We start from the raw sequence: 144,179 nt of genomic DNA, 5'->3' as shown, positions 1-144,179 counted from the left end.
TAAAGAAGTCTTGGTTGTAGTTTCTTTTTTTTGCATCACTTCAAATAATTCTTGCCAATCCCTTCTGGCCTCAAGTGTTTCTGTTGAGAAGTCAGATGTCATCCTTATGGAGGCTCCTCTTTAGGTAATTAACAGCTTTTCTTTTGCAGCTTCTAATATTCTTTCTTTGTCTCTTAACGTTGGCACTTTAATTATGATGTATCTTTCTGTAGGCTTCCTTGGATTCCTCTTTAATGGGACCCTCTGTGCTTCTTGAAATTATGTGATATTTTTCTTCATCAATTTAGGAAAGTTTTCAGCTATGATTTCTTCCAATAGGTTCTCTATCCCTTGTTCATTCTCTTCTCCTTTAGGAACCTCTATGATGCGGATGTTTTTTCTCTTCATGTTGTCTCAGAGCTCTCTTAGAGTTTCCTCAATCTTTTTGAGTCTCTTTTCTTTTTGTTGCTCTGCTTCCATGCTTCCATTTATCTTGTCCTCTAAGTCTCTGATTTGTTTCTCTGTTTCATCCAGCCTATTGCTGATTCCTTCTAGCACACTCTTCATTTCTGATAGTGCATTTGTCATTTCTGACTGGTTACTTTTTATTATTTCAATGTCCTTTTTGATGCTTGCTATCTCTTTATTTAGGTGCTCTTTATGTCCATCCATTGTTACTGTGAGGTCCTTGAGCATCCTAAAAATCATTTTAAACTCTGTATTTGGTAATTTGGTTACTTCCATCTTATTCTGTTCTCTTTCCGGTTATTTGTCTTATTGATTCATTTGGGTAGCATTTCTGCCTTGCTATTTTGTCTGTGTATTAGGTAGCATTGTCTGACTTTGAATTTTTTGTGGTGTCTTTATTAGTAAGATGGGCTCAGTGGTATTGACCTTCCAGGTCACCTGTTTACCTTGTTACAGAAATGCTTCTTGAGGGTATTACTTCCTCTCTTGTTGTATGTGAGTATTGAATGTAGTTAGTCTTTTCATGGGTACAGTTATCTCTCAGGCTGGCTAGCTCTAAGGGTCAGCCATGATCATGTGTATTACACACCATACAATGTCTATCCTATTGGGTATATTTATTCTCCACAATGTCTGGTGCCTGCTAAACCTCTCCTTAGGGCATGCTGCTTGTTTAGCTAGCTGAGCCTAGGGTTGGTGATGTCTGCCACCACTACCAGTTATATTGGCTCTAGATCTTCTGGGGTGGCATTAGCTGTTTTTTGTAACCTACTGTGGGCTTCCTTTCTGCAGCTATTGCACTTTTTGCTGTTTGTGTTTTCTGTGCTTGGATAGTGTGGGAGGGGCCAGCCTATGTACAAGGATCAGCTTTCTACTTCTTAGAGATGACAGCAGTTCTGTAAAAGCCCATGCTCCTTAAGATTTGTCTCCACTTTTGTCCTGCTCCTTCTCCTCTTGTAGCTCCCTGGTCTTCCCCAGAGTCTTTATTCTCAGTGTGGCTTTTTCTGTGATCCTTGTTTATAGACTCCTCCTTGTTTAGTCCAAAATTGGTTTTTCAAGATGATTGTTCTTAAATTAATTTGTAATTCAATTTGGTCCTGTGAAATGGTAGTTGGAATGTCCATCTACTCCATTGCCATTTTGGAATCTCTGAATTTTCATTTTTTTCTTTTTTGAATTTTCTTTTAATAACAAAAATGGAGACAGAATTCACCAATGCCACTTTAATAAATGTCACATTTATTTAGGTTTGGTGTTTGTTGCTTCCTTTTATTTTGGGAAAGATTTGCTTATTAACCTTTAACCCCAGATTGAATACTTACCTCTTTAATCATTAAATGGTTGAATCTCTTAGAGTCAAATGACTTTTGTGAGTTCTTAGTAAATCTTCAATACAGTTAGACTACTTTCATAAAGCAGTCATTTGATTCTTAAACATCTTCAGATATTGATGTTCCATCACCTCCTATCACACAGATGATACCATTATTTGTGCACAATATATTTTAAGCAATGCAGTTACAATCACAATACTCTTTACTCATTTCTGTGTATATCCCTTTGCTTTGTAGTCCACTTTCATTATGTCAATTATTATTTTAATGCAGCCAACTTCTAGATAATTTAGTCTTTTTTTTTTTTTACAGAGAAAGTCAGAGAGAAGGATAGATAGGTACAGACAGACAGGAACAGAGAGAAATGAGAAGCATCAATCATCAGTTTTTTGTTGCGACACCTTAGTTGTTTATTGATTGCTTTCTCATATGTGCCTTGACCATGGGCCTTCAGCAGATCAAGTAACCCCTTGCTCAAGCCAGCGACCTTGGGTCCAAGCTGGTGAGCTTTGCTCAAACCAGATGAGCCCGCGCTCAAGCTTTGAAGCTTCAAGGTTCAAGAACTTTGGGGTCTCAAACCTGGGTCCTCCGCATCCCAGTCTGACTCTCTATCCACTGCACCACTACCTGGTCAGGCTATATAATTTAGTCTTTATCCTCATTTCCAAATATTCATTAATCATCCCCATTTGATGCTCCACAAACACCTCTAATCAATATCATGTGAATTCAATTCTTTATTTTTCATCCCAAACACTTTTCTTTCTCTTATGTTTTTAATTTATTTTAAATGAATCACCTTATTTCCAGAAAAGGAAGCACAAAATATAATATTATCAGTAACCAAATTTTTCTCATCACTATTCCTTTCTGTTCTAAGACATTGTAATTATTTAGTATCAATCTCTCTTTTTTGTTATCTTTTTTTTTTAAGTGAGAGGAGGGGAAATATAGAAACAGACTCCCACATGTGCCCCAACTGAGATACACCTAGCAACCCCATCTAGAGCCAATGCTCGAATCAACCAAGCTATCTTCAGCACCGAAGGCAGAATTTTGGACCAATCTTGACACTGGCTGTGAGGGGAAGAAAGAGATAAGGGGAAGAGAAAGGAGAAGAGAAGCAGATGGTTGCTACTGTTATGTGTCCTGATGGGAGATCAAACCTGGGATGTCTGCACACAGGGCTGACACTCTATCCACTGAGCCAACTGGCAAGAACCCTAATCTTAATGTCTTAATTCCTGACAAGTGCATTTCCTTATCACTTTGTTTAAACCATCTTCTACCCTCCTGTCGTATTAAATGTCCTAAAGTACAGCTATGATCATTTCAAAATACTCTTTAAATATCTTCAAAATTTCTCAATGAAGGTAGATTTCAGATTGAACTCAGAAGAAATCTTCCCTTAGAGAAGGTGAGGAAATTTTGAGCATTAATGTGAACTGAATTCTAAGAGAACATTGAGTATTTATTGACTAGTATATAGTCTGATGTCCTTATAGGGTACATGGGAGAGAGAGACAGACAAGACAGACAGATCACAGCAAGCTTAGGTTTTTTATCTTGTGACTTAACACAAATGTTTTCCACTTTCATGTGTCTAATCTAGCTAAAGTGCTGCTTTATCAAAGACATGTTTTCTGATGCCAGCAATACAAAATAATCATTCCTTTCTCCAAACACAAGCTACATCCCTGCACACTCTGTATTTCATTTTATCTTTTTACTGTTATTTTTAAAATTTTTTTATTTATTCATTTTTTTTTTAGAGAGAGAGAGAGGAGAGAGAGTAGGGGGAAGGAGCAGGAAGCATCAAATCCCATATGTGCCTTGACCAGGCAAGCCCGGGGTTTTGAACTGGCGACCTCAGTGTTTCAGGTCGACACTTTATCCACTGAGCCACCACAGGTCAGCCTGTATTTCATTTTATATGTTTGTGTGCATGCTTCAAGCTCATGATGGGACAGTAAGCTACCTATGAAACAAATATGCATCAGGTTAATTTTCTTCATCCCCCAAAGCAAACTTAAAGTTAAAAAAAAAAGATGCAATCATTTCAAATGATGTCATAAATGACTGCCATTCTTGTAGAACACAAATTATAAGCATATAAGTCTGCTTTAAAATAAAACTGAGGTTACATGACCGGTGGTAGTGCAGTGGACAGAGCATCAGATTGGGATGTGAAGGACCAGGTTCAAGACCCCAATTTCGCTAGCAGGGCGACCAGGGCTCACCAGCAGGGTTCACCAGCTTGGACCCAAGGTCGCTGGCTCGAACAAGGAGTCACTCAGTCTGCTGTAGCCTCCCGGTCAAGGCACATATGAGAAATCAATCAATGAACAACTAAGGATCCGCAACGAAGAATTGATGCTTCTCATCTCTCTCCATTCCTGTCTGTCTGGCCCTATCTGTTCCTCTCTCCGACTCTCTCTCTCTGTCTCTGCCACAAAAATAAATAAAATAAAATAAAATAAAATAAAATAAAACTGAGGCCTTTGCTTGTTGGCTCAATGGTAGAGCATTGGTCTTGTGTACTGATGTCCTGGGTTCAATTCCCAAGCAGGGGACACAGGAGAAGTGGCCATCTGCTTCTCCCCCCTCCTTTTCCCCCTTCCCCTTCTCCCTCTTCTCCTCCTGCAACCATGTCTCCATTGGTTTGAGTGCATCAGTCCTGGGTTCTGAGGATGGCTCTGTAGAGCCTCCACTTCAGGCACTAAAAATAGCTTGGTTGCAAGCATAACCCCAGCTGGGCAGATCATAAGCCCCAGATGGGGGTTGCAAGGTGGATCCCAGTCAGGACACATGTGAAAGTCTGTCTCTCTATCTCCCCTCCTCTTACTTAAAAAATAAAATAAAACAACTGAAACTAAAAAATCTTAAAATATTTTTAGCATAATTGAAAAAAAAAACTACAGGAATACTAAAGAAAAGAAAATTTTGTATAAATCCTGCAATTCACTAATAAAGTCATTAGTAACTTTTCTTCAGGTTTCTACTGGTCATAATTTATTACATGCTATTGAATGAACTTTAAAGAATTAAATTTAGATTAGAAAAAAAGAAACATCTTTAAGTACTAAATTCAATCTAATATAATAATGATTATAATTATGTACAAAGCATGAAATTTTATCCTTTTGCACTACCTGTCATTCTGCTTTTTACTTTTGGGTATGCCCTATGTAATAAGTTGGTTTCAATTTTTGGATTGCTTTGTAATAGAATGTTCTTGCTGGGTTAAAATAGTCCTCTCATTATGCTGCAGAGCAATTCAATGTCAAGACTCTTGACTGGAAATATGAAGCTATAGCTTCTTTTCCACGCATAATCAACCCTTGGTTATCTAAGACTGTGCTATCCATACTTTAGGGACTTAGGTTTCCACATTTATCAAAAGCACTTGCAGTATATGCTATACTGAAAGAACATATTCAGGTTTATTATTATTATTTTGTTTAATCCAGTCTTCTTATTTTTACTTTAAATTCATGCTTCCTCACAGTAGGAATACAATATAATGACTTAACTACCTTTTCTTACCCAAAGTTGAGAGAGAGTAGCTCTGATATTGAGGGCTACTGGGCTTCAGGTTAACAAAGTGAAGGATTACAGGAACGTTTAAAGGAATTCAGGATGGAAAACACATATATCATCCATATCTTACTGTTTCCTCAGGTGAGTAACCTTATAGAAAACACTATAAATTATAAATAACTATCCCAATGTATTCCACAAAATAAGTGTAAGCTTCCTCCTGAACCAGATGAAATTATGGTGTAATGGAACAAGCACTCCTTTATGAAACATAAGATCTAGGTCTGTGATCATCTCCTACTGAAGATGTACTCATCCTGTAAGGGCATTATTAAACTTAACAGCTCTTGTTTGTTCTTGCTTAACCTCAGTTCTCCTTTTATATTTTGTGCAACATTCTGACTTTCCTTTGAAGAACTCTTCTTTCCCTGAGTCCATGTGTTCAGGGTAAGGCTGACCCCACTTCCTTTGCACAATTGGTGGGCTCAGGACACAGACTGGCTAATTAATATCAGTGAAGTTTCGGCCAAGAACTACAGCTGCAATTCTTAAAATAAAGATAGTAGGTGTCTAGAGGGGCTGATTACTATGTTTGCTCTTTATGAGAAGTATCTACCTGAGAAAAAGCAAACAGAACAGATAAGGCATGATAAAGAAGACAGTTGATCTATGCCCTGAGATTGCCTTTTTTTTTATAAATAAATTTTTATTAATTTTAATGGGGTGACATCAATAAGACAGGGTACATATATTCAAAGAAAACATGTCCAGGTTATCTTGTCATTCAATTATGTTGCATACTCATCACCCAAAGTCAGATTGTCCTCCGTCACCTTCTATCTAGTTTTCTTTGTGCCCCTCCCCCTACACCTACCCCTCTCCCTCCTACCCTCCCCCTGCCCCCTGTAACCACCACACTCTTTTTTTTTTTTTTTGTATTTTTCTGAAGCTGGAAACGGGGAGAGACAGTCAGACAGACTCCCGCATGCGCCCGACGGGGATCCACCGGGCACGCCCACCAGGGGGGCGACGCTTTGCCCACCAGGGGGCGATGCTCTGCCCCTCCAGGGCATCGCTCTGTTGTGACCAGAGCCACTCCAGCACCTGGGGCAGAGGCCAAGGAGCCATCCCCAGCGCGCCCGGGCCATCTTTGCTCCAATGGAGCCTCGGCTGCGGGAAGGGAAGAGAGAGACAGAGAGGAAGGAGAGGGGGAGGGGTGGAGAAGCAGATGGGCGCTTCTCCTGTGTGCCCTGACCGGGAATCGAACTCGGGACTTCTGCACGCCAGGCCAACACTCTACCGCTGAGTCAACCGGCCAGGGCTACCACCGCACTCTTGTCCATGTCTCTTAGTCTCGTTTTTATGTCCTACCAATGTGTGGAATCCTGCAGCTCTTGTTTTTTTCTGATTTACTTATTTCACTCTGAATAATGTTATCAAGATCCCACCACTTTTGTTGTAAGTGATCTGATGTCATCATTTCTTATGGCTGAATAGTATACCATGGTGTATATATACCACATCTTCCTTATCCAGTCTTCTATTTTTTTTTACAGTGATTAAAGCCTTTAAGCAAACTCTTGGTCAATACAGCAAGAATCCATAAAAAAGTAGGGTCCTTAATAAGTTCACCAAGTCCAAGTTGGCCCCAACACCATGCCAAGTCCCTGATAAATGCAACCCAACCCCAGTTCAGTCTGTTAGGAGCTGTCCCAAGGAGCAGGAGTCCAGGAAAAGTCCACATCCAGGAAAAGTCTGCATGGCACTGGAATTGTTGTCACAATTCTATACTTTGCAGCTCACATCCAAGTCCCAATGACCGCTGCTTCTAGCTGGTAATGATTCAGGTAGACTGGAAAAGCTATCTGCAGCATGTGTGGAGATGGAGCTTCTGTTCTCCTCTGCCTAGAGAGATGAGACCAGGTTGCTTTTCCCTGGAGCTCTGCGACTGTGGCTTGGTAAAGAGAACCTTGGGATACACTAAGCTGGGTGGCAAAGGTAGATTCATAATAGAAGTTGGCAAAAGGGGGAAAGAGAGCTCTAAATTAGGAGTAGGTCCCAGCCTGAAATATGAGTGTGGCATTGAGGTAGGAGGAATGAAGGAAACACTAGATATTAAACAAAGCAGCAGAAAATAGGACTATCAACACCCTCAACAGAGATCTTCAAGGGAAGAATGAAAAACCTGACTATTCAGGCAAGACATAGTTAAGTGGCCCTTGTGCAAATGAGATCAGTTTACCTGCTTCTTGGAAGAAATAAAAATTGCCTTTTGATGCAAAGCCATAACCAGGAAATAGACATCTTACATTTTCAAGCATGAGCCAATAAATTTTATTTGTATATTTAACCTACTTCAAATGTCCTGTTCAGTGCGCAAATTTTAAATGTGGATAATAGTGCACCGTAATGCACAAGAGTAAACATATTGTGAAGTTTTTATGAAAACTAAACAAAATAAAAAAATAAAGAAGAAATAAAATAATTATCACAACATTTAGCTTAAAACTTTTTAAAAGAATTTAATAAATATATATTAGATGTTTAGTAAAGCCTAAGTCTAAAACTAGTTTTAGATTTATTTAAATAAAAACTAGTATCAAAAAAATTTGATCTTCTAGATAACAATTTTTTTTTATACATTGAGGTACAATTGTTTTCTTAAAGATAAACTTTTTTGATAAACTTTTTTTTATCATAATAGTAATGAACTAGGCACTTTCTCTTGAATTAGATGGTTTATTTAAAAGTTTGGACAACAACTTTCAGGGTAGGTTATTCAGAATTAAAAAATTACACATTTTCATAAAATATATGTCTTTATATATGACTAAGGAAATGTTTAGTTCAGCATTTCCTACCTAAAAAGCAAAAAGGAGCACCTGGAAACCTCCCCTTCACTTACATCTTTCTTAAGAGCTGCTTTTTTCTCTCTCCTTATTACACAGTCTAGCTTCTGATAATACTGGTGTGCACATCTTTTCACTTTATCAATTCCAAATCATGTTTTAATCCAATGAAATGTAATTATAAAATCTTGTGAATATTTTTTAATCTTCAGCTTAATGGAACTCTCTTTTTCACATGACATTATTTTAAAATCTCTTGGTGTCTCTTACTTCCTTGTTGCTCTTGAGGAGGTAAGCAACTATGTTAGAGAACCAAATAGACCAAAGAATTGTGGTTAGCATCTAAGAGCTGAGGCCAGTAAGAAACTAAAACCTTTAAAAAAATCACAAGAATGGTAGCTTTCTGAGTTTAAAAAAGAATTGTTACACACCAATTAGAATGCCAAGATCCAGAACACTGACAACCCTGAATGCTGACAAGGATGTGGAGCAACAGGAACTCTCATACATTGCTGGTGAGAATGAAAAATGGTACAGCCACTTTAAAGACAGTTTGGGGAGTTCTTATAAAACTAAATATACTCTTACCATACTATCCAACAATTGTACTCCTTGGTATTTATCCAAAGGAGTAGAGAACTTATGTTCCCACAAAAACCTTGGTGTGAATATTTATAGTAGCTTTATTTGTACTTGCCAAAACTCAAAGCAACCAAAATGTTCTTTAGTAAGTGACTGGATAAATAAACTCTAGTACATACAGATGATGAAATATTATTCCGTGTTAACACAATCAGCTTTCAAATCATAAAAAGACATAGAGGAAACTTAAAATGCATATTAGTAAGTGAAAGAAGCCAATATGGAAAAGCTATATACAGTACGAGTTAAACTCTATGACATACTGGAAAATGGCAAACTATAGTGAGTGTAAAAAGATCAGTGATTGGTAGGGGTTGTGAGAAAGTGGAGGGGTAAATAAGCAAAGCAAGAGGATTTGTAAGGCAGTAAATACACTCTGTATGATACTATACTGTGTATATTTATCCAAACTCATAGAGTATATGAAACCAAGTATATGAAACTATGTAAATTAAGGATGTGGTAATTATGATGTGTATTGCAGGTTCAATTGTAACAAATGTACAGTTTGGCAAGGAAAACTGATAATGGGGGGTTATGCATGCGTGGAGCAGGAGATATATGGGAACTCTCTATTATTGGCTCTTAGTTTCACTTTGAATCTAAAACTGCTCTTTAAAAAAAGGTTTAAGAAAAAAAGTTTGCCCTCCAGACAAGTAGCCCTGGTTAATACTTAGATTGCATCTTTGCAGAAAATCCAGTTAAATTGTACCCAGCATACACATTTACAGATATTGTAAGATAAAAAACATTAATGTTTTTAACTATTACATTTGCAGTAATACTGCTCTACAAAAATAGATAACTAATACATGTTTTGAGATCTTCCTTCAGTGCCTCAAATACATCTGAAATTAAGTTTTCCTCATGACTGTGGAAATCCCATATAAATCTCTTTGGTGGGTTTTCTTTACTGCTACTGAACTGTTGCTTATAATGTAGTATCCCTCAGGAGTATACCTTTATTCACTTCTAACTCTTGTAGCCTTCCTTAGAAAAAATTTTTAATCTTTTTTAAATATTTTACTTGATTCAAATATTGATAATTTGGCTCATATTTCAACTTCTAAGGACCATACTTACATCTTTTTGAAACTATACATCTCCATTTGAATATACAATGAATAGCCTAAATTAATTATTGAAAAATTTAGCTGTTAGGAAGAACAAAACACTTGGTAGAAAAAGTTTGAACAAAAATTAATAATCATTTAGTTAAAATCCTTAAAATTACAGGTAATAAAACAGACTGAAAATTTTCTAGTGATATTTATGATGCCTTCTAACTAGCAGTACTAAAATGAATACTTATTAATCACTTAGCTGACAAATTTCTACCTGAGGTGAAATGATAGTAATGTTAAATTGGTTATATTCAATTATTCACAACAGTCTTATACTCTTAATCCACACATTAACTCTGTGAGGAAGACTGGTCCAGTGATAACATCTTTATTTTATAAATTAAGAAAGAAAGACAAACCTAATAAGTATCAAAGACAAAAGTTAATATCAGGTATGCAATCTTAATAAGGTTATAACCCAATAGTTATAAATACATGAAATGCCAAAATTGTTGCAAGAAAACATAAAAATTATCAATAGACCATATAAAATGGAATGGACAAAAGAAGTTGGCAAAGATGTCTTTTACTAAGAAAGCACAGCTCTATATGCTAATCAAATCTAGAAAAATTCAAATAAGAGTTCATATAATAATTTATATCTAATTAGATCAAGTTGCTCTAATAAAAAATCAGGCCAGGTCATTTTTAAAGCTGATTACTATGGATACAACACTAGATGGGGAAGTTAAAATAAAAGTAAAATACAGGATAATTTTGATTAAAACTCGATATAAAAACTTTAAATTAAATACTAGAACATAAATTGATTGAACACAATTTTAAAATTGTGAATCATGATTAAGTAGCATCATTCCAAGAAATGTATGGTTGGTTTAATATCAGAAAAAATATTACTGTAATTTATTACAATAATCATCTAAAAAAGAAATATCAGATAATTAATCTACTCAATTCAGGACTAAAGCATTGAATTATTTATGATAACTCTTAGCAAGCCACAAATAAAACTTCTTCAACCTGAAAATATTATATGCCAAAATTCTACAGTCAATTTATATTTACTGGAGACACTTTAGAAGTTTTTCTGTAAGGTTAGTCTTAATGGTCAAAGACAATGCAATTAAAATACAAACAGAAGTAAGAAATTTAAGGAATTGAAGAGAAGTGGAAAAAAATGGACATTACTTGTGATGATATGTTCATTTACTTATAAAAATAAATATAAAACACTAAAATAAGCTATGAAGATAACAATCAAACCTGCAGATATCAATAACATTTATCTTTGATAAGCAGTAATCAAGAGAAAAATATAGTAAAATAGTAAAACATTTATAACAAAAACAAGCTACATTGTAATCAACTTAAGTAAAAATAAAACAAAAAATGAGGAAAACAAAACAAGACTTTAATAAAAAATAATTCCACATGGGATCTAATAAAAGCTAAATAAATTAAAAAGTATTTCATGTTATTCAATAGGATGATATATTTACAATATAAATCTTCCTAAAATTCAATAAAATTTCAAACAATATTCCAATTAGTATTTCTTAAGAACTTACATATTTACTTAAATTTAAGGTAACTTTAAATTTTTGTTATAAAATTTTAAAATTAAGAAATTTTTTAATTTTTATTGTAAAACTAAATTTAATCAGTGATATTGATCAATAAAAGTACATAGGTTTCTGGTGAACAGCTCTATACAATTTGAAATGTTGAACTGTTTGGGTGACATTTCCCATCACTCAAAGGTAAATAATTTTCTGCCATCATATATTTTTCCTTTTTTTATTGTTTTGTGACAGAGACAGAGAAAGTCAGAGAGAGGGATAGATAAGAACAGACAGACAAGAAGCAAGAGAGATGAGAAGCATCAATTCTTCCATGTAGCACCTTAGCTGTTCATTGATTGCTTTCTCATGTGTGCCTTGACCAGGGGCTACAGCAGACTGAATGACCCCTTGCTCGAGCCAGCAACCTTGGGCTCAAGCTGGTGAGCCTTGCTCAAACCAGATTAGCCTGTGTTCAAGCAGTCGTCTTTGGGGTCTCAAACCCAGGTCCTCCTTGTCCCAGTCTGATGCTCTGTCCACTGTGCCACCACCTGGTCAGTTATATTTGTCCTTTTTTACTTCTCCCCCCCCCCCAGGTAACCATTTCACTTCTATCTATGTCCATGAGTCTAAATTTTATATCCCACTTATGTGGGATATATATTTGTTCCTCTTTACTACCTCCCCCAACCCACTCTCCCTGGTAACCACTTAACTTTTATCTATGTCCATGAGTTTTTTTATATCCCACCCAATAATAAAGTCAACATTACAAAGTGAGAATGGGACTTTCCTACTGATATTAAGAATTATTTAAGGGATAGGATAAAAAAAATTATATGTAATATTCATGCAAAACAAAAATTTAATGAGCACATTAGGAAGCTTATAAGCAAATATGTCTATGTATGCAATTAAATACTCAATAAATATAAAGCCACAAGTAAATAGTTGAAGCATAAACTGTTGAGTATAAGGTGTTCAGTGCATTAAAAACACATAATCAGATTCTTTACTAAAATTATATAAAGATCAACTTGGCTACATTAAAAACATATAATGTTACAAAACATTGATAAAAGAAATAAGAGAGCATCTAAATAAATAGACAGATGTTCTATGTTTATAGATGGCAGTTACAATATTGTTACGGAGCTAATTCTTCTGAACTCAATCAACTGATTCAACACATTTCAATCAAAATCTCTGCAAGCTATTTTATAGACATTGACAAAATGATTCTAAAGTTTATATGAAAAGGCAAAAGACTTAGATTATCCACCATAATGTGAAAAACAAAGTTGGAGAACAAACACTACTCAATTTTAAGACTTTCTATAAAGCTACATAATCAAGACACCACGGTATTGGTGAAGCACCATAAATGAATGACCAGAATAGCGGGTCCAGAAATAGACTCATACAATATAGTTAACTAATATTTGTTAAAAATTCAAAGGCAATTCAATAGAGATAGATTAGTCTTTAAATAAAAATTGTACTGGAAATTGGATGTCCATGTGCAAAAATAAAAACAAAGAAAACCCCAGAAATATCTGTACCTTTTATTTAAAACAAAGCAAAGACCCATATATAAAATATAAAATTACAAAACTTCTAGAGGACAATGTAAAATAAAATCTTGATGACTTTGTGATTGGTGATAAGATTTTAAATCAAACACTAAAAAAGCATGCATGATCTATGAAAAAAATTATAATTTGTACTTTGGTAAATTTAAAACTGTAGCTCTTTGAAAAAAAAACATATCAAAGAATGAAAAGATAAGCCATGAACTAGGATAAAATATCTGTAAGACACATATAGGGTAGAGGACTTGAATCTTAAAACTCAACAAAAAGAAAAAAAAGAGCCCATTAGAAATGAATAAAAGATATGGGCAGACACATCATCAAAAAAGACAGACAGGTGGCAAATAAGCATATAAAAATATTTTTATTAATTGTTTTTAGGTAAATGCAAATTAAAACAAGCCACATACTAAGTGAATTGATGGTTAATATATTTTTTATTAAAATTTAATTTGAAAACAACAGGAATAAAAGTCAATACAAACTGGATTTTTGAATTATTTTTATTGGGCATCCTTATCAATATGAAATATGCTGATTTGCTTCTGAGTTTGATTATGAAGAAAAACAGAATTTTATTTTTTGTCACTAATTTTTTAAGTCATATACAGAATCAACTAAATATTAGGGTCTTTCAGAGAATGCAGGTTACAGATAAATGGGAAAAAAAGGTAAAAGATTCATTGCTGTGAATGCAAAATTGTATAGTAACTATGGAAAGAATAGTTTGGCAGTTTTGAACACATATAAACATAATATTAACCATAAGACCCAGCATTTGTGCTTCTATTTATTTAAATAAAGGAAAAGATTACGACAAAAAGATTTAAAAGAAATAGCTGTTCAATAACTTGATTATATAAGGAATTAACCAAACAGAAAGTTTTTATGAATAAAAAAAAATTACTAATATGATGATCCGTCTTCACAAAGGCAAAGGCTCAGGAAATTAAGTGACTGTTTCCTTCCTGTGTTTTCTTTAAAATAGATCTCAAAAACATAATTAGTCTTCCAGTTTTAAGAAGGACTCATCATTTTAATTCATCTTTTTGGCAGTTTTTATTAATTTTTCAATAGCCACTTGCACAGACAAATAATTCTTTATGTTAGACCAGCAACAAAGGTTGACGTGATTTCATTTATTATCTACATTTTCAGTTAATGTTTGCTAATTAATAGAACTGCTTTTAATAATTATCTCAGTCCTGCTTGCTATCCTTTTTTTTCAACGAAAGAAATATTACATATTTTCCATGTAGCTGGGGAAAGAAAAGAACAGAAAACAAGCTTTCATGACTGTTACATAGAATTAAAATGCAATCTCCTTACACAAAACATAAAACTATCATGATTCAACCAGTGAGTGTTTCCCTACTTGTTTTCTACGGTTTCACCATCTTGACACTTGATATTTTGGGCAACATGATACTTTGTTGTGGGGGCTGTTCTGTGATTTTAGAAGAATACTGGCTTCTACCTAGAGATGCTGGTAGCAAATACACCCCATCTCTCCACCCTTCACCCCAGTTGTAACAAATAAAAATGTTCCTAGTGATTGCCAAATGTCCTCTAGAACACCTATCATACCCAGTTGAGAATCACTGCTTCTAGGCTTATCTTTCACAATTATTCCTGTATTAGTTTTCTATGCTGCCATAACAAATTACCACAATTTAGCAGCCAAAAATAGCCTCAATTTACTATGTCACAGCTCTCTAGCTGAGAGGGCTGGTTTCTCTATGCCTGGTTTCACAAGGATGAAAATAAGATCTCGGCTGGTTGGGTGTTTTTCAAGGAGTGGTGAGAAGAATTGTCTTTCAAGCTCATTTAAATTGTTGGCTAAATTCACTTCCTTACATCTATAAGGCTAAGTTCCTCATTTCCTTGCTGGTCATTTTCAGCTTCTATAAGTCATCTATGTTCCCTGGCTGTTATTTCTCTTCTTCAAAGCCAGCAACACGGGGTCATCTATTTCTCATACATCAAACTTCTTTCTTTTTTTGCCTCACTACTTGGCTGCATCTCTCTGACTCTAGCTGAGGAAATGACTCTGCTTTTAATGGTTCAAGTGATTACATTTGTCCCACCAATTAGTCCAAGACAGTGTTTCCATTTTGGGGAATATAATCTTAATTATATCTATAAGGTCCTTGTAGGCAGCGTCTTGATCAGTACTTGATTTTGATAACTAAGGTATACAAATCTTGGGGGGATCATCTTTATTTTTTTTTTCCTTTTGATTGAGTTTATTGGAGTGACATTGGCTAACAAAAGTATACAGGTTTCAGGTCCACAATTCCACAACACATCATCTGTACACTGTATTGTGTGTTCCCCATTCTACATCAAGTCTCCAACCATTACCATTTCCCCCCATACCCTCTCCCCCACCTTCCCCATTCCTTGCAATCACCACATAGTTGTCCATATCCATGGACAACTTTTTTCTTTTTTCTTTTTAGCTCAATCCCTCCACCCCACACACAGCTTCCCTTCTTTCTCCCAACAGCTGCTAGCCTGTTTTCTATGAGACTGTGCTTGCACCATATGATTTCACTCATATGTGCAATCTAATGAACAAAATTAATTAAAGCAAAATTAGAGGAACATCTTTAGACTACGGCCTTTTACAATGCCCTCAGTTCAAACTCTAAGGTCCAATCAATAGAATGACTTATAATACTGCAAACATGTATTCTCAGTCTTCTGAGTTGTCATAGCTTCTGATCCAATTACCTATTTTCACTTGATTCATCCTTCAATGTGGTGCTCAGATGTAAGCTCCTGGGAGTCTCTTATGACCATACCATGAGAATTCTGCTCTCAGCTGATTCATAGCACTTAACACATTATATTGAATGTATCTATGTAATTAGTACATACTATGAAAATTCAATAGATGTTTGTTCAATTAATAAAAGTCTATCTAGATGAAGGCTTGTCAAAAATGAAGAATATTTAAAGGAAATATTAAAAATTAAAAAAGTTCCTATGCACCTTGAAGATTATTTTAATATTTCTACATATTATCAAATTTTTGCAAGTACTTTCCCTTACCTAAAACCATTATTTTTTGTTAGATTTTATTAATTTAGAGAGAAGAGAGAGAGAGAAAGAGAAAAGCAGGGAGGAGGAACAGGAAGCACCAACCCCCAGTTGCTTCTATATTGCCTTGACCAGGCAAGCCAGGGGTTTTGAACTGGCCACCTCAGCATTCCAGGTTAACACCTTATCAACTGCACCACCACAGTGCAGGCTAAAACCATTGTTAATATGTATTTTATCCTTATATGTGGGATATGAAGAATCTAGGATTATTTAGAATCTGTCTGGGTCTTAAGGCTTAAGCCATTCAAACGAGACAATCTAAGTTTTGACACTTTCTACTGAAAGATTAAATATTTTCTTTACTTTCTGGGTGATTTAATTGAAACTGGCTCCTTGTTCTATCTGCTTCTCTTTGGTCCAACCTGATACTGAAATTAAAGGTAATACTGACGGTCCTGTTAGTGTATCCCAACCCTGCGTATTGTTTTGTTTGTATATAAAACTATAGTAGTGGGACAGATCAGAGCCTACATTACTGCTGGAGATTTGTCCTTATTGGACCAATTTTTAAAAATTCTTCTGAATTTCATTATGTAAAAACAAGAATTAACAAAGAGATCTTTCCTTTTTTTTCCCTTTTCTTCCTTTCCTAAAAAATTCAGTCCCAAAGACATTTGTTAGGTCTGAAAGTAGAGGGTCAGGACTATGGTATTCCAGAAAAGGGTATCTAGATACAGTTGATTGTAGGACTAACCCCCAGTGACTGTAAATCACAATGAAGTTTCAGAGCCTGATTAGAGTGAGGAAGGTATCCGTGCAGAAAGGTGGCTGAGCATAAGGTGTTGGTACCATCAACATTATTGTAAAAAACACAAATCAGGTTTAAATAACTGTGGCAAATAAATAAGTCATATAAAGGCAATATACAAGGTTAGTAACCTGAGACAGAAAGCAAAGCAGTCTCCTTTGCCTGGCAACTGAAAAAGATTTATAGATAAACAAAGCTATTGGTCCTCCTAGATTAAAATTCCTAAATATTTTTCTCGCTCTCTTTGGTGGCTACTTGCATGAAAAAACAGACTAAAAATGGGTCTGAAGCAACTGCCTCCATTGGCATTACCCTGGAGAGGACTCTGAGTCTAGAGATTATAAAACTTATTTGACATGAAGTGATGGTACCAACCAGCAATCAAATGTTAACATTCTACCTGATTATTCCCAAATGATATCATGTTATAAAAAGGAGAAATAGGGAACCAGTGTGTCCATCCTAGAGAACTCAACAATACGCGATTTACATGTCTTGAGATGTATTTATTATCTTAACATTTTCTGATTATGCCTCAATTTAAATCACTTAAAGTCAATATGACAATATCTCAGTATCACTCAAGGAACCTATCATGCCTTTTCTTTAGTTTCTTTTAGAAAACACGAACATCTTTTGAAGAATTAAACATTTTGATGGACTCAGAATTAGGAAATAAGCAGTGAACAATTGCCATGGCTAAAACCAAGCAACTATTTTTCCCTAGTTGGCCTAAAAGAGCATTGCAAAATAAGTGTAGTGTTTACCTGTATGACTTTTTGCACCTATGCATTCATGTGCTTCCTGGATTATCTAAATAGTGCTAAAAAAATTAGAAGACTTTAAAAAGTGGTTGTTGTACTAATTGAACTGAGAGCTCAAGCTTTATAAACTTTTTCTTGTGAAAGTGTTATTTAGCCTATAAGAAGATTAAATCTACATCTTTTTATTTATTTATTTATTTTTTACAGAGACAGAGAGAGAGTCAGTGTGAGGGATAGATAGGGACAGACAGACAGGAACGGAGAGAGATGAAAAGCATCAATCATCAGTTTTTTGCTGCGACAACTTAGTTGTTCATTGATTGCTTTCTCATATGTGCCTTGACTGCGGGCCTTCAGCAGATCGAGTAACCCCTTGCTCGAGCCAGCGACCTTGGGTCCAAGCTGGTGAGCTTTTGCTCAAACTAGATGAGACCACTCTCAAGGTGGCGACCTCAGGGTCTCGAACCTGGGTCCTCCGCATCCCGGTCTCTCTCTCTATCCACTGCGCCACCGCCTGATCAGGCTACATCTTTTTAAATGGACACTAATGCTATTTGTAACTTAAACTTAATCTTGAGAGAACACAACCAGGAGTGCATCATTCCTCTTATGATAGATAGTATCATACAATATAAGGTTCCACAGATAAGACTTATCTTTTATTCTTCTTCTATTATTAGATTAGCACTGATATAAATGATACCTTCAGAAATCACACTGTATATACTAGATCTTTTGCCTCATTTGAAAGCCAGATTGGCTTGGTAAATAACAACATGCAGATAAAAAAGAATTATGCATCTGAAAAAATAAAAACTTAGACATTTTAATATCTCAACAGAATTTGTAAATGTGGGAATTTTTACTGTGCATTATCAGTCAGTAGGAACAACAGCAGATTCTGGAAGTGAATGCTACAGAATGGTATGACAATTATTGTTACATATCTCAGCAATCTTCTAATAAATAATATGAGTCTTGTTTGCATTTATCAGAGTGATGCTTAAGCAAATATCCATGTGAGGAAGAAAGCTTGCATATTTATATGAGTAAATTTACATATAACTACACATAAAATATTCTGCTTCTTTGTAAACTACTTCTTTATAATTTTCATTAAAATCATCATGTAATTATACCAGAGATACAAACCTAACAAAAATTATGCCAAGCATTATTAAAGGGAGTGCTTTTCAATTGCAAGGGCATCTGTTCTGTGAGAACTTTTTGGTTTCAATTTCTGTTACATAAAAAAAAAAGAAATAAAATAAGAACTTTATTCTTTGCAAAGGGCTATATTCAAAGGTCACCAATCAAAATTATTTTTAAACTGTGGTGAAAGTCATTATAATAAAGTATTAAATTGTATATATTACAAATGATAAATAGATTTATTCAGAAAAGGGCAGTTCTAATATAGCCCAGAGGTATAAAAAGAACTATGTTGTAAACACATAACATTGTTGATGCTTCAACAAATACTCTCTTTCACTCACCATGCCTTTTTTTTAATTTTTTTTTTATTATTTTTTTTACAGAGACAGAGAGAGAGAGTCAGGGGGATAGATAGGGACAGACAGACAGGAATGGAGAGAGATGAGAAGCATCAATCATTAGTTTTTCATTGCACGTTGCAACACCTTAGTTGTTCATTGATTGCTTTCTCATATGTGCCTTGACCATGGGCCTTCAGCAGACTGAGTAACCCCTTGCTGGAACCAGCGACCTTGGACTGAAGCTGGTGAGCTTTGCTCAAACAAGATGAGCCCATGCTCAAGCTGGCGACCTCAGGTTCTCAAATCTGGGTCCTCTGCATCCCAGTCCGATGCTCTATCCACTGCGCCACTGCCTGGTCAGGCCAGCATGCCCTTTTACTGTTTCCTATGTTTCAGCACTTATGCTGGGTGAAGGTAAATTCCTGCCATAGACTCCACTCCAAGAAAATTACATGGATAAGACAAAAATGTAAGTATATTTGATTCACAAAATAGGGTATTTAACTCAGTGACTTAGTCAAGTGAAGATTGAGTCTAGAAGAAATTATTACAAGGGTCAAAAAGTATAAAAGAAGAATGTTTTAGGCAGAGAAAAAATCTGTTAGAAGGTGATTACAGTGAATATAATAATATGGAATTATAGACAGTTGATTGTGTCAGCTTAGGGTCAACACAGAAGAGATACAAAGGCAAAGATGGAGAAACAGCTATAAATTTCATTGCAAGAATGTTGGCATTTGTTTTGAAGGATTTGAGGGCAGTAATGATTATTTAAGGCCGACAATGTCATTAACCTTTATGTTTCAGAAAAATTATTCTTCTGAGCATGGTTCTCAGTTATGGTATCTGGACCATCAGCATCAATATCACCTGAAAACTTATTAGAAAACAAAATTCTTGGGTGCTACCACAGACCTACTATGAATCCAACAGTCCAAATTTTAGAAAACCTTCAGGTGATCTGATGCACTCTTAAGTCTAAAAACCAAGTTTTAGAGTTGGGAATGGTGGAAGCTCTTTCAGTAGAAATATTTTCAGCTACCAGAAATTAAAAATCTGACTAACTTCATTTATGTTCAATAAGAATTCTCAGAAAAGGCAGTCCACAGATTGTACAGTGACCAAATGATGCTGTCAAGAATATAAGACTCCTTCTATCTTTCTACTTTATCACAATCAGGATGTGACTTTGGTTTTAGGCTTATACAAGAGCTGTTATACTTCCAGGCTCGCTACTGCCACCCCCACAGAAAGGAAGTTGCGCCAGGGTAAGAGCAAAAGGTTTGTCCTCATGGAATTTGCTTTTATTTTATGGCAGAATGAAACAAAAATAGAAGCCTCTTCAGGTACTTTTGCCCACATCTTATTGGTGAGAATCTTATCAAGTGTCTCAACAGCTACAAAGTTGCAAGTGTGATAAAATGGAATGACTGTATTAGTAAGCTCTCCTATGAAATGTTTTCATGTATAGGGTACATATTTTTGTCAGCTAAATAACTCCAGGGAGTACATACATTTAATGTTGCCTTTTGTAGTAAGAGGAAAACAAAATTTGAATAGTGAAGCCCTAGTCTCCTTGCTAGATCCTTTGTAATTCTCAAACATTTGCCACTTTTAATGCTGGGTTTCTCCTCTCAGATACTAAGGGACATTTCAGATCCTCTAGACAGTATGTGATAGTATGTTTTTTAAATAAAAATTAAAAAACAGTTTGCTGTTTAAAAACTATTCTTTTTCATTTTGCAAGAACTAGTTCAAAGTATGCACACCGAAATCCTAGACAGATGAAAATGCTGAGTTTGAGACTTTTTTGGGGTTGGGGAAGGGAGATACACAGAACATAGACTGTGTGAGTTAATCTCAGAAACTAAAATGATAACACAGAATTAATGTTAGCATTTTAGCAAATTTCTCTGGCCCACATAATCCAGAAATTCTCCCTTTATGTCACCTTTAGGGCTCACTGTAATCTATATTTTCTCTGGATCAAGGCTGGATGTCCTACTTTTGTTCTGAGGATGGACAAACGCACACAAATACAAATACCTAAATCAATAATCTTTCTCCACCTGCTTCTTTATAGCCTTTTATATGACCTTCAGTATTGGTTTCAGGTATGATACAAGCACAATTATCTTCATTTATTAGTTAGAGAAGCTGTTGTCATGAAAATAAAAGTAATTTACTCTTACAACCTGACATTTGTAAACTGCTATGGATTTGCATATTGGTGGAAAGTTTGATTCCCAAATCTTTCCTTTTCGTTAAGTTACTTAATATTAGTTAAGGGCTGCCAGAAAAAAAAATCTCATGGGTCCATTCTATGCCTATCATGGGCTCTGCTGATGAGTGGTCTTGGCTTAGAATGAGGAACAGAGGAGATAGGAGAATCTGAGTAAACACTATTTAATCAAGAAAACAAACAACATCACGGATAGTCTCTGCTGAATAAATGGAAATACCTTAAGAAATATGTTGTCCTGGACAAAATCCAAAAATATTTATGAGACTAAAAACCTTAAATGTTATAATTACACACATACACTGACAGGAGGGATGAACATAAACAACAGCACTAACCATTGCTCTCTAACTAAAATAAAGACAATTTGAACACTTCATATCACTGAGCAAAAGGCAAGAGTACCAATTTTAATTTCAAAATCATTATCAATAGTGTATAACACATTGTCAAACAAACGTGCTTCTCTTGCTGTGCAGTCTGCTCCTATTGGCATTTGGCAGTCTGAACACACAGTCATGCTATCTAACACTCATATTTTCCAAACATAACAAAAGGAGAATGAAACTCTGCAGATTATTAGAAAATATTAGCAAGCATGGATATTAGTGGCTTCATTTCATGTGAATTTGGAGAAGGGACAAACTCTAGACTTACTTAACTGTTTCAGTCATAATCTTAATAATTGTATTTATATCCAGTGAGATATACTTTAACTAGTTGCTACACTTAGTAGAAATATAAGGAATTTTTTGAAAAATATTTTACATGCAAATGGATTTGAGAAGAAAACAAAAGAATAAAGAAGAAAGGAGAAAAACATTATGGATTTTCACCTAATTAAATTTGAGCCTCTTCTATATATTAAGAACAATACCACTTTTCTCATTTATGACCTCCATAAGTGATGATTTTTAAGGCTCAAGCTAGTATTATGTACATTCACATTTCCTAGTTTACTGACAGATAAATATTACAATCCTTAGCTTTTGAACTTGGCCAAAGTGACAGAATTTGTTTTTAGGAATGCCAGATTAAAATTGAGGACTATTTCATCTAAAGCCTTCTTTCATTTTTCCACATGAGCAGACTTTTGCCAAAAGTTCTAAACCTCTCTCCCAAACAAGCCTCAGAAACAAAAGATGAACTACTTAGATTTTCTATGGAGCTCCCTCCTGGTGTATATTTCCTAGGAGATAAATGGGATCTCTCATGCATGGTCAGGTACTAGTTAATATGTAACATTTTCTCTGACAAGTTACAAATGTTATTAGATTTCCTCTCAGTGTTCAGGTGAGGCTAGAAAGAAAAAGGTCATTTAAACCAGTGGTCCCAACCTTTTTTAGGCCACGGACCGGTTTAATGTCAGAAAATATTTTCACAGACTGGTCTTTATGGTGGGACGAATAAATGCACAAAATAAAATTATGCGACCGGCGTAAAAACTGTGGTATTTTTAAATATAATTGTCGAACTTACGAGACAAGCGTCAAGAGTGAGTCATAGACGGATGTAACAAGAGGGAATCTGGTCATTTTTAAAAAATTAAACATTGTTCAGACTTAAATATAAATAAGACGGAAATAATGTAAGTTATTTATTCTTTCTCTGCAGACCGGTACCAAATGGCCCACGACCGGTACCAGTCCGTGGCCCGGGGGTTGGGGACCACTGGTTTAAACATTAGACAGGAAGCATCTCAGGTGAGTTCAGAACGCAAAGAATTTTGGTGTCCAAATTCTTAGTCCAGAAGTCAAGACAACCCTTTTAAAAAGGAGAAGAAACTGAAATGTTGCTCTATTGCATACTACTTTTCATGAATTTAAATAGAGAATTACTATACGTTATTAAGCACTATTTTAAGCAGCAGGTTATACTCTCTGATAGGAGAGAATGTATAGGAATACAAAGTAAGGGAGTAATAAAAATGAAGCCACAAGTTGAGTGTTAATTTTCTGGTGTTATTTTTCTGCTCATGAACACTAGTAGAAAGCACTTTCAGAAATCTGTGCAGAACTGATCAGGAAACTGAATATGGATTCCCCTGACTTGATAACATTTGACAGCAATTAGTAAAGTTGAGTTATGTGAAATTTGAAAGGTTCAATTTTGACATTAAAATCATTGAAAAAAGTTTTATTTGGCATTAATATTGACCCTTGTTGAAGTTATTTAGCATTCATGTGGCATATTGTTCTTGTATATTTCTCCATAAAATCCTTATACAATTCTTTCTTCATTTATAAATTAAGATGTAAATTATTCTTTAAATAAAAAAGCCCAATTTAAAAAAAAAATTTTAATAGACCAGATATCAAATTTGACATTTTCAGAGACTCAGCCATATATTGCTTCCTATTTCAGTAGCAAGCCAAAATGACTAGTGCTTTCAACTCTATTCTTTTTAAATCTGTAACTCTTGAAAACTATACATTAGTTTTGATAACTATGCAATGTTTTTTCATCATTCCATGTGTGTGTTTTCTTTTAGTGCTTTGTGATTTATATATAAGGAAAAGAGGAAAAGATAAATTTTAGAGCAGTATTTCCCAAATATTGGTCAACTTCCCACCTGTGGTTGAGGGATATCTATTTCAGGGTTTCCAGATACAGATAGTCACTAAAAAACCAATATTATATTTCATCTATGTGAAAAAAGTGCAAAATCTCTCTTGTTCTCACACTTTATAATCTGGAAATCTTTGAGAATTGTAATTCCCTTCATTTTTCATATACATAAATTGCATTTCAATAATCTAATCTGTTAAAGAAAATCCTTTTCTTTACCCTTTTGGTTGTATTATTGGAATCTAATTCAATTTTAATTAGCTTGGCAAATGTTCCACTTCTTGGTTTCTATTTTTGTTTTTCAACTAAGTTTAATAATGTAATAATGGGCATCCAGGGTCCAGCTCTGCAACTGGTATATAAGACTTTCTCTTATATGATAGAGACAGAAGTATAAAGATATATCTAAAGAACTCCTCATTTTCATCCTCCCAAAATTTTATTCTGTATTTTATTTATAGCCAGAAAGGGACCATCGAAGACATTAAAAGATTTTATTAGTCTAAAGAGGCAACCTCAAAAAAAAAAAAAAAAAAAAAGAAGCAACCTCTATCCCAATTAAAGGGCTTTGGACTCTTGTCATTTTCCCAACCAAAAACTAATCATTTCATTAAAAGAAACACCACATACATAAGAATTCTAATAAAACAAACAGATTCCCTAGTCCCTAGGAAACCTCTTCTTAATGGAGCAATGTGTAAAACAGCACAGTATAAATATCAGAACAATTTGTCCTTGACAATCATATAAATAGTTTAGGGCACATAGCCCTAAAAGTAAAGTGTGGGTAGCAGTTTGGGGGAAGTAAAACTAAATGAGTGAATTCTGTTGATGACAGCTGTGATCCAGCAAGTTTCTCATTCTAATGGCAACTAGCTGTGTGCCTCACTAGCATTTCAACAATGTTTAAATAATTACCAGTAGAGTGGGTTTTTTGGGTTTTTTTTTTTTTTTTAAGTGAGAGTAAGGTAGAGAGAGAGACAGACTCCCGCATGTGCCTTGAACAGAATCCACCTGACGATCTTCCTCTGGGACCTATGTTCTATCTTGGGCCATACTTGCAACAAGCTATTTTTAGCACTTGAGGCAGAGGCTCCACGAGCCATTCTCAGCCCCTGGTCCAATGTGCTTGAATGAATCAAGCCATGGCTGCAGGAGAGGAAGAGGAAAGGAGGAAGGGGGAAGAATCAGATGGTTGCCTCTCCTGTGTGCCCTGACTAGGAATCAAACCCAGGACGTCCACACACTGGGCCACTGAGCCAACCAGCCAGGGCCAAGATTATTAAGAAAAAGTTTTTATTTAATATGCCATCTTTGGTATACTAGAAGAATTTCAGTTTATTTGTTAGCCTCAAAATCTGTTTTTACTGTAATTTCTCTTCCAAAATAATGTGAAGAAAATATATAAAACATGAAAAGAAAACCTACAATGATATTACTGGGTACAATGACAGTTCAACACAATTTTATATTATTGATTTCAGCTTCTTGTTAACCAAAACGGAATTGATGGTTTAGACTCTCTGTAAAGTGGGCATATTTGTTTAATTATGCCTTTAAAAATAAATATTGTAGGCCAACTAATGTGTGGAGAAAATGTAGAAAATTTCAAATAAACTTCTTGGCCACTTCCCCTAAGAGACTGAAAAAAAATATATTTGAAACACAACAGTTTTAATGTTGTGCAGTTAATAATCTTCGACCTTAAGATATGACATATTATTTTTACTGTTGAAGAGGAAATCACAAATGTAGAATTTATCAATTTACTGTATCTATCTGATTCACATTCTGATTCTGAGAAATGAAACATTATATTATGGTGTCAAAATGAAAGGAAATAAAAAGGCAGCCTTAAGAGCATTTGGATAGCTTAACTATGAGTTGTAACAGTCAAAGCTGTTAAGATTTAGTATTTTTTTAAGTTAGTAGATTTTTTTTGCACTTTACTATCTTTTCTAGTTTCACATAAGTACATAAGTGAGAAAAAGAACTATCCATTACAGAACCTCTCAAAAAATCATGTTTTGTTCATCTGCCAGACTTTTTGAGCAAATGTATCTATGATGAATTTCTCTCTTCCCCATCCCTCTCTTTCATGCCATCTCTATTTGAGAAAATATAGTTGCAGGATTGGCCTTCAAGAATTTTTTTTGATTCACTAAGAGGTCTGAAAGGCCAGATGAAACATACTTATTACTACCTAAACTGTGTAGGAAGAGGAAAATTCAGGACATGGTGACATTTATTAAGACCAAATATTTAAGTCTTTTTTGTTTTTGTTTTTTTCTACTCATTCTTTGGAATGAATGATTTATTTTCCAATTTCCTTTCATAGGCTTTTGTGTATGTATATTGATATGTATGATAATCTTCTAGGCTGTCCAATGGAAGTAATTATCAAAACTAAATTTTATTAACCTAGTAATTGCATTTTTGTGCCACAACTCCTAATATTTCCATTTTTCCCATTCTATTACTTCATTTGAACCCACTTTGTAACATTACTGGCACCTTCCTCACAAACCTTCCACATTCTCTTCATTTAACAAACTATCTCCCTTGCTTCTCTTGCCTGAATGACATCAATTAATCCTTCTGCTGTAATTTTAACTTCTTGTAAACCTTGTATTCATCCTCTTATCAATCCTTTCAATCTCAATTCTGTATTAATATGACCCTGTTTTTCTCTTAGTTACTGTGTGGTGATCAAAGGGAACTATATAAATAAGGTAACTTACAGCATTTCAAATATATTATTATCATCATTTGCTTTTTTAGTTGCTTCCTCCAACTTATCCTTTAACTTTACTCAAGCAGATAAGATAGTCTCCCAATCCTTTATCTGACATATTTAACTAAATTCCTGAGGGACTACAAAATCAAAATGATCTAAACAAACTTATTATATACCTTTAGAATAAAAGAAAGCCACTGAATTTCCTCTTACATTCTCATCTCTGATGGCACCCTTACTATCTGTAAGTTATTCATTAGAATCATCCTAAGTTTCTCCCTTATGTTCTGCCTTTACAGAAAGTCAGAGAGATTCACATAGTAGCAACTAGAATATGACACAGAAAAAATTGTCCAAGCAGAATACCTTAGTTCTGTGATGGCGAACGTATGACATGTGTGTCAGCATTGACATGCGTAGCCATTTTTGATGACACAGGGCAGCATGTGGCTGCATACCAGAGAAGTATGGGGCTGCATGCCAAGAAGGACATTTCATCCTTGGATCTTGCACAGCCAGGTGCAGTGGCCGAGGATAAAACATTTGCTGTAGTGTAGACGCTCTGTGCTGGAGGTCTGTAGGCCAAAACAACAGAACTCCGGCACAGAGCATCTAGTTCTGGGACTTACGGGGCTATTAGGGGATCTTTGACCTCACTTCCGGTAGGCAGAGCAGGGAGCAGTAGAAAGCCGTGGGGGACTCATCTCTGGGGGCCCTGTGATCGCCTTTACCAGCAACTATATAACCACAGCCACCATCATCCAATCTACTGTTCTGGGATGTCATGGATTTCTAATTGACCATCATTACTGAGATAAGTGAGGGGGAGGCGAGGGCCTGTGCTATGGGTGCCGTTTCCTGCCATTAGAAATAGCGGCAACCATCTTAATTTACATAAGATGCAACTTGCAGAATTTCAAGACAGCATCTGGCTCAGGTATTTGTCGACTTGAGGTCAAAGCTTGAGAATCTGGAAAGGTGCCACTTGGAGAATCCAGAGGAGTGCCACTATGAACAGGAAATTTGGGGTGCCTGGAACCAATTACCAGACACTTTTAGCACCCTGAAATACATAGCAATGGCTTTACTCACAATTTTTCCCTCTACATACTTTTGTGAGACCTTATTCTCAGCATTAAATCATATCAAAACCAACAAAAGAAACAGATTGACAGATGAAGTAGGTAGCGTTTGCTTGGGCTTGAAGTATACAAAATACCAACCTTCAATTGAAGATTTAGCTCAGGGTTTCCCAAACTATGGCCTGCAGCCCACATGCAGTCCCCTGAGGCCATTTATCCGGCCCCTGCCGCACTTCCAGAAGGGGCACCTCTTTCATTGGTGGTCAGTGAGAGGAGCATAGTTCCCATTGAAATACTGGTCAGTTTGTTGATTTAAATTTACTTGTTCTTTATTTTAAATATTTTATTTGTTCTCGTTTTGTTTTATTACTTTAAAATAAGATATGTGCATTGTGCCTAGGGATTTATTCATAGTTGTTTTTTTTTGTTTTGTTTTTTTTCATTTTTCTGAAGCTGGAAACAGGGAGAGACAGTCAGACAGACTCCTGCATGCACCCGACTGGGATCCACCCGGCACACCCACCAGGGGTGACGCTCTGCCCACCAGGGGGCAATGCTCTGCCCATCCTGGGCGTCGCCATGTTGTGACCAGAGCCACTCTAGCACCTGAGGCAGAGGCCACAGAGCCATCCCCAGCGCCCGGGCCATCTTTGCTCCGATGGAGCCTTGGCTGTGGGAGGGGAAGAGAGAGACAGAGAGGAAAGCGTGGCGGAGGGGTGGAGAAGCAAATGGGCGCTTCTCCTGTGTGCCCTGGCCGGGAATCGAACCCGGGTCCTCCGCACGCTAGGCCGACGCTCTACCGCTGAGCCAACCGGCTAGGGCATAGTTTTGTTTTTTTTTATAGTCTGGCCCTCCAATGGTCTGAGGGACAGTGAACTGGCCCCCTGTGTAAAAAGTTTGGGGACCCCTGATTTAGCCAATGAAATTCAGCAACAAAAACGTCACTAATAAGCAAGTTAGTTAAAATTCCCCCTCCCCCTCATTTATCTTAGTTCACAGCACCCCACACAAGTTAAAAAATATCAAGACCAACAAAAGAAACCAACTGACGGATGAACAAAGAAGTCATTAAGCAGGTAAGTTAAATAATTAGTTTTTGGTTTATTAAATACAGTTATATATTACAATTATATATTTTTGTATTTAAACTAAATATCACAAAATTATGGTTTTTTTATTGAAGTGACACACCACCTGAGTTATGCTTGGTTTTTTGGTAAATTTTGACACACCAAGCTTAAAAGATTGCCCATCACTGCCTTAATTACTTCTCAACATCTCTTTTTTACTAGATTCCCAGACCCAGTTTGAAAATACCTATTAAATCTATTTCAAAAACTATCTCTAAAGTTTATCTCTATTTTATCTCTAATGACAATCCCTTAAATCATATCCTTTTCAGTTCTTGCCTGGAGTTGTTGCAATAGGTCCTCAACTCTTCTTGCCTTCAGAGACTTCTTTTTTCTCAGTTGTTCCACACATTGCTAGAGCAATGTTTTCCTATAACCTACTTACCTAGATTTATATGACTTTTTATTTTATGACTTTTTCTAGAGAACAGGTCTGCACATATTTTGACTATGCACCCATTAATAAAAAATTGTTAAGTGAACGGAGGGGAGATACAGAGACAGACTCCTGCATGTGCCCCGACCAGGATCCACCCAGAGACCCCTGTCTGGGGCTGATGCTCTGCCCATCTGGGGCCATGCTCTCAACCAAGTTATTTTTAGTGCTCCTGAGGCAGAGGCTCCATGGAGCTATCTTCAGAGTCCTGGGCCAATGTGCTTGAATCAATCAAGCCATGGCTGCAGGAAAGAAAGAGAGAGAGAGAGAGAGAGAGAGAGAGAACAAGGAGGAACATGGGCAGAGAAGCAGATGGTTGTTTTCCCTATGTGGAAACCCTGACTGGAATCTGAATCCCGGATTTCCACATGCTGGTACGACATTCTACCACTGAGCCAATCAGTCAGGGCCAGTGTAGGTATTTATAAATTGTATACATGCACCACAAATATATACAGTGTCTGATACAAAACATACTTTAAAAAACAAAACTTTAAAATCAGTTAAAATAACTATACCATTTTAATATTTTTTTCTGTATATAAATGTTTTATCTTTCATCTCCTGTCAGGTTCAAATATTATACTTTGGGGACAGTTAGTGTAGTGCAGGTTTCTCAATCTTACTCTTCTGATATTTTGGGCTTGAAAATCCTATTTGGTTGTGAGTATGCTGTCTTATTCATCCTAGGATGTTTGCAGCATCCCTGACTTTTCATTAGATTCCAGTGGCACCCCATCCCTAAATTGCTTTTGATTGAAAACCACTGGTCTACACAATGCACAAATAGAAACAAACCCAGTTTGTAAACCAATGAATGGAGTCAAATACCTATCCAGCTTTGTCTCATACTACACTTGCCAGATCCTGCAGATATATACCCTCCATTTTACATTTTCACACTACTTTGTCTTGTTCATGTTATCACCCCCATGCAGAATCCACTTCTACTCTTTTTTTATTGAATAAGAAACAATTCAAGTAACACCTTCCCTCTACAGAGGATGTTATTTTCTTTGCACCTGGAGTGCAGAACTTAATCAGCAACTTGAGTGAAACTGATTGTATTCTAGGACTTCAAACTGGGTCAAGACAGCACTTCACAACAAAAACCAAACAAAACCAAACAAACCCCACCAAACAATATTACAAAGAGGTAGGTAATGTATTGACTTAAGGTCTTAATAAACTATTAATACAAATATTTTGCTACTGAGAAAACATGCTATTTTAATTAGAAAAAGAGAAAAAAGTATCATTGTTATGAAAATATCAGAAATGGGAAAGTAGAAAGAACCAAAGAAAATTGTACGACATCACCATTTTGCACAGAGTTAACTAAATCATGAATCATTTCATAAATAAATGAAATATTACTAAAGATATTAAACTAAGAATTATAAATTAGTAATTAATTATATTTATTATATCCCAACCAATGTGCTAAGACCTTTGCATAAGTGATTTCATTTAATATTCACAATATCCCCAATAAAAGGAAGACTTTTATTGATTGGTTGTAATTCATAAACCAATTAAGCTTTAAAAAATTAAATGATTAACTAAGGTCATTCAGCTAATAACAGGTAGATTCTGCCTTTAAGTCAGGTTTAACTGAATCCAAAGTCCACATTTCTTAACACTGTGCCACAGATTATATAAATAGATAAATGATTAATATATTAATAAATATATTATTAACTGATAGATTCATAAATACATAGATGGAAATATTTAAGGAGGGAAACTCATGCTGTTTTGTGTTCTGTTCTACCCAACCATTCAGTGCTATAATGGGTGTGGGGGTGAAAAGCAAACACTTGTCTCCCAGCTATGATGAACATTTAGAAAAAGAATAAAAGGAACACATGATTTAAAATAAATTCCTAAAAATCATCTGCATGTGTTATATTTGGTTCATCAACAAGGAAAAAAATAGACACACACATTGAAAATGAAATATCTATGCTAAATGTCTTTGATATCCTGCCAGATTTACCCACAGAAGGTCTCAGCTATAAACAAACAGCTACTTACACATGTATGACCCTGGAAAGGAGACTGAGTGGGCACAAAATGGTGTCTGTTTTATGTTGAATTTTTGCTTCATTTGAATCTGTCAGACTTTCACCTCCTTTCACATAAAAGAAAAACAAGAACTGTTATTCTGCTTTTTGCATTGAAAGAAAAAGTTGAATAACCAAATAGCTGACTTTTTACCTTTACTAATGGAAAGATTTGTTTTCAAGGGTTAAATCACATTTTGTGCTAGAAATGGCATTGTGACAACTACCACTTCAATGAATACAGACACTTCCTACACTTGGTTTTAATCATATCTCAGTCAGAGCTTAAAATTTATTAACTATTCAAAACACATCCTAAATGTGGTATTCTAATTCTTTTTGGTTTCTCCCTTAGATTGACAGGGATTGTGTTTTCTTTCTTTCTTTCTTTTTTTCTTTCTTTTTTCTTTCTTTCTTTCTTTCTTTCTTTCTTTCTTTCTTTCTTTCTTTCTTTCTTTCTTTCTTTCTTTCTTTCTTTCTTCTTTTTTGTGACAGAGACAGAGAAAGAGACAGAGAGGGACAGATAGGGACAGACAGGAAGGTAGAGATGAGAAGTCTCAATTCTCTGTTGTGGCTCCTTAGTCTCCTTAGTTGTTCATTGATTGTTTTCTCACATGTGCTTTGACCCAGGGGCTGCAGCAGAGTGAGTGATCCCTTGCTCAAGCAAGCGAACTTGGGCTTCAAGCCAGTTACTTTTAGGCTCAAGCCAGCAACCATGGGGTCATGTCTATGATCCCATGCTCAAGCCAGGGACCCTGAACTCAAGCTGTTAAGCCTGTGCTCAAACTGGATGAGCCTGTGCTCACGCTGGCAACCTCGAGGTTTCAAATCTGAGTCCTCTGCATTCCAGTCTGATGGTCTGTCCACTGCAGCACTGCCTGGTCAGGCGGGATTGTGTTTTCTTGATTTTAAAGAGTTGAGTATCAGTTTATATAGAGTTGCATATGGAAAGTTAGATTTTTTTTAAATTTTATTTATTCATTTTAGAGAAAGGGGGAGAAAGAGAGAGAGAGAGAAGAGAGAGAGAAAGGGGGAGGAACAGGAAGCATCAACTCCCATATGTGCCTTGACTGGGCAAGCCCAGGGTTTTGAACCGGCGACCTCAGCATTCCAGGTCGACGCTTTATCCACTGCACCACCACAGGTCAGGCTGGAAAGTTAGATTCTAATTTCCTGAAAAGCAGACTGTGTTGTATATTTCAACATATATTTATCTCCAAATCAAAAAGCACTAGTTCAGTAATAATAATATACCAGATGGTCAGTAAATATTGGTAGATTGGTAATCAATCTTATAATGTCATAATCTCAGTCACTTATAATGACTTGTTTTCAAAATTAGAATTTAGATCTTTTAATTATATAACACAAATATTTAAGACTAAACGACTTCATAAATAACTTGATAAGATCAAGTTGTCATTTACTAAATAGACATGAAAGAGAGTTACCCTCACTATATTTGTTGGCAAGAAGACTTAAACTATTAAAAAGTAAACCATATATTGGCAGATGACCTCTTAAATTTAGGCATTTTATTTTTGTCAATCTTACATAGCAACCTACATGTTGATCTAGTCAATAATACTTTTATAAATTAATTCTTTCTGACAGGTTAAGCAGGTCAATATTACCACAATTAAATATTTCATAATATCTTTGTTAATTTATATTATTATTTACCTGTGTCAGCAACCTGAAAATATCTGCTTTGAAAGTTTTCTAGTCCAAATCATCTTAGATTTGTTTGATAAAATTTTGGGAACTAAATAAACCAATCAATTATGTTAGCATCTCCAATGTTTTTTATTGTAATGACCTCTTAAATTCTGCTACAGGCCACTCTGAAACCCACTTCTAACTAGAATTGTGAGTTTTGTATGTGTAAGAAATCATTTTCAAAAGATTTGACAACCCTCTAATCTAACTTATTTGTTAAGTTTCCAAAACCTCTAGGTTCACTCTTTAAACATGACTCAGAGAGACTCCAAAGAAGAGTCATCAGTGCAAATGTCCAGTGTGGGCTCATGGTCAACTTGGCAACTCTGCTGTCAGACATGGTCTGCATATATGTGCTGGTGACCACCTGGCTCTGCCCCATCCAGCTTGGATTTCTGCTTTCATTTACACTTTTTCCCAGTTCTGCCTCTTTACCTTGTTTATATTACATTATCATATGTTATAGATGTAAATTGTTTCAAACCATTTGCAAAAGAAGGTAAAATAAAAACAAACAAGACCCAGTGATACTACATATGGAGATATTTCGAGTCTTTCTGAGGAAAGGTGCAATTTGAAGTTCAAGATAATATCACAATCAGGCTATGTATAAATGAGTTATGTTCCAAAATCATGTTTGTAAGCAGTGGGTTGGAATTTCTACTTTTTTTTTTTTTTAAAGAAAACAATGCTAAAGAAATATTTTTTTTTCATGTGAACAGTTGCTGGTTATCACACAATTTAGCCCATGATATAACTCAAGTAAACATTATTTTCCCTGAAAAGAAAGTAAACAACATTACTACTATATATATTATTAAATAAGCCTTATTAGCCTGACCAGGCGGTGGCGCAGTGGATGGAGCGTCGGACTGGGATATGGAATGACCCAGGTTCGAGACCCCGAGGTCATCAGTTTGAGCATGGGTTCATCTGGTTTGAGCAAAGCTCACCAGCGTGGACCCAAGGTCTCTGGCTCGAGCAAGGGGTTACTGGGTCTGTTGAAGGCCCGGGGTCAAGGTACATATGAGAAGGCACTCAATGAACAACTAAGGTGTCACAATGAAAAACTGATGATTGATGCTTCTCATCTCTCTCCATTCCTGTCTGTCTGTCCCTATCTATCCCTCTCTCTGTCTCTGTAAAAAAACAAACAAAAACAAACAAACAAAAAAAACCCCAAAAAAACATAAATAAGCCATATTAAAAAATGAATCCTTATGTAATATATATTAGTTTTCCTATTTTTGGTCTGGAACTGTACCTTACTTATTATCATATTTCCACTGAGTAACACAGTGAGTGCATAGTGCTCCAGAAATGTTTACTGAGTGACAGGAAGGAGAATGGATAACTGCAAGCAATAAATAAGGTACCCAAATTATTTAAAGGACTTCTGAGCGTAGTCAAGGTTATAGAAACCAATGCTACCAGCTCTCTATTTTGTCTAATTGTAGTGAAACACTTCTGATTTCTGTTTGCATGACACTGGAAACCTTAGGCATTATTACACTAGATTACATTTGTTTGGGTAGAGGAAAAGAAAAGAAAGAGAAGGCTGTAAAGAAAAGGGAGATTTTTTTTTTAGGTGAGAATGCAAGACCTGAAAGGAAAAGTGGGGAAAATAAAAGATTTATAAAGCTCACATGATTAAAAAAAGTCATCAAATGCATATATTTAATTTAGGAGTAAATTGTAAAGAAAGAAGTGGGAGCATGTCATTTGTGTGATTCCTCTGAAGGAGAAAAGAGGCAATAGTAGTGAAGACTTGGATCCTGGAGTAGCCCATGTTGGCCACAGCTGAAGAGTACCATCATCACAGCAACACTTAGTTGTATAACTCTTTGTGAAAATTACAAAACTAGAGAATAAATTTAGCAAGATGAAAAAAGAGAGAAAGCTATGTCAAATGACCATCTGAGTGCATTAGTTATTAATGAGAATGCGTTTTTCTATCACCATATTTGGCATTAAAAAAAGAAAATTTCATTATCATCATCTGCTTTTCAGTCCACAAAAAGTGTTTATATACACAGGTTGGTAAAAGAAGCTTTACAGTTGTGAATAGGCAAAACACAATGTTTATTTTTGTATTATTTATTAGTTATATTATTTACCATACAAACAACTATAAACCTACTTTTGCCCACCCTTTTTTTTTTATTTATTTTTATTTTTTTTGTACTTTTCTGAAGCTGGAAATGGGGAGAGACAGTCAGACAGACTCCCGCATGCGCCCGACCGGGATCCACCCAGCACGCCCACCAGGGGTGACGCTCTGCCCACCAGGGGGTGATGCTCTGCCCCTCCGAGGCGTCGCTCTATTGCGACCAGAGCCACTCTAGCGCCTGGAGCAGAGGCCAAGGAGCCATCCCCAGTGCCCAGGCCATCTTTGCTCCAATGGAGCCTTGGCTGTGGGAGGGGAAGAGAGAGACAGAGAGGAAGGAGGGGGTGGGGGTGGAGAAGCAAATGGGCACTTCTCCTATGTGCCCTGGCCGGGAATCAAACCCGGGTCCCCCGCACGCCAGGCCGATGCTCTACCGCTGAGCCAACCGGCCAGGGCTGCCCACCCTTTTATATAAAAGTATGTTTTTCTTTTTTTTTTATTATTTTTTTAATTTAATTTAATTTTTATTTATTCATTTTAGAGAGGAGAGAGAGAGAGGAGAGAGACAGGGGGGAGGAGCTGGAAGCATCAACTCCCATATGTACCTTGACCAGGCAAGCCCAGGGTTTCGAACCGGCGACCTCAGCATTTCCAGGTCGACGCTTTATCCACTGCACCACCACAGGTTAAGCCAAGAGTATGTTTTTTTCTGACATCAGGTCAAAACAGATCTAATTTGTTAAAAATACCTTTCATTTCATATTGACATCATTTGAAGACTTAAAAGAAGACATTTTTATAGAGATTAATCTGAACCTGTCAAAATGGCCTGAAGATCAAGATTAAAATGCTAGTCAATGTATGGCTGTGAAATAAGGAACATCATTGGGTCCTGTTTTCCTGTTTCTTCACCTCATTACGCTCCTCTATTTCTCTAAGTAAGTATGTACTTTGTAATTATGACTGTGTCAAAAACCTGCTCAGAATATTTAAATCTATGTTACTAAAGTTTATTATTTGTCAATATTTATACATTTTTAAAATAGAGAAACTAATTATTTTTCTAATATACACTGTTAGTGAAAAAAACTAGAGCCAGTATTCTAGATTCTTTAAAATCTTAGTTAACACTTCTAAAATTACAAATAATGAAGTATGATGTTAGCTGTTGGCTTGTCATATACGGCCTTTATTATGTTAGGATATGTTCCCTCTATTTCCAGTTAGCTGAAAAATTTGAGCATAAATGGGTGCTGGGTTTTATCAAATGGTTTTTCTGCATCTATGAATATGATCATGTGCTTTTTATTTTTTATTTTATGTAATGAATCACGTTTATTGATTTGCTAATATTGTACCAGCCCTACCTCCTTGGATTAAACTCCATTTAATCATGTTGTATGATTTTTTCAATGTATTGCTAGATCCGGTTTGCTAATATTTTGTTGAGAATTTTAGCATCTATGTTCGTCAGGAATATTGGCCTATATTTTCTTTCTTTGTAGTGTCTTTACCTGGTTTTGGAATTAGGATAATTAGTGAATTTACCTTGTAAAATGAATTTGGAAGCTTTCCCTGCTCTTGAATTCCTTGGGATAGTTTGAGAAGGATAGGTGTTAGTTCTTCTTTGAATGTTTGGTAACATCTACCTGTGAAGCCATTTTGTATAAGACTTTTGTTTGCTGGGAGATTTTTGATAACTATTTTAATTTCACTTGTAATCAGTTTGCTCATTTTCTGATTCTTCCAGATTCAGGAACAAGACAGGGGTGTCCTAGTGGTGGGTTTCAGCCAATTCACACTAGTTCAGCAGAATCAATACCTAATATTTTGTTAAGTTCAGAAAACCAGTTGTTAAAATGGCACTTGTAATCATGGTTCTCTCTAAGGTGGCTTGGACAGCCACCCAATGTGAAAATTACAAATTTACATTCCTTACTCTTTTTTAATGTTCATTTGTGCAACAGCATGTTCTAAGGGCCCGTCATAATGTTTATTCCAACAATTGGTGAAAAAAATTGTAAATGAGGACATCAATCAAGAATCAATATGAAAATATCTTAAATAACAGTTTTATTGTATATTTGTCAGGTATTATTTAATATTTTTATTAATATTTTAAAACTCATAGCATAATATAGCTTTGTATATACCGTTTTTATTGTTCTTATGTAAGTATTAAATGCATGAAATAATAAACTACCTTTAATTATATTGTTTTTTTATAAATAGAACAGTCATTAGGGCAGAAAACTGGTTGTTAAATTATTTGAATCTCACCACTGAGTAGCCTCCTTCACCCCACTTATTCAACATAGTAATGGAAGTCCTAGCTACAGCAATCAGACAAGAAGAAGAAATAAAAGGCATCCAAGTTGGAAAGAAAGAAGTAACACTGTTATTATTTGCTGACGACATGATACTCTATGTAGAAAACCCCAAATTCTTAGCCAAAAAACTACTAGACATAATAACTGAATTCAGCAAAGTGGCAAGATAGAAAATTAATATTCATAAATCAATGACATTTTTATACACCAATAATAAACTGTCAGAAGGAGGAATTAAGGAAGCAATCACATTTACTACTGCAAAAACAACAACCAATAAAGTACGTAGGAATAAATATAACCAAGGAAGTAACAGACTTGTATTTGAAAAGTTATAAGACATTGAAAAAAGAAATTGTGGAAGATACAAACAAGTGGAATACACAGTGTTTATGAATAGGAAGAATTAACATTATTAAAATGCCCATACTACCCAAAGAAATCTATAGATTCAATGCAATTCAAAATATCAATGACTAGGCCCTGGCCAGTTGGCTAAGTGGTAGAGCATCAGCCAGCCATGCAGAAATCCCAGGTTTGATTCTTGGACAGGGCACCCAGGAGAAGTGACTATCTGCTGCTTCTCCACTCCTCCCCCTACCCTTTCTCTCTCTCTCTCTCTCTCTCTTCCCTTCCCACAGCCGTGGCTAAATGGTTTGAACAAGTTGGCCCTGGACACTGAGGATGGCTCCATGGCTTCCCAGGAAATGAAGCTGTGGTCCCAGATGGGCAGAGAATCACCCCATAGGGGGCTTGCCATGTGAATCCCGGTCGGGACACATGTGGGAGTCTGTCTGTCTGCATCCCTGTCTCTCAATTACACACACACACACACACGCACACATCAGTGGTATACTTGACATATCTAGAAAAAAATAATTCAAAAATTTATATGAAACTGAAAAAGAACTTAAAAAGCCCCAGCAATCTTAAAAATGAAGAACAAACTGGGAGGTATCATAGTTCCTGCTATCAAATTATACTACAAGGTGATTGTAATAAAAACAGTTTGGTACTGGCATAAGAACAGGCATACAGAACAATAGAGTAAAACAGAGAACCCAGAAATAAGCCCACACCTTTATGGTCAATTAATATTTAATAAAGGAGGCAAGAGTATATAATGGAGTAAAGATAGTCTCTTTAATAAGTGGTGCTGAGAAAATTGGACAGATATGTGCAAAATGTCAAACTAAACCATCAACTTACACAATTCAGAAAAATAAACTCAAAATGGATAAAAGACTTAAATGTAAGTCACAAAACCATAAAAATCCTAGAAGAAATGATAGGCTGGAGATTCTCAGACATATCTAAAAGCAGTATATTTGCCAATATATCTCCTCAGGCAAGTAAAATAAAGGACAAAATAAACAAATGAGACTATATTAAAGTAGAAAACCTTTGTACAGCAAAAGACACTATTAACAAAATAAAAAGATATCTCATTGTATGGGAGAACATATTTGCTGATATATTTGATAAGGACCTAATAATCAAAATTTATAAAGAACTTATAAAACTCAACACCAAGGAGACAAACAATCCAGTTAAAAAATGGACAAAAGATCTGAATAGATACTTCTCTAAAGAAGACACTCAGATAGCCAATAGGCATATAAAAAATGTACAAGGTCATTTATCATTATGGAAGTAGAAATTAAAACCACAATGAGATACTACCTAATACCTGCCAACATGGCTTTCATTAACAAATCAACAAACAACAAGTGCTGATACGGTTTTAGAGAAAAGGAAACCCCTGCACTGCTGGTGGAATGCGGACTCGTGCAGCCACTGTAGAAAACAGTATGGCATTTCTTTAAAAAATGAAAATGGAGCTGCTTTAGGACCCAGCTATCTCACTTCTAGGAATATATTCTAAGAATCCCAAAACACTAATTCAAAAGAAGGTATGCACCTTCATGTTTATTACAATATCATTTGCCATAGCTAAGATCTGGAAAGAGCCCAGGTATTCATCAGTAGATGAGTGGACAAAAAAGCTGTGGTACATTTACACAATGGAATACGATGCAACCATAAAAAAGTAGAAAATCTTACCTTTTGTGACAGTATGATGGACCTGGAGATTATCATGCTAAGTAAAGTAAGCCAGGCCCAGAAAGACAAAAACTGTATGATCTTATATGTGAAATCTAATAAAGAAAAAACTGAGAAACAAAATAGAAAGAGGCTTGGTCACAGGGAACAGATAAACAGCTGTCAGAAAGGGAAAGAAGGGATGGGATCAAAGAAGGGATTAGTCAAAATTATGAATAAATAGCATATATACAGACAACAAGGTAGCAATAGCCAGAGAGAAAGGGGGGGTGAAAATAGGGAGGAGTCAAAGGAGGGTAAGTGGGGAGGGAAGAAGACTTTGTATGGAATATGGGGGCACAATATGGTATGTAGAAGGTGTTATATTGAGTGGGACACTTGAAACCATGTCAACAATAAATTTAAATTAAAAATAAATAAATAAACATTAAAAATAATTGATAAACAATATTGCATTATATAAATGTTGAAATAATCTTTCTAAATAAGAAATAATTTAAAATTGTTCTTTTTAGTTATTTGTTTGCCCTGTAAATTATCTACTTATAATATGAGTGATTCATTTATTATTTAATGCCAACAGTTAAAAAATATTGATAACTAAATATGTCTGAGTTAAAGAGACAGATTCTCCACTTCTACTTTTATTGTGAAAATTTTAACTCAAGCTATTATTATTTCTTTGTGTTGAAATTGAAATTGTTTAGTTTAAAGAACTGACAAAAACAGTGGTACCTTGAGATACAAATTTAATTCATTCTGTAACTGAGCTCGTAAGTCAATCAACTCATATTTCTTTTTTTTTTAAATAATTTTATTTTTTTAATGGGGCGACATCAATAAATCAGGATACATATATTCAAAGATAACATGTCCAGGTTATCTTGTCATTCAATTATGTTGCATATCCATCACCCAAAGTCAGATTGTCCTCTGTCACCTTCTATCTAGTTTTCTTTGTGCCCCTCCCCCTCCCCCTTTCCCTCTCCCTCTCCCCCCTCCCCGCATAACCACCACACTCTTATCAATGTCTCTTAGTTTCACTTTTATGTCCCACCTACGTATGGAATAATGCAGTTCCTGGTTTTTTCTGTTTTACTTATTTCACTTTGTATAATGTTATCAAGATCCCACCATTTTGCTGTAAATGATCCGATGTCATCATTTCTTATGGCTGAGTAGTATTCCATAGTGTATATGTGCCACATCTTCTTTATCCAGTCATCTATTGATGGGATTTTTGGTTGTTTCCATGTCCTGGCCACTGTGAACAATGCTGCAATAAACATGGGGCTACATGTGTCTTTACGTATCAATGTTTCTGAGTTTTTGGGGTATATACCCAGTAGAGGGATTGCTGGGTCATAAGGTAGTTCTATTTTCAGTTTTGTAGGAACCACCATACTTTCTTCCATAATGGTTGTACTAATTTACATCCCCACCAACAGTGGATGAGGATTCCTTTTTCTCCACAGCCTCTCCAACATTTGCTATTACCTGTCTTGTTAATAATTGCTAATCTAACAGGTGTGAGGTGGTACCTCATTGCAGTTTTGATTTGCATTTCTCTAATAACTAACGATGATGAGCATCTTTTCATATATCTGTTGGCCATTTGTATTTCTTCCTGGGAGAAGTGTCTGTTCATATCCTCTTCCCATTTTTTTATTGGATTGTTTGTTTGTTTGTTGTTGAGTTTTATGAGTTCTTTGTATATTTTGGATATTAGGCCCGTATCTGAACTGTTGTTTAAAAATATCATTTCCCATTTAGTTGCTTATCTGTTTATTTTGTTATCAGTTTCTCTTGCTGAGCAAAAACTTCTTAGTCTGATGTATTCCCATTCATTAATTTTTGCCTTCACTTCTCTTGCCTGTGGAGTCAAATTCATAAAATGCTCTTTAAAACCCAGGTCCATGAGTTTAGTACCTATGTCTTCTTCTATGTACTTTATTGTTTCAGGTCTTATGTTTAGATCTTTGATCCATTTTGAGTTAATTTTAGTACAGGGGGAGAGACTATAGTCCAGTTTCATTCTCTTGCATATGGCTTTCCAGTTTTCCCAGCACCATTTATTGAAAAGGCATTCTTTTCTCCATTGTATGTTGTTGGCCCCTTTATCAAAAATTATTTGACTATATATATGTGGTTTTATTTCTGGGCTTTCTTTTCTGTTCCATTGGTCTGAGTGTCTATTTTTCTGCCAATACCATGCTGTTTTGATTGTCATGCCCTATAATATAGTTTGAAGTCAGGTATTGTAATGCCCCCAGCTTCATTCTTTTTCTTTAGGATTGCTTTGGCTATTTGGGGTTTTTTATAGTTCCATATAAATCTGATGATTTTTGGCTCCATTTCTTTAAAAAATGTCATTGGAGGCCCTGGCCAGTTGGCTCAGCGGTAGAGCGTCAGCCTGGCGTGCGGGGGATCTGGGTTCGATTCCCGGCCAGGGCACATAGGAGAAGCGCCCATTTGCTTCTCCACCCCCCCCTTCCTCTCTGTCTCTCTCTTCCACTCCCGTAGCCAAGGCTCCATTGGAGCAAAGATGGTCCGGGCGCTGGGGATGGCTCCTTGGCCTCTGCCCCAGGCACTAGAGTGGCTCTGGTCATGGCAGAGTGACGCCCCGGAGGGGCAGAGCATCACCCCCTGGTGGGCAGAACGTCGCCCCTGGTGGGTGTGCCGGGTGGATCCCGGTCGGGCGCATGCGGGAGTTTGTCTGACTGTCTCTCCTCGTTTCCAGCTTCAGAAAAATACAAAAAAAAAAAAAGTCATTGGAATTTTGATGGGAATTGCATTAAATTTGTATATTGTTTTGGGTAAATATGGTCATCTTGATTATATTTATTCTTCCTAACCAAGAACAAGGAATATTCTTTCATCTCATTACATCGTTTTCAATTTCCCTTAGCAATGGTTTATAGTTTTCATTATATAAGTCCTTTACATTCTTTGTTATGTTTATTCCTAAGTATTTTATTTTTTTTTGTTGCAATCGTGAAGGGGATTATTCTTTTGAGTTCCTTCTCAGTTGTTTCATTGTTGGCATATAGAAAGGCTATTGACTTCTGTATGTTAATTTTGTATCCTGCGACCTTACTGTATTGGCTTATTGTTTCTAGTAGTTTTTTTGTGGATTCTTTGGAGTTTTCGATGTATAGAATCATATCATCTGCAAAAAGTGATACCTTTACTTCTTTTTCAATATGGATGCCTTTTATTTCTTTGTATTGTCGGAGTAGGTTGCCCGTGGAGTCCAGTGCTGAAGTGGCTTTGGGCTTTGTGTGCTCCTGGGTGATGTGTGAGTGGATCTACCTGGTGCCTCTGGCATAGGCATGTGTATTCGCGGGCAGAGGGGCTAGGTCTGAGACTGTCAGCAGTGGACTTCTGCATGGACTGTAGCCACTGTTTCTGTGTCGTCTTGGCTCCCCGACCAACAGCACAAAAAGTACATAAGGGCTGGTTTTTCTAGGCCTGGACGTGTACAGGAAGGGCACCTCCATGAGTCAATACATGTCACAAAGCACCTTTCTGTGGAGCAGACATTTAAGTGCACTGCGGAAGTTGTAGGGGCTGGGTTGTGGGCTACCAAACAGGACACAAAGGAGAAAAGCCTGTGGGAATTAAATCTGGGGAGCACTGAGGCATACTAGACATGCCTAGGGACCCTTAGAAAGACACCTGATCAGCAATTGGCTCCTTGCATTGCCTGCTTTCACTGGCAGCTCTGGTTGGCAAAGTCTTACCCAGAACTGTGCTTTAAGCGGTGCTGGAGGAAGGACTAGGCAGCTCTTAGAGCCTCTTGCACTACTAGTAGTGGCTGGGGCAACTTCACAGCTAAGTCCCCAAGCTGCTAGCTCAGGAGGAGAGATGTGGGGAGAGGCATCTGGAAAACTAACTGAATCTCCCATTGTCGAAGCCTGAAAACCCTAACAAGTCCTGCCTACCAACCGGACTGAAGCCCAGCCTACGTCATTGCCATAGAGACACAACAGCAAATCTCTACTCAAGAGTGCCACAGAGACAAAACCTGTAGTACAGTGCTAGCTGCCAAAACGAAAAACAAAAAAAAGAAGCTACCTCTAAAAACCAAAAAAAAATTACATTTTTATAATGTTTTAAAATGTGTTTTGTTTTTTTTTTCCAATTTGGTCATTTGATCTTCTTTCCATCTTATTCTTTCCTTTTCCTTTTGAACTTCATTATCCATAGGTGTTATATTTTTTATTCTTCTTTTTATTTTATGAGGGTTACATTTCAAAAACCTAATATTTCTATTCTTCTTTTCTTTTTTATTTCCTTTTTCCCTCTCATTTGATCATTTATAAACAAATTATTTTATTCTGGATTCATATTTTTTGTGTCATTTGTGTGTTTTTTACTTTATTTTTTATCTTTTTGTCATTTCCCCCAACTCTGTCTTCCCAGTCTATGTAGTTTTTGTTCAAATTATCATAATAGAATTTTCATTTTTTCACTGTATTTTTTCAATTTTTATTTTATTTTTTTTAATCATCTGTTATTAGTGTTATTAAAAATACCACTCAGAAATACCATTAAGGAAAAAGTAAACTAGTATCATTTATATAAAAGACAGGGATGTAGCTCAGATAGATATTAAAAAATCTCTAGAAAAAATTTTAATTGCTTGGAATCCTAGGAGTTAATGACAGAGAATTAAAAATTGAAGTCCTAAAAATACTCAGGGAAATACAAGAAAGCATGACAAGGCAATTTAGAGAGCTCAAAAAACAATTTGATGACCAAAAGAAATACATCACCAACGAAACTGAAACTATGAAAAGGAATCAAATAGAGATGAAAAACAATACATGAACTGAAAAATGAGGTAACAAGTTTAGCTAGTAGAACAGGCCAGATAGAGGAGAGAATTAGTGACATAGAAGACAGGCAACTAGGCCCTGGCCGGTTTGCTCAGTGGTAGAGCATCAGCCTGGCGTGCAGAAGTCCCAGGTTTGATTCCCGGCCAGGGCACACAGGAGAAGCACCCATCTGCTTCTCCACTCCTCCCCCTCTCCTTCCTCTCTGTCTCTCTCTTCTCCTCCCGCAGCCGAGGCTCCATTGGAGCAAAGATGGCCCGGGCGCTGGGGATGGCTTCTTGGCCTCTGCCCCAGGCGCTAGAGTGGCTCTGGTTGCAACAGAGCAACACCCCCAGAGGGGCAGAGCATCGCCCCCTAGTGGGCAGAGCGTCGCCCCTGGTGGGCGTGCCAGGTGGATCCCGGTCAGGCACATGTGGGAGTCTGTCTGACTTCTGACTGTCTCTCCCCGTTTCCAGCTTCAGAGAAATAAAAAAAAAAAAAAGAAGAAGAAGACAGGCAACTAGAGACACTACAGATAGAAGAGGAGAGAGACTCAAAAATTTAAAAAAATGAGAAAACCTTATAGGAACTGTCTGACTCCATCAGAAAGAGCAACATAAGAATAATGGGTATATCATAAGGAGAAGAGAGAGAAAATGGAATGGAAAACATATTGAAACAAATAATAGAAGAGAAATTCCCAAGCCAGTGGAAAAATTAGAGCCTCGAATCTAAGAACCAAACAGAACACTGAGTTACCTTAACCCAAACAGACCTACTCCAAGACAAACTGTAATGAAATTATCACAAAACAATAACAACAACAAAAAAAAACAGCTGAAGGCACCAGGAAAAAGAAAAATACAACATATAAAGGAAGGCCCATTAGATTTTTGTCAGATTTCTCAGAAGAAACACTACAAGCCAGAAGAGAGTGAATTACAATATTTAAAGTACTGAAAGAGAGAAACTTCCAGCCAAGAATACCATATCCATCAAAGCTATCCTTCAAATATGAAGGAGAAATAAAAACGTTCACAGATATAAAAAAGATGAGGGAATTTATCAATGGAAAATCCCCACTTCAGGAAATACTAAAATGGGTTATCTAACCAAATAGAAAACAAAACAAAATTACAACTAAAAGCTTCATCAAGATCACAATAAAAACAAGATTAATCTGTGACCACAAAAAGAAAAAAGGGGAGAGAACAAAGATTAACAGTAGCAAAGAAGGATAGAGTGCAGAAGCACTCATAAAATAATGTACTACAATGAATATGATATGTATCCTTTCTATTACTCAATGGTAACCACCCCTGAAAAAATCACCACAGAAACACATGGTTAAAAAAAAGAAGAAACAAAGGAAAGAAGCATGAAATACAACCAAACAAAAACCAGTGACAGAAAAACAAAAGAGAAGAACCAAACAAGATACAGAGCTATCAGAAAGCAATATATAAAATGGCAATAAGAAACCTTCAAGTGTTAATAATTGCACTAAATGTAAATGAATTGAATTCACCAATAAAAAGACACAGAGTAGCAGAATGGGTCAAAAAAGAGAAACCAACTGTATGCTGCCTTCAAAAAACACATCTAAGCTACGAGGATAAAAACAAATTCAAAGTGAAAGGTTGGAAAACAATTTTCCAAACAAATAACATCTAAAGTAAAGCAGTTGTAGCCATACTCATATCTAACAATGCTGACTACAAGACAGCAAAGTAAATCAGACACAATGATGGTTATTTCAAAATAATAAAGGGGACATTGAATAAGAACACATAACACTTCTTAATATATACGGACCAAACCAAGGAGTACCAAAAGTATATAGACATCTACTAACTAATCTAAAAATAAAAACTGACAAAAATACAATCATACTTGGAGACCTCAATACACCACTGATGGCTCTAGATCATTCATCAAAAGAGAAAATCAAAGAAAAATGGGCCTTAAACAAAACACTAAAACAATTGGATATGATAGACATCTATAGGACATTTCATCCCAAAATGCCAGAGTATACATTTTTGTCCAGTGTATTTGGAACATTCTCAAGAATTGACCATATGTTGGACCACAAAACTGACAACAAATTCACAAAGACTGAAATTATACCAAGCATATTTTCAGACCACAAAGTTTTGAAACTAGAATTTAAGTGCAAAAAAAAAAAAAAAAAAGGTAAACAAACCTACAGAAATGTGGAAATTAAACAACATACTTCTAAAAAATGAGTGGGTCAAAGAAGAAATAAAAGCAGAGATGAAAAATACAAACAGACAAATGAAAATGACAATACAACATATCAGCATCTCTGGGATGCAGCAAAAGCAGTAATAAGAAGAAATTTCATATCACCACAGGCATATATGAACAAACAAGAGAAAACCTAAGTAAATAACTTAACTTCACACCTTAAGAAACTAGAAAAAAAAGAGCAAAGGCAACCCAAAACAAGCAGAAGAAAAAAAAATAATAAAAATGAGAGCAGAAATAAATAAAATAGGAAATAAAAAAAAAACTATAGAAAAAAATCAATAAAACAAGGAGCTGGTTTATTGAAAAGATCAACAAAATTGACAAACCCTTGGCAAGACTCACTAAGGAAAAATAGAAAGGACTCATATAAACAAAATCCAAAATGAAAGAGGAGAAATCACCACAGACATCATAGATATACAAAGAATTATTGTAGAACACTACAAAAAACTCTATGCCATCAAATTCAACAATCTAGAAGAAATGGATAAATTCCTAGAATAATTCAACTTTCCTAGAGTGAGTCATGAAGAAGCAGAAAGCATAAACAGACCTATAAGCAGGGAGGAAATAGAAAGGACTATCAAAAACCATTCAAAAAAATAAAAGTTTAAGACCAGACGACTATACTAGTGAATTCTATCAAACATTCAAAGAAGGCTTGGTTTCTATTCTACCAAATGTTTTCTAAAAAATTGAAGAAGATGCAATAGATCCAAACACATTTTATGAGGCCAATGTAATCTCCATAGCAAAACCTGGCGAGGTCAACACAAAGAAAGAAAATTACAGACCAATATCTCTAATGAATACAGATGCTAAACTCCTAAACAAAAGCATAGGAAATCGAATAAAACAACACAGTAAAAAAATAACTCATCATGATCAAGTGGGATTCATCCTGGAATCACAAGGATGGTTCAACATATGAAAAACAGTTAATGTAATACAACATATGAACAAAACAAAGAACAAAACCATATGATTCTATCAATAGGTGCAGAAAAGGCATTCGATAAAATACAACAACATTTTATGTTTAAAACACTCAACAAAATGGGTATAAAAGGAAAATATCTCAACATAACAAAGGCCATTTATGACAAAGCATCAGCTAACATCATTTTAAATGGCATAAAACTGAGGACTCTTCCTATAAAATCAGGAACAAGACAAGGTTGCCAACTCTCCCCACTCTTATTCAACATAGTTCTAGAAGTTCTAGCCAGAGCAATCAGACAAGAGAAAGAAATAAATGGTATTCATATTGGAAAAAAAGAAGTAAGGGTTTTGCTTTTTGCAGACAATATGATTCTGTACATTGAATCTCCAAAGACTCCACAAAAAGACGACTAGAAACAATAATCCAATACAGTAAGGTAGCAGGATACAAAATTAATATAGAGAAGTCTATTGCCTTCCTATAAGCCAACAATGAAACCTCAGAAAATGCACTAAAAAAAATAATTTCCTTTATGGTTACAACAACAACAAAAATACTTAGAAATAAACATAACAAAGAATCTAAAGGACCTATATAATGAAAACTACAAAGCATTGTTAAGGGAAATCAAAAAAGATACAATGAAATGAAATAATATTCCTTCCTTGTTCTTATATAGGAAGAATAAATATAGTCAAAATGTCCATATTACCCAACGCAATATACAAATTTAATGTAATTCCCATCAAAATTCAATGTCATTTTTAAAAGAAAAGGAATAAAAAATCATCAGGTTTATATGAAACTAGAAAACCCCCAATAGCCAATGTAATCCTAAGAAAAAAGAACAAAGCTGGGGGCATTACAATAACTGACTTCCAATTATATTATTGAACCATGATAATCAAACAGCATAGTATTGGCAGAAAAATAGACACTCGGACCAATGGAACAGAATAGAGAGCCCAAAAATAAAACCACATATATATGGGCAAATAATCTTTGATAAAAGAGTCAAAAACACACAATGGAGAAAAGAAAGGCTCTTTAACAAATGGTGCTGGGAAAATTTAAAAGCCACATTCAAAAGAATGAAACTTGACTATAGTTTGTCCCCTTGTACCAAAATTAATTCTAAATAGATCAAAGACATAAATATAAGACCTGTAACAATAAATGACATAGAAGAAAACATAGGTACTAACCTTATGGACCTTGGTCATAAAGAACATTTTATGAATTTGACTCCAAAGGCAAGGGACGTGAAGGCTAAGATAAATGAATGGGACTACATCAGACTAAGAAGCTTTTTCACAGCAAAAGAAATTGACAACAAAACAATCAGACAGCCAACTAAATGGGAGATGATATTTTCAAACAACCGCTCAGATAAGCACATAATATCCAAAATACACAAAGAACTCACAAAACTCAACAACAAACAAACAATCCAATAAAAAAATGGGAAGAGGACATGAACAGACACTTCTCCCAGGAAGAAATACAAATGGCTAACAGAGATATGAAAAGATGCTCATCTTCGTTAGTTATTAGAGAAATGCAAATTGAAACTACAATGAGATACCACCTCACGACTGTTAGATTAGCTATTACTATCAACAAGACAGGTAATAACAAGTGTTGGAGAGGCTGTGGAGAAAAAGGAACCCTCATCTATTGTTGGTGGGAATGTAAATTAGTGCCACCATTATAGAAGAAAGTATGGTGGTTCCTCAAAAAATTAAGAATAGGACTACCACATGACCCTGGAATCCCTCTACTGGGTATATAACCCCAAAACTGAAAAACATTGGTACATAAAGACACATGCAGCCCCTTGTTCATTGCAGCATTGTTCAGAGTGGCCAAGACATGCAAACTACCAAAAAGCCCTTCAATATATGATTGGATAAAGAAGATGTGGTACATACATACTATGGAAAACTACTCAGCCATAAGAAATAATGACATTGTCCTGACCTGTGGTGGCGCAGTGGACAAAGAGTTGACCTGGAAAAGCTGAGGTTGCCAGTTTGAAACCCTGGGCTTGCCTGGTTAAGGCATATATGGGAGTTGATGTTTCCAGCTCCTCCCTCCTTCTCTCTCTCTGTCTCTCTCTCCCTGTCTGTCTCTCTCCCTCTCTCTCTCCTCTCTAAAAATGAATAAATTTAAAAAATAAATAAAAAAAATTTTAAAAAGGATTAAAAAAAGAAATAATGACATTGGATCATTTACAACAACATGGATGGATCTTGATAACATTATACTGAGTGAAATAAGTAAATCAGAACTGTTGATTCCATACATAGGTTGGAAACAAAATTGAGACTCATGGACATGGACAAGAGTGGTGGTTACCAGGGGAAGGAAAGGGGAGGAAAGGAAAGGGGTGGGCAGAGGGGAAGGGCACAAAGAAAACCAAATAGAAGGTGATGAAAGACAATTTGACTTTGGGTGATTGGTATACAACATAATCAAATGTCAAAATTATCTGGAGAAGTTTTCTCTGAATCTATGTCATTCCATTAAAATTAATTGTCTAAATAAATTTTAAAAAAATAAGCAATTTGATATTATAATCATTTCAATGTTTTTGAAGAATAGTATCAGTAGAACAAATAATATATAGAGAAAATTATGCATATAGGTTTTTGAACAGTTAGCAAGATAAGGTAGAAAAAATTGTTTGGAGTGAAACTTGTCTAGAATATTGAGTTAATGTTTTTGCAGCACGTTCATTCTGAAGCATCTTATGCTTTATTCAGAGCACATTTTGAAAACTCTTTATTTTGGTTTTTGCTTTTTCATTTTTTTTATATATAAAATTTTTTATTAATTTTAATGGGGTGAGATCAATAAATCAGGGTACATACGTTCAAAGAAAACATATCCAGGTTAGCTTCTCATTCAATTATGTTGCATACCCATCACCCAAAGTCAGATTGTCCTCAGTCACCTTCTATCTGGTTTTCTTTGTGCCCCTCCATCTCCCCTTTTCCCTTTCCCTCCCACTCCTCCCCCCCCAAACCATAATCACCATACTCTTGTCCATGTCTCTTAGTCTCGTTTTTATGTCCCACCTATGTATGGAATCATGCAGTTCTTGTTTTTTTCTGATTTACTTATTTCACTCAGTATAATGTTATCAAGATTCAAACATTTTGTTGTAAATAATCTGATGTCATCATTTCTTAGGCTGAGTAGTATTTCATAGGGTATATGTGTCATATCTTCTAGATCCAGTTATCTATTGAAGGGCTTCTTGGTTGTTACCATGTCTTGAATACTGTGAACAATGCTGCAATGAAAATGAGGCTGCATGTGTCTTTACCTATTGATGTTTCTGAGTTTTGGGGGTATATACCCAGAGGGATTGCTGGTTCATAAGGTAGTTCTATTTTCAGTTTTTTGAGGAACCGCCATACTTTCTTCCATAATAGTTGTACTAATTTACATTCCCACCAACAGTGAATGAGGGTTCTTTTTTTCCACAGCCTCTCCAACATTTGCTATTACCTGTCTTGTTGATAATAGCTAATCTAACAGATGTGGGGTGGTATCTCATTGTAGTTTTGATTTGCATTTCTCTAATAACTAATGAAGATGAGCATCTTTTCATATATCTGTTGGCCATTTGTATTTCTTCCTGGGAGAAGTGTCTGTTCATGTCCTCTTCCCATTTTTTTATTGGGTTGTTTGCTTGTTTGTTGTTGAGTTTTATGAGCTGTTGTTTGAAAATATCATTTCCCATTTAGTTGGCTGTCTGTTTATTTTGTTGTCAGTTTCTCTTGCTGAGCAAAATCTTCTTAGTCTGATGTAGTCCCATTCATTTATCTTTTCCTTCACTTCTCTGGCCTTTGGAGTCAAATTCATAAAATGCTTTTTAAAACCAAGGTTCATGAGTTTAGTACCTATGTCTTTTTCTATGTACTTTATTGTTTCAGGTCTTTGATCTATTTTGAATTAATTTTAGTACAAGGGGACAAGCTGTAGTCGAGTTTCATTCTTTTGCATGTGGCTTTCCAGTTTTCCCAGCACCATTTGTTGAAGAGGGTTTTTTTTTCTTCATTGTGTGTTGTTTGCCCCTTTATTGAAAATTATTTGACCATATATATGTGGTTTTATTTCTGGACTTTCTATTCTGTTCCATTGGTCTGAGTGTCTATTTTTCTGCCAATACCATGCTGTTTTGATTGTCGTGGCCCTATAATATAGTTTGAAGTCAGGTATTGTAATGCCCCCAGCTTCATTCTTTTTCCTTAGGATTGTTTTGGCTATTTGGGGTTTTTTATAGTTTCATATAAATCTGATAATTTTTGTTCCATTTCTTTAAAAAATGTTATTGGAATTTTGATGGGAATTGCATTAAATTTATAAATTGCTTTGGGTAATATGGCCATTTTGATTATATTTATTCTTCCTATACAAGAACAAGGAATATTTTTTCATCTCATTTTATCTTTTTTGATTTTCCTTAAGAATGCTTTGTAGTTTTTGTTATATAGGTCCTTTACATTCTTTGTTATGTTTTTTCCTAGGTATTTTATTGTATTTTTTGTTGCAATTGTGAAAGGGATTATTTTTTTGAGTTTGTTTTCTAATATTTTATTGTTGGCATATAGAAAGGCTATGGACTTTTGTATATTAATTTTGTTTTCTGTGACCTTACTGTATTGGTTTATTGTTTCTAGTAATCTTTTTTGTGGAGGCTCTGGGGTTTTTGATGTATAGGATCATATCATCTGCAAAAAGTGATACCTTTACTTCTTTTTTGTCGATATGGATGCCTTTTATTTCTTTCTCTTATCTGATTGCTTGTGCCAGAACTTCTAGCACCACGTTAAATAACAGTGGAGAGAGTGGACAACCCTGTCTTGTTCCTGATTTAAGAGGGAAAGTCCTCAGTTTTATGCCATTTAATATGATGTTGGCTGATGATTTATTATATATGGCCTTTATCATGTTGAGATATTTTCCTTCTATACCCATTTTGTTGAGTGTCTTAAACATAAAGTTGTGTTGTATTTTATCAAATGCTTTTCTGCATCTATTGATAAGTTTATGTGGTTTTTGTTCTTTGTTTTGTTGATATGGTGTATTACATTAACCGTTTTATGTATGTTGAACCATCCTTGAGATTCTGGGATGAATCCCACTTGATCATGATGTATTATTTTTTTAATATGTTGTTGTATTCGATTTGCTAGTATTTTGTTTAGTATTTTAGCATCTGTATTCATTAGAGATATTGGTCTGTAGTTTTCTTTTTTTGTGCCATTCTTGCCAGGTTTGGGAATGAGGGTTATGTTGGCCTATAAAATGTGTTTGGAAGTATTGCTTCTTCTTCAATTTTTTGGAAGACTTTGAGTAGAATAGGAACCAAGCTCTCTTTGAATGTTTGATAGAATTCACTAGTATAACCATTTGGGCCTGGACTTTTATTTTTGGGGAGATTTTTAATAGTTTTTTCTATTTCCTCCCTGCTAATTGATCTGTTTAGGTTTTCTGCCACTTCATGACTTAGTCTAAGAAGGTTGTATTGTTCTAGGAATTTATCCATTTCTTCTGGATTGTTGAATTTGGTGGCATATAGTTTTTCGTAGTATTCTACAATAATTCTTTGTATATCTATGATGTCTGTGGTGAAATCTCCTCTTTCATTTCGGATTTTATTTATATGAGTCCTTTCTCTTTTTTCCTTGGTGAGTGTTGCCAAGGGTTTGCCAATTTTGTTGATCTTTTTGAAGAACCAGCACCTTGTTTTATTAATTTTTCTATAGTTTTTCTGTTCTCTATTTCATTTATTTCTTCTCTCATTTTTATTATATTCTTTCTTTGGCTGGTTTTGGGTTGTCTTTTACAGTTCCTTAAGGTGTGAAATTAAGTGTTTTACTTGGGCTCTCTCTTGTTTGTTCATATAGGCCTGAAGTGATATGAACTTCCCTCTTATCACTGCTTTTGCTGCATCCCATAGATTCTGATATGTCATACTGTCATTTTCATTTGTCTGTATATATCTTTTGATCTCTGCGCTTATTTCTTGTTTGACCCATTCATTTTTTGAAAGTATGTTGTTAAGTTTCCACATTTTTGCGAGTTTTCCCCCCTCTTTTTTGCAGTTGAATTCTAGTTTGAAGACCTTATGATCAGAAAATATGCTCGGTACAATTTTCATTTTTCTGAATTTGCTGATGTTGTTTTTGTGGCCCAACATATGGTCAATTCTTGAGAATGTTCCATGTACACTAGAGAAAAATGTATACTCTGTCACTTTGGTAAGAAGTGTCCTGTAGATATCTATCATATCCAGGTGCTCTAGTGTTTTGTTTAAGGCCAATATATCTTTATTGATTTTCTGTTTGGATGAACGATCTAGAGCCATCAGTGGTGTATTGAGGTCTCCAAGTATGATTGTATTTTTGTCAGTTTTTGTTTTTAGGTCAGTAAGTAGCTGTGTTGGTTTTAGTGCATATATATTAAGAATTGTTCAGTCTTCTTGATTCAGTGTCCCCATAATCATTATGAAATGACCATTTTTGTCTTGTAGTCAGCATTATTAGATATGAATATTGCTACACCTGCTTTTTTATGTTATTTGCTTGGAGTATTTTTTTCTAGCATTTCACTTTGAATTTGTTTTTATCCTTGTTGCTTAGATGTTTTTCTTGTAGGCAGCATACAGTTGAATTTTCTTTTTTAATCCATTCTGCTACTCTGTGTCTTTTTATTGGTGAGTTAAATTCATTTACATTTAGTGTAATTATTGACACTTGTGGGTTCCCTCTTGCCGTCTTATAACTGGCTTTCTGTTAGTTTCATATCTTGCTTGATTCTTCTCTTTTGTTTTTCTATCATTTGTTTTTGTTTGTTTGTATTCCATACTTCTTTCCCCTTTTGCTAACTCTTAAGTCATGTGCTCTGTGATGGTTTTTTCAAGGGTAGTTACCATTAAGTAATGAAAAGGGTACCTAACCATATTCATTGTAGTACCCTATCTTATGGGTGTTTCTGCACTCCATTGTCCTTTGCTACTGTTAATCTTCGTCCTCTCCCCTTTTTTGGGTTTTTTTGTTGTCACAGTTTAAATTTGGTTTTATTGTGTTCTTGGTGGAGCTTTTACTTGTGGTTTTGTTTTGTTTTGTTCTTTGTATCTGGTTGGACAACCCCCTTTAATGTTTCCTGGAGTGGGGTTTTTCTGATGATAAATTCCCTTATCTCTTCTGTATTTGTGAATGTTTTTATTTTTCCTTCATATATGAAGGATAGCTTTGATGGGTATAGTATTCTTGGTTGAAAGTTCCTCTGTTTCAGGAATATAAATATTGGGGTCCACTCTCTTCTAGCTTGTAGAGTTTCTGCTGAGAAATCTGATGATAATCTAATAGGCCTTCCTTTATATGTTGTATTCTTTGTTTTTCTGGCTGCCTTGAGAATTTTTTCTTTGTTGTTGGTTTGTACCAATTTCATTATGATGTGCCTTGGAGTAGGTTTGTTGGGGTTAAAAAAACTTGAAGTTCTGTTTGCTTCTTGAATTTGAGGCTTTAATTCTTTCCACAGGCTTGGAAAGTTCTCATCTATTATTTTTTTGAATATATTCTCCATTCCATTTTCTCTCTCTTCTCTCTCTGATATACCTATTATTCTTATGTTATTCTTTTTGATGCAGTCAGACAATTCCTGTAGGGCTTTCTCATTTTTTTTTAAATTTTTGAGTCTCTCTCTTTTTCTCTCTGTTGTGCCTCAAGTTGATTGTCTTCTATGTTACTAATCCTACCTTCTATCTGACCTGTTCTATTAGCTAAGCTTGTTACCTCGTTTTTCAGTTCATGAATTAAGTTTTTCATCTCTGTTTGATTTGTTTTCATAGTTTCAATTTCCTTGGTAATAAATTCTTTGTGTTCATTGAGTTGTTTTCTGAACTGCCTAAGTTGCCTTTCTGTGTTTTCTGGTATATCTCTGAGTATTTTTAGGATTTCTATTTTAAATTCTCTGTCATTTAGCTCCAAGGTTTACAATATATTAAATTTTTTCTCCATAGATTTTTCCGCATCTATCTGTGCTACTTCTCTATCTTTTGTATCCATGATATTGGATTTTCTTTTCCTTAATGGCATCTGAGGGTGGTCTTGTTGATAGCAGTAATGAGAATTAATAAAGAATAAAAAATTTAAAAAAGGAAAATTTTGGGGAAAAAAAAATAATAATTTATTATTTCCTTTTTTTTTTCTTCTCTTCCCCTCCTCTCCCCTCCTCTTTGGGAAAATATCGTGATGAACTGGGAATTATATTATGCTAAATGGAACAAAAACTACCTATAACAGAGGGCCTGAGTTGGGAGGAAGTGTTCAAGGGGCAAAAAAGGAGGTACAGACCCACAAAATGCAAAAAAGGAAAAAGTTTGAGTCAAGTATAAAATGATATGCTTGTAAGTGATGGTTGACTAAGAGATATAATGAAAGGGATAAGCAGGAAACAGGAAAAGGAAAAAAAATACTATTGTATTAAGTGAAGCAAAAACTAGATAGAATGGAGAGCCATTGTTGGGAGGAATGCTAATGAGTTAAAAGGTGAAGTAAAAAACACCCAAAGTGCCACAAAAAAAAATTTGAGTCCCAAATAGAATATTTTGTTAATGATTGAGGTTTGAATGAGAGGAAAAGTAAGAGGAGAAAAGAAGAAACTAATAGAGAGGGAGAAAGAAGAATAAGGAGAAAAGGAAAAGAAGAAAAAAGAAAAAAACAAAGAGAGAGAGAGAGAGTTAAGGGTTTTGGAGTGTAACCCTCATGGAGAGAAAGAAAAAAGAAAAGAAAAAAAAAGGGAAATGTATCACTTATGGGTAGTGTAGTTCAAGAAGAGGAAAGAATAAGATGGGAAGAGAATAAAAGGACTAAGGTGGAGGAAAAAGAAATAATAATAATACAGGCAAGAAGATGAAAGAAACAAAAAAAAAATAGTGGAACAAGTTATAAAGTCTGTAGATTTTTCTTAATTTTGAGAGGTTAACTTCTTCCTTTTTCTTTCCTCTCCCTCTTCCTGGTTGGTGACTTTGTACCCCAGGCTCTGCTCCTGTCACATGTTTATGTAGAGATTTGCAGTTGATGAGACTCTATGGCGATGTCACATATTAGGCTTCAGTCTCCTTGGTAGTCAAGTCTTGTTAGCATTTGCAGGCTCTGACAATGAGAGAGTCCGTTTTCCCGGACCCTGTCTCCTAGTTTTTCCTTCCTGAATTAGCAGGCTGATGATCCAGCTATGAGGTTGCTGCTGCCTCTGCCTGGAGAGTAAGAGGCTCAAAGAGCTGGCAGATCCACACTCTATCCCCACTCAATGCAGGGCTCTGGGTAAGGCTCTATCAGTCAGAGCCGCCAGCGTAATCCGGCGGGGCTGGGAGGCAGTTGCTCTCAAGGTGACTTTCTATGAGCCTCCAGGCCTGTTCAGCACGCCTAGCCCTCTGTGGGACCACTCTCCCCAGGCTTTTTGTACTTTGTAACCTGTTTTGGCTGGGAAGAAGATGCCCTAGTTGCTGCCTGCAGAATAGGTCTTAACAGTTGCCAAGTCCCTCTTTTTACCATATATCCCTGAGTATGAAAGCTCTGCCAATCAGAAGTTGCCCCCACCCCTTTAGCAAGAGGCACTAAAAAATATCATGCCTCTTGTCTTAGATCACTGAACTGATAGAGATCTTGTCAGTTAGAGCCCTGTAGGTTAGTTGGGAGGTGAGCAGACTGTGGTTTAAGCTAATTTCAGTGATTGGATCCGCCGATCTGCTCCAGGAAGGACTGCAAGCTGCCCGTGCGCCCCTCCCCCAATGATCTGCTCCAGGAAGGACTTAAAGGAACTGAAAGCTGCCCGCACGCCCCTCCCCCAACTCTTGATTGTTAACTTAAATGGCTGGGTGAGGTGCCTCGCTGGCCCAGAGAAGCTCAGGCATAGGGAAGTTCACTATGGTGCACTCCCTGCGTGCCGCTGGCAGCTGCTGCTTGGCCATCTTTGCCGGGGACTGGCGCAAGCATTTGCTCGCATGGGCTGAGTCACCGCAGGCACACTCTTTCCTCAGCTTGAACGTCTGTGCCGCAACCTAGCTTCCTCCACACCCTTAGCCCCCCTCCACTCTAACTCAGTTCCAAGTGAAAGCAGCCTTTACTTAGGTTAGTGAGGAACGCTGAGTGTTCCTTTCTCCGTCTTATTTCCTTCAGGGTTGATTATATATTTAGTCAATTTTTCACTTGATCATACCTTCGTTTTCAGTGTGTGGACTCCCAGACTCCAAGGATAGATTTTTCTGTCTCTGGTTGATGAACTTGTTGAAATTTTGAGGAGATTTGTTGGTCATGCTCTTCATGGCGCCATTTCTCTAATCCTACATTCCTCAGTTTTTAAAAATAACCACTCTAATAGATGTGAGGTGATATCTCATCATGATTTTGATTGGCATTTCCCTAAGAATTAGTGATGTTGAACACCTTTGCATGTACTTGTTGGCCATTTGTGTGTCTTCTTTGGAAAAAAATGTTTATTTAAGTCTTTCTCCATTTTTTAATTAATCTTTTTATATATTTTAAATACTAATACCTATCAAATATATGATTTGCAAGTATTTTCTCCATTCCATAGTTGCTTTTTCATTTTGTTGTTTCTTTTGCTCTGCATAAATTTTAGTTGAATGTAGTCCAACTTGTTTATTTTCTTTGTTTTTGATGCTTGTGCTTTTGATGTCATCAAAAAGAGAAATCTTGACTAGACAAAGTAGAATTTATGCTGCATATATCAACCTAGATAAATTATAGTAATATAAAATCTAAAGAATGATTTGCAAAATACGATATCACACACATTTTGAAAACATGCACTTATGTAATTTATGTTTTAGAATTATTGAGTGTGAATGTATTAAATATGCCTGTGAATGATAAACACCAAATCTGGGAAGTGCTTGCCTTTGGGGAGGAATGGGAGAGAATTTGATGGGGAAAGTGTTTACAAAGCACTTAAGATATATCTTTAAGTTATATATAGATAAAGAGATAGATACAAATATAATAATATTTTAGACAACAGAGATAGGTAGGGGCTATATAGGGTTTTATTATATTATTATACCATTTGTTATTATATATGTTATAAATTTATAACATTCAATTTTTTTAAAAGTCTAAGAGAATTTAGTTGGTACCAGAACTAGTTCTAGTTCTCAATAATACTGTTTTCTAGTATGGAAAAAGGTCAGGGAAACAAAGATTCATGAGTATTGAATGTTTGATATGTGTCAGTGTTCTGGATTAACTGGAAAACATGGGTTTAAAATGTTATGTATATGAATAGTTAGGCAAGAATAAATTTTATACATAGGTGTTATTCTAAAATTTCAGATGATGATAAAGACATCTTTGCTATCACAGGGATGTCATGATACCAAGTACAATGTTGTATAATATTTAACTAATATATTATAAATACATAATTACAAATAAATATTTGTTATATTGCAGTAGAATTGTACATGTATAGCTTTGTTATAACAGGGGATTCTGGCCGTGGATGGATAGCTTAATTGGAGAGCATCATCCTAATATGCCGAAGTTGTGGGTTCTATCCCGGGCCAAGGCACATACACAAACAGATCAATGTTTCTGTCTTTTTCTCTTTCCTTTCTTCTCTTTCTAAAATCAATAAATACATTTTAAAAAAAGACAGGGGACTCAGCATTTGATATAATCGTGTGTGATTTTACTTTAGGGCATATTTTTATTTAAACATAAGAGACAACAACAATTTAAAATAAAAGAAAAATGGGTTTTAGTAAATCATAAGCTCTATATAAGTCTTACAATTGTGGAAAAAAATTTACATAATCTTAAAATTAATTAAGGGCACTGTTATATGATTTGGGAACATGAATTATCATCACCACTCTATAATATATAGCTACCAGGCTTTGTGAAAGTTGTGTGACTCTGGCTATCTGTATATTAATCTGCTAGATGAGAATTGGAGAAGTAAGGACTGAACTGTGTTTTATTTCAGTTTTATCTAAAGTATTTTCTGAGTCTAAAATTCTAGTACAGTGTCCAGATTACAAGAACGAATAGTATGCTATGCTCTTTAAAATTCACAGTCTATCTCAAATTTATATTTAATTTTAAATGTCACATTTTAAGCAATATTGAAAATTGAGATTGCTTTAAAAAGAGAAAATCAGTATGATCTGAAACAATAAAATTCAGTTACTTCAATTTAACCAGTGCCACAATCCCCTTACTTGTGCCCTCCTTGTCTTTCAAACTCTCTTCCAATGTTCCTTGTCTTGGTATCGTCCTCATTTCCCTCCTACTGACCCAGCCACTTACATCAGCTTTGCCATGTGTGACCTTGCAATGACTGGCAGTCAGTATATGCTCTATTAGTTTCCTCTACTGGATGGGGGCTGGAGAGAGGACCAACAGAGTTAAAAGTAGGCCACTGTGGTCTTAATGATAGTATAGAATAAATTTGCAATATTTGACAACCAGATCTTTCAAATTTAAAATTTTAATAGCCTATCAGTATAACTCCTTTACTTCATTACTCCAGAAGAGTATTTCTTTGAGATACAGTTCAAAGGGCCCTCTTTGATCCTAGCTTGAGAGGGCACCAGACTCAGGAAAGAAACAGAAAATGAAGGGTAAGTGGAAAAACATTTGTTTGCCATGCTGACCCCCCCTAATACCTCCTCTCAAAGGGAGGTGATGTTTCTTTTCCATGACCTTCAATTGTAAAGGCAACTTGGGTGTCTAAATGCATATCACTCTACTCATAGGAACTGCTTACCCATCTAGATATTTCCTTTTCATTAAAATTAACTCAATGCTAGGAGATAACTCATGCCTTCTAAAGATAAATGATTTTTTTCACCTTGTTTCAATTATTACTTCTTTCTCAGTCCTCATCACTATTTGTGATTGTTAGCAGGGTCTAATTAATTTAAAACTTATTGGTTATGACATCCATCTGCCCCACCATAATTTCTGGTTAAAGTCTGCCTTCTTAACCTACTGAGCTTATCTCACCTCTTTCTAACAAATTTGACTTGGGACTTAGTTTCTTGGATCTTAGCACATTTTCTCCCTACCATGATGGTCTATTCCAGTGGTAGTCAACCTGGTCCCTACTGCCTACTAGTGGGTGTTTCAGCTTTCATGGTGGGCGGTAGCGGAGCAACCAAAGTGTAAATAAAAAGATAGATTTAACTATAGTAAGTTGTTTTATAAAGATTTATTCTCCCAAACTTAGCGAAAATCTGACATAAAGTACTTGGTAAGTAATTATTATTATATGCTTTAACTTGTTGTAACTCTGCTTTATAAATTTTATAAAGTAAAGTTACTTCCCTACTTTATAAATCACCATTACTGTGGAATGGGTGGGCAATTAGAAAATTTTACTATTAACAGAGATACAAAAGTGGGCAGTAGGTATAAAAAGGTTGACTACCCCTGGTTTATTCTCTCAACTGTGATAGCAATTTATAAATTGACAGGCACCTAGTTGATTCAGTACAGAATACTGAATGGTCAACTATTTAATGGACAACCAATATTTTAATATTTGGCAGGAATATCCAATCTTTGTTCTTTAGTTTTAGGCATCACCCTCGATTGGCTGGGACTTTTTCCCTCCACTATATTATCATATATTATCAAATATAATAATATTAGCTAATAGTTAGTGAATATTTACTATGTGACAGGCACTGATTTGAGTGCTTTATGTGTTTTAACTAAATATGTTAAACTTTATATGTTGTTCATTCAGTGAACAAGAATTTGATAAAGTAGGCAATATTATAATTCCTTTTGCATATGAGTATAGTGATGCATGAACAGGTAAAATAAATTATTAAAAGTCACATTATTGATTTAATATCAGGCTAACAGGCTTTATTTACATTCTTAGCTACTACTTTTTATTGCCAAATGGATGGTACAATTTTTGGATTTAACCTTTGGTTTAGGGTTATATAAAACATATAAAACAAAGCTTTCTTCTTCCTTTCCATCAGTTTACAAAAGATAAACATATGGACAGTGGGGGATTCTACTTAGACATACAAAAATAAATAATAAATCATTTTTGAATGATGTTATTTTTAGTAGCATGATACGCAGAGCCTAAGAAATCCATATTTCGGCTCCACTGTCTTTCTCTCCAAAAAAATATTTATTATGGGCACAGATAAAAAGTAATACAGGTTTTATGTGTTGTTGTTTTTTCTCACATCTCATTGAGCTGAATTTAGTCACATGACCATAACTAGCAACAAAAGAAGCAGGAAAATGTAATCTCAACTTGGGCAGAGATGTGACCTGCTAAAATTTTATTGTATTTTTATTACAAAGTGTTATATGACTAAGAGTTTAGAATGACTCTTGGGGGTATTATTAATAATCTCAGCCATTAGTTGCAACATGAATGCACTCTCACTATTGGTTAATCAAGCACACTTAAAGAATTCAAAAAAATTCCATCAGTCCTTTATAGGGAGTCCTTGGTTTACGACAGTCTTGACACAAAATGTGTCAAGTATATGACCGTCACCCCATAAAAACTTTTAAAAATTGAGACATGAGTGTTTCAGCTTACACTGTTAGCATCATACTTATGGACTACATTGACAAACTAGTTTGATTGCAGTGGAAGAATACACAGTGCAGTGTACTGTACAGTATATTTATGTCCTTTTCCTTTTTCCGTGATTTAGTTGTGATTTTATGTTCTAGATTATGGCTTTACAACTTAAGATAGGTAAGTGACTTAAGCTAAGTTGTGTTTCGACCTACAGCTAAATTCAGGTTACGTCACTGTTGTAGAGACAGTACTGTGTCATAACCCAAGGACCCCTTATATTTCAGATTCAAGTGGCAAAAGCCAAACAGACTACATAAAATCATGGTGGTTCATAGTTAGAATTTCTCCTCTGTTTAATTTAGCATTGTGGCTTATTCATGAGTGGTGCTATCATTAACCCTGGACTCACAGAGATCCATAGTTATTCTCCAGGACTTTTCTCTTGCCCTCTCTTTTTGGCTCTTTCCCTTGCTCATAACACTATGAACCCATTGAATACTTTCACTGTCTGTTACCCAATGTCCTACCCCTCTTTCTGTCTTGTTGGTGGCATGACAAGGTTCTTTACTTCTGTACTCTGCTACTAAATAACAAACAGAGTGTTAGTATTCTGAGAGGGAGGCAATTCATGATAAGTTGGCTTTACTATACTGAAAGACAAGATTTTTTTTCCTCTCCATAAACTATTCTTCTATTACTGTGTTTAGAGAAACATATTATGCTAAAGAACTTTATCTTTCTCATAATCTTAATTTTTTCAAATGACTCATTATATTAGTTTCTAGTGGAACTAACATCCAGTAACAGTATGAAACTGCATAAAACCTATCTTATAACCCATCTTATACATATATATATATATAATATATATTTTTTCTTTCCTTTCAATATTTTTCACTTTCTCATGAATCTTTTCCTCTCATTCTAATCTTTTACACATCCCCTTTTCTCCTATTTCCTTTAAGCTACACTGTTGTATTTAATCACTTGTTTAGCCTTTATTTAAAGGCAATTTTTTTCCTTTTTCTTTCTTTTCTTTTTTTAGTGATAGAGAGACAGAGAGAAACAGAAAGGGAGAGAAATGAGAAGCATCAACTTATAATTCTGGCACTTTAGTTTATTAAATTCTTTCTAATATGTGCCTTGACCAGGGGGCTCCAATCAAGCCAGAGACCTGGGCTCAACCTACCGACCTGGCTTCAAGCCAGGGACCTTTGGGCTCAAGCCAGCCAGCCTGGGGTCATGTCTGTGATCCCACACTCAAGCTGATGACCCCACATTCAAGCTGGTGAGCTCACACTCAAGCCTGCAACCTTGGGGTTTTAAAACAAGGTCTTCTGGATTCCTGGACAACGCTCTATCCATTGCTCCACCCCATCATCAGGTTCCTTAACAGTTATTTTATTCCCTTAAAATTCTGTCCAGTGGAGGGCCCTGTCCTGAGTTGAGTCCTGATGGGTCAGGTTGAGATTCATATAGGTTGTCCTGCCTCAGCCTCTCAGATGCTCTTAGTGTTGGTTTTTGCATTTATCTAGAACTAGAAAAGGCAGAACCCCTCTCATTTCTACCTGCTCTTCTCAACATGCTATCCAGTTAAGTCGTGCTGGCTGCTGGTAGGCTCTTTTGTTCTCAGACACCCAGTTGCTTCTTTTCTTTATCTTCTTATCATGACTTGTGGTTGCCAATGGTTTGTATCCATTCACTTGTTGAGAGTCTATGGGATATTTTCTCATCTAGCTTGTTCATCTTCTTTTTAATTGTATTATTTTTTCCTATATTTATCCATCAGCCTTGATTCTGTTCTCATCTCTCTGCTCTATTGAAACCTCATTAAGCCTTGGTGAACAGAAATAAATAAAGAAATAAATACTATGAATCTTGTCTTCTCATAGAGATGTTGTGAGGGTAATCATGTCTATGAAAAGCACTGCAAAATTTTTACTGTTAGACAAATGCAAGAAAAGTAACATTATTAAATTCTAAAAGACAAAATGCTCTCAGTAAATTAGAATAAAGCAACCTTGGTACAGTATTTTCAATACTTTAATTGCCTGTGTTTTTTTTTTCACCTAAAACTATGGATCTGTAAAACACATTAACTACAGAACAATCCAAACTTTTTAAGAATAAGATTTTGAAGGTGTCATTTACATACCTCTCTCTCTATGCACACATATACAAACACACAAACAGAAACACAAACACATATTGTTAGTGATAGAATAAAAAGGACTTTATTTTCTGGTGGCAAAGTGAGATCAATAGACACTGCAGTATATTGGTATGCAAGAAAGTGAGAAAATTTGACATTTCTAAATATCTTTTTAATAATACCGATTCCTTACCTCAGTTTTGCAACAAAGAAGGCTATAGCCTACTACCTTAAAGTGTGACATAAAATTTTTGTAACAATACAAAAACTGAATTAATTTTAATTCAGTTCCATTAAAAATTTATTGTAACAAAGTCCTTCCCTTTTTCTAGGAAGGTCAAAAAAATCAAAAGAGTGGCACAATTCTAATACTATATTGATTAAAATCATTCTGTGATTTGTGAAATTTCCACCTCATTTTGCTTATTGTAGTTCTTCCTTAGTTGTTTAGGGAAGAAAGCAAGGAAGTTAACCATATATCAGTTAGGTCAAATTTTTATGAAAAGGATCCCATCAGCCACCCTGGGGGTTCAAGCCCTCTTATTTACCTGGTAAATTTTTCAGAAAAAAAAAGCCTCTCCTTTAGTTCTTCTACAAGATGCCTAGGATACATGACAAAACCTGAGTCAATGCTTCATCTAAGCTTCAGTTAAATCAGCTAAATTTAATCTTCCCAAGACTTACTAAGGCACAAATTCACCTTAGAGGTTCATATCATTTTGCTAATAGGAGCTGTGAACAAATGTTGCACTTCTATATTTTATTTTAGAATAAAACCAAGGGGTCTCACAACTGGATCCTGATTTAATGTGACAGGAGCATGAAAACTTGGAAAACAGTATCTTGATTAATATCTAATATAAATTGTCATTTGTATTTATTTAGGAAAAAATAAAGAATATTTTTCTTTTAGAATATATAATTTTTTAATTGGAACTCCATTTTAAATTCTTTAAGAAATAGTTTCTTGTATTCATTTCTCCATTGCTCATGAGAGCCAATTATAAGTCATTGAAAATTTTGGGGTGTTGACTTTAATTCCACAGTTCTCAGAGATTTGCTATACATGGTTGTATATTCAGCATATAGCTAAAGCACAAAATGTTGAAATTTAAAGTGTATTTAATGTCAGAGAGCTAAGGGAGTAAAATATAATAAATATGTATATCAGCAATGTGTGTATTTTAAAGCATTTCAAAACATTTAATACCAGAGCTCAGATGATATATTACTCATGTCTTTATTACAAAAAGTGATCATATCATAGAGGCAGCACACATACTATGAAATTTGGTAGTTGCTATAGTAACTACATTTTTTTCCTGAACAGAAGAATAAATAGCTACACACATTCTTTGTAATTTATTGAGCTGATAATTTACAATACTTTTAAAGATAGTGTGCTTACTTATGTTTTAAATTTAAATTAGAATACACTTATTTTCATTCCTTTGGGTAATAAAACAAAGTTACTTATTTGCTTTGTTCCTATTTTGACATTGCTGTTGTTGTTATTGTTCTAAGACATTAGAAAAAAGTATAATGGTATTTTGGGACCAAGAAGTTTTATGTGTGTGTGTGTGTGTGTGTGTGTGTGTGTGTACACACACACACACACACACACAATATGTTACAATATATAACAAATGCTTAAATAGTTCTTACTCTGGGCCAGAATATTTTCTAAGAACTTTATAAATTTTAATTTATTTAATCTTAATTCATATAATCATATTTTCCTTTAAATGTGCATATATCTGTAAGTCAATAGCAATAGACAAACTGAGTGAAGAAGAGAAAGAAAAATCAATTCTTTTGATATTACTTTATGGGCAACTTCTCTATTTGAATAGGAAAATAAGATATTCAATATCTAGTAGAAGAATGTTAAATGTACATAAAACAGGAATATATTGTGTAAAATATATTTTGTTTCCTCTGAACGAGCACACTCATTTTTGTCCCTCTTCCCAAATGACTTCATTATCTTTTATATACCTATTAACTCTATTTTGATACTTGATTTCTTTTTTTTTATATATATAGTTTTTTTCCCTCCACCTAACTCATTTATAAAAGCTTATATTAGGCCTGAGCTACTTTTCTGGCAATTGGTATTCTCCTAAAGCTTGAAAATTATTATTCTTCAATGACCATTACTTGTAGTTAATTTTTATATTTAAAAAATCTTGAAAATATAAAGAAGTTGAAAGGGAAAACAAAACCCATTGTACCATAATCTAAGAAAAAGTGATGTCACTATTTTAATTTCATTTTAAATAAATGCATTTATTTACATACTGTTTATTATACATTATACTGTGTATGCAACATATCTTGCTTTATTTAATTAACATCCTATTACTTAATTTTTATCTCTGCATAAATATTTTTAATGGCTCTATGGTGTGTTCTTATCACTGCTTATTCATTCCCTTATGGTTGGAAATGTTAATTTCTTCTAATTCGGTTTCATTATATACAATGTTTCTTTGATTACATTTACTTATAGGCTTAGTTTTCATGATTTTAAGCATTGATTCTCAGGTATTCCTGAGAATCAATTTAAAGGTTCAGAAATTCTGAATCCAAGTTCATAGATTTTTAGGATTGAAATAAGTTTCTATTGAGAATTAACTATAACAGAAAGACATATTAGGACTATATTTCCAGCTCAAACCTTGTGTCCTTTTATCTTCCAAACAGCATGGGTTCTGTATGGATGTTCCAGAAATAAGAGACAAGCTCAAGGAATCTTGGACCACTATTTTGTTTACTGAGCCCACCCCTATACAGTGATGCTTAACTGCAAATGGGAAAATCTATTATGAACACAAAATTGTGGTGAGCATAAATGAGATAATGAATATGAAAATTGCACAAGAATCCTTCAGTGCATTCAGAAATCAGGTAGGTAGCTAAACTAAGGTAAAAAGAAAAAAAAGAGTTAGTGATTGAAATTGTGATTAGTAGACAACACATGCCCAGGGAAACAGCTTAAAATAGAGCTTACACCATGGAGAGACAAGTTCTGCCTGCTGGCATGGCTTAGCAAACAATTCGTACCTATGATTTATTTATTTTTTATTATTATTATTTTTTGCATTTTTCTGAAGCTGGAATCAGGGAGAGACAGTCAGACTCCTGCATGCGCCCGACCGGGATCCACCCAGCACGCCCACCAGGGGCGATGCTCTGCCCACCAGGGGGCATCGCTCTGTTGCAACCAGAGCCACTCCAGTGCCTGGGGCAGAGGCCAAGGAGCCATCCCCAGCGCCCGGGCCATCCTTGCTCCAATGGAGCCTTGGCTGTGGGAGGGGAAGAGAGAGACAGAGAGGAAGGAGAGGGGGAGGGGTGGAGAAGCAGATGGGCGTTTCTCCTGTGTGCCCTGGCCGGGAATCCAACCCGGGACTTCTGCACGCCAGGCCGACGCTCTACCACTGAGCCAACCGGCCAGGGCCTCGTACCTATGATTTAATGAAACGTCTTTACCCTTGACTTTTCTCACTACTTCTATCTCCTTTCCCTAATTTAAACCTGGATTTTTCCTTCAACAACACTATTTCCTATTTCCAATGGCACTTACCTTAGAATCCCCCTGATTCATAAAGACAGTGCTAAGGTTAATATTCCTGCTGTTGTCATGCAGTTTATGGACACTGTGCTATGATTTTCATGGAAACAACCACACATTATTTCTTATCATTACTCAGAAAAGCTTCACTTTTAATCTAGCTCTCTCATTATTTGTTTTTAATAAAGTACTATCTGACTATTATAATTTTTTTTTTTTGTATTTTTCCAAAGTGAGAAGCAGGGAGGCAGACAGACACCCACATGTGCCCGACTGGGATCCACCAGGCATGCCCACCAGGGAGTGATACTCTGTCCATCTGGGTCGTTGTTCCATTGCAACCAGAGTCATTCCAGAGCCTGAGGCCATGGAGCCATCTTCAATGCCCAGGCCAACTTTTGCTTCAATGGAACCTTGGCTGTGGGAGGGGAAAAGAAAGATAGAGAGAAACAAGAGGGGGAAAGGTGGAGAAGCAGATGGTTGCTTCTCCTGTTTGCCCTTGCTGGGAATTGAACCTGGGACTTCCACATGCTGAGCCAATGCTCTACCACTGACAAACCGGCCAAACACATATTTTTTTTTGATTATCATATAAATTTAAAACATACCTAAGTCTGTAAAATGAAATTAAAAGTCAAACCTTTTTCTCTTTTTTTGATTTCAATCTGCCTGACTAAAATTAAATATCAGCAAATGATTTTGTTTTCTTTTAAGAATAATCAAATAGAAATTATGTAGTTTCTTTTCTTCTTACTTTTAGTGTTTCTAGGCCATATATAAAAAATAATCTATGACCATTCATTTATAAATATATAAATATGAAAGTATTTCATGTATATATATATATATTTACTTATATAAACGAGCTCTCTATTTCCCAAATTAGCTCTTTCAACTTCCTCATCCATTTGGAGATGCTAAGCAAATATTTCTGCTTCCTCTCATTAAAAATGTCATTACTTTTTTACTTTTTCTGAGATGCTTTTTTCTTCCAACCTATATATATGGCAAGTTTCAAATACCTTATACATGTCATATTGGCCTTAATCTCATTCGGAAGCAATAACATCTCCTTTTCCCCTATTACCTACTTCTTAATTATTTAATTGATTTTATAGCAAGAGGAAGGGAGAGAAAGAGATGGAAAGAAAAATCCATTTTTTGTTCCACTTATTCATGCATTCATTAGTTGCTTGTTTTATATGCCCTGTCTGAGTGTCAAACCCATAACCCTGGTATAGTTGAAGAATGCTCTAACCAAATGAGCCATCTGGGCAGTGTCTACTTCCTATTTCTTATACAAAAATTGTATTGGTTTTTATTCCAGCATCTTTTCCTCATTTCATGTGGTAACAGTATTTCTTTCTCTTTGTAGAAATGCGCTACCCTGTACCTGATGTACCTGAAAAAGATCATATGAAACCCTTCTATACAGACATTAATCCAAAAGTGGGCATGTGAACCAATGAGGATGAATCTGAGTTTTTCTAAGGAATTATTTGTGGATGCCTGAGTATTGTGATCTTAGAGTTGTCAGAAACCACTCACTCATCTTTAGAGAGTGAGGGAGAAATCATCAAAGGTAAGTAGAGCCAGGAGTTCAGGGTAAGGGGTAAAAGAGATTTAATTAACCTGTTTATGTCCCTTGGTGAGACTTTTTTTAAAGCAAGTTTGAGTTTGTTTACTCTAACATGTAATCAACATTTTTCTGAAATGTATATTTTATTTCCTGGTAACTGAGTCTGTGACCTCATTCATCTGCTGAAATTGTTTCTAGATATGTTCATTTCTATTTAAAAAATTTTTAATTGTCATGATCTTAACAGCTCAGTTTTAGTTACCATGTTGCTAAAATAGCTCTATCACGTTAGATATTTCAAGCTGAAAAGTATTTCTTTAATCTAGGGAATTAAAACTTCAACAATAATGGAAGTTGGTGGCATAGAATTCAGGACACTGCCTCTGCATCATTGATTTGAAAGTCATCCCAATGCTGCTTTGACACAGATGTCGGGAATCTACAGCCACAGCTGAAAAAAACTCACACCCACTGGAACTTGGGGTGTGCCCAAGATGACCCTTAGTTCTCTTCCACCTTTGAGATATTGACTAAGAGAAAACAAGCCACCTCCAGAGTCCCAGTTGCAGGGGAATTTAAGAAATATAAATATTTAGATCCATAGCTTTTCCAAATAGAATCAGGGCAAAATGGGCATTGAAAGATCTAGTCCAAGAAGCTATTAAATTTTCTTTCTCACAATTGCATGCTTTTCGTTAATATTCAGCAGCGACTTTTCTGTCCCCCTTCATCTCAGCTACTTCCTCCTCAGTTTAATGTTTAACTTTTTCTACTCTCACTAAAAACAGGGATTTTCCAGAGCTCTCCCTCTTGACTTTCCCTTTTCTTCATTACTATCTTCATACAGTATTCAACTATTATTCCTCTCACTTTGACTAAGTTCCGTAGCTCTAGGATGAGTCATAGGTAAAACTATAGAATGAATTTAAAAAGTGGAGGGGACTAAACAAAGAAATTTGAATCTTATGATGGGTAAACTTTTTTTTATTAATTTATTGTGTTTACATAGATTCTAGTGTCCCCCCCCCTCGAATTCATCCTCCCCTCCCCTGTGTTCCCAGTACATCCTCCCCCGTCCCCCTCCCTGTAACACCCTCCTCCCTTCCCTCCAGGATTATGATGGGTAAACTCTTTAAGAGAATGAGTTCTAAATATGCTTATATCTCCAAGTTAACACAATAAAAAATAAATACAAAGATAGCATGAATAAAGATACAGAAGACATTTATCATATCAATTGGAATTCTTTGGGCTACAAGTAACCAAATAGACAATCAGAATTGAATTAAATGAGAAGATGTGTGTAATCTCATGTAACAAAATATCTAAGGGAAGCTGTTTTAAAGTCAATTTGTGGCTTAATGATATCAACAAAGAACCAGAGATTTTTTATCTTTCCATTCTGCCAACTTAAGTCTGTCAGTGCTGTCTTCCCTCCTGGTTGCAAGGCAGCTGTGGCAGTTCTAGGTATCATATTTAGTCACAACCATGTCCACTGCATTTTTAGGAGCAAAACTTTTCCACAAATCTGTTAGGAATCATTCAAATTCCATTGGTTATTATTAAGATACATGCCATTGCCCTACCTCAAGGAAGGTTGGGACAGTGCATATTTATATTTTATCTTCTATACTGGGAGACAGACTATTATAGCAAGGAGGCAGAGGTAGTGCTGGGCAAAAAACAATAGTGCTTGCCACTCTATTGAAATTTGCAAATTATATGAAATCAAGATGTAATTTTTTTAAATGACAAATTCTGGACAAAATAACTGAATAGTCCTGAGTAATGGACTCAATCCAAAATAGATCATTGTAAAACTTGCACTTGAAATATAACCTAACTTTGTTTGGTCAAAATACAAGTGGCGTCGGCCTAGCGTGCGGAGGACCCGGGTTCGATTCCCGGCCAGGGCACACAGGAGAAGCGCCCATTTGCTTCTCCACCCCTCCGCCGCGCTTTCCTCTCTGTCTCTCTCTTCCCCTCCCGCAGCCAAGGCTCCATTGGAGCAAAAGATGGCCCGGGCGCTGGGGATGGCTCTGTGGCCTCTGCCCCAGGCGCTAGAGTGGCTCTGGTCGCAATATGGCGACGCCCAGGATGGGCAGAGCATCGCCCCCTGGTGGGCAGAGCGTCGCCCCCTGGTGGGCGTGCCGGGTGGATCCCGGTCGGGCGCATGCGGGAGTCTGTCTGACTGTCTCTCCCTGTTTCCAGCTTCAGAAAAATGAAAAAAGAAAAAAAAAAAAAAAAAAAAAAAAAAAAAATACAAGTGGTATATACCAAATACAAAATATGAGAAAAAGACCTGGGTTATTAGTCTGTAATAAAAACCCATGAGTAGGCCCTGGCCGGTTGGCTCAGTGGTAGAGCGTTGGCCTGGCGTGCAGGAGTCCTGGGTTCGATTCCCGGCCAGGGCACACAGGAGAAGTGCCCATCTGCTTCTCCACCCCTCCCCCTCTCCTTCCTCTCTGTCTCTCTCTTCCCCTCCCGCAGCCAAGGCTCCATTGGTGCAAAGTTGGCCTGGGCGCTGAGGATGGCTCTGTGGCCTCTGCCTCAGGAGCTAGAGTGGCTCTGGTCGCAACAGAGTGACGCCCCGGATGGGCAGAGCATCGCCCCCTGGTGGGTGTGCTGGGTGGATCCCAGTCGGGTGCATGCAGGAGTCTGTCTGACTGCCTCCCCATTTCTGGCTTCGGAAAAATAAAATAAAAAAACCCAAAAACCCATGAGTAAAAAATATTATGTAGCTGTCAAAAAAGTGAATTTAACCTTAGGGAACAATAACAAAAGTTTACCAAAAGGGTGAAACAGATTTTCTAGATGGTGAACAGTACTGACAAGGTATTTGAAAGTGTGTGGGAAGGTACTGATATTGATAAATTAGAGTATGTATAGAATAGACTAAAAGGACTGTCATTTAGTTTGAGGAACTGGAGAGGCTTTGTCTGGGAAGAAAAGAGTCATGGCCTTGTCTTATGTCAGCCCTGTAAGTATTCTTAGTGTCCTTCTAGAGCCAGTCTCCAAACATCTCATTTATATCTGCAAATCCATATGGAAAGAAGTTGTAGGGAATCATCCATTGTGACACTGGTAGTTCCCAGTGGGCTGGAGTACTGCAAGAAGTAATAAATTTATGTCGCCTACTACTTCAAAATTCATTTAATTTTTTTGTGAATAGTTTTCTGTTCTTTCCCCATGTAAGTATAGGCTCCTATTTATTTTCTTTTCTAAAAATGTATTCTATTTTCATTTACTTTCTTTCTGCATTCTCTATTCCTATTTTACATCTACCTTTCTCATCTTCTCTCCTGTTTTCCTACCTTCCTCCTTTCCCTTGCCTCTATACTTTCCAGCTAAATCAAACCTCTCCATTTTCTTCACCCACTTTAATATTCCCTTGTTTTCTCTTTTCTTCTCTTTGTTTTTTTCCCCCTGTAACTGAAGATGTTATCATTACAAGGACAACAGTGATAGAGAGTATATGTTATTACTGAACAGAATGCATATGAGACTGGTCCTCTATTGGCTTAGATGTAAATGAATAACAGGCAAAAGATAAGTAAGCAAATAAGAAATAAAAGAAAGTGGAAAGAGAGGAACAATAGAAGAAAAACATTCTTCCAAGGACAAGGTATGTTTTTTAGTAAATGTTTTGTAGAGTGATAAATTCTAAATTTGATTCCCTCAAGACTGAGTTCTCTTCAAGACATGAAATTTTCCATGACAATGAAAACATTGCATTGATCAGTACACACACATGCATTCTTCAGAGTAGCATCTCTCAAATGATCCCAATTGGACACTTGGCAATTTCTAGAATTTTTTTAAAAATTAGAGCAACTGAGAAGGGGGCCACTACTGGCATCTAGTGTGTAGAGGTGAGGATTGCTGCTAAACAAATAGATGGGACAGCTCCTCATAACAAAATTAGGTCATGATTTCTTAAAAGTTCAAAATTATTTTGCCCCTCTTCTCTCTTCATCTCTCTCTCCCTCCCACAGCCATGGCTCAATTGGTTCCAGCTAGTTAGCATTGGACATTGAGGATGACTCTGTGGCTTCTACTTCAGGGGCTAAAAAATGGCTCCACTGCTGAGCAATGGAGCAACAGCCCCAGGTAGGCAGAGCCCCCTAGTGGTCTTGCCAGTGGATTCCAGTCAGGGCACATGTAGAAATCTGTGTCTCTGCTTCCCTTCCTCTCACTAAAATAAAAATAAAAAGTTTTATCTGATGCAAACCCAACCTATAAATCTACAATAACTTTATCAATTTTGCAACAATGGTATTAGGAAATGGTATGCACATTATTATTGCTATACACATAAAGAGGCCTTTTTATTTTTTTAAAGAAGCATATACTTTCTAATATCTTCTAACAATTCCTTGGGAGTAACAATAGAATCAATGCCTTGGGAGGTTTTTTTGTGTGTGGTTTTTGTTTTGTTTTAAAGTGAGAGGAGAAGAGATAGTGAGACAGACTTCCATATGTGCCTCCACCAGGATCCACCCCGTAACCCTTGTCTGGGGCTATGCTAAAATCAACCAAGCTATTTTTAGCACCTGAGGCTGATATTGGGACCAACTGAGCTATCCTCAACATCCCAAGATGGACGCTGGAAGCAATTGAGCCTCTGGCTGTGGGAGAGGACAAATAAGAGAAGGGTAAAAGGAAGGGGGAGAGAAGCAGATGGTTGGTTCTTTTGTGTGCCTTGACTGGGAATTGAACCAGGGACACTCACACAATGGGTGGACACTTTACTACTGATCCAACTGTCCAGGGCCACATCAGATAAAACTTGACATGTTTTGTCTTTATCCAGTCACTTGAATATAAGCTTTTTAAGGGTGGAGATTTTGTTTTCATAGTTCACTGATGACACATAATAGAGACACATGACAGGCATTTATTTTTTTACATAAATGTATGTCTAGGTAGGGTTAAGGTATTCAATATTTTAAAAATTATTTTTCTTAGATAACTATTTCCCAATCTTTCTTCTTTCCTTATTTCCTTCCTTCCTTCCTTCCTTCCTTCCTTCCTTCCTTCCTTCCTTCCTTCCTTCCTTCCTTCCTTCCTTTCTTCCTTCTTTCTTTCCTTCTTTCCTTCCTTCCGTTTTAAAAAATTTTCATAGATGCCTTGATAAATTGGACAGTTAGGATTTTTATCTCCATAAAAAAATATAAATGGGCCCTGGCTGGTTGGCTCAGTGGTAGAGCGTTGGCCTGGCATGCAGGAGTCCCAGGTTCAATTCCCGGCCAGGGCACACAGGAGAAGCACCCATCTGCTTCTCCACCCCTCCCCCTCTCCTTCCTCTCTGTCTCTCTCTTCCCCTCCCGCAGCCAAGGCTCCATTGGAGTCAAGTTGGCCTGGGCGCTGAGGATGGCTCTGTGGCCTCTGCCTCAGGCACTACAATGGCTCTGGTTGCAACAGAGCAGCATCCCGGATGGGCAGAACATCGCCTCCTTGGAGGCCATGCCGGGTGGATCCCAGTCGGGTGCATGCGGGAGTCTGTCTGACTGGCTCCCTGTTTCCAACTTCAGAAAAAAATACAAATTTATATATATATATATATATATATATATATATATATATATATATATACACACACACACACACACACACACACACACACACACACCCATAAACATTTTATTTAATTTTAGAAAATTCATAGATATCTTTAAGATATTCATAAATTCCTAGGATCCTTAAGTTCCAAGTGAAAAATTTAGGAACACTGTAAAACAAGGAATGTTATAGTCAACCAAATATTCAGCTTCTTTGTGTTGTGGTAATCCTATGAAATAAAAAATAATAATAATCCTCACCAGAACCAAGCAACACAAAGTGTTAAACTTCGTATTTACAGAAGAGATCTCACTACATTTGAAAATTATTTATTGAGACATCAAATAAATTTCATAGAGTAGGTACTGCTTCTGAGTTCTGAAGTACTCTATAAGCTGAGACTTGCATTTTCTTATTTAATATTTTTAATCTATTTAGAACAAGCAGATCTTATACACGAGCTCTTATATTAACTTGATTAATTATAAAGTTCAACCAGGCTTTCATTATTTATGACCTATTTGCAAAGAAAAGGCAAAAGGAGTGCAATATGTCTGCAGGGGGATTATTTTCTATTGATGGGTCTCTGTTGACAGAATCCTTATCATTTCTTGCCAATTTTCTCAAAGAACATTGTGACAACTGCTCACAGCAGGCAGAGTCAGACTCCAGAATTGATTTTGGCAATCTGTATTGATCATATTGTTGATGATCTTTAAAACATCTTGCTGTCCCAGACTTTACTTATGTCAAGGAAAATTAACAAATCTATCTGATACTGGTATGTTCATGCCTTTACGAAATCTTGAAATCCAAAAATAAAACATAGGAAGTAAATTATAATTGTCATCAATATTTAAGAGTCATTTCTAGCCAAAAAGCATCAACAAGTTAATAGAATGTTTTACAAAGATGCTTCTCCCATCTTCTTCAGCTGCATAATTTCAGTGGCTCATAAAATAAAGATGATAGGGAAGCTTGTTTACCTTTCAGCATCTTATTTTGCTTTTGTACTTTGTGCTAGAAAATAGAAAGTTATTTGAAGGCTGCAATAGAGGAACTGTAAAAGGAAAGAAACAAAAAAGAAAAGAGGCAGAGAGAATATGTAATAGAGAACTTTTTAATATTTGCCATATTTTCCTACTAAAAATGTAAGAAGAGATATCAGAAAACTAATAATAGGACATAAAAAATTGGAAGCCAAGGTGACATTTGTTTAAATAAATGTATTTGTATGTGTATGTGTGTACATTTGTGCACATATATGCCTATATTTAATGTACAGATTTATTCGGTATTCCTTTCAAGAGCACAAGAATATATATTTGCATGTTTTCTTTGTCTTCTTACAAAATTCTCATTTTATAGAGGGAGTCAATAAAGTTAAAAAATAGTAAATGATGAATAAGAAGTCACCCAGCTGATTGGAAGAATGGAGAATAACTATTTTTTTAAGCTTTAGTCAATGATCTATCCATTAAGTTAAATTATTTTCTAACACATGAAAGATATGATATGTTCTGAAACATAAGACAGTGCCAGATGGTTTTATTTCAGTTAAAAATAAATTAACCTAAAAGGATTATTTGACTTTGAAATCCAAATTTCTTAGTTAAATGGCTTATGTTAATGTTCATTTCAAAGACAAATTTAGGTCCAAGACTTAGGCCAGTGGTTCATTTGTCCATTCTCTGGGTATATTAGTTTGAGTTAAGAGTGTCTTCAGGATGTGTATATTAAGTCAAACTTGTAAAGTATATCTCAAACATTAGAGTTTTATGTAATTTTTTTTTCAAATGAATTTGGCTCAAAAATGTTAACAAAATTGGAAACAGCTGTGTTAAGAAACTACTTTCTTTTCCATTTATAGTCTTGTCGACCAATATAAACTTCATCATTTTATGGAGCTTCTCCCCCACATCCAGATGTTATGAATTTCTCAATAATCCTCAGCAAAAATTGCCAAAACCAACAAGAAGTTTTAACATGTAAATTCCACATATTGTTTCATGCTCATCATGGCCTTTTCTGCATCAACCCCATCCTCATCAGATTTCAGATGCTCGGCAGTTGACACAGCGACAGCAAAGGACTCTGAGTCATCATCTCATTGTGGGATGGGTTCCTTTTAAATATTTTTTTGTCTGATTCATGAACTGCTTTTTGAAAATCTAAAAATGGTTCATGAATTGCTTGGGAGTTGGCAAAAATTAATAATAATGAGCCCATTTTGAGTACATTGAAATGAACTGATTATCATTGCAAGCTGTTGCTAATTTAGATTCTTGATGGCAAGAAAGGGTTCTTCAGGAGCCTTTTTACTTGCAAGTGCGACAGATTTCACGGTGTGGCAGAGAAAAGATTTTTGTAACCTTTACCTCTAGGTTTCCTTTGGATAATGGGATAATAGGAATAGTAGGGTTGTTATCAAGACTGGGTTTTGTTTTTGATTCTGTTTTTATCTAATCGTACTGGGGAAAATGATATAACCAATGGGCCATTCTAAACATTGGTAAAATGCAGACATGTCACTTAATCCATGAACAGAGCTTGGTATTTTTTCAAATGTTAGGAAATTATGTTCTGCAAAATAAGCATGGATAAATCTGGTTATTTTATCCTAATTTATTACCTTGATATTGTTAGTTCTGCTCATATCAGTTTCTAATTATTTCTCCTAAACTTTCAAAGCTATTGGCTTCAGTATTTACTTTCAGTTGAGTATTTCACTGGGTAAAGTATATGTTATACATAAAGTGAGAATTCCTCTTGCTTATATTGTACGTGAAAAATATGTAGGGTACAGTAAAGATTGAATCACACAGATATTACTTAAAATATCAGAAATGAGATGTATTATAATATCAGAAAACATTTTTGGCACAATTTGGGAAAATTAAAAGAAATAAATAAAAAACCAAAACAAAAGGAAACGTGTCATCTCATGAACTTATGAAATAAAATATTTTAAAATCTTGTTTTCACAGTAATCCTGTACCTTTAACCATGTTTTCTGTTTTTAAACCAAGTCAAGTGGTCTTTGAAATCAATAATTGATCAAATACAAAATGATTGTGAAAGACACAATTTGACCTTATATAATGGAATACACAATGGGATAAATTACTTTAAAGAGGACTTGACTTATAATGTATAAGATACCTCAAAATAATTCAACTTAGCACTTGGAGAAATCATACTGTCTTTAACATGTTATAGCAATGGGAAAATTAAACCTTTTAACCAAAACTATTCTTTGTCCAGCTACATATGCAGGGCCATGGAAGTCTCTTGCAGTGTTTGGAAAGGTCCACTTAATACTGCATTCAGAGCTTTGCTTCATTCTACAATAAAAAATAAAAAAATCCTCTCTGAATGTCTTCCTTGAAGTTTTATTTAGAATATTTTCTTAATCAAAGCCACCAAATTCAATAAGGCTTTGAAAATAATAAGTACACCTTTGAGAATGTGCAGGATAGTCGTAATTTAACCTAATCTTTAATTAATACTTAGCAAAAAAATTTCAGATATTATATTAAGAAAAGCTAGAAAAAATACATCAAGTAAAACAAGAAATTTCTGTGGAAAATGTCAATGTGATGGAAAACGTCAGAGTGAAGTTCTTGGATTAGAAATCGTACCTTTATTTAGTGTTGAGTAAAAATAGAAATATGAATCTTAGCCTTGACAAGCCAATTTCAAAATCTTTACTTTAATTTTTTAGTATTTGAGGCTTTACTATATCCAGAAATCCTCCTAGAAATCACAACTTAAAGCAGGTAGTGTTTCACTCTCTCTCCCACAAGATATATAAATGCCAAATCATATTACAGTTTAATGCAGAAAACTGTTTTATTCTCAATGAGAGTTTTAAGTGTGAAAGAGAACCAGAAATATCACATAGTGCACACAGAAATTAAAATAATTTTACAGTGTTTTCTTTAAAAATGTTTTAGTAATTCTGAAAACTCTAGGGCCATGAGATTAGCTGTTAATTTGAAAAACCTGAATACATTGTTTCATCAAAACTAAAGGCCAAAGCACTCCATCTTTATTTTAATGTGCTAGACTTTATCATGAGGCAGACAGAATTGGGTAGGTGAGGGTTGGGGGTCAAACATAGAAAAAGAAGAATCTGGCAATTATAGTTTCTAATTCTACTCTGCCACCTGCTAGATACAACACTCCAGACCTGTTTTTTTTTCAACTTTCCCCCCTCTTTTTTAGTTTTCCCTAAAGCCAAATAATAGCAGAGAAAAGAATTGTGTATGGGAATTGAGGGGTTAGATAGCAACATATAAATTTGTATTGAAATAAAATTCTGTCTAAATTTCCGACTTAAATTTTTTTTAAGATGATGCTTAAAGTCTCGGTGCTCTGGAAAAAAATGATCTTTTCCATGTTTTGGGAGCTAAGTTTCATAGTTTTTAAAAGAACTATTTCTGGTTGATTTTGGTAGCTAAGAGGATTCTGAAATAAAGGAAGTATGAAGCCAACTATAATATTTGGTCAGCATGTCTGGCAGATCCCTTGAATAAAAAAAACAGCCTCTAACTAGAGGTTGAGGCTTCTAAGAAGCAGGAAAAGTACAGTGCCATGGAGAGCTCACTTTAATGCTCTCAGGGTCTGTTTTACAAGAAGAACAATATATATTTGCAAAGAAATTTTCCCCTGGACCTCATTTCTTTCCATGTTACCACCCTCTTACAACCACATTCACACAATCTTTCTACCCTCTTGATTTGAGTACCGATCTTCAGTACTCTGGATATGAGCATTCCTTCTCATTACAAGAAGCTACTAACTTGCCACTCTAGTGCTAGAGCAGCAAACTATGACCTACCAGCCAAATCTGATCCATTAACTGTTTTGTATGGCCTTTGACCAAGAAATGAGTTCTTTATTTTTAAAAGGTTAAAAAAATCAAAATAAAATTTTTTGTGGCATGTAAAACTGATATGAAATTTGAATTTCAGTGGTCATAGATAAAATTTTATTGGAACCCAGTCATGCTCATTCCTTCAGGTATTATCTATTGCTGCTTTTACACTATAATAAGAAGGCGGAGTACTTGTTACCGAGTAGAGACTGCAAAACTAAAATATTTATTCTCTAGTCCTGTACATAAAACATATTGATTCTTGCAGAGGTCAAAACAAAAGACATCATAGTTGCCATTACCTTTCTTCAGCTACCTTACCTCCAGATTCCTTTATTTCAGTATATGGCACCAATAATGTTCTAACAATTTAGGATAGAAATTATGTAGTTTCTCTTTATAAACAATGTGACTTTACTGCTTTGTTTTATGTCTAGGTGTCAACCCCCTAATCTCCAAGGAATTAAAAAGGTCAGTAAACACTCATTTATCCCTTTCATGTACCATAATTTTAAAAAGCTGAGAGGCACTCCATATACATCATTTGCCTACCCTCTCCCAAAAAATATATAGTTTTAATGTAAATCTATTACCCCTTATGTACTATTCCAAAATCCAATAAACTTTGACCTGAACTCCTTTGTAAGCAGAATCTTGTTTGAAATTATTTGAGTTATTTTCATTTAATTTATCTTATTTAAGTATAAATATTTGTACTGTGAATACTTTAATGTGGGAAAAGGATTATGTTAAGGATGCTACATGATATAAATTATATGAACAATACTACTTTTTTAAATTCTGAAAAGATATTAAATCCTATACACATGTGATCTTAAAAGTTTTAAATCAAAGATTGTAAATGTGTGGTCCTCTCAAAATTATATGATACATAGTTCTTTCTACCCCATTCATTTCTATACCATGCTCAGGTTAGTAACCAGTTACTCGTACTAATTGTGGAATATACCTGTAACCACTTCTTTGCCAGTTCTGCCATTGTTAGTCTGGACCAAGCTCCAACCTTTTCTTTTCTGGATTATTGAAATTAGTTATAGATTATTGGTTTTACTTCTAATCTTGGCCTTTCCATAGTGAATTCTCCACAGATAAAGTGAACTTTAAGAAAATATATTTTTTGTCTCACAATCCTGGTCAAATCCTTCTGAAGATGTCTATTATACTTAAAAGAAACTCTACAATCTTTGGTATAGGACCTATAAAGCCTTTACAAGATTTATCATGATATGGACTCTGCCCTGGAACATCATCTTGCTTCACTCCACCCTTGCTTGTCAGCTAATGGTGTTCTAGCCTCTTGCTCATTTCCATCTCAGGGATTCTCTTGTCATTTCCATCTTGAGGATTTAAACCTGCTGAACATCCTGCTTAGAACTTCACTCTTCCATATTTTACATGGGTCTTCCTCACTGAAATCATGTTTCTTTTTAAGTATATCACCTAGGGAAATCTTCCTTGACTATCTTATTTAAATAATACTTATCCATTTTTCAGGCCACGTTGTATTCTGTTGTGTAAATGTACCAGTTTTTTTATCCACTCATCTACTGATGGGCACTTGGCTATTTCCAGATCTTGGCTATTGTAAATAATGTTGCAATGAACATGGGGTGCATATCTTCTTTCAAATTAGTGTTTTAGGACTTTTAGAATATATTCTCAGAAGTGAGATCATTGGGTTAAAAGTAAGTTCCATTTTTAATTTTCGAGATAACTTCATATTGCTTTCCATAGTGGCTGCACTAATCTGAATTCTCAACAACAGTGCACAAAAGACCAGGAGATCATTATACTAAGTGTAATAAGCCAGTTAGAGAAAGATAAGTACTAGATGATTTCAGTCATACGTGGAATCTAATGAACAAAATGAACCAACAAGCAAAATAGAATCAGACTCACGCATAGAAAGCAGGCTGACAGCTGTCAGGGCGAGGAAGGGTTGGGTGAGGCAGGTGGAGGAATAGAATAAAAAAGGACCTAAAAAAAGACACTAATGGACACAGACAACAGTTTGGTATGAGGGGGATGGACAGGTGGAAGATGATATGGGAGGAGGTAAGTGGTGATGAAAAAAGACTTGACTTGCTAGTTTGGGGGGGTCATGAACACACAATATGATGGACAGAGATGTGTTATAGAATTGGGCACCTGAAACCTGTATAATTAATGTTAACTAGTGTCACTCAAATAAAATTTAATTAAAAAATAATACTTTCCCCAATACTGCAGTCATTATCCACTCTTAAACTTAGGTTTATTTTCTTCAGTTCTGTGACTGACATCCTCTAGAGTCTTACCACCTCTTTCTTAGTTGGACACAATAGCATCTTAAAAATAGAAGAGAGCTGCAGATAAAGCAGTAGATTAGAATATAAGGAACATAAATTCTAGTAAAGCTGCACTGTAGCTTTGTAATGTCTCTTGACTATAGATTCTGCTTTCTTAAAGGCAAAAATATTGAACTACATGATCTTTATAATACTCTACAATTCTCAAATATTAAGGCTATTTTTTTTCTGCCTCAATTCTTTTTCTTCTATAGTTGGATTCACACCAGTTGTCAAATTAAACTTCAAGAAGTTTCTATTTTACCAATCTCATTTCCTATGATTCTCCACTGTTTATCTGTTAAAATATAAAGTATACACTTTAGCAATTTTTAAATAATCTCTCCAATCAAGTGCTCACCTCTTTTTCTAGCTGAATTTCTTACCACTCTTATGTAAGGTACTCTAGTTCATCTAAAAAACTATTCATCTAAACACAAAAATGTTTTATTTTGTTTTCACAAAATTTCTTTTCACTAACAGTGCCTATCTTTTATCAAGTCATCAAAATCTTATTCATACTTAAAGGCCCAGCAACTACTTAAAAATTAGGATAATAAATATTAAAGTAAAAGGAAATAAAAAAGGAAAAAGAAATAAATAAAACTAGGGAAAATTAGAAAGCAATTGGCAGGACCATAAATCTAATCTAAAAACATTAATAATTACATTAATTATAAATAGTTTAAACATACCAATTAAAAGTAAACATTGTCAGTGTGGATGCTAACTATAAAAAACTCACTTTAATTTTGAAGACACACAGACTAAAAGTAAAATGAAAACAATATATGCATTAGGTTACCACTGAATAAAAGAAAGTTGAAGTGAGTATATTATCAGCTGAGATAGATATCAAGACATGAATATATGCAAGAATAAATACAGTAATAATGATAAAGTCATTAATTTATTTAGACAACATAGAACTTGATAAAGAGATAGAAAAATTTATAATAATTGTCAGAACCTTAATATTTTCTTTTAATAATTGATATAAGTGGAAAAAGTATCAATAAATATAAGGAAAATTTGAACTATTCACCAAACAAAAATATGTTATTAATCAACTAGAGTTAACTGACATACATAGATACTACACCCAACAACAGAAAAATTTTCCAAGTTCATATGAAACATTTACTACATTTATTTTCTGGGCCATAAAACAAGTCATATTATATTTAAGATGAGTCAAATTATACAAAGTATGTTCTGTGAACATGTTATATAACTGAAAATAGTAAAAGCAAGATTTCTGGAAAATCCTCAAATATTTGAAAACTAAAACACTTCAAATAATACATTAGTAAAAGTTTGGAACTAAACAAAAATGAAAACATAACTGTCAAAATTGTTGGGATGCAGATAAAGCAAGCCTCAGAGGTAAAGAAGAATGATTTAACAATGATGTAGATTCCACCTTTTGAAAACAGAAAGAGAATAACAAATTAAACTCCCAATAAGCAGAAGAAAGAAAAGAAGTAAAAGAAAAGATAAATAGAATGAAATAAAAAATAAAAAGACATGATGAAAAATTGAGATCAACAGCTGCCTTTTGAGATGACCAAAAAAATCATGAAAGTCTAAATATCAGAAAAAATATCCAGTCAGGAAAAGCAAAACATAAATTACCAATGTCAGAAGCTAGAAAGTGACAGATATCACTACAAATATTAAATAAATAATAAGTGAGTATTATGAACAACTATATCCAATTTAACTTTAAAGTATATAAAATAAATAATTGTTTAAAAGACACATTACTTAAATTTGCTAAAAAGAAAGAACAGATCACCAAAATAACTATATATCATATAGAATCTAATGAACAATGTGAACTGAGGAACAGAATAGAGGCAGAGATGAGGTCACAGGGAGCAGAAGGACAGCAGTCAGAGGGAAGGGGGATGAGGGGAGGGGATCAGAGAAGATAAAGGGATTAGTGAAATTATATATACATAATACATAGATACAGATAACAGGATAGCAATTCCCAGGGGAAAGGGAGGGGGGTTAAAGGGACAAAGGGGTGGGGGTGAAAGGGTTGTATTGAGTAGGGCACTTGAATTCATGTTAACACAATAAATTACAATTAATAAAAATTAAAAAAATTAAATTTGTAGATAAAATCCTTAAAAATGTCACTTATGCCTAAATGGCTTTACTTTTTAATTCTATCAAGGAAACAATAAAACTAATTCTACACAAACTCTTCCAGAAAATTGAAAAGGAATAAATATTTCTCAATGTATTCTACAGGCCAATATTATGTTTATACCAAAAAGAGAGAAATATAGTACAAGGAAGATTACATTCTAAAGTTTTTCATAAATATAGACACAACTTTTTACAAAATTTTAGCAAATGCAATCCAACAACATTCTTATAGATGACTCAATGGGGTTTGTCTCAGGAACAGTAGTTGGTATAATTAATTTGTAGGAAAAAAAAAAAAAGCATTTGACAAAAATCCATAATCCCTTCCTGACTAAAAACAAAACCTTTCAGAAAACTAAGAATAAAAAAGAAATTTTTTTCTACCTGATAACGCACATCTAACAGGAATAGGGCAAAGAAAATAAAAAGTAAAAATGAAGGGAAAAGGAAAGAAGGAAAGAAGAAGGAAGGAAGGGGAGAGGGAGAAAGGGAGGAAAAAAGAAGAGGAGAGAGGAGAGGGGAGGGGAGGGGAGGAGAGGAAAGGAAAGGAAAGGAAAAGTAAAGAAAGAAAAAAGAAAGAAAGGAAGAAAGAATGAAAGATGGCACCAGTTGGCTTCAGAGCAAGAAGCTGGTGTCTACCAGCATCCATCAGGGAGAATATCCCAGAAGGCTCTGCCCCTCAGCCTCATGCTTTCAAATGAGTAAATCAGACTCTTTCCCATAAAGCATTTTTCAAAAGGCTGCTTTTGCACTCCATAAGTGAGTCTGCACGCGGGTCCTTTAAGAGCCTTTCTCATTTGCTATAGGCTCATAGATCTCCTGGACACCAAAACTATGGTTTTCAAAGATAGATGTTCTGGGATCTCCTCTGTCAGGTCCTGGTTTTAAAAGTTGGGGTATCTAATATGCAGTATGAACCGTCCTTTCCTCAGATTTTGAGTTCCCTCCTGAATGTGAGTCACCACAAGGTGGGGATTTGAGAGTAGGCGTTTATAGCGAGATTCTGTCTCAGCCTTCCCTATCTACTTCAGTGTAGTGTTTTTGTTTGTTCCCCAGAGGAAATTGTCCCATATGTCATTGCTGTGGGAGGAGGTACGTTTTGGGATTTTTCCAGTTCTCCATTTTGGACCATAACCCATGTCGCTTCTTAATGGAGCTGTGCATTCCCTGGAGACATGACTCCTTGATGTCACTTCTCCTCATTTCCTGTCAAATATCATAGTTTTTTCTACTCCCCACTTGACACAAAAGTTGGAACTATTGCTTGTTCTCCTAAATCTCTTTTGATTAAATGTTGCCTGTTTCTTAGAAGTACTAAGTGAGAGAAGCATGCTTTATTGCTTTACAATCCAAAAAACATTGAGAAGGATAAAATACATTCTTTTGCCTGAAAATGAAAATAAGGAATGAAAAACCAGTATGAGAAGGGAAAATATACCTCTTGAATTGTTGAGAGTAATATAGACAGAATTGAAAACTAAACAAACCACCTACTGGTTAAAGGTATGGAGCATGCAAAGTGCGCATGAAGACTCTTAGCACACTCCAGGACAGAGTTCCATCACTAACAATAGACGGTTTGAATGAAACCACCTCCTTCATGTTGCAACACAAGAAACTATTGTTGGAGCATCAAAGGAATAATAAGCTTGAGGTTCATGTGCTCTTTCCAGAGTCAAGGGTCAGTGAGAATAATTTACATACATTTTTAACTGTAAAAAAGTGGAAACAATCTAAATGTAAAACAAAAATTTTTGTTACTCTTTTGGTTGGAATTATATTGATTTATAAATTAAATTGGGAGAGAACATTTTAAATAAATCTTCTAATTCAAGCAATAATAAGCATTGTAGCTTCTACTTAAACATTTTTTTTTGCAAATTTAAATATGACACATAAGTTCTCACTGTAAAAAAATAAAAACAATACATATCCAATGAGAATCCCCCTGAATCACACTCAGTTCTAGTATCCTCTGTAGAGATAACTAACCTCTGTCATTAGAAGGAGATGTATCATTTCAGAACTCTACCTATGCAATCACTTGAGTTTGTTTTCTGTACATAAAAATACAGTTGTTTCATTTTAAACAAGTGAGATTAGGTTTGGATATCATTTTATAATTCTATTTTTAACTTATTATCTAGAAAAATATTCTGTGTCTAAATGCATAGGATATGTACCATAACCAAATTGTTTTTAACTGATTCACATTTTATCATATGAATGCGTTATACTTAGCTCATCATTCTCCTAGTAATACAATTTATTTTTCTTCAGTTTTTTTTCTGTTATAACCAAAACTTAGTATGATTAACAGGAACAGTCCAAAGTTGAATTTTAATTTCTACCTTATGTGAAAGTCTTTGTCTTTTAATTGTCATAGCTGATACATTTGCTATTAGTTATCTTATTTTGTGCTTTTTAATTAAAATGATTTCTTGATATTTTTGTATTTGCCAATAAAAATCATTCTATCTTGTTTTTCTCTAGTAAAAAAGTGTACATTCTTTTCTTTAGCAGTTCTATGACAATAAATGTAAAACTACATTTTATAATTATCCATAATATCTTTATTTCAGTACAATTTAAATGATATTGAACTTTTATAAAGAATGAAAAAGAAGAGCTTCTATTCATATAGTTTCTTAGAGAAATGAAGGAATATCTTCTTTGGATCATATTGGCAGAAGAGAGTAGGTTTGGGGATTAAAATAAAAAACAAAACAATTTATGTGCTATATAGAAAAAAATGTAAAAGCAGAGGCCTTTTAAACACAAGGCATACTGGTAACTTAGAATTCAGTAAAGAAAATCTAATTAGAAACCTGAAAGATGTGTGGGTGTGAGTGTGCACATGTGTGTACGTGTGTGTCAGTGTGTGCATCTGTTATCTTTAGAGGTCTAAATCCAAATCTACCTACTTTGTAAGGACACATTTATTGTTTGGGGAAAAATTATCAATTGAGTCACTAGCTGAGACACAAGAAGGCAGCAGGAAATAAAATAATATTTTGATGGGCAATTGAAAAATAAAAGTATAATTTATAGTTGAATAAATGAATACTAAACCAATGCTAATGAATAGAAATCCTTAGGTATTGAAACAGCCAATAATAACTAATATTATTTCCTTTCTTTAAAAATGTTTAATTGTTAATTTATTGTGTTGGCAAGGTTTCAAGTGTCTCACTCAATATAACATGCTCAATCACTGCATTGTACCCACCATGCCCCATGCAAAGTTTCTTTCCATTCCCATCTTATCCCCTTGCCCCTCCCCTGACCTCCACCCTTCATTACCTCTGGTACTTGGTATCCTGTTGTTTCTATCTATGTGTTATGTGTATATAATTTGGCTAAACCCCTTCATCTTTGAGAGAAAAAGATGGCAGCAGAGTAGGCAGATGCACAGACACCAAGCTCTCACCACCAAACTGGAATACAAATCAATTTAGGAAAAATCAGCATGAAAAACCAACTCTGAACTGCAAGAACAGCTCTCAAAAACCTAGGAGCAAAGAAGAAGCCACAACAAACCTGGTAGGGAGCACCTGAAACTCCCCTGCTTACAGGAACGGAGAGGGGGGGTGAGGCTGAGAGCCCAGAGGGGATCTCACACAAGGGAAAATAGCAGAAACTACTGCTCACAGCAACTTTCCTGGTGACCAGGGAGCGAGGTGTGTTGAAAAGACCAGCTTATCTCCCAAGTGGAAAGGAAAGAGAGAGGGACAGACTGTGAGGGGCTAAGGAATGAAGGAGACGATCTAAAAAAGCTGACTCATCCATGCTGGAGGCAGCCATAGCTGGGGGAGGGACTGAACCTTTCACAAAACAGAGCTGAATTGCTTCTGGATCAGAGATCTCCGGACATCTATCCAGCTCCAATCAGTGCAACAAGACACAGCTGAAAACAAGAAGTGGGGAGGAAGGGCAGTAACTCAGGTCTCCATGGAGATCTGAGATACACCTCCCCCTACTGAAGCTGAGAAAACACCCTGCCCCCTGTGAGATTAGTTGACTAAAGAGGCCTTCAGAGTCTCAGGTTACACCCATCGCATTCCTGGATACAATTTCAAGGAAGCCCCCTGCTGAGATCATTAACAAGACTATCACCTGTTAAGAAAACAAACAAATCAAGACTTCAAAGCTGCCCAAATCCGAAAGTGGATTACAGATAACAGCTGATACCAACCCAAGAAGACCTAGAAATAACACAACTGAAAACTGGAGGCAGACAACACCAAGCCTAGACTCAACCAACCCTACAAATAAAACACCCAAAAACAGACAATGAGAAGACAAAGAAGTGCAATCTAAATGAAACCACAAGAGACACCTTCAGGAGATGAACTGAGTTATATGGAAATAATCAAACTTCCAGATGCGGAGTTCAAAATAATGATTGTAAGGATGCTTAGGCATCTTAGAACAACAATGGATGGTCATTATGAACACCTAAATAAAAAAATAGCAAGTATAAAAAAGAATCAGTCGGAGATGACAAATACAATATCAAAAATAAAGACCACAATGGAAGGAATTAAAAACAGGATAGATAGAGCTGAGGATCGAATCAGCAAGTTGGAGGACAACTGGAATGAAGGCATGAAAGTAGAGAAGAAAAGAGACTCAAAAAGTCAGAGGAAATTCTTAGCGAGCTCTGTGACAACATGAAGAGAAATAACATCCGCATCATAGGGGTTCCTGAAGAAGAAGAAAAAGAACAAGGGATAGAAACTTTGTTCAATCATATCATAGCTGAAAACTTCCTTAAATTAATACAAGAGAAACTCTCACAAGTCCAAGAAGCACAGAGGACTCCATTAAAGAGAAACCCAAAGGAACCTACACCAAGACACATCATAATTAAAATACCAAAGCTAAGTGATAAAGAGAAAATATTAAAAGCTGCAAGAGAAAAAAAGTTATCACCTACAAAGGAGCCCCCATAAGGATGATATCCGACTTCTCAACAGAAACACTTGAGGCCAGAAGGGAATGGCAAGAAATATTCAAAGTAATGCAGAACAAGCACCTACAACCAAGACTACTTTATCCAGCAAGGCTATCGTTTAAAATCAAAGGAGAAATAAAAAACTTCCCAGAAAAAAACAACTCAAGGAATTCATTACAACCAAACCAATGCTGCAGGAAATGTAAAGGGGCCTATTGTAAGCAGATCAAAGTGGGAAAAGAATATAGTAAAAAAGGAATACACCTTTAAAGAAGAAAATGGTAATAAACAACTACATATCAATAATAACCTTAAATGTAAATGGATTAAATGATCCAATCAAAAGACATAGGGTAGCTGCATGGATAAGAAAACAGGACCCATACATATGCTGTCTACAAGAGACACACCTTAGAACAAAAGATACACATAGATTGAAGGTAAAAGGATGGAAAAAAACATTTCATGCAAATGGAAATGAAAAAAAAGCTGGGGTAGCAATACTTATATCAGACAAATTGGACTTTAAAACAAAAGATATAGTAAGAGATAAAGAAGGCCACTACATAATGATAAAGGGAGTAATCCAACAGGAAGATATAACTATTATAAATATCTATGCACCTAATATAGGAGCACCCAAATATATAAAGCAGACTTTGATGGATTTAAAGGGCAAGATCAATAGCAATACTATAATAGTAGGGGATTTCAATACCCCACTAACATCACTAGATAGATCCTCAAGAAGAAAATTAACAAAGAAACAGCAGATTTATTGGACACACTAGATCAACTCGATTTAATAGATATCTTCAGAAATTTTCACCCTAAAGCAGCAGAATATACATTCTTTTCAAGTGCTCATGGTACATTCTCTAGGATAGACCACATGTTAGGGCACAAAAGTGCTCTCAACAAATTTAAGAAGACTGAAATCATATCAAACACTTTCTCTGATCACAACGGCATGAAACTAGAAATGAACCACAACAGAAAAGCTCAAAAATTCTCAAACACATGGAAACTAAATAGCAGGTTGTTAAATAATGAATGGATTAAGAAAGAGATCAAAGAAGAAATAAAAAAAATTCCTAGAAATGAATGACAATGAGCATACAACAACTCAAAATTTATGGGACATAGTGAAAGCAGTACTGAGAGGGAAGTTCATAGCACTACAGGCACACTTTCAGAAGCTAGAAAAAGCTCAAATAAACAACTTAACCCTGCATCTAAAAGAACTGAAAAAAAAAAAAACAGCAAGTAAAGCCCAAATGTAGTAGAAGGAAGTAAATAATAAAGGTCATAGCAGAAATAAATGACATAGAGGCTAAAGAAACAATACAGAGGATCAATGAAACTAGGAGCTGGTTCTTTGAAAAGGTAAACAAGATTGATGAACCTTTAACTAGACTCACCAAGAAAAAGAGAGAGAGGACTCAAATAAATAAAATTAGAAATGAGAGAGGAGAAATAACAACTGACACAGCAGAAATACAAAATATTGTAAGAAAATACTATAAACCCCTTCATCTTTGATCCTATACCCTCGTCCCCCTTGCCTTTGACAGCTGTCTATCTGTTCCCTGTGACCCCGCCTCAGTTTCTATTTTGTTCCTCAGATTATTGTGTTCATTAGATTCCACAAATGAGATAGTATGATATTTGTCTTCCTCTGCCTATTTCACTTAGCAAAATAATCTCCAGGTCCATTCGTATCATTGCAAAGGGTAAGATTTCCTTCTTTTTCACATCACATAACATTACATTGTGCAAATGTATTGCAGTTTTTTTAACCCACTCATCCACTCACAGACAGTGGGCTGTTTCCAGATTTTGGCTATTGCAAACAATTCTGCAATGAATATGGGGTTGCCTATCTTCTTTGAAATTAGTGTTTTGGGATTCTTAGGGTATATTTCTAGAAGTGGGATAGGTGCGTCATAAGGCAGTTCCATTTTAACTTTTTGAGGAAATGCCATACTGTTTTCCATAGTGGTTGCATTCCCACCAGCAATGAAGGAATGTTCACTTATCTCCACACCCTCGCCCTGTACTTGTTGTTTGTTGATTTGTTTCCAGATAAATCTTTGGAATATTTTTTCTAGATCTTTAAAGTATGCCACTGGTATTTTAATAGAAATTACATTAAATCTATAGATTGCTTTGAATAGAATAGACATTTTAATTACATTAATTTTTCATATTCATGAACACTATATATGTTTCCACTTGTTTGTATCTTTTTTGGTTTATTTTTTCAATGTCTTATAATTTTTCAAATACACATCTTTCATCTCCATTGTTAAATTTATTCCTGGCTACCTCATTATTTTATTGTTAGTGTTGCAATAGTGAAGAGAATTGTTTTCTTAAGTTCTCTGACAGTTTATTATTGATGTATAAAACTGCCACTGATTTATGAATATTAATTTTATATTCTGCTACCTTGCCAAATTTATTATTCAGGTCTAGTAGTTTTATGGCTGAGACTTTAAGGTTTTCTAAAATATACAGTATCATGTCACCAGCAAATAATAACCATCTTTTATTTCTCCTTGTCTGATTGCTGTGCTAGAACTTCAAGAACTATGTGGAATAAAAGTAGTGAAAGGGGACACCCTTGTCTTTATTTTGATCTTAAGGGGATTGCTTTTAATTTTTGCCCATTGAGTATGATGTTGGCTGTTGGTTTGTCATATATGGTCTTTATTATGTTGAAGTATGTCCCTTATTTTCCAACTTTGCTGAGAGTTTTGATCATAAATGTGTGCCAGATCTTATTGAATGCTTTTCCTGCATCTATTGATATTAACATGTGATTTTTATCCTTCATTTTTTTATGTGATGAATCATGTTTATTGATTTGTTAATATTATACCAGCCTTGCCACTTGGTTATCACATATGATCTTTTTAGTGTTGCTAGATCTGGTTTGCTAGTATTTTGTTGAGAATTTTAGCATCTATGTTCATCAGAGATATTAGCCTGTAGTTTTTTTGTTTGTTATTTGCACTGTCTTTACCTGGTTTTGAAATTAGAGTAATGCTTATCTCATAAAATGAGCTTGGAAGTCTTCCTGCCTCTTGAACTTTTTGGAATAGCTTGAGAAGGATAGGTATTAATTCTTCTTTGAATGTTTGGTAAAATTTGCCAGTGAAGCAGTCTGGTCCAGAACTTTTGTCTGCTGTGAGTTTTTTGTTAACTGTTTCAATTTCACTTGTAATAAGTTTGCTCAAGTTTTCTGATTCTTCCAGATTCACTTTTGGAAGATTGTATGTTTCTAGGAATTTATCCATTTTCCTCAGGTTGTGCAATATTTTGGCATATAGTTCTTCGTAGTATTTTTTTTTACAATCTTTTGTATTTCTGTAAGTCAATTGTTACTTCTCCTCTTTCATTCCTAATTTTATTTGTTTGGGTCTGCTTTTTTTTCTTAATAAATCTGGTCAAAGATTCATCAATCTTGTTTACCTTTTAAAAGAACCAGCTCTTGCTTTTATTCTTTTATTGATTTTTTGTAGTTTTATTTTTTAGCCTCAATGTCATTTATTTCTGCTCCAATATTATTTCCTTCCTTCTTTTTCTTTTGGTCCTTATTTGTCATTCTTTTTCTAGTTCTTTTAGCTGCAGAGTTAGATTGTTTTTGAGCTTTTTCTTGCTTCTTAAGGTATACATCTAATGCTATGAACTTTCCTCTCAGGACTGCTTTTGCTGTGTCCCATACATTTTTGGTTGTTTTATGTTCATTTTCATTTTCACTGAAATTTTTTATTTCTTCCTTGATCTTGTTGTTAGCCCATTTGTTATTTAATAACATGCTATGTAGCCTCCAAGTGTTTGAATGTTTTTCAGTGTTCTATTGTAGTTGATTTCTAGCTTCATGCCATTGTGGTCAAAGAGGATGCTTCATAATAATTTCAATCTTCTTAAATTTATTGAAACTTCTTTTGTGTCCTAACATGTGGTCTATCTTAGAAAATTTACCATGAGCACTTGAAAAAAATGTAAAAGGTCTACCAGAAAGTTCTGTCCATTTTTGGAATAAAACAAAATACAAATTTTTCTTACCGTCAATAAACTCTATTAAATAATATAATTGCCATTATTATTAATGATTTCTTGCCAGCATGAGGGCAATTTGTATATCCCATTTTTGAAAAATGTTTTATCTTTTGATGTGAAAAATTGAACCAGTGTTTGTTTGATATCTTCTTCATTTTTGAATTTTTTGCCCTTCAAAAAATTTTGTAAGGACAAAAGCAAGTGATAGTCTGAGGGTGCTAAGTCCAGGGAATATGGTGGATGCGACAGACATGATTCTGTAGCATTTCTTCCTTGTTGAAATTCATAAAAATTACAGTGGCATAAATGAACTTTATCAGTAGCCATGGGTACACTATCACTTCACACATAAGACTAACGTGAATCAACTTTCTTTTAGTTAATTTGCTATGTCAGTATGTATACATTAAGTGATAAAAATAGAGAGGCACACATGTGCCAAATAAACATGTGCTTACATGTCAAAACTTGTTGTGTTAGAATCGAACAGAACTTTCCAGTAGACCTTATATATTCTGCTGTTTTGGGGTGAAATGTTTTGAAGATATTAATTAATCCAGGTGATCTAGTGTGTGATTTAAGGTGACTGTTTCTTTTTTGATTTTCTGTCTGGGAGGATCTATCCATTCATGTTAGTGGGATATTAAAATCCCATACAAGTATACTATTGCTGTCACTTTCACCTTTTATATCCATCATAATCTGCTTCATATATTTAGGTGCTCCTATATTGGGTGCATATATATTTACAATGGTTATATCCTCCTGTTGGATTGTTCCCTTTATCATTATATGGTGACCTTCTTTTTCCCTTACTATTAGACTTTGTTTTAAAGGATATTTTGTCAGCTATAAGAATGGCTACCCTAGTTTTGTTTTTTTTTTTTCTGTTTGCATGAAACATTTTTTCCTAACCCTTCACCCTTCACTTTCAGTCTATGTGTATATTTTATTCTGAGGTGGGTCTCTTGTAAACAGCATATGCATGGATCCTGTTTCTTATTCATGCAGCTACCCTATGTCTTTTGATTGGAGCATTTACTCCAATTACATTTAAGGTTATTGTTGCTATGTACTTATTTATTGCTATATTATTCTTTAAACCTATAACCCTCTTTCTCTCAGTTTCTTTATTCCTTTCATCTTCTTATAGCCTGCCTTTTAACATTTCTTGAAGTACTGGTTTGATGTTGAAGAAATCTTAATCTTTCTTTTTTTCTTTTTTTTGGTCTGGGAAGCTCTTTATTTCTCCTTCAATTTAAATGATAGCTTTGTTGGATAGAGTAGTCTTGCTTGTAGGTTTTCATTTTGCATCACTTTGAATATTTTTTGCCAATCCCTTCTGACCTGAAGTGTTTCTGTTAAGAAATCAGATGTCAGCCTTAAGGGCTTTTTTTTTTTTTTTTTGGTAAGCAATTGAATGCTTTCCTCTTGCATTCTTTTTTTTTTTCTCTTAAATTTTGCATTTTTCATTATGATATGTCTTGATGTGTGCCTCCTTCCGTGCATCTTTAATGGGACTCTCTGTGTTTCTTTAACTTGTGTGACTTTTGTCTTCATCAATTTAGGGAAGTTTTCTGCTACAATTTTTTCAAATAAGTTCTCTATCCTTTGTTTATTCTATTCTCTTTCAGGAACCCCTATGACATGATAATTGTTTATCTTCATATTGTCATAGAGGTTCCTCAGTCTTTTTGAGCCTCTTTTCTTTTTGCTGTTCTGTGTCTGAGCTTATGTTATTCTTGTCCTCTAGATCACTCATTCAATTCTCTGTTTCATCCAGCTTGCTATCAATTCCTTGTAGTGAGTGCAGTCTTCATTTCAGAAATGGTATTTGCCATTTCGGACTGGTTCGTTTTTATGGTCTTAGTGACCATTTTAATCCTTATTAAGTTCTTGCTCTGATCATTCATTTTAAGATCACTGAGAATTCTAATAATCATTATTTTAAACTCTGCATTTGGTAGTTCAGTTACTTCCATTTTATTTAGTTCTTTTTCTGGGGATTATTCTTGTTGATTCATTTGGGTCATATTTCTTTGTCTGTCCATTTTGTCTGTGTATTAGGTAGCTCTAACTAATATGGCTTCCAAATTTCTTGTGGTGGTTTTATGAGGAAGATGGATTCAGTGGTACCATTCTCCAGGCCACCTGAGTTCCTTGCTCTAGGAATGCTTCTTGAGGCTGGTATTTATCCTCCTGTTGTATGTGAGTCTTGAGTACAGTTGCCTCTTTCTTGGATGGAGTTATTCCTTCAGGCTAGCTATTTTTAAGAGACAACCTTAATCACATGTATTAGATGCTGTGCACTGTTGTCCTATTGGGTATATTTGTTTTCTGTAGTGTCTGGTGCCTTATGGACTTCTCCTTTGGATATGCTGCTTGTGTAGCTAGCTGAGTCTATCATTGGTGTTGTCTGCCACCAACTATTGGTTGTGTTGGTTCTGGGACCTCTTCAGCAGGGTTTGGGTGTAGATTGGCATCAGCCATTATTTGTAACATGCCATAAGCTACCACTCTGTTTGCTGTTTGTGTCTGCTTTTTTTGTGCCTGGGGTAGTGTGGGAGGGGCCAACTTGTGCATAAGAATTAGCTTTCTCTTGCTTAAAGCTGACTGACAGCAGCTCCATAAAAGGGCCCAAGCTCCATAAATTTGCCTTCATTTTTCAGCTGTTCCACCTCTTTTTGCAACTGCCTGGTCTTCCCACAGAGTCTTCTATAGGAAGACTCTAATGTGAGCTCAGACTGGTCTCACCCCACCAACCCTTCTACAGTCTGCAAACTTGGTGAGTTAGGGCAGCTGACATTGAGATGACAACATTAGTGGAAACCCCTTATTTCAGGGGTCTCTTGGGCAGGAGTTCAGTATGGGGAAAGTGGCCCCTATTTCAGAGCCTAATTCCTCAGGCTCAGCTGGATACTACATTTCAATTTCTCCCCAGAGAGGTAAGCAGCAGGTTCAGATGACAGTCCCATCTGCAAAAGTTCTTCCAGGTAGAAAGCCCCTGGTCTCGAGAGGAAGTCCTCAATTGCGCTGAATGTGCCCCCCTGAAAATAGCTAAGCCCCTCAACTTGTTCCAACAACAAGCTTCAGGGAACTCAAATCTTGAATGTCCATGCTCCAAGCTTCTTTCCCTTCCCCCTATGGAATCTAGCCCAGCAGGACAAGTTATTCGGGACCCAGAGCAAGGGACCTCCACCTTGTCCATTGTGCACAAGCCCCTGTGCAGGTGCTGACCACAGAAAGCAGAACTCACCTCATTGCAGCCTGATTTCCAATGAGCCCTCCCTTAAGATATGCCACCAGGAAGAGTTGTTGAATTCTCCTCCAATGCTCTCCACTTGATGTGTCAGCCCTGGGCCTACTTGGAGGGAATCTGGTGCAAACCAGTGCAGGCATTGCCCATGACTGGCCCTCAGCAAACTTCTTGGAGCTAGAAGTAAGGCAGAGTTTGTGGCTCTCTTGCTGAGCCCAGGTGCACATAGAAATACCCAGCTGAACATCTAGGCTGGTTTTTATCCACCCTGGGCCTGGGGTAAGGTCTGCAAAAGGCCAAGATTTCTTGAGATCTGTCTCCTCCAACCTCTGTCTGCTGGCTGCTTGTTGGGCTTAGCCACTGGATAAACCTCTGGTAGAGTCTAGGGCTGGGGGAAATTCAGGGATTAGAAAGGGTGGTGGGTGTTGTCAGACTTTTTTCACAGACCTCACTAGGATGTTTCCCCAAGAGTCTGATGGATGTGGCCTCTGAGACCCAGAAGTCTTGTCTGCCTGCTGTCCATACAGTTTCTACCAAGTCTCTCATCAGGCAGAAGCAGCAGTCAAAGATTCCGGAGCCTATGGGGAAAGCTCTAGCCTCAATGCCAGAAAACCAAGTCACTGACATGCCCCTTCCTTCCTGGCTTACTTCTCAGAATGGCCTAGTCTCCACAGGGTGTGGCAAGAGGGATTCTGAAGGGTGGGACAGTTGCTTTCCTTCAGGTTGATTCTTCTCAGAGGGGACTGTTCCACTCAAGAAAGATGGTGAATGCAGTATTGGAAAATGACTCAGCACAGAGGTTCTGGTGGCCATCCCCCACAGTGTCTCTCCCTGGGCCACCAACTTCAGACTTCTCAGCCCTTTCCCCACTGAAGATTTTCTGCATAGGCTGTTTAAGACAGAGCCTGCATCTCTGAAAGTTTCGATCTCTTTCTTGAAGACACAAACTTCACCTCTTTTTTCTGCCAAATGCTGTGTAAGCAACTCTTTGAGGCTTTGGTGCTCTAGCCTTGGCATCTGGCCTAGGACTAAGGACCTGCACCTCTCAAGGCATACCTCCCTGCAGTGGGTGTTCCTCCAGACCCTTTGCCACTGTTCCTGGGAGCAGACAGCCCTTTCTGTGTCTCTATGCTTCCTACCAGTCTTGGTGTGGCTTCTGTGACTCCCTGGTTATGGACTATTCTTCATTTAGTCCAAAGTTGGTTTTTCAAGATCATTGTTCTTAAATTTAGTTATAACTCCAATTCTGTTCTGGAAGGTCACAGTTGAAATATCTGTTTACTGTGTTGCCAACTTGGAATCCCTATTAACTGATATTTTTATATCCTGGATTGAAATAGACAGTGAGATCATGAGTGTCTGAGACTTGCAACTTGCAGAATGAGAACAGATTTTAAGTCAATGTCTGCAATATAAAGATTGCCAGTGATATAGGGGCAGGTCTGGAACACAAATCTTGTGGTGGGACTGGAAAATGGAATTTAAGATGAAAGAACTACAAGTATTGTAGCTTTTCCTTTTCATATTGTGTTTCCTTTAGGAAGCTCTCAAGTAGATAAATTTTATTAATCACTACATTCAAGTAATAGCTTTATGTTGGTACTAGTTTGGGAAGTAAAGAAAACAATTATATCCATGGTTTGAAATAAATTGGACTGCAAAAGTCTGAGATAGCATGTCAACATCATAAAGAGATGACATATGCTTCAGTTCAAAGGAAGAAATGTAATAAAACGGATCCTTTGATTACTAAGAAATGCTTGGAAAAACATATATTTCCTTCAAGTTCTTTGAATTGAGTCTCCAACAGTACTTATTTGAACTTTAATAGAAAAGGTCATCTTAAAGCTTGACTGACTTGGAGACACTGGTTACACTGATTTACTGTTAGGTTAGCTGAATTACACTTTTGAAAGTATTTTTTAGAAAGTCTTGCATAGAAAACTTTTTGAGTTTTATATATGGTAACCTGTTTCTGTTGACTTTACATACTAATCACAACTGGCTGGGTTTAAGAATCTTGAACTATGACCCATTTCCTCAAAACTATATAATTTTACTCTGTTTTCAGAGATTTATTATTGAAGAGGAAAATCCAAGTCTAGCTGTATTTTATTTCCTTTGAAGATAATCTGTTATTCCTTGTTTTGATGTTTATATAATTCTTTCTTTATTCTTGAAATGCAAAATATCTCCAGGTTATTGGAAGTACTAATATAGTTTATTAATTCTGCCTGTGGTTTGGTTAATCCATTTGAAATGATTTGGATCTTTCTTACATTTAGAGTAGCCTATATTATTGCTAGAGTCCATGTGTTCTGAGCAAGGGACCCTGTGTAACTGCACAGGTTGCCATTATGAAGCCAGTTGTGAGCCTACCCAAATCAATATCTATGATCTGAGCAAAAGATTGCTTTGGTTAGCTAGGCCTACAGCATCTTCTGCTTACCCATACTTAAGGATAGAATTAGTTTTTTTTTAAAGTAAATGGTTGAATGGAGGTGAGAATGAAGAGAGATGTGAAGAGAGAAATGAAAAGTATAGTAGCTACAAAGAATGGAAGACTGTAGGAGAAGCAGCTCTCCAGTCTCCTTCAACTCTGTTTCTTTATCCTGTATTTCATAGGGTCTCTGTTTAATTGGTTTTATTTTTCACATAAGGTTTTTAATATCAAACTGTCTTCTCTTTCCTGTACTAAATATGTTTAGAAAGTATTTCCCACTGTAACCTGAACACTATATTTACCTTCATTTATTTTGCAGATTTTCCCATAGGCACCAAGTTGTATATTGTTTCTGTTTACTCACTTTTATTAAAGTACAAGTATGTACAGCTTTGATTTTGGCATACAATATAGTTGAGCAGATTACTTCATTTCCTTCATGATCAATATGGCCAATGAAAATATTTTCTGTTGATCCTGAGTCATGAATATGCATAATGCAAATTGATATGATAAGGCATTTACTCAGGAGCCAACCTACAACCATCAAGTGATATAAAAGTGACCTTATCGGCAGGACTCTTTATTATGTCTCTTCTGTTCTGTCTCACTGATTACAATGAAAATCTAATGCAAGTCCATATTTCTATCCATGTTTATATCAGGTCCTCCAAAAAAGCCCACTAATTTTCAGAGAATTTTTTTTGTTCTTGCTACTTATACAACTCTGGGCTTTCTGCTTTGAGCAACTAATGTGTATCAATATTGAACAAAGCCTTTGGCATGCTGCTGATATACAGCAACAAAAAGAAAATTACCTGAATAGAGCAATCTCTTTCTTCCACCTCTCACTCTTCTTCTAGCCCCACCTTTGTGCTTTACAACAAGCGAGAGGTATGCTAGTGCCTACTGTTGTCTTTGTGATGCAGGTAGCTGCCATAAATCAGATAAGCTTTAGCTCTGGTTTCATAAGAGCTTATTTGAAGAAGCAAAGAAGAATCCAAGTGAAATAACCATGCCTACTATTGTCCCAGTTCTTGATCTTTCTAATTATGTGATTTTATTTTCTTTTTCCCAAGGTAGCCTTTTCTGTTTGGCTAATACACTGGGTAAATTTTAGAAAGGAGAGTATTTGAAATATCCTTGGTAATCACATTTTCACTAGACTTAGGGGTATTAGATCTAAAGAATTTTATTATTATTATTATCTGGGTTATACAGACAATATTCTTCCCTAGTTTCCAATCCCAGTCATATGTTTTCTGCCATGTTAATACTATGTGGATGATTTCAGTGGAACAGGAGGGATCAGACTTATCACTATTATCTCTTAAAGTACTCCCACCTATTTAAAGAAAAAAAAATAAGAGCTCAAAATAAAATCTAATAAAAGTTATTTATTTATTTATTTATATATTTGTTTATTATAATTTTGGTATTTTTCTGAAATGAGAAGTGGGGAGGCAGAGAGACAGACTTCTGCATGTGCCTGGCCAGGATCCACCCAGCAAACCCACCAGGGGGTGATGCTCTACCCATCTGAAGCATTGCTTCATTGCAGTTGGAGCCATTCTGGCACCTGAGGCAGAGGCCATAGAGCCATTCTTAGTGCCTGGGGCCAACTTTGATCCAGTGGAGTCTTGCTGCAGAAAGGGAAGAAAAAGATAGAGAGAAAAGAGAGAGGTAAGTATGGAGAAACAGATGGGTGTTTCTCCTGTGTGCCCTGGCCGAGAATTGAACCTGGGACTTCCACATGCTGGGCTGACGCTCTACTACAGAGCCAACTGGCCAGGCCAGAAGTCATTTATTTTTGTAAGTTATCTTAAGTCGTTCTGGAAAAAAGACATAATTAATAGAATCTATGATATAAGGCTTATATAACAACTCCTACTATAAAGAATGTGTTTAATTTAGTAAGAAAGTCACCAACTGCTATTAAGTGTTCAAATTTCTCTTCTGTTGCTTACTCTTTATTTCAGTCTCAGTTTTCTAACATACAAGAAAGCATGTTTGGATATAAAAAATATCAAAATACTACAGAGATAAAGTTAAAGATGATTTCGAAGTAAAACTGACAATTTGTCAGAGTATACACACACACACACACACACACATATTTGGAAAAGGAAACAGCTTTAACAAAGATAAACAGATACGAAAGGGAAAGGTATGTTTAGGAACTCTGAAATTGAGTTCAGTGGGAGATTGAACTAGAAAGAAAGCTCATGTCAGTAACAATATCTTGCTTAAAAGTTTGACTTTATTGGGCAAGTTGTTGGCTACCTCTGAATTATTTTTATATCTCACAAAGCAGAGTAATTTTGTAAGCAAAATAATATACCTCTAAGTATACTGTTATTCCTTTTTTATTTTTCTGTTGTTCACTTTTCTGTAAGCCCCTTGTGCATTTACTTATTCTTATTATTCATCCCTTTTAACTAAATCTCAATCAATAATTTTTATCTGTGCTATGGAAGTGGTTTAGTACTTTTTAAAAAATAATTTTATATATAGTGTCTTGAGCTTTTCAAATGAAAGCCATATATAATTCAAATAAATAAATAAATAAGAGATGACTAGATATGTAGATTTACCACGTATGTCTGAACGTCTGAGATACACAGTAAGCAGAATGATCTCCACCCACATTATGAGAGTATCCCTGAAAGGCAAAGAAAAAAATGTTAGCAAGGATAATTAGAATAGGTTGAATATAGTTAGTATGTAAGACAGAGTGACCATGCATTAGAGTTGATAGAAGATATTTATAATAAAGTAAGGAAAATTTTAGACATGTGAAAACTAAAAAGACACTTTATTGAAGTGTGAGTGATAAAGCTGACAATGTCAAACTTATACAATAATTAAAATAAATTATGTTCCAATGTTCAATATATGCGATAGAACAAAAATTTTTCAGTAATAAAGAAATTAGAGAAGTATTTTCAATCTAAAGGTAATAGGCTTTGTTAGAAATTGAAAAGTAGGGCTTGTTAACTTCAGTGAAGTAAATTCTACAAAGATGCTTGCAGTTTGAATATTTATAAACTTAAAATGAATGAGTAAAAAATGTAAAAATTATACATACAAATATATGTGCATATATACACATGCACAGAGTAAAGAGGATAAAAGAGTATAAAATATAAAATACAACTAACTTGGTCCATTGTTTCATTTAAAAAATTTTTAAATTAAATTTAATCAACAAGATAACCACTCTACCAGAATATACAATGAATACAACCCCTTTCAATGTAGTCAACTAGGAAATTTCATTATTCTTCTTACATTGTCAGTTTGATATTTTTAAATAAAGATTTCCTCTTTCCTGGAATAGCTAGTTGTTGTCATATTGTAGTTCCATTGATGGTGGGTTTGGTTTTGGAAACAATGACATTACTTAGAGTAAAGTCAGCTAGAGGCAAGTAGCCAGTGTGCCCTTGGAAATTATCTAGCAAACCTCCATTTGGAAGAATGAAGAAACTCTAGTGTTTAATAGGACAGTTTTGTGACAGAAGCAGAACTTAAATTAATTTAAATAGCAAAGGGAATATATTGGAAAAGATCTGAAGCACATTAAATACTGAAAGGAACAGCTTATAGAACTACGTCAACTCTGGGGACTTTTGGAATTTACAATGGGACTTCTATGCTAGTCATGTTTATTTCTGACTATTTCCATGCAGTTGAGGCATAGATACAGGCTGTTTAGAGATGGTGACTTTATTGTTTCAAAGGTAAAGTAAAGAAAAGGTATTCTCCCCTATTGGCTATAACAGAAAAATTATTAGGGAAGGACTCTTTGGGTCTGCGTGGGTCAATGTCCATTTTGAACTTGCTTTAAGGGATGAGAATGTGATCTTCTGATTATTAAATTCTTGTGTTTTTTTCCAATAAACAGAGAATTAGGATCTATTAGCAGGAGTAGAAGAAGAGATTTGACCAGACAAAAATAGTAGCCACCACAATCGTGTATATTAATCAACACAACCCACATAATTACTAACTAGTTAGTTGGAAATTATGGATATCTTGCATGTCCATAACCAATTCATAATTTTTTTCTCTCCTCTTTTTACATAAGATACTTCTATTTCCAAAATTCTCTATAGTAATCTTTCAAACAAACAAACAACATATTAGCCCTGGCTGGACAGCTCCATTGGTTAGAATATCATCTTGCAGTGCAGAAGTGGCCAGCTTGATCCTTTGTCAGGGCACATACAGGAACAGATTGATGTTCCTCTCTCTCTCTCTCTCTCTCTCTCTCTCTCTCTCTCTCACTAAAACCAATAAATAAAATAAATTAAAAAATTAAACCATAGTAATTTATTTATTTTTTAAATTTCATTTTTCCTATTTGCAAAACTGAAATAATAATAAATCCTCATTAATAAGAAATATTCCCATTAATATGGGTTTATAACCAATTGTGTTAAATGAGTAAAAAGCATGTACAGTCATGCATAAGTATAATAATGAAGATATGTTCTGAGAAATGTGTACATAAGTGATTTCATCATTGTGTGAACATCATAGAGTACACTTCCACCTACTTAGATTTTATAGCTTGCTACACCTAGGATATATTTTTCGGCCTATTGCTTCTAGACTACAAACCTGTACAGCATGTTACTATAGTGTTACCAGATGCAATTGTAACACAATGGTATCTATGTATGTAAATACATTAAACATAGAAAATGTACAATAGCCCTGGCCTGTTGGCTCAGTGGTAGAGCGTTGGCCTGGCGTGCAGAAGTCCCGGGTTCGATTCCCAGCCAGGGCACACAGGAGAAGCGCCCATCTGCTTCTCCACCCCTCCCCCTCTCCTTCCTCTCTGTCTCTCTCTTCCCCTCCCGAAGCCGAGGCTCCATTGGAGCAAAGATGGTCCGGGTGCTGGGGATGGCTCCTTGGCCACTGCCCCAGGCGCTGGAGTGGCTGTGGTCACAACAGAGCGATGCCCCGGAGGGGCAGAGCATCGCCCCCTGGTGGGCAGAGCGTCGCCCCCTGGTGGGCGTGCCGGGTGGATCCCGGTCGGGCGCATGCGGGAGTCTATCTGACTGTCTCTCCCCATTTCCAGCTTCAGAAAAATACAAAAAAAAAAAAAAAAAGAAAATGTACAATAAAAATAAGGCATAAGAGATAAAAAAGAATGGAAGACATGTGAAGGGCACTTACCACGAATGGAATTTGCAGGAATGGAAATTCTTTGTGAGTTGGTAAGTGAGTGATGAGTGAATATTAAGGCCTAGGACCTTACTCTACACTTAGGCTACACTAAATTTATTTTTAAATATTTTTTCTTTAACAGAACTGAAGATGGCAGCAGAGTAGGTGGATGCACAGACACCCAGCTCTCACCACCAAACTGGAATACAAATCAATTTAGGAAAAATCAGCATGAAAAACAAAGACTGGACTACAAGAACAGCTCTCAAAAACCAAGGAGCAAAGAAGAAGCCACAACAAACCTGGTAGGGAGTGCCTGAATCTCCCCTGCTTACAGAAATGGGGGGGGTTGAGGCTGAGAGCCCAGAGGGGATCTCACTCCAGGGAAAAGAGCAGAAAATACTGCTCACAACCACTTGCTTGGCGACCAGGGAGCGAGGTGTGTTGAAAGGACCAGATTATCTCCCAAATGGAAAGGAGAGAGAGAGGGACAGACTGTGAGGGGCAAAGGAATGCAGGAGATGATCTAAAAAAGCTGACTTATCCATGCTGGAGGCAGCCATAGCTGGGGGAGGGACTGATCTTTCCACAAAACAGTACTGAATTGCTTCTGGATCAGAGATCTCCAGACATCTCTCTAGCTCCAATCAGCACAACAATACACAGCTGAAAACAAGAAGTGGGGAGGAGGGGCAGTAACTCAGGTCTCCATGGAGATCTGAGATATACCTCCCCCTACTGAAGCTGAGAAAACACCCTGCCCCCAGAGAGATTAGTTGGTGGAAGAGGCCTTCAGAGTCTCAGGTTACACCCATCGCATTCCTGGATACAGTTTCAAGGAAGCCCCCTGCTGAGATCAGTAAACAATACTATCACCTGTTAAGAAAACAAACAAATCAAGACTTCAAAGCTGCCCAAATCCAAAAGTAGATTACAAATAATAGCTGATACCAACCCAAGAAGACCTAAAAATAACACAATTGAAAACTGGAGGCAGACAACACCAAGCCTAGACTAAACCAACTCTACAAACAAAACACCCAAACACAGATAATGAGAAGATAAAGAAGTGCAATCCAAATGAAACCACAAGAGAAACCTTCAGGAGATGAACTGAGTGATATGGAAATAATCAAACTTCCAAATGCAGAGTTCAAAATAATGATTATAGGGATGCTTAGGGATGTTAGGACAACAATGGATGGTCATTATGAACACCTAATTAAAGAAATAGCAAGTATAAAAAAGGATATTGAAATATTAAAAAAGAATTAGTCAAAAATAACAAATACAATATCAGAAATAAAGACCACAATGGAAGGAATTAAAAACAGGATGGATTGAGCTGAGGATCGAATCAGCAAGTTGGAAGACAACTTGAATGAAGGCAAGAGAGCGGAGAAGAAAAAAGAAAAGAGACTCAAAAAGTCTGAGGAAACTCTTAGAGAGCTCTGTGACAACATAAAGAGAAATAACATCTGCATCATAGGGGTTCCTGAAGAAGAAGAGAAAACTTCTTCAATCATATCATAGCTGAAAACTTCCCTAAATTAATGCAGGAGAAACTCTCACAAGTTCAAGAAGCACAGAGAACTCCATTAAAGAGAACCCAAAGACACTTACATCAAGACACATCATAATTAAAATACCAAAGCTAAGTGATAAATAGAAGATATTAAAAGCTGCAAGAGAAAAAAAAGCTATCACCTACAAAGGAGCCCCCATAAGAATAACATTTGACTTCTCAACAGAAACACTTGAGGCCAGAAGGGAATGGCAAGAAATATTAAAAGTAATGCAGAACAAGAACCTACAACCAAGACTACTTTATCCAGCAAGGTTATCATTTAAAATCGAAGAAGAAATAAAAAGTTTCCTAGACAAAAACAACTCAAGGAATTCATTACAATCAAACCAATGCTGCAGGCAATGTTAAGGGGCCTGTTGTAAGCATATCAAAGTGGGAAAAGAATATAGTAAAAAAGGAATACACTTTTAAAGAATGAAATGGTAATAAACAACTACATATCAATAATAACCATAAATGTAAGTGGATTAAATGATTCAATCAAAAGACATAGGGTAGCTGCATGGATAAGAAAACAAGACTCGTACATATGCTGTCTATAAGAGACACACCTTAAAAAAAAATATGCACATAGCCTGAAGGTAAAAGGATGGAAAAAAACAATTCATGCAAATGGAAATAAAAAAAAAAGCTGTGGTAGCTGTACTTATATCAGACTAAATAGACTTTAAAACAAAGAATATATTAAGAGATAAAGAAGGCCACTACATAATGATAAAGGGAGCAATCCAACAGGAAGATATAATTATTATAAATATCTATGCACCTAAAATAGGAGAACCTAAATATATAAAGCAGACTTTGATGGATTTAAAGGGCGAGATCAACAGCAATACTATAATAGTAGGGGATTTCAATACCCCACTAACATCACTAGATAGATCCTCAAGAAAGAAAATTAACAAAGAAACAGCAGATTTATTGGACACACTAGATCAACTCGATTTAATAGATATCTTCAGAACTTTTCACCCTAAAGCAGCAGAATATACATTCTTTTCAAGTGCTCATGGTACATTCTCTAGGATAGACCACATGTTAGGTCACAAAAGCAGTCTCAACAAATTTAAGAAGATTGAAATCATATCAAGCACTTTCTCCGATCATAATGGCATGAAACTAAAAATAAACCACAACAGAAAAACTCAAAAATTCTCTAACACATGGAAACTAAATAGCAGGTTGTTAAATAATGAATGGATTAAGAAAGAGATCAAAGAAGAAAAAAAAATTCCTAGAAATGAAAGACAATGATCATACAACAACTCAAAATTTATGGGACACAGCAAAAGCAGTACTGAGAGGAAAATTTGTAGCACTACAGACACATCTTAAGAAACTAGAAAAAGCTCAAATAAACAACTTAACCCTGAATCTAAAAGATCTAGAAAAAGAACAGCAAGAAAAGCCTAAATGTAGTAGAAGGAAGGAAATAATAAATATCAGAGCGCAAATAAATGACATAGAGGGTAAAGAAACAATACAGAGGATTAATGAAACAAGGAGCTGGTTCTTTGAAAAGGTAAACAAGATTGATGAACCTATAACTAGACTCAACAAGAAAAAGAGAAAGAGGACTCAAATAAATAAAATTAGAAATGAGAGTGGAGAAATAACAACTGACACAACAGAAATACAAAAAGTGTAAGAAAATACTATGAAGAACTGTATGCCAAAAAACAAGACAACCTAGATGAAATGGAAAAATTCCTTGAAACATGCAATCTTCCAAAAATTAATCTGGAAGAATCAGAAAACCTAAATAGACCAATTACACCAAATGAGATAGAAACAGTTATCAAAAAAACTCCCAACAAAGAAAAATCCGAGGTCTGATGGCTTCACAAGTGAATTCTACCAACTATTCAAAGAAAAACTAACTCCTATCCTTATCAAGCTATTTCAAAAAATTCAAGAGGAAAGAAGACTTCCAAGTTCCTTTTCTGAGGCGAGCATAATTCTGATTTCAAAACCAGGCAAAGACAACACAAAGAGAGGAAATTATAGGCCAATATCCCTGATGAATATAGATGCTAAAATCCTCAACAAAATATTAGCAAACCGGATCCAACAATATATGGAAAAAATCATACTCCATGATCAAGTGGGATTTATTCTGGGGAGGCAAGGCTGGTACAATATTTGTAAATCAATCAATGTGATTCATCACATAAACAAAAGGAAGGAGAAAAAACACATGATAATTTCAATAGATGCAAAAAAGCATTTGATAAAATCCAGCACCCATTCATGATCAAAACTCTCAGCAAAGTGGGAATACAGGGAACATACCTCAACATGATAAAAGCCATCTATGAGAAACCCACAGCCAACATCATACTCAATGGGCAAAAATTAAAAGCAATCCCCTTAAGATCAGGAACAAGGCAGGGGTGTCCCCTTTTACCACTCTTATTTAACATAGTCCTGGAAGTCCTAGCCACAGCAATCAGACAAGAAGAAGAAATTAAAGGCATTCAAGTTGGAAAAGAAGAAGTAAAGCTATCATTATTTGCAGATAATATGATATTGTACATAGAAACATTAGATTCTCAGTAAAAAAAACTACTAGACCTGATAAATGAATTCAGCAAAGTGGCAGGATATAAAATCAATACTCAGAAATCAGAGGCATTTTTATATGCCAACAATGAACAGTCAGAAAGAGAAATTAAGGAAACCACCCCCTTCACTATTACAACCAAAAAAATAAAGTACCTAGGAGTAAATTTAACCAAGGAGACTAAAGACTTGTACTCGGAAAATTATAAAGCATTGATAAAACAAATCAAGGAAGGTGCAAACAAGTGGAAGCATATACCGTGCTCATGGTTAGGAAGAATAAACATCATTAAAATGTCTATATTATGCAAAGCAATTTATAAATTAAATGCAATACCAATTAAAATACCAATGACATACTTCAAAGATATAGATCACATATTCCAAAAGTTTATATGGAACCAAAAAAGAACATGAATAGCCTCAGCAATCTTAAAAGAGAAGAATAAAGTGGGAGGTATGACACTACCTGATATCAAGTTATACTACAAGGCCATTGTACTCAAAACAGCCTGGTACTGGCATAAGAACAGTCATATAGATCAATGGAACAGAACAGAGAACCCAGAAATAAACCCACGGCTCTATGGACAACTGATATTTGACAAAGGAGGTAAGGAAATACAATGGAGTAAAGACAGCCTCTTTAACAAATGGTGTTGGGAAAATTGGGCAGCTACCTGCAAAACAATGAAACTAGATCACCAGCTTACACCACTCACAAAAATAAACTCAAAATGGATAAAAGACGTAAATGTAAGCAGTGAAACCATAAGCATCTTAGAAGAAAACATAGACAGTAAGCTCTCGGACATCTCTCGGAGCAATATATTTGCTGATTTATCTACACGGGGAAGTGAAATAAAAGACAGGATAAAAAAATGGGATTATATCAAACTAAAAGCTTTTGAACAGCTAAAGACAATAAGAACAGAATAAAAAGACAAACTACACACAATGGGAGAACACATTTGACAATACATCTGATAAGGGGTTAATAACCAAAATTTATAAAGAATGTGTAAACCTGAACACCAGGAAGACAAACAATCCAATTAAAAAATGGGCAAAAGAAATGAATAGACACTTCTCCAAAGAGGACATACAGATAGCCAATAGGCATATGAAAAAATGCTCAACATCACTAATCATTAGAGAAATGCAAATTAAAACCACAATGAGATATCACCTCACACCAGCCAGAGTGCCGCTCATCAACAAAACAACACAGAGTAAGTGCTGGTGAGGATGTGGAGAAAAGGGAACCCTCCTGCACTGCTGGTGGGAATGCAGACTGGTGCAGCCACTGTGGAAAACAGTATGGAGATTCCTCAAAAAACTGAAAATCGAATTGCCTTTTGACCCAGCTATCCCACTTTTAGGAATATACCTCAAGAACACTATAGAACTGCTTCAAAAGGAGAAATGCACCCTCATGTTTGTGGCAGCATTGTTCACAATAGCGAAGATCTGGAAACAGCCCAAGTGTCCGTCAGAGGACGAGTGGATTAAAAAGGATTGGTACATATATACTATGGAATACTACTCAGCCATAAGAAATGATGACATCAGATCATTTACAATAACATGGATGGACCTTGATAACATTATACGGAGTGAAATAAATAAATCAGAAAAAACTAAGAACTATATGAATCCATGCATATATGGGACATAAAAATGAGACTCAGAGACATGAACAAGATGTGATGGTAGCGGGGTTGGGGGCGTGGGGGGGAGAGGGGGATGGGGCGAGGAAGGAGAGAGGGGGTGAGGGAGGGGAGGGGCACAAAGAAAACAGAAGGTGACGGAGGACAATTTTAATTTGGGTGAGGGGAATACAGGATAATCAAATGTCAGAATAATGTGGAGATGTTTTCTCTCACATATGTACCCTGATTTATCAATGTCACTGCATTAAATTTAATTAAAAATGATAAAAAATAATAATAATGTTAAAAATATAAAAAATATTTTTGTTTAACAATAAATTACTCTTAGTTTAGTGTAAAATTTTACTTTATAAATTTTTGACTCTTCTGTTAAAACACTTAGCTTAAAACACAAATACATTATACAGCTGTAAAAATTATTTTTCTTTATATCTTTATTATATAAGTTATTTTATATATTATTATTATTATTATATTTTACTTCTTAAATTTTTTTTTGTTTAAGGCTAAGACATAAAAACAAACTTTGGCTTGGACCTATACAAGGTCATGATCACTGTCAGCCACCTCCATATTTTTGTCCCACTGGAAGGTCATTATGGGCAATAGCATGTAGAGAATTTATATGTCTAAAAGGAACAACTTCTGGAGTACACCCTGAAGAGTCTGCTTGAGGCACTTCTTGAGGAGGTGTCACTGTTTTCTAAAATATGTTCATGGTGGTTAGCTTGGTTTGTTTCCTTCCTTCTTTCCTTCCTTCCTTCCTTCCTTCCTTCCTTCCTTCCTTCCTTCCTTCCTTCCTTCCTTCCTTCCTTCCTTCCTTCCTTCTTTCCTTCCTTCCTTCCTTCCTTCCTTCCTTCCTTCCTTCCTTCTTTCCTTCCTTCCTTCCTTCCTTCCTTCCTTCCTTCCTTCCTTCCTTCCTTCCTTCCTTCCTTCTTTCCTTCCTTCCTTCCTTTCTTCTTTCTTTTTAACTTCCTCTGACTACTAGAACATGTTTTCTTGGAAACTCTCCACTTAATAATACAATCCAGATTTTACCTTTGATTGCTATCAAATTCATGGCTTCATAGTCTATCACTCAAATCATCTCTGTTATTGAGAAAATGTTGATAACCTGGTCAGCATCAGTTTTATGGCATTTCCTGATTTTTAGTAGTGATTCTTGAATCCCAACAGTTGCTCAGAATCTTTCTGCAAAATATTTTTACAAGGTTCTTTGACTGACAATTACAAAAGATAATTCCTAAAATATTTTGAGTAATGTTTCCTCTGTTGAGTGATGTTGCTTTATCCCCATTGTAATCAGATGGCCTCCCAATGTAAGCACTTTAAAAGGTAATATTCATCTGGAACCTAAGTTAAAGCATTTATTTTTTAAAGAACAATTGTTATATCTCCATATTTAAGAGTTAAATTTAGTTTTTATTTATCTTAGAGTTGGGGAGTACTTTAACAATAAACTCAAATTTTATGGATCAAGAATCCTATATCTAGGAGATAAAATAAATTATTGATGATCATATATCTCCTTAGTAGTGAAACTAAAACTAGTGGGAAAACTTGATCTCTTAATTCCCATCTATATCAGACTCTCCATGTGAAATCCATGCATGATTTTAGAGAAGCTTTTGAACTAACCATATTGTGTGGAAAATTCTGTCTACATGAACAATGCATTTTTTACTGTTGAGGGATTTACAACTTTCACTATATTCTCAAAGCAGTTCATGGACCAAAATGTTAAAAACCACTGATGTAGATAAATTTGGTAATTATAATTTCAAAGATTAAATAAAATAAAAAAGTATAAGATAGTGTAAATATGAATCTCAGAAAAGCATTCTCAGTCTTACTAGGGTATTTTTTGCTACAGAGAGAAACAAAATTAGAGAAAAAATATTAGAAGTTTTCACCGTGTTAATATTAGGTCATAATGTTAAAATCTTATGCATTTTTCAGAATTGATCCTGAATATAATGATAGTCTAATCATCACTCATGTGCAAGTTGGTTTATGATGATTTGCATATTTGTTTTGTAAATGTTGCATGGGTGAAATTATTAATTAGCATCTAATTAATATTTGTGTAGCTGAGAATGTATTTTTTAAATCCCAGAATCAAGAAAATAGAGAATAGTTAGTTATCCATTGCTGATCCCTTTTTAAAAATTCCTCATTGCTAAACTCAGCAGCACAAAAAACAGATTAATAAAAGTAAATCTGAAGTAACTTAATCACATTCTTGACAACTAAAAAGCAGTCAGTAAGTTGTAAGCATTTTTTACTGGCAAGCCATCAGTATTAAGGTTGTGTACAGACAAAAATATGAAAATTATATAGGCAAAGAGATGGAAATGAAAATATCCACAGATTAGGGAAAGAGTACATAGACAAAGGAGAGTAGGGGAAAAGAAAACTTTGTTGTTACGCACTTTACACTGTTCAGATAAGAAGGAATTTTGATCAAAAGGGTTATTCTCATCCAGTGGCTACATTAGAAAGTTCCTGTGGCTACCCCAGTGGTAACTTTGGGTGAGATTCTCTAAATGTCTTCCATTGTAATGTGGCTTCTCAGATAATTGACTCTAAAGAGGTAGTTGGCTTAAATGAGAAGAGAAGATGTTAACTATTGATTGACTGTGGTAAGTGTAACCTAATACATTGACATTCTGGGGTCAAGGTCAGTCTCAAGACCTCAGCCTATTTTAGTCAGCTTTAGTCAGTCTCTGGTCATCTACCTACCTATTGAGCTGGAATCAACAAAGGTGAAGTTGTAAGTTTAAATTGACTCAGGAGGTTCTAATGGACAATGAGATTCAGGATTCATTGTCTTAAATGTCTTTTAACAAACCTTCAAATTTCTATAAATGTAACATCAGTAACAACAGAACCCTAAACATATTATACCAGACCATTGTTAAGTACTTGAGAAACTATTCTGGGATCATTTTGTAAGAATACTATATGACTATTACTGAGAAACAAGTTAGTGTCTATTCAAAATGTATTGCTTTTTTCCAACCTATGGTTTGCCATTTATTTTTATGATTTATTGGTCCTTTGGATGCCAAAGTATGAAAAGAGAGGAAACTAAAGAGAGGTAAAAATGGGAAAAATTATAATTATTTTACATAACAAGAATAATATTCTGAAAAGAGCATTGGATCTGAAAGTATAGTGATTATTTATTTCTAGTGTTAATTAGAAACCTCTATGGCAGAGGTTAAAAATTATTATCCTTTAGGTCCAAATTTAAACTGCAAGTATGTTTTGCTATGTATAAATATTGCAATTGTTATATTGTTTGTTTGATATACTATTTCAGTTTGAACACATTTAAGCAGAACATGCATTCAGACACAAATGTTACTACATTTTCTCATCTTATACACACTGTGTTATCAGCTATGCTATCGACACTTAAATTTTTATTTTTATATATATTTATAGATAGGTAGATAGATAAATATAGAAATATAGCTGTATAAACATTCCTCAAAGTTACTATAGTTTGGCTTACGAGTTTTTAATTTTACAATAGTGCAAAAGCAACACCCATACAACCATTTTGTTTTTCACTTTTAATAAATTATGTGAGATTTCAACACTTTATTATAAAATAAGCTTTGTGTTAGATAATCTGCCCAACTGTAAGCTAATATATGTGTTATGAGCATATTTAAGTTAGACTAGACTAGTTATGCTGTCTGGTAGATTAGGTGTATTAAACACTTTTTTGACTTAATGATATTTTCAACTTGTGATGGGTTTTTGGAACATAATCTTGTCTCAAGTCAAGGAACAACTGTAATATATATATATATACACACACACATATACATATGTGCATATATATATATAATTTCTGTTTTCTGTAAAGAAATATTGCATTTTTAATCATATAAACAGGACTAAGAAAATTTGTAGTAATGGAGAAATGAACAAGAGAAAAAATAAATGTAATCTTACAGGTTACACAAATATTTGGTTGCATATTTTAAAAAATCTTTTGTTTTTTAATCTAAATTATAAAGTACATAAATCAGTGCTTCACTAATTCTTTTTAATAAATAATCAGTTGTTCTTTAATTTTCTTTAAGAACAGTCATAGTTGCTTGACCAGGCTGTGGCGCAATGGATAGAGCATCGGACTGGGATGCAGAGTACACGGGTTCAAGACCCCGAGGTCGCCAGCTTGAGCATGGGCTCATCAGGTTTGAGAAGGGCTCATTAGGTTTGAGCAAGGCTCACCAGCTTGAGCCCCAGGTTGCTGGCTCGAGAAAGGGGTCACTCAGTCTGCTGTAGTACCCTGGTCAAGGTACATATGAGAAATCAATCATTGGACAACTAAGGAATGGCAACGAAGAATTGATGTTTCTCATCTTTCTTCCTTCCTGTCTGTCTGTCCCTCTCTCTGACTCTCTCTGTCTCTGCTACACACACAAAAAAGAACAGACATAGGTTATGAACCAACCTTGAAATAACTACTTATTAATGCCTGTACTTTCTCCTATCCAACCTAATTTTCTAGAAAACAATACATCAAGGCCTAACAGGTATCTTTTTTGCTCAAAATAAACATCAGTTAGATCTTATGTACCAATTAGACCTTGTGATTAAGTCATAAAGTCAGTATTAGGTATTTCATTGAAAAGGTAAAAAGGCAAAATCTGATATTACTATTCCAAGCCACATATGTTTTTCAGAATATCTGAACATGTCATTTTCTAAACTTGTTCCTATCAAGGTAACTTGCTGCCTTGAAAAATATTATTTTGGTGAAATTAACAGTTTTTTATTTGGTGTTTACAGCTCAGACTAGGATGTTTTATTTTAACTTATTATTATTAATGAAACAGGTGTCATTTCAAGAAGCTTTCAAAAATTGCATATAAACTTTGTTTAGTTTATGATGAAATGATAGTTGTAATACTCATACAACCTTCTACTGACAAGAAAATTGTTCACAAAAATTCCCAAACTACAATGTCAGCCTTCTAAAAATGTTTTGTATCTAAACTTGAAATATTGAAAGAGATGTTGCTTATAACATATACAGAATAAAAGCATTCTTAATTTTTAAAATGACAAGACTTTTTAGTTAAACCATGTCACATTTATGACAAGGGAAAAACTACTTATTTTGGCAGCTTGTGACTTTATGAAGCATTTAAGTATCAATACAAGGCTTCATTAAGTGGAAACATATGGCAAACCATATCATTATTTAGTTATTCAAATGTTAAAGAACTGTTAGAGTTTAACAATGTAAATAATACCTAGTAAATGTATCACTTTGATGCTAAATTTCAGAAAATATTTTAATAGATCATTATATATTTTGTCACTGTATTTACAACTATAGTGTGTTAATTTTGGTGGTCTTCATATTTCATTCTGAAAAATATGATGTGAACAATAGATTAAAAAAGAGAAAGAGCCCAGAAGTGGATTTCCTGGTCTTCCTTTGTTTGAAATAAATTACTTACTTTGATCAAGTTTATCATTGGTAAAATTATGTCTTAAATTTAAGAGGAAAATTCTTATATTTCTAGACACCTCTCTAAATTACTTTTATAAATCAACTATATATATATATATATATATATTAAAATATCAGAGAATATTCCTACTAAGGTTATCTAATTCTACTGCAATATTATTTATAATGTATATATTTGATCATTTAGATGACCAAAATACATGTATATTTCTCATATTTATTTGGTCTTTGTGATGGTTCCTGGTTCACAGTTCCTAAAACCTTTGTAATTTCTTGTGCTGAGAGCTATAAAGGTGTCTTTTCTTATTAATGAGGTAATTTTTGAACCTCACAGTAAGGTTAGGGTCTGGATAACAGGAGAATCAACCATGTGATAGGAGGGCTGAAACTTTTAGCCCCATCCCTGGACCACCAAGGGAGGGAGAGGACCTGGAGGTTGAACCAGGTGCCTCTAGCCAGTGATTAGATTAATCATGACTACTAAATGAAAGCCCCATAAAAACCCAAAAGGGGAGGGTTTGGAGAACTTCCAGGTTGGTAAACTTGTAAAGATGTGGGGAGACTGCCGCACCTGAGCAGGGCATGGAAGCACCTCACCCTTTCCCCATAACCTGCCCTGTGCATCTCTCCTATCTGACTGTTCTTGAGCTATATGCTTTTACAGTAGACCAGTGATCAAGTAAGGCACATGTTTCTCTGAGGTCTATGAGTCACTCTAGCAAATGAATCAAACCTAGGGCTGGGTCAGGGGACTTTCTTTTATAGCCAATCATGCAGAAGTATGGTAACAACCTAGATTTGTGACTGGCATCTACTGTCTATGGAGAAGCTATGGCCTGCCAAACAGAGCCCAGATGTTAACGTAAATTTCTGACTGGCATCTTAAGTGAAGAGAGAAGGGTCAGTCTTGTGACACTTGGTCTTTATCCTGTGAAATCTAATGCTGTACCAGGCTAGGTGGTGTCAGACTGAATGGAATTCCTGGACACTCTTGGTGTTGTATGGGAAGCCCCCTCTACATACACATTGGTATTGGTTTTGGGAACCCAAAAGATCTACACACTTAACAAATGTACAATTATAAATCTCACATTGTGATGCTCAAAGGAATCTGCAGGTAATCTAATTAGAGTAATAAATAAATTATTTGGGGACATGTGAATAGCTCTGATCCACTTTTTCTGGGCACCACACTTTCTAAAGCCTAATTAAAATATTTTTAAAATGTTTTGCTTTGCTCAAGGTAAACTCCTTAGATACATTCTGAAATGTCTAAAATTGACATATTTTGACATATCTATGTTAACAAAGTGTTAACAAAAACTTTTTTATTACTCTACAGTTATTAAATCTTAATGAAGTAATTCTTTATGATATAATCACTAATATAGCTGAAGTGCTTTTATGTAATTTATATAAAAAATTAAAGAAAACATTGATTAAGTCCAGAGGCAAGAAATTATACTCTCAGTGTCATTAAAAACAAGACAATTTTATATTATATTCAATGTTTTATACAAATTATTTCAAAGTACCTTAGAAATAACAGTAAATAATTCAAGGAATTTATTAAATAATGAAAAAGAGGAGAGGAATAAAACTGAAACAGTATAATCAAATGAAGGAATATATTTTCTGCTAAAAATTTAATGAGACCAAAGGCAGTGATGTTTAGTGTGAGATATAGGGTAGCTGATTTTTGCAGTGGAAATGTGTAACACTGAAGTATGATGCTAGAAGAAGTGATTAAGAATGGCATAAAAGCCCTGGCCGGTTGCCTCAGCGGCAGAGCGTCGGCCTGGCGTGCAGGAGTCCCAGGTTCTATTCCCGGCCAGGGCACACAGGAGAAGTGCCCATCTGCTTCTCCACCCCTCCCCCTCTCTTTCCTCTCTGTCTCTCCCTTCCCTTCCCGCAGCTGAGGCTCCATTGGAGCAAAGATGGCCCGGGTGCTGGGGATGGCTCTGTGGCCTCTGCCTCAGGCGCTAGAATGGCTCTGGATGCAACAAAGCGATGCCCCAGAGGGGCAGAAAATCGCCCCCTGGTGGCCATGCCGGGTGGATCCTGGCTGGGCGCATGAGGGAGTCTGTCTGACTGCCTCCCAGTTTCCAGCATCGGAAAAATGAAAAAAAAAATGGCATAAAATATAGTCTAAAATGTCTATCACTACTAACACCAAGTGGATCCATACAAAACACCAATATTTTGTAACACAAAGACCCTCAAAAATTATATAAAATAAAATGGCTGTAATAAAAAGAAACATCAACTTTAATAGTTATTTAGAAATAATCATCCCTTCTCAGGTTCTAGCTGTATCAGCATGTAGAAAATTTTAATACTCCCCCAAAAAGAAAATTTTAATAAATACTATTGCAATCCTCAGCATATTGCTCAGCTGCTTATTTATAATCAAGGATGGCCAATAAAAAGTTATTTAAGGTGCTAACTGTTTGTCTGACTAGCAACAAAGCATAGTGCAATAACTAATAAAAATATGGATTTAAAATAAATCTAGTCTTTGTTTGAGTTCCACATATGCCACTTATTAGGTGTTTGGCACTCGATACTTCTATTAATATTTCAATCTTTAATTTCCCCATTTCTTGTATGCAGATAATATTAATATCTACTGCACATGTTTGTTGAGATTATGTAATAATTAAATAATGCATGCAAAAGGTTTACCAGATAATAACTCCAATTTTTCTGGAGATATTTGCTTTCAAAAAAGGACTCATATAACTGAGAAACTCCAAAGCTTTAGAGAATCATTTAAAAAAGAAAGGCCAGTGATACCCTAGGGAGATTAGGAAAAACAAACAAACAAACAAACAAACAAACCACAAATGCAAAATTCCAGATGATCACTCTCACAATTCAGCCTGTAAGGAAGTCTCAAAATATAGGCAGAATCAAAGAGAAAACTACCAATCCTGAATAAGGAGCAACATCAAACATACACATATATCCAATAGTATCAGAGACCAAGAACTTCATATGCTCAAGTAATCTGATGAAGACTGTACAATAATTTTTTAAAATTATAAAAGATTTTAAAAAGTAATAGAAACTTAAATAAAAGTATGACATTATAAAAAGTATCATTTTAAAAATAAAACTTTGAAATGATAAATATGGCAATTAAAATGTAAACTGTAAAAAAGATGTGTTATAGGGAATATTTGACACAGTTGAAAGGCTAATTAAAAAACTGAAAAGTGTTTCTGAAGAAATTAAACAGGGCCTGGCCAGGTAGTTCAGTTGAGCATTCTCTCCATATACTAAGATTTCAGGTTCCTTACCCGTTCAGGGCACATACAAGAGTCAACCAATGAATGAATGAATAAGTAGAACAACAAATCGGTATCTCTCTCTCTCTCTTAAAAAAAATCAATCAGTATATAAAAAATATTAAAAAAGAAATTAACCAAATGCTACATAGATAGATGAGGTTATAAAAAATATGAAAAAGAGGTTAAGAGACATGCATGAAAGAAGGAAAATATTTAACAGACAGATGTATGAAGATCTAAGGGAACGAATAGAAAGAAAAGAGACAAATAATGAAGAAACAATGATTAAAAATTCTTCAAATATGATAATAGCCAGGAATCCTCAGATTGAGGAAGGCAAAAGTCTCTAGCAGAATAAGTTAACACATATTTATATATTCTAACTTCAAAAATAGAGGTAAAAGACCATTAAAACAACTCGATTTAGGAGGCATATGGCTTAGACATTAAAGATTATCAGACAAAAAAATACACTTGCTAGTTAAAAAATATATAAATAGATAATTGCAAAAATAAATCTAAAATTTTAAATTGCTAAGAGAACAGCAATACAAAATAATACTGAATGTAAACTATAATTGAAAAAATAAAATTTAAATTAAAAAATTATATTGATTTTATAGCCCCTACTATCACAAAATATGACCTTATTTGGAAGGTAGGACAATGCAGATATAATTAGATAATATGAGGGCATACTGAAGTAGGATCAGCCCTTAATCCAGTATGCCTGGGGTCCTTATAAGATGACAACTATGAGAAAAGACAAACACACAGGAAGACTGCCATGTGAAGATGGAGGCTGAAATGCAAGTGATGCATTTATAAGCCACAGAATGCCAGGGATTACTGGCAGTCACCAGAAGCCAGGAGAGAGACATGGAACAGATGCTCCTTCAGAGACCGCAGAAGGAACCAAACTTACCAACATCTTGATTTTGAACTTTTAGCCTCCAGACTGTGAGAAAATAAATTCCTATTGTTTCAACCACCCAGTTTGTGGTACTTTGTTATTGCAGCCCTGGGAAACTAACACATTAGTCATCTTGAAATTAAAAACTTCTGCTCTCCAAAATTCATTATTAAAAAATAATAATAATAGGCAACTCACAAATATGAAGAAATATTTGCAAAACAAATACCTAACAAACAATATAAAAGAATGCTCACAAATCAACATTAAAAAGACAAACCACGCAATTAAAAAATAAGTGAAAGATCTGGACACTTGTTAAAGAATATATACAAATAGCAAATAATCCTATGAAAAAAATGTCCCACACTAGTAGCCATCAAGAAAATATTTCTCAAAACAATGATGAGATAGTACTATACACCCACTGGTATGTCAATAATTAAAAAGAATGACAGTATCAAATATTGAAAAAGACATGGAACAATGAGAACTCTCATTTTTTCTTGATAGATATATAAAATTATAAAAACATTTTATAATGTTTAAGAGTTTCTAATAAAGTTAAACAAATACCTCCTCATTAATACAATATCTTCTCTCCTCTGTATAATTCAAATAAATTGAAAATATATATCCACAAAGACAGTTGTACATGAATTTTTGCTGCAGCTTTATTTATGATAGCAAGAAATTGAAAACAGCTCAAATGTCTATCAAATGGAGACTAGATAAAGAAATGGTGGCATAATCATATAAGGTATTACTATTTAGCAACAAAAAACCCCAACAAATTACTGATACATTTAACAACATGGTTTATTTCAAAACATTATGCTGAGAAAATTAAGTCTCACCTAAAAGTACATTCTGTATAATTCTGTTTATATAAAATTTTAGAAAGTATTAAAATAATTCATGGGAAACAAACAGAAGAGTGATTGATTCTGGGAAGGTTGACTGAAAGGGACAGGAAAAGATTTTCTGGGCCAATAATAATATTTTTGTATAGATAAAGACGTGGGTTCACAGGTGTATGTGTTAGTCAAAACTCTTCATGGTACAATTTTTACATTTCAATATATGTAAGTGTTATCTTAAAAAAGAACAGTGAATAAATATTGAACTTAGCTAATGATATGCATACTGAAGTTTTATGCAAAGTGCAACTTACTTTGAGATTAAAAATATGAGAGTTTGATGAATGAATAGAATTATGAATAGATGAATAAATATATAAGATGATAAATAAAGCAAAATTTAACTATAGATCTAGTTGGTAAGTATACAGAGTGAAAGTATTCTTTCAAATTTCTGGTAAGTTTGAAAATTTTCATGATGAAGCACTCAGAAGGGGTGGTAAAAGAAGGGATGGATAGTACTTATAAAAGGAACCAAAGTGTAAGAAATCCAAGGACTATAAGAGATAAGCTAGAAATTTGCAGAAACGAGTATAAAACTACAATACTAAAAACAGAGATGGCATTACAAATCAATGATAAAGAATGGATCAGTCAATAAATGGTGCCAAAACAATTGGCTATCCATATGGAAATAGATATCTATTTTAAAATAAAAACCAGATGGATTAAAGATCTGGAGATAAAAGGAAAAACGTCATTACTTTTAGAAGTAAAATAGACTATTTTATTTTGAATTTGGGATTGGCAAAGATTTTGTAAAATAGCCACAGAAAACAAAAACCATAAAGGAAAAAAAAAGTTTTACATTAAAATTAAAATAACTTCCATATAACAAAGGCTACAATGATAAAGTTAAAGGAACAGCCACATGCTGAGTTACACTTTTAATATATAAAACTGACCAACTATTATAACTGAACAAAAAATAAATAAAATTCTACAAATTAAAAAGAACAACACAATTGAAAAATGGACAGCAGGAAATTAACAGAGGCAGAGTAGCGAATGTCAAAAGAGAAAAAAAATTGCTAAGCTTCACTAATATTTGGAAAAGTGATAAATCAGATGACAGAAGGCTATTCACACTTAAGTGAGAAGATAATGGGGAAATGGAACTCATATGGGGAGATAAATCAGCAGAGCCCAGCAACCAGTGCTAGATGCCTTCCCTTGAGAAACTCATACACATGTACTTAAAGACAAATTCAATGGTGGTCACTGCAACTTTGTGAAGTGATAAAATACAAACCATTTTACTGTTCTGGATTTATGAATATAATAAAATAGTAGAATCTAGAAGTTTAGGTGAATGTATTTTACACATAACTACATGTGTATACCTCAAAAATGCAATGTATATAAAATTAAAATTGCAAATTATCAAATTTGCAAGTTGATAGAATTTATGAATAGTATAAACCACAAAAACAATAAAATACATAGCTTAGAAATACATATAGGTACAGACAACTTTTTCAAAGTGTGTTTTGAAGTGATATCAGTTTTAAGACCATATTTGCCTCCTGGAAGAGGGGAGGAGACAGAATGGGAGAGAAGGGGCTTAAACTTTGTGTCCCTTTATTGTCTTAAAAAAAACAGTAGAAGTAAATATCACAAATATGGAAAAATGTTAATATACATGTCTGCTGTGTAACTTTCAATACTTTTCCTCTTTAAATATTTCAATAAAAATAAAAATTTTTAAAGGATGGAAAATTTCTCATAATTTCTTTGGCTACTCCAGAGAAAAATATTATGCAGTTTTGAATTGCAAAACTATGTTCTTCATTTTATGTAATTATTGATCTGCTTGGAAGAAGTTATTCATTTTATTTTGAGAAACTTTTTACAGTGCCTTCATCAGGATATTTGTCCTTACAGGTTACCTGTATAAAAATCTAGAAATGATAACTAAAAATCAGCAGTAAACAAATTTCAAGCAAAAAGAAAAAGCTTGGAAAGATGCAATAAAAGACAAAATCCTGTCTGACAAAGCAAAACTCTTCCATTCCCTTGAAGTCCAACCAGAAATGGAGAAAACTAGTTATGTCAGTCTTGTACAATTCTTATTCTGTATTGTTTGAATTGCTATTTTTGTATCAAAAATAGATACATAGAGAGATGGCTCACAAGAAATACAGAGTTAAGACTCCTGATGTGAATTATCACCAGAATTATAAACTTTCAGTTCTCTAGTCATCAAATTCTGGTATTACTAGTTTGTAAATACTGACTTTATTGATAAAAATAAGAAGCCAACCAATGTTGCTTCAGTTTTGGAGATTGTACTGTATAATTACAGAATAAAAGTCTTTATTTAAAACTAATAATAGTTTCTGTACTCTCATATGTAACTCATATGTAACTTTTATGAATGTTAGGCAGTGTACTTTAATGAATAGTGAATAATAATTTTGTAGCTGAGGATTTTAAGTAGTATACCCATGGCACATTGCTAGTATGTAGCATTTTATCTGTTTAAATCCAGTGAGCAAGCAATGCAGTGTACTGTTATTATCTAGCAAATATTTTATGTGTTGCTGAATAGATAGAAAGGTGAATAAAATATTGATGGATAGAAGGATAGAGGGATCTATCAATACCTAATTTCATACTATGGCCCCTTCACTGCACTACATGGGTTTTCTCATAATTAACTCCTTATTATGAGTATGAGTATTTTGGTGACTTACTATTTATCTACAAGGCTTTAAATTATGAGGAAAAAATTTTTAAGAGATTTTGTTTTTTTACTTATTGATTTTAGAGAGAGCATATGAGAGAGAGAGATTTGTTGTTTCACTTCTTTATGCATTCATTGATTGATTCTTATATGTGCCCTGACTGGGGACTGAACCCCTAACCCAGTCATATGGGGATGATGTTTCAAGCAATTTATTTACCCGGCCAGAGTCTTTAATGAGATTTTAAACTGTATGAGAACTTCAGGCGGTGAATTGAAATATTGAGTATAGCTCAAAATGAAAGGTCTACAAACATTGCTTAATTAATTCAATGTAAAACTAAATATGAGATTTTCACTATTTCCCTACTAAGGCATTTATTTAACTCTTAGCATGCACATCTTGTTTTATTCCATATATTTTCTATTTTAATAGTGTTTGGCTATCACATACAAATATAATTTCTTTTTAACGTTTAAATTGATTTATTGAACATTAAGTGAATACATAATGAAGATTCACCATTTCCAACATATGCCATTCTCCTCAGTGAATGTATTCATTTATTGAACAAATACATATTAAACATCAAAGTATTCCACTTTTGTATTATGAAGAATATTATGAAGAGCTAAAAAGATACCATTTTCATACCCATACAACTTAAAGGCTAGTGAGGAAGACAAACAAATAAAAAACAACAAAGAAATAACAATTAATCAATTAAAACAATACAAAGTTCCATGAAGAAAATAAACAATGTAGAATAATTAACAAGAAAATGAAAGGGAGCTTGCTCATACGAGATGGTCAAGGGGAGGCTTTTTTGAAGAAGTGCCGCTGAGATTGAGATGGAAGCACTGTAACTCCACCCACCTGGCTAGCAATAAACAACTGGAACCACATTGACAGGGACATAGTTCAATAGCCCAGGAGAGGGAGTTTCATAGACTTACTGATGAAGACTTTCAAAGTTGTTCTCAACCTGGAATCTGTAAGATTTCTTTTTCTTTTCTTTCTTTTTTTTTTTTTTTTTTTTTTTTTACAGAGACAGAGAGAGAGTCAGAGGGAGGGATAGATAGGGACAGACAGGAATGCAGAGAGATGAGAACCATCAATAATCAGTTTTTCGTTTTGACATCTTAGTAGTTCATTGATTGCTTTCTCATATGTGCCTTGACCACTGGCCTTCAGGAGACCTAGTAACCCTTTGCTCGAGCCAGCGACCTTGAGCTCAAGCCGGTGAGCTTTGCTCAAACCAGATGAGCCCGCGCCCAAGCTGGTGACCTTGGGGTCTCGAACCTGGGTCTTCCACATCCCAGTCCGATGTTCTATCCACTGTGCACCGCCTGGTCAGGCTGATCTGTAAGTTTTCTGACAAAACACTATGTTTATATTATAAACCAGAGAGATGGAGAGCTATTGTCAATGTCTTGCAAGATTGTATTCTGGAGAATAAACGTTTTTGTAAGTGTATTTTAAAACCCTTGTAAACATCATTATAAATTTAGCAGCTGTAACTAGAGAGGTTAAAGTATTTTTATAACTAATATAAAAACGAACTATGACATAGCAAGACTTATGCAGGAAGTATGTGAAACACAGCAGAGTAGCCAAAGACCCCAAAAGTAGAATAAAAGGAGAACTGGATTTGAGAGTGATTAAGAGCCATTCCCACAGTTTAAAGCAGCTAAGAGAAGAGAAGCTGACGTTTAGTTCTAGAATATTATTTTGCTTGCATTGCTTTTTTTTTTTCTTGACAGAGGCAGGGAGAGTCAGAGAAAGGTACAGATAGGGACAAACAGGAAGCAAGAGAGATGAGAAGCATCAATTCTTTGTTGTGGCACCTTAGTTGTTCATTGATTCCTTTCTCATATGTGTCTTGACCAGGGAGCTACAGCAGAGCAAGTGACCCCTTGCTCAAGCCAGCAACCTTGGGCTCAAGCCAGCGACCTTGAGCTTCAAGCCAATGAGCTTGGGCTGTAGCCAGAGACCATGGGATCATGTCTATGATCCCACACTCAAGGCAGTTACCCCGTGCTCAAGCTGGTGAGTTGGTGCTAAAGCCAGAGACTTTAGGGTTTCGAACCTGAGTTCTCTGCATCTCAGTTCGAAGCTCTAACCACTGCGCAACTGCCTGGTCAAGCTTGCATTGATTTTTAATAAATGTATTTTAATATTCTCCCTGTTGTGACCATCAGGCCAGTTCATTGACTTTAACAGTCCTAACTTGAACCTGTCAGGTTTCAATATATTTAATAAAATAGCTGAAAACCTCCAGGTAAAATGACAATGTCAGTTTTAATAATCCCTTTTCCAGTATTTCATGGCAATAATGTAGAAATAAAATTCTCTAAATGTACACCATTACTAGAAACAAGTAGAGTGTGACTCACACACTAAAAATTCTGAGAAATAATGGTTGTATTACTTTACATTCCCACCAACAGTGAATGAGGGTTCCTTTTTCTCCACAGCCTCTCCAACACTTGCTATTACCTATCTTGTTGATAATAGCTAATCTAACAGGTGTGAGGTGGTATTTCATTGTAGTTTTGATTTGCATTTCTCTAATAACTAATGAAGATGAGCATCTTTTCATGTATCTGTTGGCCATTTGTATTTCTCCCTGGGAGAAGTGTCTGTTCATGCCCTCTTCCCATTTTTTTTATTGGGTTGTTCGTTTGTTGTTGAGTTTTATGAGTTCTTTGTACATTTTGGATATTAGGCCATTATCTGAGCTGTTGTTCGAAAATATCATCTCCCATTTAGTTGGATGTCTGTTTTTTTTTTTGTTGTCAGTTTCTCTTGCTGTGCAAAAACTTCTTAGTCTGATGTGGTTTCATCCATTTATCTTTGCCTTCACTTCCCTTGCTTTTGGACTCAAATACATAAAATGCTCTTTAAAACTAAGGTCCATGAGTTAGTACCTATGTTTTTTTCTATGTAATTTATTGTTTCATGTCTTATATTTAGGTCTTTGATCCATTTAAAATTAATTTTAGTAAAAGCGGACAAACTGTAGTCGAGTTTCATTCTTTTGCATGTGGCTTTCCAATTTTCCCAGCACCATTTGTTGAAGAGGCTTCCTTTTCTCCATTGTGTGTTGTTGGCCCCTTTATCAAAAATTATTTGACCATATATATGTGGTTTTATTTCTGGGCTTTCAGTTTTGTTCCATTGGTTTGAGTGTCTATTTTTCTGCCAATACCATGCTGTTTTGATTTCATGGCTCAATAATATAATTTAAAGTCAGGTATTGTAATGCCCCCAGCTTTGTTTTTTTCCTTATTATTGCTTTGGCTATTCAGGGTTTTTTATAGTTCCATATAGATGTGATAATTTTTTGTTCCATTTCTTTATTTTTATTATTATTTTAATAATTTTATTTTTTTAATGGGATGACATCAATAAATCAGGATACATATATTCAAAGATAACAAGTCCAGGTTATCTTGTCGTTCAATTACGTTGCATACCCATCACCCAAAGTCAGATTGTCCTCTGTCACCTTCTATCTTGTTTTCTTTGTGCCCCTCCCCACCCCCTTTCCCTCTCCCATTCCCCCCTCCCCCCCATAACCACCACACTCTTATCAATGTCTCTTAGTTTCACTTTTATGTCCCACCTACGTATGGAATAATACAGTTCCTGTTTTTTTCTGATTTACTTATTTCGCTTCGTATCATGTTATCAAGATCCCACCATTTTGCTGTAAATGTTCCGATGTCATCATTTCTTATGGCTGAGTAGTATTCCATAGTGTATATGTGCCACATCTTCTTTATCCAGTCATCTATTGATGGGCTTTTTGGTTGTTTCCATGTCCTGGCCACTGTGAACAATGCTGCAATAAACATGGGGCTGCATGTGTCTTTACGTATCAATGTTTCTGAGTTTTTGGGATATATACCCAGTAGAGGGATTGCTGGGTCATAAGGTAGTTCTATTTTCAGTTTTTTGAGGAACCACCATACTTTCTTCCATAATGGTTGTACTACTTTACATTCCCACCAACAGTGGATGAGGGTTCCTTTTTCTCCACAGCCTCTCCAACATTTGCTATTACCTGTCTTGCTAATAACAGCTAATCGAACAGGTGTGAGGTGGTATCTCATTGCCGTTTTGATTTGCATTTCTCTAATAGCTAAAGAAGATGAGCATCTTTTCATATATCTGTTGGCCATTTGTATTTCTTCCTGGGAGAAGTGTCTATTCATATCCTCTTCCCATTTTTTTATTGGATTGTTTGTTTGTTTGTTGTTGAGTTTTTTGAGTTCTTTGTATATTTTGAATATTAGGCCCTTATCTGAGCTGTTGTTTGAAAATATCATTTCCCATTTAGTTGGCTGTCTATTTTGTTATCAGATTCTCTTGCTGAGCAAAAACTTCTTAGTCTGATGTAGTCCCATTCATTAATTTTTGCCTTCACTTCTCTTGCCTGTGGAGTCAAATTCATAAAATGCTCTTTAAAACCCAGGTCCATGAGTTGAGTACCTATGTCTTCTACTATGCACTTAATTGTTTCAGGTCTTATGTTTAGATCTTTGATCCATTTTGAGTTAATTTTTGTACAGGGGGAGAGACTGTAGTCCAGTTTCATTCTTTTGCATGTGGCTTTCCAGTTTTCCCAGCACCATTTATTGAAGAGGCTTTCTTTTCTCCATTGTGTGTTGTTGGCCCCTTTATCAAAAATTATTTGACTATATATATGTGGTTTTATTTCTGAACTTTCTATTCTGTTCCATTGGTCTGAGTGTCTATTTTTCTGCCAATACCATGCTGTTTTGATTGTCGTGGCCCTATAATATAGTTTGAAGTCAGGTATTGTAATGCCCCCAGCTTCATTCTTTTACTTTAGGATTGCTTTGGCTATTCGGGGTTTTTTATAGTTCCATATAAATCTGATGATTTTTTGCTCTATTTCTTTAAAAACGTCATTGGAAGTTTGATGGGAATTGCATAAAATTTGTATATTGCCTTGGGTGATATAGCCATCTTGATTATATTTATTCTTCCTAGCCAAGAACAAGGTATATTCTTCCATCTCATTATATCTTTTTTGATTTCCCTTACCAATGGTTTATAGTTTTCATTATATAAGTCCTTTACATTCTTTGTTATGTTTATTCCTAAGTATTTTATTTTTTTTGTTGCAATCGTGAAGGGGATTATTCTTTTGAGTTCCTTCTCAGTTGTTTCATTGTTGGCATATAGAAAGGCTATTGACTTCTGTATGTTAATTTTGTATCCTGCGACCTTACTGTATTGGCTTATTGTTTCTAGTAGTCTTTTTGTGGATTCTTTGGGGTTTTCGATGTATAGGATCATATCATCTGCAAAAAGTCATACCTTTACTTCTTCTTTTCCGATATGGATGCCTTTTATTTCTTTGTCTTGTCTAATTGCTCTGGCTAGAACCTCTAGTAGTACCACATTAAATAAGAGTGGAGAGAGTGGACAACCCTGTCTTGTTCCTGATTTAAGGGGGAAAGCCTTCAGTTTAGTGCCATTTAATATGATGTTAGCTGATGGTTTATCATATATGGCCTTTATCATGTTGAGATATTTTCCTTCTATACCCATTTTGTTTAGAGTCTTAAACATAAAATTGTGTTGTATTTTATTAAAAGCCTTTTCTGCTTCTATTGATAAGATCATGTGGTTTTTGTTCTTTGTTTTGTTGATATGGTGTATTACATTTACCGTTTTACGTATGTTGAACCATCCTTGAGATTCTGGGATGAATCCCACTTGATCATGATGTATTATTTTTTTAATATGTTGTTGTATTCAATTTGCTAGTATTTTGTTTAGTATTTTAGCATCTGTATTCATTAGAGATATTGGTCTGTAGTTTTCTTTTTTTGTGCCATCCTTGCCTGGTTTTGGTATGACGGTTATGTTGGCCTCATAAAATGTGTTTGGAAGTATTGCTTCTTCTTCAATTTTTTGGAAGACTTTGAGGAGAATAGGAACCAAGTCTTCTTTGAATGTTTGATAAAATTCGCTGGTATAGCCGTCAGGGCCTGGACTTTTATTTTTGGGGAGGTTTTTAATGGTTTTTTCTATTTCTTCTCTACTGATAGGTCTGTTTAGGCTTTCTGCTTCTTCTTGACTCAGTCTAGGAAGGTTGTATTGTTCTAGGAATTTATCCATTTCTTCTAGGTTGTTGAATTTAGTGGCATAAAGTTTTTCATAGTATTCTACAATAATTCTTTGTATATCTACGGTGTCCATGGTGATTTCTCCTCTTTCATTTTGGATTTTGTTTATATGAGTTCTTTCTCTTTTTTCCTTGGTAAGTCTTGCCAAGGGTTTGTCAATTTTGTTGATCTTTTCAAAGAACCAGCTCCTTGTTCTATGAATTTTTTCTATACTTTTTCTGTTCTCTAATTCATTTATTTCTGCTCTGATTTTTATTATCTCCTTTCTTCGGCTGGTTTTGGGTTGTCTTTGTTCTTCTTTTTGTAGTTCCTTAAGGTGGGAAGTTAAGTGGTTCACTTGGGCTCTCTCTTGTTTGTTCATATATGTCTGAAGTGATATGAACTTCCCTCTTATTACTGCTTTTGCTGCAACCCATAGATTCTGATATGTCGTATTGTCATTTTCATTAGTCTGTATATATCTTTTGATCTCTGCACTTATTTCTTCTTTGACCCATTCATTTTTTAGAAGTATGTTGTTTAGTTTCCACATTTTTGTGGGATATTTTTCCTCTTTTTTGCAGTTGAATTCTAGTTTCAAGGCTTTATGATCAGAAAATATGCTTGGTACAACTTCAATTTTTCTGAATTTGCTGATGTTATTTTTGTGGCCCAACATATGGTCAATTCTTGAGAATGATCCATGTACACTGGAGAAAAATATATACTCAGTCACTTTGGGATGAAATGTCCTGTAGATGTCTATCATATCCAGGTGCTCTAGTGTTTTGTTTAAGGCCACTATATCTTTGTTGATTCTCTGTTTGGATGACCGATCTAGAGCCGTCAGCGGTGTATTGAGGTCTCCAAGTATGATTGTATTTTTGTCAGTTTTTGTTTTAAGATCAATAAGTAGCTGTCTTATATATTTTGGTGCTCCTTGGTTTGGTGCATATATATTAAGAATTGTTATGTCTTCTTGATTCAGTGTCCCCTTAGCCATTATAAAATGGCCATTTTTGTCTCTGAGTACTTTTCCTGTCTTGTAGTCAGCATTATCCGATATGAGTATTGCTACACCTGCTTTTTTTTGGATGTTATTTGCTTGGAGTATTGTTTTCCAGCCTTTCACTTTGAATTTGTTTTTATCCTTGTTACTTAGATGAGTTTCCTGTAGGCAGCACACAGTTGGATTTTCTTTTTTAATCCATTCTGCTACTCTGTGCCTTTTCATTGGTGAGTTTAATCTGTTTACATTTAGTGTAATTATTGATACTTGTGAGTTTCCTATTGCCATTTTATAGATTGCTTTCTGTTAGTTTTGTGTCTTGTTTGATCCTTCTCTTTCGTTTTCTATCTTTTGTTTTTATTTGGTTGTATTCCATACCTCTTTCCTCTGTTGCTATCTTTTTTATCTCATGTGCTTCTGTGGTGTTTTTTTTCAATGGTGGTTACCTTTGAGTAATGAAAAGGGTCCCTACCCTGTTCATTGTAGCGAACTATTTTGTGAGTACTTTTGCACTCCATCGTCCTTTGCTACTGTTAATCTCCATCTTCTCCCCCTCTTTCTTTTTGTTGTTGTCACAGTTTAAATTTGGTTTTATTGTGTTCTTCTTGGAGCTTTTACTTGTGGCTCTGTTTTTTTTTTTGTTCTTTGTATCTGATTGGAGAACCCCCTTTAGTAATTCCTGGAGTGGGGGTTTTCTGATGATAAATTCCCTCATCTTTTCTGTATCTGTGAATGTTTTTATTTCTCCTTCATATTTGAAGGATAGCTTTGATGGATATAGTATTCGTGGCTGAAAGTTCCTCTCTTTCAGGACTTTAAATATTGGGGTCCACTCTCTTCTAGCTTGCAGGGTTTCTGCTGAGAAATCTGATGATAATCTAATCGGCCTTCCTTTATATGTTGTATTCTTCTTTTCCCTAGCTGCCTTGAGAATTTTTTCTTTGCTGTTGGTTTGTGTCAATTTCATTATGATATGCCTTGGAGTAGGTTTGTTGGGGTTAAGAAAACTCGGAGTTCTGTTTGCTTCTTGAACTTGAGGCTTTAGTTCTTTCCACAGGCTTGGGAAGTTCTCATCTATTATTTGTTTGAGTATGTTCTCCATTCCATTTTCTCTCTCTTCTCCCTCTGATATACCTATTATTCTTATGTTATTCTTTTTGATGGAGTCAGATAATTCTTGTAGGGCTATCTCATTTTTTTAAATTTTTGACTCTCTTTCTTCTTCTCTCTGTTGTGCCTCAAGTTGCTTGTCTTCTATTTCACTAATCCTCTCTTCTATCTGACCTGTTTGATTAGCTAAGCTTGTTACTTCGTTTTTCAGCTCGTGAATTGAGTTTTTCATCTCTGTTTGATTTGTTTTTATAGTTTCAATTTCCTTGGACATATATTCTTTGTGTTCATTGAGTTGTTTTCTGAGCTCCCTAAATTGCCTTTCTGTGTTTTCTTGTATATCTCGGAGGATTTTTAGGATTTCTATCTTGAATTCTCTGTCATTTATCTCCAAGGTTTCCAATATATTAAATTTTTTCTCCATAGATTTTTCCTCATCTAGCTGTGTTACCTCTCTTTCTTTTGTATCCATGATATTTGATTTTCTCTTCCTTAATGGCATCTGAGGGTGGTTTTGTTGATAGTATTAATGAGATTTAATAAAGAATAAAAAGTTAAAAAAATAATAAAACAAATAAAAAATCGAAAAGAGTTGTTTTTTTTAAAAAAATTAATAATGAAATAAAGAAAAATAAAATAAAATAAAAATTGTTAAAAAGGAAATTATTCCTCCCTCCTTTTTTCCTCTCCTCTCCTCTCCTCTCCCCTCTTTCTTGAGAAAATCTTGTGGTGAACTGTGAATTATAACAAACAATGCCTGTGATGGAGGGCCTGAATTGGGGTAAAGTAATAAAGGGGCAAAAAAAAAAAAAAAAAGAAAAAAAAGAAAAACGAAAAAAAAAAAAAAAAAAAAGAGCATATGGACCCACAAAAGGCAAATAAGGAAAAATTTGGGTCAAGAATAAAATGATTTGCTTTTAGGTGTTGGTTGTCTAAGAGTTATGAGGAGAGGAATAGGAGGAAAACAGAAAAATGGGGGGACAAATTCAAAAATTACTATTGTATTTAGTGGAACAAGAACTAGATAAAATGGAGAGCCAGGGATGGGAGCACTGCTAGGGAGTTAAAAAGGTGAAGTAAAAAAACCCCAAAATGCCACAAACATAAGTTTGAGTCCCAGATAAGATAATTTGTTTGTTATTGAGGTTTGAATGAGAGGAGATGTAAAGTAGAAAGGAAGAAACTAATATAGAGGGAGAAAAGAAAGAGAGAGAGAGAAAAAAAAGAGGGAACTACTAAAAGAAGAAAAAAGAAAGGAGAGAGAGAGAGAGAGAGTTAAGGGTTTTGGAGTGCAACCCTCATAGAGAGAAAGGAAGAGAAGAGAAAAGATAATGGGAGATGTAACACTTATGGGTAGTGTAGTTCAAGGAGAGGAGAGAGTAAGACCGGCAGAGAGTTAATCGGCCAAATTGGAGGAGGAAAAAAAGTATCAAGAATGAAGATAAGAGAAACAAACGAACAAATATAATAAAATGGGATAGGTTATAAAGTATGCAGATTATTCTTGATTTTGAGAGGTTATCTTCTTGCTTTTTCTTTTCTCTCCCTCTTCCTGGTCGGTGACTCTGTACCCTGGGTTCTGCCCCTTTGGCATGCTCAGGTAGAGGTTTGCAGTTGATAAGTCTCTATGGCAATGTCATGTATTGTGCTTTAGTCTCGTTGGCGGTAGAGGCTCATTAGCATTTATAGGCTCCGACAGTGAGAGAGTCCGTGTTCCTGGAGCCTTTCTCCTAGTCTTTCCTTCCTCAATTAGTAGCCTGATAATCCAGCTATGGGGTTGCTGCTGCCTCTGCCTGGATAGTAAGAGGCTCAAAGAGCTGGCAACTCCCCACTCTATTTCCACTCAGCACAGGGCTCTGGGTAAGGCTCAGTCAGTCAGAGCTGCTAGCATAATCAGGCGGGGTTTCTGCCCACTCAAAGACCTCTGGCTCTGTCCGCCACTCTGTTCGGTAACACAGGTAGGCGCCCACTTCCGGGGCGCTTGGAGGAAACTCTCACTCACTGGCTGCGCGTGCAGACCAGGATATCCGGCCAGCAGTCTCACGCTCTGAGTGAAACCCCCAACCGCAGGGAAAATGTTGCAGCGTTGGAACTGAGTCTCGCTCTGTCCCCGTGCGCGGCTCCCGCAAGGTGCTGGGGCGGCCCGAGATTCCGCTTTGGCCCAGACAAAGGCCCCTGACTCTGCCCCTCTGTGCGATAACATGGACGCGCACTGCTGAGGCACTCCGAGGAATCTCTCATTCACTATCTGTGCGCGCAAACCAGGATATGAGGCTGGCCGCGTTTCCCTCTGAGTGAAACCCCCTCCAGCACGGAAAATCTCCACCGTTGGAATTAGTTCTCACTCCCTCCCGTGCGTGGCTTTCCCAGGGCGCTGGGGCTGCCCAGAGACTCTGCGCTTGGCCCACAGAAAGGCCTCTGACCCTGCCTCTCCGTGGGGCAACACGGGCACCCACTCCCGGGGCTTAGGAAGAAATCTCTCACCCACTATCTGCGCGCGCCGACCAGGAGATTGGGTAAAATGGCTGCCCCGCTTGTCTTTCTTTGTTTGGGTTTGGCGCAAGTGTTAGCTTGTATTGCCCGGGTTGCCACAGGATCAGTTTTTCCTTGGCTTGGATCTCCGTGCCACAGCCTGGTTCGGCCGTTTGTGCCACGGCCTGGATCTATTCACCCCCTTTGCCCGCCTCAGTTTCTATATTCACGGATCCCAGAGAAAGCCGCCCTGTTTAGGTTAGTGAGGAAGGCGGAGCATTTCTTACTCCCTATTTCCTTCGGGGTTTGGTTATATATTTAGCCAATTTTTCACTCGACCATACCTTTGAGTGTATTGCTAAGCATCTGGAGGCTCCAAGTATAGGTTTTTCTGTTTCTGGTTGAAGATCTTGTTGAGTTTTGGGGGAGATTTATTGGTTTCGCTTCCTACCCCACCATTACTCTGACGTCATCTCCCCATTTCTTTAAAAAATGTCATAGGGGCCCTGGCTGGTTGGCTCAGCGGTAGAGTGTTGGCCTAGAGTGCGGAGGACCAGGGTTTGATTCCCGACCAGGGCACACCGGAGAAGCGCCCATTTGCTTCTCCACCCCTCCGCCGCGCCTTCCTCTCTGTCTCTCTCTTCCCCTCCCGCAGCCAAGGCTCCATTGGAGCAGAGATGGCCCAGGCGCTGGGGATGGCTCTGTGGCGTCTGCCCCAGGCGCTAGAGTGGCTCTGGTCACACAACATGGCGACGCCCAGGATGGGCAGAGCATCGCCCCCTGGTGGGCAGAGCTTCGCCCCTGGAGGGCGTGCCGGGTGGATCCCGGTCGGGCGCATGCGGGAATCTGTCTGACTGTCTCACCCTGTTTCCAGCTTCAGAAAAATGAAAAAAAAAGAAAAAGAAAAAAAAATGTCATCGGAGTTTTGATGGGAATTGCATTGATTTTGTATATTGCTTTGCGTAATATGGTCATTTTTTTTAATGGGGTGACATTAATAAATCAGGGTACATATATTCAAAGAAAACATGTCCAGGTTATCTTGTCATTCAATTATGTTGCATACCCATCACCCAAAGTCAGATTGTCCTCTGTCACCTTCTATCTAGTTTTCTTTGTGCCCCTCCCCCTCCCCCTTTCTCTCTCCCTCTCACCCCACCCCCCCGTAACCACCATACTCTTATCAATGTCTCTTAGTCTCGCTTTTATATCCCACCTATGTATGGAATAATGCAGTTTCTATTTTTACTGATTTACTTATTTCACTTCGTATCATGTTATCAAGACCCCACCATTTTGCTGTAAATGATCCGATGTCATCATTTCTTATGGCTGAGTAGTATTCCATAGTGTATATGTGCCACATCTTTTTTTTTTTTTTCTTGAATGAATTTTTATTAATGGTAATGGGATGACATTAATAAATCAGGGTACATATATTCAAAGAAAACATGTCTAGGTTATTTTGTCATTAGATTATGTTGCATACCCCTCGCCCAAAGTCAGATTGTCCTTCGCCATCCTCTATCTAGTTCTCTGTGCCCCTCCCCCTCCCCCTAACTCTCCCCCTGTCCTCCCTCCCCCCACCCCTGGTAACCACCACACTCTTGTCCATGTCTCTTAGTCTCATTTTTATGTTCCACCAATGTATGGAATCATGTAGTTCTTGTTTTTTTCTGATTTACTTATTTCACTCCTTATAATGTTATCAAGATCCCACCATTTTGCTGTAAATGATCTGATGTCATCATTTCTTATGGCTGAGTAGTATTCCATAGTGTATATGTGCCACATCTTCTTTATCCAGTCTTCTATTGAAGGGCTTTTTGGTTGTTTCCATGTCTTGGCCACTGTGAACAGTGCTGCAATGAACATGGGGCTACATGTGTCTTCCCGTATCAATGTTTCTGAGGTTTTGGGGTATATACCCAGTAGAGGGATTGCTGGGTCATAAGGTAGTTCTATTTGCAGTTTTTTGAGGAACCACCATACTTTCCTCCATAATGGAGGAAAAGTACTACTTTACAGTCCCACCAACAGTGAATGAGGGTTCCTTTTTCTCCACAGCCTCTCCAACATTTGCTAATACCCGTCTTGTTGATAATGGCTAATCTAACAGGGGTGAGGTGGTATCTCATTGTAGTTTTGATTTGCATTTCCCTAATAACTAATGAAGCTGAGCATCTTTTCATTATCTGTTGGCCATTTGTATCTCTTCCTGGGAGAAGTGTCTATTCATGTCCTCTTCCCATTTTTTTATTGGATTGTTTGTTTGTTTGTTGTTGAGTTTTATGAGTTCTTTGTAAATTTTGGATATTAGGCCCTTATCTGAGCTGTTGTTTGAAAATATCATTTCCCATTTAGTTGGCTGTCTGTTTATTTTTATATCAGTTTCTCTTGCTGAGGAAAAACTTTTTATTCTGATGTAGTCCCATTCATTTATCTTTGCCTTCACTTCTCTTGCCATTGGAGTCAAGTTCATAAAATGTTCTTTAAAACCCAGGTCCATGAGTTTAGTACCTATGTCTTCTTCTATGTACTTTATTGTTTCAGGTCTTATATTTAGGTCTTTGATCCATTTTGAATTAATTTTAGTACACGGGGACAGGCTGTAGTCGAGTTTCATTCTTTTGCATGTGGCTTTCCAGTTTTCCCAACACCATTTGTTGAAGAGGCTTTCTTTTCTCCATTGTGTGTTGTTGGCCCCTTTATCAAAGATTATTTGACCATATATATGTGGTTTTATTTCTGGGCTTTCTATTCTGTTCCATTGGTCTGAGTGTCTATTTTTCTGCCAATACCATGCTGTTTTGATTATCGTGGTTCTATAATATAGTTTAAAGTCAGGTATTGTAATGCCCCCAGCTTCATTCTTTTTCCTTAGGATTGTTTTGGCTATTCGGGGTTTTTTATACTTCCATATAAATCTGATGATTTTTTTGTTCCATTTCTTTAAAAAATCTCATAGGAATTTTGATGGGAATTGCATTAAATTTGTATATTGCTTTGGGTAATATGGCCATTTTGATTATATTTATTCTTCCTATCCAAGAACAAGGAATATTTTTCCATCTCATTGTATCTTTTTCGATTTCCCTTAACAATGCTTTGTAATTTTCATTATATAGGTCCTTTACATTCTTTGTTATATTTATTCCTAGGTATTTTTTGTTGTTGTTGCAATCGTGAAGGGGATTATTTTTTTGAGTTCGTTTTCTAATATTTCATTGTTGGCATAGAGAAAGGCTATGGACTTCTGTATGTTAATTTTGTATCCTGCGACCTTACTGTATTGGTTTATTGTTTCTAATAATCTTTTTGTGGAGTCCTTCGGGTTTTCGATGTATAGGATCATATCATCAGCAAAAAGTGATACCTTTACTTCTTCTTTTCCGATATGGATGCCTTTTATTTCTTTGTCTTGTCTGATTGCTCTGGCCAGAACTTCTAGCACCACGTTAAATAAGAGTGGAGAGAGTGGACAACCCTGTCTTGTTCCTGATTTAAGGTAGAAAGTCCTCAGTTTTATGCCGTTTAAAATGATGTTGGCTGATGGTTTATCATATATGGCCTTTATCATGTTGAGATATTTTCCTTCTATACCCATTTTGTTGAGAGTCTTAAACATAAAATTGTGTTGTATTTTATCAAAAGCCTTTTCTGCATCTATTGATAAGATCATGTGGTTTTTGTTCTTTGTTTTGTTGATATGGTGTATTACGTTAACCGTTTTGCGTATGTTGAACCATCCTTGAGATTCTGGGATGAATCCCACTTGATCATGATGTATTATTTTTTTAATATGTTGTTGTATTCGGTTTGCCAGTATTTTGTTTAGAATTTTAGCATCTGTATTCATTAGAGATATTGGTCTGTAGTTTTCTTTCTTTGTGCCATCCTTGCCAGGTTTTGGTATGAGGGTTATGTTGGCCTCATAAAATGTGTTTGGAAGTATTGCATCTTCTTCAATTTTTTGGAAGACTTTTGAGTAGAATAGGAACCAAGTCTTCTTTGAATGATTGATAGAATTCACTAGTATAACCGTCTGGGCCTGGACTTTTATTTTTGGGGAGGTTTTTAATAGTTTTTTCTATTTCCTCCCTGCTGATTGGTCTGTTTAGTCTTTCTGCTTCTTCATGACTCAGTCTAGGAAGGTTGTATTGTTCTAGGAATTTATCCATTTCTTCTAGATTGTTGTATTTGGTGGCATATAATTTTTCATAGTATTCTACAATAATTCTTTGTATATCTATGATGTCTGTGGTGATCTCTCCTCTTTCATTTTGGATTTTATTTATTTGAGTCCTGTGCCTTTTTTCCTTGGTGAGTCTTGCCAAGGGTTTGTCAATTTTGTTGATCTTTTCAAAGAACCAGCTCCTTGTTTTATTGATTTTTTCTATACTTTTTCTGTTCTCTAATTCATTTATTTCTGCTCTGACTTTTATTATCTCCTTTCTTCGGCTGGTTTTGGGTTGTCTTTGTTCTTCTTTTTCTAGTTCCTTAAGGTGTGAAGTTAAGTGGTTTACTTCGGCTCTCTCTTGTTTGTTCATATAGGCCTGAAGTGATATGAACTTTCCTCTTATTACTGCTTTTGCTGCATCCCAGAGATTCTGATATGTCGTATTTTCATTTTCATTTGTCTGTATATATCTTTTGATCTCTGCACTTATTTCTTCTTTGACCCATTCATTTTTTAGAAGTATGTTGTTTAGTTTCCACATTTTTGTGGGTTTTTCCCCCTCTTTTTTGCAGTTGAATTCTAGTTTCAAGGCTTTATGATCAGAAAATATGCTTGGTACAATTTCAATTTTTCTAAATTTGCTGATATTGTCTTTGTGGCCCAACATATGGTCAATTCTTGAGAATGTTCCATGTACACTAGAGAAAAATGTATACTCTGTCGCTTTGGGATGAAGTGTCCTGTAGATGTCTATCATATCCAGGTGTTCTAGTATTTCGTTTAAGGCCACTATCTCTTTATTGATTCTCTGTTTGGATGACTGATCTAGAGCCGTCAGCGGAGTATTGAGGTCTCCAATTATGATTGTATTTTTGTTAGTTTTTGTTTTAAGGTCAATAAGTAGCTGTCTTATATATTTTGGTGCTCCTTGGTTTGGTGCATATATATTAAGGATTGTTATGTCTTCTTGATTCAGTGTCCCCTTAATCATTATGAAATGACCATTTTTGTCTCTGAGTAGTTTTTCTGTCTTGTAGTCAGCATTATCAGATATGAGTATTGCTACACCTGCTTTTTTTTGGGTGTTGTTTGCTTGGAGTATTGTTTTCCAGCCTTTCACTTTGAATTTGTTTTTATCCTTGTTGCTTAGATGTGTTTCTTGTAGGCAGCATATAGTTGGATTTTCTTTTTTAATCCATTCTGCTACTCTGTGTCTTTTTATTGGTAAGTTTAATCCATTTACATTTAGTGTAATTATTGACACTTGTGGGTTCCCTACTGCCATTTTATAAATTGCTTTCTGTTAGTTTTGTATGTAGTTTGATTCTTCTCTTTTGTTTTTCTATCATTTGTTTCTGTTTGTTTGTGTTCCATACTTCTTTCCTCTGTTGCTACCTTTTTTAAGTCAAGTGTTTTTGTGGTGGTTTTTTCTAGGGTGGTTACCATTAAGTAATGAAAAGGGTACCTACCATATTCATTGTAGTACCCTATCTTATAAGTATTTCTGCACTTCATCGTCCTTTGCTACTGTTAATCTCCATCCTCTCCCCCCTTTTTTTCCTTTGTTGTCACAGTTTAGGTTTGGTTTTATTGTGTTCTTGGTGGAGCTGTTACTTGTGCTGTTGTTTTCTTTTGTTCTTTGAATCTGGTTGGAAAACCCCCTTTAGTATTTCCTGGAGTGTGGGCTTTCTGTTGATAAATTCTCTCATCTTTTCTGAATTTGTGAATGTTTTTATATCTCCTTCATACTTGAAGGATAGCTTTGATGGGTATAGTATTCGTGGCTGAAAGTTCCTCTCTTTCAGGGCTTTAAATATTGGGGTCCACTCTCTTCTAGCTTGTAGAGTTTCTGCTGAGAAATCTGATGATAATCTAATAGGCCTTCCTTTATATGTTGTACTCTTCTTTTCCCTGGCTGCCTTGAGAATTTTTTCTTTGTCATTGGTTTGTGTCATCTTTATTATGATGTGCCTTGGAGTGGGTTTGTTGGGGTTAAGAAAACTCAGTGTTCTGTTTGCTTATTGAATTTGAGGCTTTAGTTCTTTCCACAGGCTTGGGAAGTTCTCGTCTATTATTTGTTTGAGTATATTCTCCATTCCATTTTCTTTCTCTTCTCCCTCTGATATACCTATTATTCTTATGTTATTCTTTCTGATGGAGTCAGACAATTCCTGTAGGGCTTTCTCGTTTTTTATTATTTTTGAGTCTCTTTCTTCTTCTCTCTGTTGTGCCTCAAGTTGTTTGTCTTCTATTTCACTAATCCTATCTTCAATCTGGGCTGTTCTGCTAGCTAAGCTTGTTACCTCGTTTTTCAGCTCGTGAATTGAGTTTTTCATTTCTGTTTGATTTGTTTTTATAGTTTCAATTTCCTTGGTAATATATTCTTTGTGTTCATTGAGTTGTTTTCTGATCTCCCTATATTGCCTTTCTGGGTTTTCTTGTATATCTCTGAGTATTTTTAAGATTTCTATTTTAAATTCTCTGTCATTTAGCTCCAAGGCTTCCAATATGTTAAGTCTTTTCTCCATAGATTTTTCCACATCTATTTGTGTTACCTCTCTTTTGTATCCATAATATTCGATTTCCTCTTTCTTATTGGCATCTGAGGGTGGTCTTGTTGATAGCACTAATTAGAATTAATAAAGAGTAAAAAGGAAAAAAAAAAAAAAAAAGGTAAAACACCCCACAAAAAAAACAGTAATATTTTATTATTTCCCCCTTTTTTTCTTTCTTCTCTTTCCCTCCTCTCCCCTCCTCAGGGAAATATCGTGCCTATAATGGAGGGCCTGATTTGGGGTGAAGAGTTCAAGGGGCAAAAAAAGGGGAGTAGGGACCTACTAAATGCAAAAAAAAAAAAAAAAAAAAAAGGAAGAAAATCTTAGACAAGCATAAGATGAGTTGCTTGTGAGTGATGGTCAACTATGAGATATAATGAGAGGGATAAGAGGGAACCAGAAAAAAGGACAAAAAAAAGAATAATAAAGAAGAAAAAAATAGAAATGATAAGTAAAAATCTGTTGTATTAAGTGGAGTGAAGACTAAATACAATGGAGACCTTGGGTTGGAAGGACCCAAAATGCCACAAAAATAAACAAACAAGAAAAAAACAAAAACAAAAGCGAAAAAGAAAAATAAAGCCAAAAAGGCCTTGAGTCCCAAATTAACTAATTTGTTCGTGATTGAGGATTAAATGGGATGAAAGTAAAACGAGAAAAGAAAAAATGAATAGAAAGTAAAAAATAAGAAAAAGAGAAAAACGAAGGAAGAAATAAAAAAGGAAGAGAAAAAAACAAGATAAAGCAAAACAAAATAAAACAAAAGAGGAGAGAGTGAGAGTTAAGTGTTTTGGAGTATAACCTTAAAGGAGGGTGAGGATGAAGAAGAGAAATAAAATGTAACACTTATGGGTAGTGAAGTTCAAGAAAAGGGAAGCATAAGATGGGCAGAGAATAGAAGGTCCGAGGTGGAGGAAATAAAGGCAATAAGATAGAAGAAACAAACAACAACAACAACAAAAAAAAATTAGTGGAACAAGTTGTAAAGTCTGTGGATTTTTCTTGATTTTGAGATGTTAACTTCTTCCTTTTTCTTTTCTCTCCCTCTTCCTGGTCGGTGACTCTACCCCAGGCTCTGCCCCTGTGTCACACTTAGGTAGGGATTTGCAGTTGATGGGATTCTATGGCAATGTCATATAATTGGCTTTAGTCTTGCTGGTAGTCAAGGCTTGTTGGCGTTTGCAGGGTCCAACGATGAGAGAGTTTGCTTTCCTGGATTCTCTCTCCTAGTCCCCCCTTCCTGAATTAGCAGCCTGGTGATCCAGCTATAAGGCTGCCACTGCTTCTGCCTGGGGAGTAAGAGGCTCAAAGAGCTGGGAAATCCCCACTCTATCCCCACTCAGTGCAAGGCTTTGGGAAAGGCTCTGGCAGTCAGGGCCTCCAGTGTAATCAGGCAGGGGTGGGAGTCAATTGTTGTCAAGGTGACTGTTCAGCGCCTAGCATTCAGTTGGACCTCTCAACCCAGGCTTTCCACACTTTGTAGCCTGTTTCGGCTGGGAAGAAGTGGCACTAGTCTCTGCTTGCGACTAGTGTAGTATAGATCTTATTATCTGCCAAGTCCTTCTTGTTAGCGTTTATCCCTGAATATGGAGGCTCTATCAATCAGAAGTTGCCCCCGCCCCTTTAGCGAGAGGCACTAAAAAATATCATGCCTCTTGTCTTGGGTCGCTGAACTGAGAGAGATCTTATCAATTAGAACCGAGGGTGCGCAGATTTCACGGGTTTAGCTAATTGCAGTGATTGGGTAGCAGCTGTACTCCCGAAGGTATTTCAGGCTGCCTGCGCCCGCCCCTCCCCCAACGCTTGATTGTTAGCTTGAATGGCTGGGTGAGGTGCCCCGCCCGCGGAGAGAATCTCCAAGTAGGGAATACCGCCCTGGGGCCTCTCCCGCTCCCCCCGCTGCTGGCGGCTGAGGCGCACCGGGCGTAGGATGATGAGGCACCCTGGGTGTGCGGGCCAGCAGGGCGCTCTGGGCGCGTGGAATGCCCAGGGTACACGCGCGAATGGGGTGCTCCGGGCACCGGTGGCTGGTGACTCTCACTCGCAGTGCGCGGGCCGCTGGGAGCGTTAGCGGTGCTCGCTCTGCAACCGGACCGGGCGCGCCAGCGGCTGCTCGCCGCTCCGGAGTGTGGGCGGTGCTCGCTCTGCAACCGAACCGGGCGCGCGCCTGCGGCTGCTCGCGGCTGCTGCTCGCGGCTGCTGCTCGCGGCTCCCGAGTGTGGGCTGACTCACCACAGGCGCACTTCCTTGTGGCTTGAATGAACGTCCCTGCGGTAGCTTCCTCCACACCCTCGTCTCTCAGATTCAAATGATAACAGTCCTTTCGCTTTCAGTTTGTGTGGAACTCCGGAATGCTCCGAGCATAAATTTTCCTGTTTCTAGTTGATAAATTTGTTGTGATTTTGGGGAGATCTGTCAGACGCGCTGCTCACGGCGCCATTTCCGTGACGTCACTCTTGGGGATTATTTTTTTGAGTTCGTTTTCTGATGTTTCGTTGTTGGCATATAGGAAGGCAATGGACTTTTGTGTATTAATTTTGTATCCTGCTACCTTACTATATTGGTTTATTGTTTCTAGTAGTCTTTTTGTTGAGTCTTTGGAGTTTTCGATATATAGGATCATATCATCTGCAAAAAGTGAAACTTTTACTTATTCTTTTTCAATATGAATGCCTTTTATTTCTTTATCTTGTCTGATTGCTCTGGCTAGAACTTATAGCACCATGTAATAGAACTTCTATATGACCCAGCAATCCCTCTACTGGGTATATACCCCCAGAACTCAAAAACATTGATACATAAAGACACATGCAGCCCATGTTCATTGCAGCATTGTTCACAGTGGCTAAGACATGAAACAACCAAAAAGCACTTCAATAGATGACTGGATAAAGAAGATGTAGTACATATATACTATGGAATACTACTCAGCCATAAGAAATGATGACATAGGGTCACTTACAACAACATGGATGGACCTTGATAACATTACATGGAGTGAAATCAGTAAATCAGAAAAAACTAAGAACTGCATTATTCTATACATAGGTGGAACATTAAAACAAGACTAAAAGACATGGACAAGAGTGTGGTGGTTATGGGGGGGGGGAGAGGGAAAGAGAGAGTTGAGGG

The sequence above is a fragment of the Saccopteryx leptura genome, chromosome 6 (assembly GCF_036850995.1).
Source record: "Saccopteryx leptura isolate mSacLep1 chromosome 6, mSacLep1_pri_phased_curated, whole genome shotgun sequence".
Taxonomy (NCBI): Eukaryota; Metazoa; Chordata; class Mammalia; order Chiroptera; family Emballonuridae; genus Saccopteryx; species Saccopteryx leptura.
Note: the sequence above shows the minus strand (reverse complement) of the source record.